The sequence below is a fragment of the Oryx dammah genome, unplaced genomic scaffold, assembly GCF_014754425.2.
Source record: "Oryx dammah isolate SB20612 unplaced genomic scaffold, SCBI_Odam_1.1 HiC_scaffold_24, whole genome shotgun sequence".
Taxonomy (NCBI): domain Eukaryota; kingdom Metazoa; phylum Chordata; class Mammalia; order Artiodactyla; family Bovidae; genus Oryx; species Oryx dammah.
In genome coordinates, this window is record NW_024070208.1 from 34,469,497 (window position 1) to 34,613,675 (window position 144,179).

At 44.1% G+C, this 144,179-nt stretch overlaps 2 protein-coding genes and 2 long non-coding RNA genes across 6 annotated transcripts; 2 read left to right on the forward strand and 2 right to left on the reverse strand.

Moving 5' to 3' along the window:
- Nucleotides 1-3,995: 3,995 nt before the first annotated feature.
- On the forward strand, nucleotides 3,996-21,164 carry LOC120882952. The gene is made up of 2 exons (XR_005725621.1): nucleotides 3,996-4,124; nucleotides 19,944-21,164. It is a non-coding gene; the product is annotated as an uncharacterized LOC120882952 (long non-coding RNA).
- LOC120882953 lies at nucleotides 18,981-43,477 on the reverse strand. The gene is made up of 3 exons (XR_005725622.1): nucleotides 42,894-43,477; nucleotides 35,133-35,284; nucleotides 18,981-20,079 (listed from the first exon to the last, which is right to left on the reverse strand). It is a non-coding gene; the product is annotated as an uncharacterized LOC120882953 (long non-coding RNA).
- A 499-nt stretch (nucleotides 43,478-43,976) lies between these two features.
- Nucleotides 43,977-85,254, forward strand: SACS (sacsin molecular chaperone). Of its 3 annotated transcripts, XM_040266786.1 has the most exons (9): nucleotides 43,977-44,148; nucleotides 51,725-51,812; nucleotides 53,978-54,063; nucleotides 54,732-54,843; nucleotides 57,494-57,640; nucleotides 59,583-61,077; nucleotides 61,782-61,873; nucleotides 68,304-68,330; nucleotides 72,372-85,254. In XM_040266786.1, exons 4-9 carry the CDS (start codon nucleotides 54,828-54,830, stop codon nucleotides 83,927-83,929), a joined length of 13,335 nt encoding a protein of 4,444 aa, XP_040122720.1. In that variant the 5' UTR covers nucleotides 43,977-44,148; nucleotides 51,725-51,812; nucleotides 53,978-54,063; nucleotides 54,732-54,827; the 3' UTR covers nucleotides 83,930-85,254. The 3 variants fall into 3 exon arrangements, with proteins under 3 accessions (XP_040122720.1, XP_040122721.1, XP_040122722.1); XM_040266787.1 differs by lacking the exon at nucleotides 68,304-68,330 and having other exon boundaries at nucleotides 72,372-83,929; XM_040266788.1 differs by lacking the exons at nucleotides 43,977-44,148; nucleotides 51,725-51,812; nucleotides 53,978-54,063; ... (1 more) ...; nucleotides 57,494-57,640; nucleotides 59,583-61,077 and having other exon boundaries at nucleotides 61,731-61,873.
- A 4,895-nt stretch (nucleotides 85,255-90,149) lies between these two features.
- On the reverse strand, nucleotides 90,150-119,707 carry SGCG (sarcoglycan gamma). Its single transcript, XM_040266789.1, has 8 exons — nucleotides 119,600-119,707; nucleotides 112,300-112,494; nucleotides 109,529-109,630; nucleotides 107,932-108,016; nucleotides 101,935-102,054; nucleotides 100,565-100,637; nucleotides 92,864-92,987; nucleotides 90,150-90,900 (listed from the first exon to the last, which is right to left on the reverse strand). Exons 2-8 carry the CDS (start codon nucleotides 112,492-112,494, stop codon nucleotides 90,727-90,729), a joined length of 873 nt encoding a protein of 290 aa, XP_040122723.1. The 5' UTR covers nucleotides 119,600-119,707; the 3' UTR covers nucleotides 90,150-90,726.
- Nucleotides 119,708-144,179: the final 24,472 nt, after the last annotated feature.

Consider the following 144,179-nt stretch of genomic DNA (forward strand, 5'->3'; position numbering starts at 1 on the left):
AGAGAACACTTTCGTATGCCGTTTCCAGGGGTCAGCTTGAGGTGAGGTGGAGATGTGTTGACCTCTGACCTGTGTGCACCAACAGTCAGTCATGGACCTGAATGCAGGAGATCCATGATCACTAACTATCTGGAAGCCTTCAATTCCTTAACATTTTTATGACACAGTCTAAACCCTCTGATAACAACATCCAAACATGATGAATGTACCAGGAATTTAACATTTTAACTGAATGCATAAAGTTTATAGCTGGTGCATCTGGACAGTGGGGTTGGAGGTCGTGCACTTGACCCACGTGGGTACAGGAACCTGTAGCATGGGCGTAAAACCACATGGAATCATCTGTAAATGTCATGACAGTGGAAGCTCATGGAGGTGTTGAAACTTCTTCAGGTGGATTCTGCATATCCAGGATTCCACTGGGCCCTTTTATGCAGTGTGAGCAGGTGGGGGAATGGTTTAACCTTTCTGAAAACTATGTATGGCAACCTGAAATCCAACAATAGGGAATCAACTGATTAAGTTATATTATCACTGTAAAAAGTGCTATGATGCAGGCATTACAAATATGTTCTCAAAGAATAAAAGAGGGAACTGTTAGCATAATTTAAGTGGGAAAACCAGATACAACATTTATATTGTGTGTATATATATATATGAAATATGGCTTCCCAGGTGACTCAGTGGTAAAGAATCTCCTGCCAAGGCAAAAGATGTAAGAGATGCGGGAGATGCGAGTTTGATCCCTGGGTCAGGGAGTTCCCTGGAGGAAGAAATGGCAACCCACTCCAGTATTCTTGCCTGGAGAAGTCCAAGGACAGAGGAACCTGGAGGGCTACAGTCCACGGGGTCACAAAGAGTTAGACATGATTTAGTGACTAAACAACAACATATATGAAATATATCAAATGATGAAGAACAGTTATGTTAGATGGTAGGATAATGGGTTATATTTGTCGTATTTTCTAAAATAAACCCACATTGCCTGGCTAATTAGCATAAGACAATAACTGTCATTTAAGAAAAAAAATCTAGGTGTTGTCATTTAATTGCAAAACTATCACTGGATGAGTGACGGCACAAAATCTGAGACTTGGTGTAACTGATCGCACTTGTGCAGACAAGATGGCAGGCAGAGCCCAGGACCCAGATTCCTGTCTACACCTGCTCTGAAGAGCCAGTTTTGATGAATAAAGAATCTATTTGAGAGACAGCAAAGAAATTGGACACAACTGAGTGATTAAACACACAGCACACACATGCACTCGCGCGCGCACACACACACACACACACACACAAAGAAACAGTTGGGACCTCTCTGGTGGCTTAGTCGGTAAAGAATCTGCCTACAATGTGGGAGGCCTGGGTTCAACCCCTGGATAGGGAAGATCCCCTGGAGGAGGAAATGGCAACCCACTCCAGTATTCTTGCCTGGAGAATCCCAGGGATGGCGGTGCCTGGTGGGCTGCCATCTATGGGGTAGCACAGAGTTGGACACGACTGAAGTGACTTAGCAGCAGCAGCAGCAGCAACTAAACCACCACCACCAGGCCCGGGGTGGAGAAAGCCTGTTCCTGGTGGTGGCCACACTGACACAGAAGGAGAAACAGAGGTCAGAGGGTAGGAGGGACTCGCTTAGGGGCAGGGGTCCCCGGGAGGAGGCCACAGCACAGGGCAGTCCTTGCCTGGGGGTCTCCAACACCTGGGGACAGACTCCACATCCCCTGCAGAAACATCTCTGACACCCCAGTGTCTTCTTGCTCCCAGCGCTGACTCAGTACTGTGGCAGATTCTGAGGGATCCCAAACCTGCTGCAGAGGGTAAGGAGAGATGGGACAGTCTCACCAAAGGTTTCCTCCTGCTTCAGGGAGGCAGGACGGACTGACGCTGCAGGAGCTGCACACAGCACAGCTTCCTGGAAATTCACTCTCTAAGTCTCTCCCCAAAGCCTCCATCCTCGTAGAAACACTCGGCTCCACTCTCTGTGCCTGGCCCCCTCCACCTCTCTCTTGGCTCCCCTCATCCACTCAGCTCTCCCTCTCCTTGGATCCTGGCTCCTGGGGACTTTCTAGCTAGGTCAGTACGACTCAGAGGGCTCACCTCTGAGCTTCTGCTACTTGGGTCCCCACCCTCCTACCTGAGGCAAAAGAAATCCATCTTCTTAGGGACCCCTTTTCCTTGGCAGGTAGGGGAGTGGGGAGTTACAAACACTTAGAGCTTATCTAACAGATCAAAGTTATGGGCAGATGATCACCCTAGGTGAACAAGCAATTGAAGATTTTCCCAGCACCTGCCTAAGGTCCATGTGGCTTCATTCATCTTGTGACCATGGAAACGATGCTGTTGGTACTGAGGGAACATTACTCAGCCAATAAAAGGAAGGCATTTGAGTCACTTCTAATGAGGTGAATGAACCTAGAGCCTGTTATACAGAGTGAATATCGTATATTAACACATGCATATGGAATCTAGAAAGATGGTACTGATGAACCCATTTGCAGGGCAGCAGTGGAGACGCAGACGTAGAGAACAGATGTGTGGACACAGTAGGGGAAGGAGACGGGGTGGCAAATGGAGAGAGTAGCACGGAAGCATGCACACTAAACATACTCACATGTACAAAATGAGAGCCTGTGGAAATTCGCTGTATAACCCGGGGAGCTCTGTGACAGCCTAGAGGGATGGAATATGGTGGGAGGTGGGAGGGACTTTTCAGAGGGAGGGGACATTTGTATGCCTAGGGCTGATTCATGTTGTTGTATGGCAGAAACCAACACAATGTTGTAAAGCAATTATCCTCCAATTAATAAAACAAAAAAAGACCTGGGGGGTCAGGCTTACCTCCAGAGGTGACTGGTGGCCCACATGGCACCACAGTGAGAATCAGGGGAAGAGGGCTCCCCAGACAAGTTTTCCCCCCGATAGGAGCCTGTCCTCTGTCCTTACCAGGTGATTATGCTAGGACGAAACACTCCCTACCAAGTCCTAGGACACTATGCACACATCCGACTCCGTGAGGCAAAGATTGCCAAGGACTTCCTGCGGGCAGTTTGGTGTCCTGAGGGCAGCTTGCACACGACTGCTTTGTAGAGAGGCAGGTGGCTTTGCTCTAGGCTGATTCTGGCACTGGGGGCCTGCTCGGTCTCTCCCAGGGAGAGTTCTAGACTTTGCTGAGCTGAGTTAGCAATTTTCCTTTGGGATAAAGCAGCCCGGAGCTTGGACGCTCCACCGCCCAGATAATCCTCCAATGCAGATCCCACTGGGGACGTGGGCTGGTCCACATGGAACCTGGATGAACCTGGAGGGAGGAGCATAGCGCACCCACCCAAGGCACGGAGGGGAGGGCTGCCTATAAACACAGACTTTCCTGGGATTTCACGTGCCCCTCTTGTAGGAAGAAAGGAGATAGATCCTATCTGATCTATTGTTACAGTATTTTTAATACTCAACTGACAGTAATAATGAAAACATAGCACCTCTGACAGCTGGAGAGCACTTCACAATTTACAAAGTATTATGAGTGAGTGCTTTTTTTTTTTTTTTTTTTAACCTTTGGGACCTCTTACTCAAATCCAAATAAAATACAGAAACCACTTTGTGAGCTAGAACCTGCAAGGCACACATGGTGTATTTATTGCGTTTCAGCAGCAAGTATGCAGCTGGTATTTTCTAGGTGATTCTAGTAAATTACAGGATTTCCAGACTGGACATGGACAGGGACTCTCCGTTTTCCGTGGGAATATGCCACCCACTAAAGACTTGTCTAAGGCAACCGCGGCCCTAGGTCTCCCTCGGTCCAGCGGAGATGACCTCCTGCAGTCGTGCCTCCCTCCGAATGAAGCTCTGCAGTCAGAAGAGAAGGGACAGCGGGCTCTCTGTGGTCTGTGTCACCAATCCAAGCCAGCAGGCCGCCTGGTGCAGCATTATCGACACCCGAGGTTGGGGATTGCTCTATCTCTTTAAAAAAAAAAAAAAAAAAAAGCATGCGTGCGGGAGGGGGGGGCGGGCTGCTGACTGCGGCACCGGCTCGGGGCCTGGACCAGCGCGGCTGCGGGGCCAGTCGCGCCGGACCCGCTGACGGGACACAAGGACAACAAAGGGCGGACGCGGCCCTGGCAGCCCCGGTGAGCGTGTGAGGCCCCGGCTGGGGGCCCGGAGGGGACCCCGGGAGTGCGGGCCCCGCGGGGCGGGGGGAGGCGCCCGGGCCCTGCGGCCGATGGGGGAGCCGCCTTTGGAGAGGACTGGGGCACTTCTTGAGCGCCCCTGGCCGCGGTGAGGAAGGGGCCCTTTCTCCACTCCCCCCAGTCTCGGCCGCGGCCTGCGGCGGTGGGCGAGGCGCCCCGCCCCCGCCGAGATGCTCAGACAGCCCGGCTTTGTCATTTTCATTTCCACCCCGGCTTGTGGGTCTGCTCACAATGGATCCTTTGCTGTAACGTGGAGTGTGGGCCCTGGGAGTGTCCTGTTGAATTGTAAAGCGGGATCCCCCAAGTGCCTTCCAGCCTGATGCAGAGCAATTGTCCTTTAAACTGCACGCCCTGAAATGAGTCCACACATATCACCCAGTTATCTTACATAGCAATATTGGAACAACCTGCTTTGAGTTTTTAAATTATATTTTAATCAGTGATCCTTAAATTCTTAGAAAGAGTATCCCAGTTTTAACAACAACGAAAGATCTCTCGCTCCTTTTCTGTTTCTTAAAACAAGGTTGATACCTCGGTGAAAAGAGCGGGGTTTGTTTCTGACGTGTCAATGTTTGGGCTTTAATTTTGTGTGACTTTGTCTTCCCTGTGCGAGGAGAGCCCGTTTGGATGAAAGGCGGAATGCAGGTCAACCCCATGTGCTCCCTGGAGTCATAACCCAGGGAGCTCTGACTTCTCCAGTGCGGATGGGAGTGCTAGATCCTCAACCTCATTTTATTTGTCACTTGGAAGGCAGATCTCGCGTGTTGTTTCTTAAAGCTGTATACATCGATAACCAGGCATGTACTAGGTTAGTGCTTGTGCATCACATCCCACTGGCTTTACTCAGGACTAACCGGCTGTCTTTCCCTAATCTTGCCGCAAAGTCTTCTTTCACATCACGGACAAATGACACCTGGTTCCTTGTCCTCCTTCCTCCTGCGACCATCCCTTCATCCTTTCTTTACCTTTCTGGCTTTTTGCCTGGCCAAACCGCTCCTTTTCTGTCGAGGTCAAGGCTCCTTCAGTTTCTCTTTCAAACCAACCATACTCTCATATCTTCCTGGCTCCTTGTTTGGTTTTTCAGATCTTTTTCATGATTAAAATGGTGTTTTCTGTTCTTCACATGATAGGAAGGGAAGCCTCATGACAGCCTTACTTTAAGACAAGGTTGGCTTACATCAGCACATCTCGTGTTGCTCTACACTGGGTTTGCTCTCAGAAGACTTGGGTTCAGATCTCAGCTCTGCAGACCCTGAAAACCCCCTCAGCTTCTGCGAGCCTCAGTTCCTTCCTATGCTAGAGATGATGGCAGTTGTTCACACAGCACCATCTGGCTCATCTTGAAGGCGCCCAGCACCATCCTTGGCACAAATGTAGCTACTCAGGGGATGTTTTGACATTTTCCCCTTCAATTTATCCAGCTACCTGTCCACCCATCCATGGGGAAGCAGGCTAAAGAGGGTTCTCTACCATGTCCCTGAAGGAATGGATTTTGAAATGATCGTTTGACCAAGTGCTTCTTAATCAGCTCTGAGTACATAAAACATACTCAGTACTTGATAAGGATCCCTTAGGGCTTCCCAGGTGGCTCAGTGGTAAAAGAATCCCCCCGCTAATGCAGGTAACATGGGTTTGACCCCTGGGTTGGGAAGATCCCCTGGAGGAGGGCATGGAAATCCATTCCAGTATTCGTGCCGGGAGAATCCCATGGGTAGAGGAGCCTGCCGGGCTACAGTCCATGGGGTTGTGGAGAGTTGGACATGACTGAGAGAGACAGAGGGAAGGATCTCTTGTAAAAGTGATGCAGACATTTCCATGTCGGCACAGGTGTGTTCTGCTGGAGGAGGAAGGGCTCGTCCCTTTCCCTAGGTCCTTTTAAGTCCTGAGTGACGGCAGAATTGAGGACTTGCCAGTCCTGCCGTGAGTCCAGCTGAGGGCCGCTAAGTGAATGATGTGAAGGGCGCCAAACTGGAAGTGGGAACAGCTCCTATGGTGGTTCTGATGGTGGACAACCAGGGTGGTAACCTGCTTTTCCTACTGCCAATGCTGGGACTCCTTTAGTTTCTATTTTATGCGCCTTTCTCCTTTGGCCTCAGCACCTTTGCCTTCCTGAAACTCCACACTGAGCGCCTTGTGTCGGACTGCAGTTAGGATGGGCCGTTGTGCCCGCGCCTCAGGAGACACGAGGAAGTGGGAAGGGCCACGGCCTGGGAACCAGGGGCGTGGCCCTGCCTCAGCCTTGGCTTCTCTCTGTGCTAATTGGAGGGTCATTTAACCTCAGCTCTGAGGTGAGGTGTATGGTGTAGACCGTCTTTACATTTCCTTCAAGGCCTGACATACTCAGTTTATAACAATTATTCCATCAAATTCCACGATTTCATGCTTGCTGCCTCTCTTCATTCTCACAGCAGCCTTATGAAGCAGGCAGCCCATTTTGCACATTATTAAATGTAAAATTAAGACAGAGTAGAGGCCCGACCATTCCTGATTTGTAGAAAGAGGGGTTGATGGGACGGACAGTCTCCAGTTTGGTTTTCTCACTGGACATCAGTGAACACTGAGATCAGCCCCCCTCCCCATCAGGGCACCCAGAGGTCATGGGCATGTGAAGCCCAGGATGCCACAGGGCTTCTCTGTCTTGTCGGGTACATTGGTGGTTCACTTACAGCAATGTTCCATCCAGACAAACGTCTGTTTTCAGTATTCTGCTCTGGCTGAGACCACCAGTCTGTCATCTAGTCCAGAAAATATGGGCTTTGCTGTTCACATGGCCTTTTCATGTGTTCTGAAATGACATTAAAAAAAAGGTCAAAGCTGCTTGAATATTTTTATGGGTGATCATTTAAACTTCATAGAACTTCTTATTTCAGTAAAGTACTAAGTCCTAGAGAGAAGTTTGGATTTTTGCTGCATCTGGAATTTGTGCACTGTTTTACCATATGAATAGAGGTTCAGTCTTTCTCCTTGTTTTTAATGCAATGATGCATTTAACCATTAAAAAAGTCCTAATAGGGTTACCAGATGAATTACAGAAACTATTGTATAAAATAAACATAATCTAAAAAAATTATTTGTTTGAAATTCAGATTTAACTAGGCATATTTTTGCTTGCTAAATCTGGCATCCTTATATAAGCAGCACCTTACTTGATAAATAATGGTTACTTCATTGGAGAAGGAAATGGTAACCCACTCCAGTATTCTTGCCTGGAGAATCTCACGGACACAGGAGCCTGGTGGGCTACAGTCCATGGGGTCGAAAAGAGTTGGACACAACTGAGTAACTAATATTTAATTTCATTTCATTGGGCATAAAGATACTAACTTGTTAGGTTTTTAAACTTACAATATAAATTACATCCAATCTTCGTCAGTTTTGTATAATATGCCAAGCATCTCCTGGGTTTATTGACTAAAGCTTTTGTCTATGAAATGTTTAAACCCCATGATTATCCTAAGAAGATTCTGATCCTGAAGAATGTGTCCCAGTCACTTCATGTTCCTCAGAGGCCCCGCTAATGACTGAAAAAAGTACCCAAGATTTTCAATATATTTTTTTTGGAGTCAGATAACATGGTTTAAAACTGCCTGCACGTGAGACTAGCTCTGATGCTTCATCTCGCAGAGGCTCAATTTCCTCCTCCTTAAATGGACTCAATTGCCATTCTCCTCCTTAAATGGACTCAATTTCCTCCTCCTTAAATGGACTCAATTACCATTCTCCTCCTTAAATGGACTCATTTTCCTCCTTAAATGGACTCAATTTCCTCCTCCTTAAATGCTCAATGGCCACGCCCCCCTTCCCCCATCCCACCCTGTCAGATGTCAGGTGGGCAAAGTCCCCTCCTCCAGGCTTCTAGAGAAACTTGGGTTTTCCAGAGAATGAGTGCATGTTACTTTTCCCTTCAAAAAGTCAGATAATAATATTAGATAATATCAAATGAGATCTATTTCAATCATATAGTCTATCTTTAATATGTGATTTTTTAAAAGCTTTACTGAGGGACTTCCCTAGTGGTCCAGTGGGTTAAGACTTCACCTTCCTGTGCAGGTGGCATGGGTTCCATCTCTGGCCTGGGAGCTAAGATCCTCGAGGCCGAAAAACTAAAGCATAAAACAGAAGCAATATTGTAATGAATTCAATAAAGACTTAAAACCGGTCCACCTTAAAAAAAAATCTAAAAAAAAAAAGTAAAAGTTTTATTGAGCTATCATTCACATACTAATACAATTCACCCATACGGCATATTAATTTTGTATAAACTTGGAAGATAATCGAGCTTTTAAAGGTCAGTCTGAGACTCCAGGGAGCTAATTTCAGTGGTAGCCCCTCCAAATCCTTGTCGCCAACAATTAGCTCCGCCCTTTGATGGACCAAATGCTGACACTAGATCCTCTGGATTCAAGACATGCTGTGAAAGTATAGATGTCTCTTGTTGCCTGGAAATGGCCAGAGTGATGAAATGATTCCTTCTCTATTGAATGCCTTCTGTATCCACGGCCTTGCATCTGACCAGGGGAGGCAAATGTGAACAAGACATTCTGGAGGACCTCCTTGCAAAGACGAGGAAGGTTTGTATAACACAGAAGAGAACGCTTGGGACACTTGAGGGGATAATTTATACATTTTTCTTATTAGATTTGATATACGATATTTTTTCTGCAGTACATTCTACTGGAAATCTTTAACTGCACACACATGCACATACACACATGAGGGCTTCCCAGGTGGTGCCAGTGGTAAGGCATCTACCTGCAGTGCAGCAGACTCAAGACACGGGTTCAATCCCTGGGTCGGGAAGATCCCATGGAGAAGGAAATGGCAACCCACTCCAGTACTCTTGCCTGGAGAATCCCCATGGACAGAGGAACCTGCAGTCCATGGGGTCACAAAGAGTCGGACGTGACCGAGCAGGCACACAGGACACTCCATCAAACACCCTCCATAATGAGTATCTGTTACCTTTAGCTCCTCTGGGCTCTGTAAAGCGTATTATGTCAATCTTTCATTTCAGGGATGTTTATCTGGGGTCATGTAACGGCTGTAGTGATCATGACCTTCTCTCCAGTAGACCATGCCCAGGCAGTTCTGTTGTTAAGAATGGCTGCAATTCTTCCTTTGTCTTACATTTTGGGCTCTTGACTTACAAGGTGAATTAATCTGACTTCTCTGTTTTGCAAAGATGCCTGTTTCAAGTCTGTGCTGACTCATGTCTTGCTCTGACAGCAAGGAGAGCAATACTGTTATTCCGAGGGTAATTCCAGTGATGGCTCCTGTGGGTCAGAAGTCTGTCTGCACTGGCTCCTTGTTTCTGTAGTGCTAGGGACTTTCAAGGGTGAATTTTTCAGCACATCACAGAGGATTTAGCTGTGTGTGAAAGTGTCTGATCGAGCATGATGAAAAGTAATGCTGGTTTTTAACTCCCATCTTTAGAGGAATATGTGTTCTATTCGCAAGAGGTTGCTGAAGTCTCTTCTGGCTTGAGTCTTTGCTATAAAAGGTTGAAAAGACTGTTTTTAGGGAGACTGGCATGGTTGAGACAGGTAGAGCTCAGGGTTGTTGAGAACAGTGAAGGGGGAGGGGTCCCCTCGAGTTCCCACTTTCTCAGACACAGCCCTCGGTCACGTGGTCATGATTTAAACCCTGGGTGTCCGACCTGTTTGTGTTTCAAGTAGAGCAACTCAAAGAAATGTTCGCCCCGGTAAGTGGAACTGGCATGTTTCTTTCCTGCTCCTTGAATGAGATCATATATGGTGCCAACCCCGCCTGCTATGGGAGAGCCTGGGCTGCCAAAGCAGGGCATTTTTGCTGGATGGACACACTGTGTTTGTATTAGCTACGGGCAGTGGCTTCGGATGACAAGGCCAAATGTGTGGAGTCCACAGCTGGCCAGGGCTGACCGCCAGGCCGATTCCTTAATTGCCACTCTAGGCCACCAACTGTTTGACCCCTGATGCGTGAGAGAAGGACAAGGGTCAGTGGGCAGAGACCATGAGCTTGTCATGTTCTTCGTGTGTTAGAGAATATTCCATGAGCAAAGACTGGCGTCTCGTTATATGCGGGACTGGCCTGCAGTTCATTAGGTACTTGTAGATGTCGTTCAGGCCAGTCTTTGCAATGACTCTGTGAGGATGGGGCAAGCTGTCCTGGGCCACGGTGAGGAAGGCGGGGCACAAGAGATTAGGTGATTCCCAGGCCGTGGCCTCCACCTTCAGTGATATGAGAGGGGCAGCTGGCTTCCCCTTTGGGGAAACGTATGGGCAGAGGACATAATAGTTCAGCGTCTATATTGTGTCAGGCAGTCAATAGCAGGACTAGGGTAAGAGATGGAGTAAAAGCCTTAGTTTAAGTCCTTGAGATGGTGCTTGACTTTCCTGGACACCAATTTCCTTAACTGTAAATGGAATTAGTAATTTGCTACCAAATCACTAGGCTCTTATGAGACTGAAACAAGACAGTATCTATAAAATCACTCTAACAAATTAAAGACACTGCACCTCTGCAAGGTAATCTTACCACACTACATTATAGTTTTACTATCAGTAACATTTCCACTGTATTCAAAATTTAGGATATTCTAATATTCTTGACCATGTTAATGAAATAAAGACAAAATTATCGTGAAAGCAGTAAAAAAAATGTAGATTTAACATATCATGATTAATTTGATTTTTCTTATTGAGGAACTGTCAAATTTATTAGTATGGATTGTTTGAATGTTTTTATTTCTTATGTTTAAATTTGCATTAGACTGCTGTTCAATCATATTAGATGCCATAAGAAAGGCTAGTAGCTTTTATCTTCCATGTATTGTCATTGTAAAGGATTTATAGAAGTAAACATGTGGTCTACTGAAGCACTCAAAAATGGATTCACTATCAGATGGAGATTTATATACAATAGAAACATTAGACTATAAAATCCTATATAGTGGTAGTCAGCAAGGAACAAAACATTTCTGTAGTTTAAAACAATAAGGATGAAATAGCAATAAATATACACTTAATTTGGAGAAGGGAATGGCAATCCACTCTAGTATTCTGGCCTGGAGAATCCCACGGACAGAGAAGCCTGGTGGGCTACAGTCCATGGGATCACAAAGAGTCAGACGTGACTGAATGGCTAACCACACACACACACACTTAATTATAGGGAGAGATGTGTTTATTTATCTGCATATATAGACTGTTTGGCCACTGCACACCAAGAAATGGATGTTTGTTGAACTGAATAAAGGTGTGAGTGTGTGTGTGAATCACATACTGAGAATTAAGACATTTTAATATTTGTTTTGTCTATATATTTTGATCTTGGATTAACACAAAGTAATCATGAGAATAAGTAAAATAATATGTAGCAAAGGCTTTGTAAATGTTGATGTGCTCTATGTTTTTCAGTGTTATTCTGTGAAAGTAGCCTGGTTTATTGTTGAAATCCCCTACGTGGGGCGGAGAGGTCTGCTGGGGCCGGGTCACTTCCTGGTGTCCCCAGATGCTCTTGGAGGTGTGACACGCTTGCTGTCTGGCACCCCACCTGCAGAACCAACGTCTCAGTAAACTGACGTTGACAGGTCCCGAGAACATCTGTCATACCACTGTCCCCTTCTCCTCACCCATAGGGTGTGGGCACAGCCTCTAACCTTTTTTAGCTTTGGTGCCTTAACCTGTAAAATGAGGAAACTATACGGAAGAAATTTTCATCTACCTTCTAAGTTCTGCTGCTTTGTCTGAGGATTAAGGTGAGAAAATCAAACAAAATTTTATTAAGGAGTCTGGCTCAGATGGTAAAGAATCTGCCTGCAATACAGGAGACTCAGGTTCAATTCCTGGGTTGGGAGAATCCCCTGAAGAATGAAATGGCAGCCCATTCCAGTAGTCTTGGCTAGAAAATCCCATGGACAGAGGAGCCTGGCAGGCTACAGTCCATGGGGTCGCAAAGAGTCAGACACGACTGAGTGACAAACACAGATACATAGAGAGACCCAGGGACTGAATGATTCACTGAGATGGCCAGAGCCCTCAATTTAAGTACCATCTTCAGCTAAAGACAGGGTAATGGCAGTAGGGTTTGGGACTTCAAAGGGGAGGAAGGCAACTGACCTGGAGATAGGAAAGCGAACGTTGGTAAATAGCTGTTTGCTGGACCAGGCCTCGACAATGGGACACAGGCGAACTGCAGCAGACAGACTCTGCAGGGTCCTCCCCATCCGTATGCCTAGTTCATACCACTGTTCTGTTTGGTGATGGTCCATCGTGGGATAGATGCTCTGTGTTCCTTTAGATAGTTAGTGAGAAGGTCAAAGCTTCTTCCTGAGTCTTTGGGGCCTTACAAAGCATCAGCCTAAATTTTCCAGTAGTCATGTATGGATGTGAGAGAAGGACCATAGAGAAAGCTGAGCACCAAAGAATTGATGCTTTTGAACCATGGTGTTGGAGAAGACTCTTGAGAGGCCCTTGGACCGCAAGGAGATCCAACTAGTCAATACTAAGGGAAATCAGTCCTTAGGTGATAAAGTAATTCAATTATATATGCATAAATATATATATATATTCTTTTTCATCTTCTTTTCCATTATGGTTTATCACAGGATATTGAAGATAGTTCCCTGTGCTGCACAGTAGGACCTTGTAGTTTATCCATCCTATATAAAATGGTTTGCATCTGTGGTGATTTAGTTGCGAAGTCGTGTCCAACAGTTGTGATCCCATGAATGCCTGCCATGCTCTTCTGTCCATGGGATTCTCCAGGTGAGAATACTGGAGTGGGTTGCCATTTCCTTCTCCAGAGGATCTTCCCGATCCAGAAATCAAACCCAGGTCTCCTGCATTGCAGACAGATTCTTTATCGACTGAGCTATGAAGGAAGTTCTAGTTTGCATCTACGAACCCCAAAACTCCCAGTCCATCCCTCCCTGACTGCCTTTCTGTTAACAATCACAGGTCTGTTCTCTACGTCTATCAGTCTGTTTTGTAAATAAGTTCCCTTGTTGTGACATTTTAGATTCCACATATAAGTGATGTCATATGGTATTTGTCTTTTCCTTTCTGACTTACTTCACTTAGTATGATAACCTCCAGGTCCATCTATGTGGCTTATCAGCCCAAATTCATTCTCATGCCAAAGAGATACAATTGCAGGTAGTAAATTTTTCTCCCCTATTTAATACTATTAAATAAATAGTATTATTTAAATACCATGTGCAGAATTTCATGTGAATGAAGAAGGATCTGTTGGTACTGAGGGGGTCTTGGGAACCCCGAGGAATACTTAGAATGCCTGGGGAGTAAGTTCTCAGGGCGGTTTCACAAGGCCCTGGGTGCATACCTTGATAAGAAGAGAGGGCATGAGTGGTGTTTAGGGAAGGAATAGATGCTCCTCACTGCTGCTGCTAAGTTACTTCAGTCGTGTCCGACTCGGTACGACCCCATAGATGGCAGCCCACCAGGCTCCCCCATCCCTGGGATCCTCCAGGCAAGAACACTGGAGTGGGTTGCCATTTCCTTCTCCAATGCATGAAAGTGAAAAGTGAAAGTGAGGTCACTCAGTCATGTCTGACTCTTAGCAACCCCATGGACTGCAGCCTACCAGGCTCCTCTGTCCATGGGATTTTCCAGGCAAGAGTACTGGAGTGGGGTACCATTGCCTTCTCCAGATGCTCCTCACAAAGGCAGCAAAAATGAGGTTGCAATGCAAGGGTGACCCTTTCTGCAAATCTCTTCTCTCCTTGCCTCCCCTCCCCCTTTTTCCTCTTCCTTCCTTCCTCTTTTTAAAAACCTTGTTATGTTAAGTCTGTTAGTCCATTTGGACCTCATTCTTAATGAACAGCTATTATGATAATAAATGAAAGATATTAAAGATACTACTTCAAACAAAGATGTGATTATATACTACTCTATCATGTTATAAATGTATTTTCAACATTATCCCATGCTGGAGACACAATATAGTAGACATTTAATTTTTACCATTATTAAATGGAAATACCATGCTTGCAAAAGTGTATGTATAAATTAGACTCTTTTGCCCACTTTCCTTTGAGGTAGTTTCTTTTTTATTTTCAAGAGTTCTCTGTTGATTATCTGTGCGGCAAGTATGTTCTCCTGATGTATGGAGCTTAAGATGTTCACCTTTTTAATGTGGTTTGAATGGAGTCATCTTTTTCTTCTGTGGCTCGTGCTTTCTATCTGCTGTTTAAAGAGTTCATTTCTACCCTGAGGTCATGAGGATATTGGGTTATATTTCTTTCTAGAAACTTTACGGTTTGATTGTCTCACTGATTCCCTTAATCACCTGAAATTGATACTTGTGTGCACTGTGAGGTTCAGATACATTTCTCTTTCCAGGTGAGTAAGCACTTGTCCCAGTAACATTTCTTGAATGGTCCAGCTTTCCCCACTGTACTCTACCAACACCTCTGTCACGTATCAAGTTTCCATTAATGCAAGGATCTGTTTCTGAGCTTTATACCCTTTGATTGTTTCTGTTGATGACAGTTTGCTATTTAGCAAAGCAAGTCTTTCCCCTCATACTTCTGAAAGACTGTCTTTACTCTTATCCCCTTGGTGTCCCATAGAACTTTTAGAATTTCAAATTTTATTTTGAAAGGTTGTTGGATTTTGATTGAAATGTCTTTGAATTAAAAGACCAATTGGAGGAGAGGGGGCATTTTAGTGATATTGAGCCTTCTTGCCCTGTATCATGTACATATCACCATTTTTAAAGGGTGTCTTTTGTTCAAGTTTGTAGATTTTCTACCTAAAATTTTTATACAAGTTTTTTGTTATAATTATTCCAAGGTAACTTTTTTTTTTCTTGATATTGTAAATGGTTGTCTCTAAAAATACCTTAAAAAAACTTTTGCTGGTATGTAGAAATACAGTTGAACTTCTATCAGTAATCTGGATCAACTCTATCATTAATTCTGTTGACTTGTCTGAAATGCCTTTTGAATGTCCCACCTGTGAAAGGTGATGATTCCCCCCCACCTCCTGTCCCTGTCCAGTGAAGTGTTTACTAGACATGGAGATAGCCCAGTGTGAGCTTTGCTCATTAAGAAGTTTCCATCTATTTCCTCTTTACTAAATGTTTTTTTGTTTTCTTTCCTATTTGACAGAAAGTCTTTAATGGGTATGGAATTTGATCCTCTGATAAGCCCAATCAATTAGTTCATAAACTATTATCTTATATTATTATACTATATATGCTGCATTCAGCTTGCTAATATGTATTTAGAATTTTTGCATCTGTGTTCATGAATGACATTGGCCAGTAATTTTCCTTTTCCATACTGTGCCAGTCTGGTTTAGATAACTGGATTTGGGAATATTATCAGACAGATGATATTATTTGGGCATATTGTCTGCTTTTATGTTTTCTGGTAGACTTTGTTGTTTTAGTGGAGAAGGCGATGGCACCCCACTCCAGTACTCTTGCCTGGAAAATCCCATGGACAGAGGAGCCTGGTAGGCTGCAGTCCATGGGGTTGCGAAGAGTCAGACATGACTGAGCGACTTCCCTTTCACTTTTCACTTTCATGCATTGGAGAAGGAAATGGCAACCCACTCCGGTGTTCTTGCCTGGAGAATCCCAGGGACGGTGGAGTCTGGTGGGCTGCTGTCTATGGGGTCACACAGAGTCAGACACAACTGAAGTGACTTAGCAGTAGCAGTAGCAGTTGTTGTTTTAGAGTTACCTTATTGAATATTTGGTACATCTTTCCAGTAAAACCATCTAGCCTAATGTTTACCCTTTGGAGAGATTTTAAATATCAGTGAATGAAACTATTTTGGATTGACTTGTTTCTTGAATTTGTCTGGTACTTTATATTTTTTCAATAATTTGTCTATTTTCAAAGTTTGAAAATTCATTACCTTAGAGTTATTTTTAGGGGATTCCCTGGTGGTCCAGTGGTTAGGAGTCTGCACTTTCACTGCCGAGGGTCTGAGTTCAATTCCTGGTGACATGCTAAGTCACTTCAGTTGTCTCCGACTCTTTGTGACCCCATGGACTGTCAGACCCCATGGACTGTAGCTGGACAGGCTCCTCTTGTCTCTGGGATTTTCCCATCAAGAATACTGGAGTGGGTTGCCATTTCCTGCTTCAGGGGATCTTCCGGACCCAGGGATCAAACCCATGTCTCTTATATCTCCTGTGTTGACAGGCAGATCTTTACCACTAGTGCCACCTGGGAAGCACAGAATGTAGCCAATTCCTGGTAGGAGATGTAAGATCTTGCAAGCCACATGCCATGACCAAAAATAAATAAATAAATGAAGTTTAAAAAATAATATTCTGTTATCTTTTAAATTCCTGATGCATCCCATTTTCATCCCTATATATATGCATATATTATGTATATCACTTCTTTTATCTTGATCAGTCTTGCTGCAAATTGGCCAATTTTATTAGACTTTTAAAATAACTCACTTTTCCATTGTATCTTTGTTTTCTATTTTGTTAATTCTACTCTTATCTATTCTCAGTCTTGTTTTCTTTGGATTTATCCCCATAATCTTTTTTCTAAGGTCTTGAAATGGATACTTAATTTTCAGTAATTCATTTTCCTGAATGAAATTATTGAAGGCATTAAATGTCCCATCAGTTCAGTTCAGTTCAATTCAGTCACTCAGTTGTGTCTGACTCTTTGCGACCCCATGAACCGCAGCACGCCAGGCCTCCCTGTCCCTCACCAACTCCTGGAGTTCACTCAAACTCATGTCCATCAAGTCGGTGATGCCATCCAGCCATCTCATCCTCTGTTATTCCCTTCTCCTCCTGCCCCCAATCCCTCCCAGCATCAGTCTTTTCCAATGAGTCAACTCTTCGCATGAGGTGGCCAAAGTACTGGAGTTTCAGCTTTAGCATCATTCCTTCCAAAGAACACCCAGGACTGAGCTCCTTTAGAGTAGACTGGTTGGATCTCCTTGCAGTCCAAGGGACTCTCAAGAGTCTTCTCCAACACCACAGTTCAAACGCATCAATTCTTCGGCACTCAGCCTTCTTCACGGTCCAACTCTCACATCCATACATGACTACTGGAAAAACCATAGCCTTGACTAGACGGACCTTTGTTGGCAAAGTAATGTCTCTGCTTTTGAATATGCTATCTGGGTTGGTCATAACTTTCCTTCCAAGGAAACGTCCCATAAATCTACAAAACACCCTCTATAATGAAGAAGGAGCAAGTCAAAGCCTCAGTGTTTTTCGTGGGCACTTTCTTTCAACCAGAATTTAATAAGATTCCTTTTGTTTATTTTTAGAGCTACCCTCTATTTGTGGAAAGTGGTACTGGGTTTCCATTTATATTGTGTGTGGAAAGTTTCCTTTTATAATATATTTATTTAAGTAGAGAGTTATTTTAAGAAAGAAAAACATTAAGTAAATAATCAGAGAGGTGATACATAGTAGGCCAAAGATCCTCAGAATGGTATACTGCATCTCAAATATGAGAAACATTATGAAATGACTATAATTTGTGACTATCATTTGGGACACTGGTGTCCCAGGCAGTTCACTGCCTCCTCTTACCCACTTGCATGGTCACTGGCAAGTATAGTTGCTCAGCCACAGCAGGTGAGTTTTGAATAATCAGGGAGTAAGACAGGTCCTGGGGACACTCACATGTACAAATGGTTAAGTGTCCAAAAAAGGAAAATAGTTTCTGGAATTCCAAATTGTGGGTCAGATGTTCATAACAGAAGTGATACTAAAACTGAAGATGGGATTGCTAGTGAGCAGTCATGAGTGGTTAGGATGTGGTGGTCCTTGGGTCCCAGTGTGGGTGCAGGGGGGCACATCTTCAGTGCATTTCTCCCTTTGGCAAAACCGTTCAGACAGCAGCTCAGTAGGGGTCAGGAGAAAGACGGTATCCTGACCACATAATAATATGCTGGGGAAAGTCGCTGTATCCTGCTAGAAATGATGGCAAAAAGACATGTGTGATGCACATTCATTACAGCTCAGAGTTATTTAGGAAAAACGACCCAAAGGTTTTTTTTTTTTTTTTTGTAATGATCCATTGTCCATCTGGAGGAAAGTTTGCCATGAGGCTCTTTGCTGTTTAGCAAGTTTATCAAACATGCCAGGTGATACAAGGTTAGTTAACATCCCAGATGACAGAAAATGAAAATGACAGTCTCTCAGCTGTGTCAGACTCTTTGCAACCCCATGGACTATACAGTCTATGGAATTCTCCAGGCCAGGATACTGGAGTGGGTAGCCTTTCCCTTGTCCAGGGGGTCTTACCAACCCAGTGATTGAACCCAGGTCTCCCGCATTGCAGGCAGATTCTTTACCAGCTGAGCCTCAAGGGAAGCCCATTTCATATACGATTTCATATAAAAGAGGAATAAGATTTTGGATGGGTTTGTTTCCATTAGTCTCACTCACTCATGGCACCTGGGATATTTTTATAATATCAAGTCACTAGGGAAGTGTTTGAGGAAGAATTTGCAGCAAGTCTTCAGTTTCTTCCCTGGGTTTTCATGAATCCAAGAATCTATAGTGATCTAAATATAGCTTAGATTATGATCTCTACATTACTTTTGCCTACAAGGCAACATTGTTGCTGCTGCTGCCAAGTCGCTTCAGTCATGTCCAACTCTGTGTGACCCCATAGATGGCAGCCCACCAGGCTCCCCCGGCCCTGGGATTCTCCAGGCAAGAATACTGGAGTGGGTTGCCATTTCCTTCTCCAATGTATGAAAGTGAAAAGTGAAAGTGAAGTCGCTCAGTCGTGTCCAACTCTTAGCGACCCCATGGACTGCAGCCTACCAGGCTCCTCCGTCCATGGGCTTTTCCAGGCAACAGTACTGGAGTGGGGTGCCAGTGCCTTCTCCACAAAGCAACATTGCTGGGTAGCAAAAACAGGATAAGTCAGCAGCTGGTTTTCTCATTTTCCGCCCCTCACTTCCTAGTCGAGCGTCTGAAACACTACAACTTAGCTTGGTGTTTCTAAGCTCCGTGGTTCTGAGCTCTAGGGACTTTCTAATTATAAACTGCTGGTTGCATCGGAGCCCTGCCTAGGAGTATGGTGCCTGGTATCCCCTCACCACCGGCAGAGTCGGTATTTCTTAGGTTAGTGTTTCACAGATGTGTGAAAGGTTCCTGCTTTCACACAGCTGTCTCCCCCAAAGAAATGCCATCATGTCTCAATACTTGTCATGCCGTGGACATTATAAAGGATTTGTAACCATGATACTTGCAGGAGCGTGTAGAAAATTCAGTCTCATGCATCCCTCTGGCTTAGCCTGATTGTCCAAGTTTGTCATTTTTTCCTTCTAGTTTATTTCTTAACATGTTAGACTGTTGCAGGCACCCATGGTTCTTAAGCATGTTGCTAGTAAGATACTCTTTTTTATTAAACATAGATGTTTCATTTTCAGATGTGAGTATAAAGTCACAGGCTTGGGTCTTGGGGTTCTGTTCCTGAGAAAAGGTACATTGTGTGAAGCACATATTCCACTTGGAAGAAGCCAGGGAACTGGAGGGATGAGGAGAAATGTGTAGGGAGTGAGAACATGGAACTAAGTTACGTGGACGTGTTTTTATTTATAGCAATGGCCGTGTATCTGCTGGTGGTGAGTGGAGACCAGGTGCCATGCTCCTAGGCAGGGCTCTGACACGAGCAGCAGCTTATAATTAGAAAGTCCCTGGAGCTCAGCAGTGTGGCTGTCAGCCACGAGGAGCTGCCTCATCTGTGCCTTTACTGGGAGGACTTTCCCCTACTCCTTTTTTACCCTTCCTTGGTTTTTCTTTCAGGATCCCAGAAGTGATGACAAGATGCAGGTGTCACCAGAGCAAGAAGAAGGGCACTCGCCAGGGAGTATCGTACGTCTGCTGAGATGAGGGCAAGGAGCACGGAGCCCAAGAACATCCACAACATCTTCCCCACCTCCTGCAGAAAGAAATAAGGAAAGTTCTCAGATGAAAATAGCTCCTCTTTGCTTTGGGGAAAAGCCAGAACCCATTAGCTGATCAGTTTTACCTGAAGAAGGCCCGTGGGCTGCTGATCAGCAGGCATAACCCAGGGAGACAACACTGAGACGGGACAGCCCTGCTGTAAGGACTGCAAACACCAAACACAGCGATGCTTTCCCACATCAGATGATGAATGGACGCTGAGGCGGAAACAGCCCTTCTGCTGGCCAGGCAAGCTGGACTGGAGTCCACGCTTATGGGAACGACTTGGAAGGAGTAAAAATATTTTCATGGTTTTCCCAGACATATATTTCAAGACAAGTGATGATGGAGACCCAGGATAATAGGTAAATGAGTGAATGTTTTAAATTATGGCACTTTGCACTGAGATTCAAAGCTTGCTGGGTTTTCACATAGGAAACATTTGTTGGCAAAAACAGAGGGAAGCTCTCTCAAGGTAAAAGTGAATCAACCCCAGACACGTTGGTTCTAATGGGGATTGTGCGGGTAGACACTTGCACCGCAGGTTGACGATCACTCCTTGCATTTCCCAGATGGTTCTGGGTTCTGTTTCCTGGTGTGGCTCTTACAGTGGACAGTTGACTCGATGTGTCCTATTTTCTCCCTCATAAAATGTATGTATTGGTGCCTTTCACTGGCCTGTGATTATTTGGAAAATATTAAATAACAGCTGTCAAGTACTTGGAATTGTATCAGATAAGCTGAGAGAAGACAGAGGACTCTCTGCTTTTCCTTTATAAACTAGGAAGATAAAAGATAACATTTGCTCCTTTTCACACATTTAGTTGCTGTTTTATAGGAACTTACTTTAAAAGCTTGAGGGTATATGCAAAAACATATAGTATCAGTGATATGTAGAATTACCCCTTAAATTTCTCTGTGTTCCTTTTTTCTTATAACAAAAGACTCTTTCATTGATTTTTGATGTCTGTATTCAAATAGTGTGTTCAATAATCGAAAAGTTAGGGCCATAGAGATCAGGTAAGTCCTCACATCTTGTAATCCAGTGACATCGATGAATAAAAGGTCTTTTTAAATTTGGCTTTCCAATTTGAAACATTGGGAAAACCCAATATTTGTTTTTTCTCATTTACCTTTTGAAAACCTTTATTCATTAGACAGAGGAAGTTCAAGAGTAACCTTTTCAATTGAACTTACTTCTTAACAAATCAAGATTAACTTGTGACTCATTGTTATTCAAATGTGAGAATAACATAGGTACAGAGACTACTTAATGGGTTTGAGTTTTGACAAACTGGAATTTTTGATTATTTCTAATATTATAAGAAGTCATCTGAGATGAATTTCCTTGCTATTTCTGACACTAAATTGTTTAAGCTTGATAGAGGAACCCTCATATAGCATCATACAAATGCTATCACAGTATTTTCTGCGGATTTTTTTCTTTCTTTTTTTTTTTTACCTTCTAAACTGCTTCCGTCGGAGAAGGCGATGGCACCCCACTCCAGTACTCTTGCCTGGAAAATCCCATGGATGGAGGAGCCTGGTAGGCTGCAGTCCATGGGGTCGCTAAGAGTTGGACACGACTGAGCGACTTCACTTTCACTTTTCACTTTCATGCGTTGGAGAAGGAAATGGCAACCCACTCCAGTGTTCTTGCCTGGAGAATCCCAGGGATGGGGGAGCCTGGTGGGCTGCCGTCTATGGGATCACACAGAGTCGGACACGACTGAAGTGACTTAGCAGCAGCAGTAGTAGCAAACTGCTTCCGTATAGTGCTTTCCTCTTGTTTTGAAAGTAGATTCTTTTTCCAATTAAATGTTAACTCATTTTCACTCAGCTTATCAGTTAGTAGATTTGTTAGAAATAATTTCATGTATAAATCTATTTTAAATAGCAGTGATGACACAGACACTTTGCTGATGACACTAAGCATATATTTTCAACAATTAAGATTGACTTGAAGCATCTAAGAGACAGTGAAAAAAAAACCCAACAGATTGGATCATCTTTGCAGTCACTAGGTGCTCAAGTCTATTTTTAGCGAGAACAAAGTATAAATTAACTTTGAGAATATCTTTGCAGAGATGTACATCCTGTAGGCTTTGGGCTCTTTAGAATTTCCTCAGAAGTTATAATTTCCTTAAAGCTAAAATGTCAGTGACTGCATACAGCAGCATTTATAAATATACAGAGTATATGTTCATTATCAAAGCATCTTAAGATTATTTTATAAACACTTTTTATTAAGATATTTAAAACTTGTATCATTAAGACCCTTACTGTGTAAAACTTGATTGCCTGGTCTTTTTGTTCAGGGGGCAAGATAATAATTTTTAAAGCTAAAAAGGATCTGGGGTGGGCTTGATCTAGGGCTGTAATTGAGTGCTCAGGGGGCGTGTATACCCACTGTGTTAACACACAGAGCCTTCCTAGCCCACTGGATTTATGTGAGTATTTAGGAAAAGAAGATTATCTATGTGATAAGCAGTTTAAAATGTTCTGCTAAGATAAAAGCAGGCATATTATTGACTATACCATCTGAATATTAACCTAAAAATTGAGTTGGTATCACTCTTTTTTTAAAAATTAATTTATTTAGCTGCAATGCATCTTAGTTGCAGCATGAGGGATCTTTAGTTGCAGCATGTGAACTCTGTAGTTAGGGCATGTGAACTCTTAGTTGCATGTGGGCTCTAGTTCCCTGACCAGGGATGGAACCTGGGTCCCCTGAGTGTGGAGTCTTAGCCACTGGACCATCAGGGAAGTCCCTGGTCTCCCTTGTTAAAGGGTGCTTTGGGACTGGTTCCCTTCCATTGTGTCCAGGGGACCTCTGGAGTGTCAGTGTGTTACTGTGCAAAGAGCAGATTCCAGGATATAGAGAAGTGGACCAGATTTGGGGAACCTGTCCCCTAGGGTGCTGAAGAAACAGTTCTAGGTACAGGGTGCTAAAGCGCTTGGTCCCTTTGGGGTTGATTCAGGCTGGTGACAATGTCTCAAAGATCCTATCGTAGTGGATTGATGAGATGAGATGAGAAAACTGAAGTTATGTGACTTGTTCAAACTCACAGGGTTTTAAAGAAAAAATTACCCTGACACTTATAAAATGGTAAGGAAGTCTTTCTTTATTTAAGACTTTGTACCTATTGCAATTGTGGAAGAGATCTGGCTTAACTCAGAATACAGCATAGAGAGCTGGGTATTTACAGCCAATGAGCAGAGAGAGGGGAGTCAGTGGATGGCACATTTATGAGACATTAAGGGCAGGGACCCCGGCTGAACAGACTTGCTGACAGCAGGCCAGGGTGCTCAGGTGTCAAGGGTGGGTGGGGAGGACTTTGGTCAGACGTGGAGGCTACTCAGACCTCAAGCGGGAGGAGGTGTCTCTACACTGACAGCGGGATTCTTGCTAAAACTGGGCCAGACTGTTCAAAGACAGAGCCCGAGGATGAGACTCGTTGAAAAGAGAGCTCAGAGGAGCTTCTGAACTTTGGTCAAGGAGAGAGAGAGAGCCCTGGTCAGGTACAAGCCAAGAATGGCTGGACTGGCCTCTCCTCCTCCAAGGTCCATCTGGTGTCCAGTGTCCACCTTCCCAGGGGGGACCACAGTGCAGCCTTTCAGTTAGAACCCTCCACACTGTTACTGAACCAAATGAATCCTCTCGCCCACACGCAGTAAAGCGAGTGTGCTGACCCTGGGATCAAGGTGAAGGAAAGGGCAGCGTTCACTGCACGTGAGGAGTCCAGGCAGCTGGTGCTTAAGTCTGAACTCCCTGAAAGCTTTCAGGGACAGGTTCATAAGGACAGGGTGAAGGAGGGAGACATGGGCTGAGTGGTGAGCTCATGGACCTTCTGATTTTGTTGATGGTAAGGTAATCAGGGTCAGCATATCAACCTGGTTTCACCTCATCTGGAGTCTATGTGCTTCTGGACAGCATGCAGTTAACTTCTCCCACCTGGTGGGGTTTCATTCAGCAGCTGCAAAACAGCTCAAAGAACGAGGCTCAGAATATTCTCTATAGCTCTTGAGGTGGAACTAAAGATCTTCAACTTTGTTCAGCGACTAAACTATTATTTTGTCTTGCTTGACTGTTTCCTTTCTTCCTGCATTTTCTCACTTCTTTGGTTAAATTTACTCTTTGGGACTCAGGGAAAACATGAGTCTAGAGTTTTTCGACAGACAAAGGCAGGTGGAGGACCTGCTGAGACAGCGAGGGAGGTCTGTTTTGCGAAGACCCTGTAGGGCCCTGCTCATCACAAAGTCATTCCTTTAGCTAATGTGTGTGGGGCATTTATTAGGCCAGGCTTTTAGAATATGTAAGAGAATGAAATGGATGTAGGTATTGACTCTGATGAATTTTCTACTCTTAACGGGGAAGACAGAAAGTACACAATAAACCTAATACATAATTAAATTACAGGGTATCTCATTTTTGTTGTTGTTTAGTCACTAAGTCATACCTCACATGATGGAACAAAAGACCGGTGAGCATGCAAAGGAGGTGGGAGTCTACGGGGTTTCATAGGAACGTGTGTCACTTACAGTTTTAAATAGGATAGTCAAGACGAACCTCTTGGTAGTGACATTTGAGCAGACACTTGAAGGAGGTGAGGGAATTAGTCATAAGCTCTTTCGGGGAAGAATGTTCCAGACTGTGTAGATCTTGTAGGTGGGTGCTGCCTGGAATGTTCCAAGAACAGGGAGGAGACTGGTGGGCTGGCGGGGAGGGACTTAGGGCAGGGAGGGACTTAGGGCAGGGAGCTGAAGTCACAGTTAAAGAGGAAGCGTGAAGGAGATGGGGACCCACTGCGGGGAGAGGCATGATCTGACTTCCTTTGTAAAAGGATCCCTCCAGCTGGTGTGTGGAGGACATGAGCAGAGGCAGGAAGGCCCACTACAGTTTGTGGTCACCACCCAGGTGAGCGACGAGGGTGGTTCTGCCAGGAGGGCTGCATGGGGGAGGCCCCCCACTGACCTCTCAGTTCTGCTCCTGGGTCAGTCTCTCCACTGAGGCTGGGAGAGTGTCCTGGCCACCTGGCAGTGTCAGAACGGCCAGGACATCTAAAATGAATGTCAACAACCCGATGAGGATAGGGGTTGAGTCATCTCTCCTACAACGATCGGTTCCTTAATTCTCCAGGACCTCCTGGGAGTTCAGCACGTTAAGTTGATTCTGACACTTAACTTCCCAGAGTTAGCACAGACCCCATGTCACAGTCCTGTGGGATTGCCTCCACTCCAGGTGCCCATGGGAATGGGATCCCTGGGACACCCCAACTACAAATCCAGGGGTTCCCAGAACCCCTTCCCTTGGGTTCAGTAACTCACTAGACTGACCCAGAACCCAGCACCCTCCATATGCACAGTTACAATTACTGTTTATTGTAACAGCTCATGGAAGAGATAAGAGCTCTTGTCAAGATCATGGGTCAAGATTTGGGGGCAGCGCACGTGTAGAGCTCCCAGGCCCTGTCCGGGGGCCCCCACACCCCAGCACCTCCATATGATCACCAGCCTGGAAGTTCCTGTAGCTTAGTGGTTGTTTCCGAGTTCCCAGCAAAGTGTCCGTATTGGCGTGACTGATTACATCATTGACTGATTGAACTCACTCTAGTCCTTCCCCCTCCATGGAGATTAGAAGGGTCAGAAAACTCCAACCCTCTAATCACAGGGTTGAGTCCTCCCTCCCCATCTAAAGCTATCTAGGGGCCCTGCCTTGAGCTACCTCATCAGCATACGAAAGACACTGTTTTCTCAGGGAATTCCGAGAGTTTTAGGAGTTTTGTGCCAAGACTCAGAGGCAAAGAGCAAATATTTATTTCCTATTATGCCATAATAGGAGGAGCAAAGATTCAGGTAAGAGAGCAGGGTCCAGAGAGCAGGAGAGGAGGCAGACTAGCTGAGTCCAAGTGTATGAAGACTAAGCCCAGTGGGGAAGAGCAGTAGTGGGCAGTAGAGGGCCAAGCAAACCAGCCAGCCCTGACTTCTGATGGAGCTGTGGACCTGATGGCAGTCAGCCAGGGATCGAGCTGGGAAGGTGGAGTCCAGAGAAAGAGCAAGTGCTTTAGCGATTATGCCGCCCCTCCTAGGTTTCACAAGTTCGTGAGTGTAAATAAGGTCAATTCATATTTACACCCACGTCTCCATGACTCCAGATCTTCACCTGTTGATAAGACCTTAACCCTGATGCTCTTCTTGTTGGCTTAACTTCTTCCCCGGCTATTTCTGGGTGTCCTTGGGGCGGTGACATCTCCTATGGTCTCGGGAATGAATTTGCTTATGTTCTTTCCACTTGAGCCTCTGGGTCAGGGGCACTTGTCATGACCTCTGTAGGTGGTGCCTCTGTAAGACTTTAACCCAACAGACCCCCTGGGACCAAAGTGACAGCCACCTGTGGACTGGAGGTCAGGAAGAGGGATGCCTTCTTCTAAAGCCCGTGCTGATTTTGTTTCCTGGGAGAGAGGCAGTGCTGCCTGGACTTATTCCCACCCAGGGTTTCATGGCACTGGTCCTTCACCCTCTATCCTCACAGGCTCCAAACTGGCCCCTCTCATGTGGCCAGAGAGGGGACGGTGGGTCCCATCCTGTCCCTTCTACATCTTTTCTCTTCCTTAGACACATACCTCTGCATCCAAACAAAACAAGACCAGCTCCACAAACACAGACACCCATTTGTTTTAAGAGAAAACAAATTGTGTAATGGAAAGAGTGTAGACTTTGGAGCCAGACATACTTGGTCTGAATCCCATTTTCTAGTCATGCAGCCTTAGGGAAAACAATGCCCATAAAAATGTTAGATGAGAGCCTGTGAATGTAAGACACTTATGTTATATCTGATGCGGCTCTCATCCTTCCATCCTCCAGAAGCCCGCACAAAGCCCCACCCACAACCTGAGCACCTGTCCTCAATGCAGTGCCCTGGGGGGTGCCACGATCACCGCCACTGCCGCCCCAGCCTACAGAGCAGCTGCAGACCGGTCTGTCTTGTTCCTCCTGTTGGTGGCGGGGTGTCCCTTCCCGTCACTGTCAGCCCCTCCGTTTCCACCTGCGCTGGGATCTCTTTGGGGAGGGGCTTATGGAGTGTCACCGGCCATCGGACAGGAAGTGCAAGAGGCAAAGAGAGGGCCCAGGGAGCATCCTGGAGACACCACTGATGGTCTACACAGGCTGGTCTGGGGCCCAGAGTGGGTGGAAAGTGGGCCCCCTGCAGGGTGCTGGTGCATATGGAGGGTGCTGGCTCTCATCCCCCTCCCCTGGAATTAGCAGAAATCCTCTGCTCAGCCTTGGTACCCCTATGCCTCGTGGTAAAAATTTTATCATGAGGAATTTCAGGTGTCCAGAGAAGCAGAGGAAACTATTTATTACAGTGAGCATCCTATACCCAGTGGGCAGATTTCAGCAGTTGTCATAATTCAGCCACAGTTATTCTTGTCTCTCTTTTTCTTTGCCTTTTCATGTTGAAGCAAACCCTAGATGTCCCATTTTCCCTGGTCCTCGCAGCAGAGCCCTGGGGGTACAGATGCGTGTGTATGGGAGCTTCGTAAACTGCAGGGCGGTCCCTAGGGAGCCCCGAGGGCTGTCCCACTCCAGGCAGGCTCCTGTTGGGGAAGGAGGACCCGTGTGCGGACCCAGGACAGGTTCGGTGCAGTCACAGAATCACCAATGGGAGACGAGGAACCGTCTCAGCTGTAGAAATACATGTGTTATTGAAAATTCACAGGGGTCGGAATCACTGCCCTTCAGACACTGCTCAGGAAGGTCCACTCCACTGAAAAATCAACTGATAGCTTTTCCTTGAGAATAATAATAATGTTAGTGTATTACCCAGCAAGAAACGCAGTTTTAAATTATCTCATTTACTGAATCTCCTGGGGGAGGGGTGGAGGGAGAGGGAATCTCATATAGAAATGGTAACTTAGTCCAGCTGACTCAAGATTATTTTTTTTAATTAAGCAGTAGGCAAAATGATTTGTTTATGATACTTTAATATAAATGGTTCTTATTTCTAGTTTGTTATGATTGCAAGCAATAGCTGCAAAAAAAAAAAAAAAAAACATAGAAACAAAATGCTAATTCTTTCCAGAGCCAAAGCCAAATGCAATCTGAAACCTGCAGCACCTCCTGCTGCTGCTAAGTCGCTTCACTCGTGTCCGACCCTGTGCGACCTCAAAGACGGCAGCCCACCAGGCTCCGCCATCCCTGGGATTCTCCAGGCAAGAACACTGGAGTGGGTTGCCATCCTAGACCAAGTTAAATAGCTGCTGTAGAAAAAGCCTTCAAAGACTGAATAGAAAAAACATCTCTTGAAGAATCATAGAAAATATTAAAAACAGAAAAATGTATAAAAGGGATTGCCTATGATTGTGACAACTGGCATCTGAAGGCACAGCCTAACAATCTGACATTTTGACATAAAATTAAATGGTCACCTGCTCCCTACTGCCCACAGAAAGAGAAATAAATAAATAAATAAACCTTTCTCATGTTGCAAGAAAGTGGTGGCTGAATGCAGAGTCCCAAAGGAAGATATTTCAGACATTATTTAATGTGTTCCTTTCACCTGCATGGAGAAGATGGAGGCAAATGTGATGGATCTGTGTAGGACTACAGACCCATCATACACTTATATTGTCCTTTTTTTTAAAACTAGGGAAGGCTTAGCTTAAAGCTTCAGTTGAGCCCCAGAAGAGGACAGAGGGCTGGCAAGCAGAACACGTGCCTTGCAGAGAACTGGAGGCTTCTCTGCCCACAGTCACTGAAAAAGGCAAACACTGGGAGGGTCAACTTTATGTCTGCATTTTAGTAGTTGTGTACCTTGCCATCATATTCTTTGCATTCTTAGGTCATGTTACAATAAGAGATGATTCGAAATCCTTGTTTCCTGTTCTGGAACAGAAAATTGTGCTAATGCATTTTTAGTATAAATACCGTGAATGTTACCCAGTTTACTTACAACTGTTTAGTGAGGGCTGCTCAAAGGGTTAGTTAGGTTTAGCCCATTCTTTAAATTCATAGAGTGGATTATCCATGGATTAAGTCCACTCAGTTGACTGGTTAAGTCATGTCTAGTTGTCAGTGATTTTTTTTTCCTCTTTAATGTCTTTAAAATAGAATGTCCAGAAAAATGTGCAAAAAAAGGTATAAGGATATAAGCATGGCTGCAGGGCTCTGGGAAGATGCCCAGGAAGGAGGGGTGGGGATGAGGTGGGAAAGGTGAGTCTATGAAGCCTTTGGACTTGAAGGACTGAGTGTTGTTATGCTGGGGCAAGGCTAAGTCATACTTCATAACAGATCAACTCAGTGGCAACAGGAATTAATTAACAGGATTAGTCAGAGGGGAAAGGATTCGGGGCAGTGTGAAAATATTTAGAAAACAAGAAAGTGACCAGAGTCTTAAAAGGCAAACACACATATAAACTGTAATTGCTAATAACATTAAGTATATGTTTTCTGAAGTACACTCAATTGCCCTTAATAGCTTTTTCATTGATGAGTTATTTTATTTTATTTTTTTAAAGTATTTATTCTTAATTGAAGGATAATTGCTTTATAGTATTGTGTTGGTTTCTATCAAACATCAACATGAATCAGGCAAAATTACTTAGCTGTTATATTTATAAAGATTATAGAAATAGTGAACAATCATAGGTTTTTTGGGGGGGATTTAGATTTGCGTGAATTCTGAAAAAAAAAGCACAGCTCTTCATATGACTATTATTCTATGCTTTCTCTGTTAAAAATTTTGTCTTTGGTTCTTCAGAAATATTCATTTTCAGAAGTGGTCAGTAAATAGATATCTTTTCCTTTTTATAACTATCTAATTTATCCAATAAAATCCTTATCATGAGAAAATTTGAAATGGTTTGGAAAATGAGCAAAATGTAGGATTTTAACAGAGGAAATGTCCATTCAGTTACAGTAATCATATAAAATTCAGTCATTTTTGTTTTTTATGGATTCATTCCCAATTTTCCTTAAAAAATTCTCTCTTGACCTATTTCTAACTAGCATTTCCTTTGTGTCCCCTCCAAGTGGTTGCCTGCCAACTACTATCATTGTCCGCCAAACAGCAAATGCATGAAGCTATTTGTAAACCTTCCATATGAGGAAGGCTGTAGCATGATCCCTTTTTATACAAAGCAAAGGAAAAACCCAGAAAGTTGTTTTTCACAAATTCACAGATCTATAATTTTGTGGGCACAGTTTCTGTAATTCATATTTTCAAGTTATTGTGGCACTGACTGCACAGACATAAAACACAATGCTTTTGAAGTGATCATTCATTGACATTATCACTCCAAGTCCAAACATTTGGAAATTAAATAAAATAAGAAATTAAAAAAAAAACTTTAATGAACATAAGCAAGAAATGTTGAAAATAAAATATGACAAAATAAAAAAGATTCCCATTTGTTTTTCATAAATAAACTCATTTCTCAAATCCTTCTGACCAGAGGATGTTTAATCAAATTATGGTCTAGGGATTCTGTTTGAGACACTTCTTCACAGCTAAATATGTTGTTGTTTAGTTCCTAAGTCATGTCCAACTCTTTATGACTCCATGGACTGCAGCAGGCCTATTCTTCAAGAACTCTCAGAGGTGCTCAGATATGTAGGGGAGTGTAGTTTTCAACAAGTAATTCAACTGGCTATAATGAATGAAACGGAAGTAGTGAAATGTACAGTGTCACCCTTTTGGCTGCATTGTCTGTGTCTCTGTTCTGTAGTGGATGCTCACATATTTATCATATTCATTTAAATGTGTTTCCCAGCATGTGCCTGAGGGCTCTTGTGCTGCCTACATCTGGCCAGACTGTAAAACTGCCACGTGCTTGAGAATACAAGATTGTGATTAGCTCTCAGGAGAGAATTTAGGGCACCTACCCCTAAGGCATGGGCTTCCCAGGTGGTGCTAGTGGTAAAGAACCCATGTGCCTAATGCAGGTGACATAAGAGACGTGGGTTTGATCCCTGGGCCGGGAAGATCCCCTGGAGGAGGGTATGGAAACCCACTCCAGTATTCTTGGCTGCAGAATCCCATGGACAGAGGAGCCTGGTGGGCTACAGTCCATGGGGTCACAAAGAGTCGGACACGACTGAAGCGACTTAGCTAGCAGTCAAGCACGCATGCACTCCCTAAGGTGTGCTAACTCTGCGAGATTTTTAGAATCTCAAAGCAAATGTTTCTCTTTTACTTCAATTCTGGGGTGCAGCACAGAATGAGAACATTGAATGGAGACCTGGGTTTGGTCTTGACACTTGGTGTTTGCAAGGAAACTTCAGACAAATTACTTGCCCTCTCTGGGTCTTGAGTCCTGATTTGTAATTGTGGATGATAATGTTAGATTCTTCTGGGAATTAAATATGACAGTGGATGTGAAAGAGTCAGCATGTGGTTGGCGATAAGTAAATACAAACAAGCACTGTTATTTTTCCTTATAGTGAATATAAGGGATATTTTTCCTTATAGTGAACCCCACATCTGTCTCTGGAGTCGCAGAAATTTTTGTACATGAAAATCTTTCTCCTATTTGAACAGTATAGCATGCACGCTGGAGTCACGTTTTCCCCAGGATAAACATCTCTGTTCGCACCAATAACAGCCCCACATGGAGATATGCACAGGGTATGGGTTTGCGGGACCTGCATGTGGTCTGGGGCAGTTAGAACTTTTCTGAATCTCCTTTTCATCTGTAAAATAGGAATAAACATGCCGCATAGGATTTTAGTGAAGATTAAATGACAAGCGTTTGGTGCCTAGGAAGTGTTTCATTAGCCACACGGATTATTATTATTGTGCATAATTTTCCATTTCTCACATCCCAATGACTGCTTTAAGTGAACAGCGGTCTTGGTGATAGGATTTCAGAGGCAGTAAGTGACGCACCTCCCCGCCCTCTGATCCCAGGGCCCACACTGTGGTAGAAATTAAAACAGACCCCCTTGAGAGCTAGGAAGTGTCTGCTGAGCCACTGGGGGAAGGAGCTGCGGGGGTCTGAGCGCAGTGCTTCGGGCTGGAGGGGGAGGGCTGGCTGGGAGCTCCCTGTGTGTGTGGTCTCCTCCAAAGAAGGTTAAAGAGATGGAAGGAAAAAGAAATGATATCTCTAAACACACAGGAACACAGGGGAATGCACCAGAATGGAGTCCCAGGGCCACTTTGGAGGGGGTCCTGGTACGCAGGAGGGGTGTGTCTGGCGGGGGTGTGAAGGATACAGCTGATGGGAGCTGAGCCTGGGTACGCTCAGGAGGAGAGACAACGAGGGAAGAGAAGACCAGACCTTGGTCCAGACAGAGGGTCACCCAGGAGAGCAGTCTCTTTCCTGACTGCGGTGCTTGTCCAGGAAAGCCTTTAATGGAAAGCCACGCTGTGGCACTCAGCAGCTTGCCTTTATTTCAGCATTGTCCCTTTTATGTTGAAATGATATTTCTGCCTCATTCTAGTCTTGGCTGCCCTTGAGGTTCAGTGGTAAAGAGTCTGAGTGCCAATGTAGTAGATGCAGGTTTGATCTCTGGGTCAGGAAAATTCCCTGGAGGAGGAAATGGCAACCTACTCCAGTATTCTTGCCGGGAAAATTCCATGGACAGAGGATCCTGGCGGGCTACAGTCCATGGGGTTGCAAAAGAGTTGGACAAGACTGAGTGACTGAGCACACAGGTCGTTGAGTTCCTAATGGGCAGTGGAGCTGTTATTAAGATCATTATCTGTCTGATTTCTGAGCCCCTGGCAGAGAGCCTGCACCTAGGAGCGGTAATGTTTACTGAGCTCAGCAGAGCTGGGGACGCAGTGGATACAAGCACAGAGTGTGTCAGGAGAGGAGGTGAAGTTCAGATCAAAGGTTGAAGGGGACCTGAGACACACTGGCCTGCGTCATGGTTTTTCCAGCACTGACCTCCAGAGCCAGAGAGGAGGGCATGGGGGAGGATAAAGGCGACAAGAAGGGTGTGAGGCCTCCTCCTTACGGTGCCTGCCTGATTGATGTTTCCTGTGAGCTGACTCACCCCCGGGCAGAGGGGGACATACCCCTCCGGGGACTGTGCCCCTTAATCAGAGTGCCAGTGCCTAGGGCATCCGGGTTGTCGTGCATTTTTATTGTATGAATACACGTGACCCTCCCAGGTCAGTGATAGCCTGTTTCACCTCCTCATAACCCCAAGGAAGGGTCCTACAGGTGAGGCGGTGAGCTTGGAGTGGTGACATCCCATGGAAAGGTGTGAGAGCCAAGAATCTGACTATGAATTCATCCGCACACAAAGGGGCAGAGGGCTTCCCTGACAGCTCAGTTGGTAAAGAATCCACCTGCAATGTGGGAGACCTGGGTTCGATCCCTGGGTTGGGAAGATTTCCTGGAGAAGGGAATGGCAACCCACTCCAGTATTCTTGCCTGGAGAATTCCATGGACTGTATAGTCCATGGGGTTGCAAAGAGTCTGACATGACTGAACGACTTTCACTTTCACTTTCAAGGGGGTAGAGGGTGGAGACAAGTAGAGAGTGAAGAAAAGCAACGTGTAAAATAAAGGGCAAAACAGAAGGGAAATTGTTAATTTCCTAAAAGAAAAGAAAAAATATAAATAGCCGGAAGACACAGAAAAAAGGAAGGAGCGTATTAGTGTATTATGGTATCGTTGCTCGTATCATTTCCTTTTTTATGTCCAGTGCTATCAATTTTTATGACGGAGCGTTTTATAGACTTAGCAGCAGTTATAGGTTTATGTCAAAAGTTTCCTTACTGTTGTGTCTAGGGCGAGACTCCATTCAGTTCAGTTCACTCTAATTATTAGCATGGGGTACATTCATTTTAATGTACCTACTGCCATAGTTAGCTCGCCCTGTCCCTGTATTTTCTATAAAATGTTCCAAGAGAGGATGTTTCTTCAAAGATTACATAAGTAGAAGAGGAATTCAGAGGCCCTGGGTGGTTTTATTATTCCTGAAATGGCTAAGACAGCTCAAAATGTGTCACCTTGACAAAATCTGAGGGCCTGAGTCACTTTTTCCCTTTCTAATGCGAAGTTCTTTCTGATTACCCCATTGCCGTTCAGAAGCACGACTACACTTAAGGCTCTTCCTGGGTAATGGGGCTTTGGCCCAGTTATATATGAACAATCTGGGATTTCTGGCAACTCAACAACTACCTCTCACATTAACAACAGATTGAAAAGCATGAGGTAAAGCGTGTACAGTCTCATGCTTTACCTGATGCTTTTATTCTAGGGGCTGCATAATGCCCTCTTTGGAAGGAGCAAAGGCAGGAACGTTAATTCAGAAACATGACATCATTTCTCAAAGCATGTTGAATGGAACTAAAAATAGAAGTCAAGCTACTGTGTCTACACTGGCACGAAGAGAAGGGAAGTTTTGTCATTTGTCTGGCTGATTGGTTATTGAACGTGGTTGCTGGATAAGCCATGCCTGGGACACCGGCCTCTCTGGATGAAAACCATGTCCTCTGTGTAAGGATCACTCTGTGTGAGGCCTCGATGGCGGAGCGTGGGGTCCACGAGCTTAGGGAGCAGACACACACACGACGTAAGTCAGCCGGCAGGTGGGCACGAGGCTCGCTCGCAGCTGTGGCCCCCTGTGAGGCATCAGGCTTCCCGAATCTGAAGGAGGAGTGGGCGTTGGAGGAGAAAGGACACAGGCAAAGGCCATGTGAGAGAGCAGGGGGGCTGATCTGATGGAGCTGGAGCAGAGCCCAGAAAGGGAGGTGGGAGGCGGGGAGAGCACATTGGTGAGGTAGGGGGGCGTGGATGAGTGTGCAAAGTAGAACTCGCATGTTCTCCTAAGGAGCCTGTATTTCATCTTGTTCACGTATGTGTTTGAGGGCAAAGATGTCAGTTCCGACCACTCTGGAAAAGGCCCAGAGCATCTTAAGAAGACGGTTAAATAGATAAACCACTGGACCCACCAGGAAAATCACGGGAGCCACATTCACGGGTGTTTGAGCCTAGAGGGGTTCTACACACAGTGTGCAGGGAAGGCTTTTGCTTCACATCAACTACAGTGTTGTTATTATGTTAGATGTAATTCACATATCATGAAACTCACCATTTTAAAGGGTTTTTAGGATGTTCACCAGCAGTGGAGGCTGCACAGGGCAGAGGGCAGGTGCTGGGCACCCTGGGAAAGCCTGGAGAGAAAGCCTGTGCCACCAGCAAACCTCACCCAAGACGGTGGACTCTCCCTCAAGGTCAGGCGATCTGATGGAAAGCAGAAATGGGAGAGCCTTATCAAATAGAGATGCTCAGGAATAGGGGGTTAAGAAGAGAGAGGGTGAACTCACTCCCCTGCCAGAGCCATGGGGCTCAGGACCACCCAGTCAAGGAGGAACAGCCCACCCTCTTCTTCTCTTGCCTCAGGGCTTTGGCCTATATGGGGTCAATCACAGCTGACTATTTGGGGGACAGGGAGAGAGCAGAGCCCCACCTGCTCCCCTCAAAGGCTGGCAGCCTTTGACCACCTGCCCTAGTGCGGGGTGCTGATGGCTTCAGCGAGGAGAGAGCTGACCTTTGCATGAGGATTGAAGGTTGAAATTTTATATAATGGTTTTGGCTGGATTTGTTCCAATTATAGAAATGAAATCATGTTGTATAACTTAAAGAGACCTCAGAACTGTGGTTATGTTAGAGTGAGCAGAAAAACCATAGAATCTGCTCCGATTCCCATCTCAAGGCAGAGAAAGCTGATGGGCACAAAACGTTACCCCTAATCCTTCAGAAAATGTGCCTTGATGTGTTAGTACTCAGGCTTTTACAATCTTACCAGTTATGCTGTTTTCTAACACTGCTAAAGTATGTGTTAGTCTGACTATTTGCGATCCCATACCCTGTAGCCCACCAGGCTCCTCTGTTCATGGAATTCTCCAGGCAAGAATACTGGTATGGGTTGCATGCCATTCTCCAGGGGATCTTCCCAACCGAGGGATAGGACCTGGGTCTCCCACACTGTGGGCTGATTCTTTACCATCTGAGCCATGAGGGAAGTCCCTAATACTTCTACAGATAATTCAAACATAACTTTGCTGTGTAGATTAGAGCAAAGCTGTAGGCTGAACCAACAGTCACTCATAAATTTCATCTTTCTTGCTGGAACCTGCCACAGAGGTTTGGAAGGATAGATAAACCCATGGACCCTCCGTATTCACAGGTTCTACATCTGAGGGTTCAGCCAACTGTAGGTTGAAAATACTAGAAAAAAATTTCAGAAAGTTCCAAAAAGCAAAATTTAAATTTTCCATGGGCTGGCAATTTACATTACATTTACATTGTAGTAGGTATTATACATAACCTATATAGAATTTATGAGTGATTGTTGGTTCAGCTTAAAGTATTAGGGACTTTCCTCGTGGCTCAGATGGTAAACCTATAGATGATTTAAAGTACACAGAAGATGTGTGTAGGTTATGTGTAGATATTATGTCCTTTTATACAAGGAACTTGAGCATCCAAGGATTTTGGAAACCAGGGGGGTCCTGGAACCAATCCACCTCCATCCTGCCCCCCATACCCAGGGACAACAGTGTTCACTTTTCTTGCGGCTTCCTCACAGCTACAAGGTGTCCATGTGATAAGAATTTTGGCCAATGAGAGAGAAACAGAAGTGTGCTCGGGAAATTCTACTTTTCTCATAAAACAGAGAGGGTGGGAGTCTTCCCTTTTCCCTTCTTCCTTCATCAAATGTGGAAATGTTGAGCTGTATTAGCCATTTTATGGGAAGGAGTAGGGGGGTCTCCACGTCACTGGGGTGCTGATCTTTTTTTTTTTCTTTTTTTTTTTGTTTTTTGGGGTGCTGATCTTGCAGAAGAGCAGCCTTCCTCTGTGCTATGAGAAAAACAAACCCTTACCGGTTTAGCTACTGCTAGTCAGGTAATCAGTTATTTGCAACCAAAAGCATCTTGGACAAAACAAAAACCCAAAATAAAACCTTGCTGACTGATGTTAGGGGTAGAGTGACTATCCATTTATATGCAGCCATTCATTTAACTCTAAATATCTGAGTAACATTTATTAATTCTAGGCCCTTAAGGTACAAAGAGACATGCACTTCAATGAATAGAAATGAAATATGATTAACAGAAATGTGATTGGCACTAAAGTACCAATGTGAATGTACAACATACAGGTTATACAGGATGAATCAGACTGAAGAGTGCAGGAAAGGTTCAGGAAGTAGTGATTCTAGGACTACAACTTAGGGATTATCAGAAAGAGAGGGTTAACTGGAGGATGCAGGCAGGTGGGACAATGCAGGTGGAGCCCATGGGGAAGGTCAGGCAGTGTGAAGTGACCACATTTTGTAAACACTAGGTTAACAGAGAGACTTGGACTATATAGAAAGCTGAGCACCAAAGAATTGATGCTTTTGAACTGTGGTGTTGGAGAAGACTCTTGAGAGTCCCTTGAACTACAAAGAAATCCAACCAGTCAGTCCTAAAGGAAATCAGTCCTGAATGTTCATTGGAAGGACTGATGCTGAAGCTGAAGCTCCAATACTTTGGCCACCTGATGTGAAGAGGTGACTCGTTGGGAAAAAACTCTGACGTTGGGAAAGATTGAAGGCGGGAGGAAATGGGGATGACAGAGGATGGGATGGCTGGATGCCATCACTGATTCAATGGACATGAGTTTGAGCAAGCTCTGGGAGTTGGTGATGGACAGGGAGGCCTGGTGTGCTGCAGTCCATGGGGTCACAAAGAGTCGGACATGACTGAGTGACTGAACTGACTGACTAGGTTAACACTGAACAGTGCTGGGGCTTTGCAGCTGCATTTCCTGTGTTCAAAATCAGGCTCTTCCGTTCATAGCTGAAAGATGTTTACTTTCATTTTCCTAACCTGAAATTGAGGTCTTCATGTGCTTCACAGGGTGGCTGGGAAGACTGAATGAGCTGAATCACAGAAGGTTTTTAGTTGGTGCGTGGCATGTAGTGAGTATTCCATGAATGCTGATATTAAGTATCAGCTGATCTTGGACACAGACTGTATCAGGGTTGGCAGGGTGGCCACAGAAGAATTTGAGAAGATTGATGGGGGCTAAACTGTGATGGGAGAAGGCAATGGCACCCCACTCCAGTACTCTTGCCTGGAAAATCCCACGGATGGAGAAGCCTGGTAGGCTGCGGTCCATGGGGTCGCTAAGAGTCGGACACGACTGAGCGACTTCACTTTTCACTTTCATGCATTGGAGAAGGAAATGGCAACCCACTCCAGTGTTCTTGCCTGGAGAATCCCAGGGATGGGGGAGCCTGGTGGGCTGCGGTCTGTGGGGTCACACAGCGTCGAACACGACTGAAGCGACTTAGCAGCAGCAGCAGCAGCAAACTGTGATGAGCCTTATATGCCACACTGGATAGTCTGACCGTTGATCCTACAGATCCCTGTAGGTTTTGGAGCAAAGAACTAAGTCAAGAGTGGCTTCCTTGTTGTCAAGTGGAGGTACTTCAGCAACTTGGCACTCTTGATTCCCTTCTTGAAGCATTTTACTGAATCTCACAGAGACCAGTTTTTCTTGGTTTTGTTCTTGTCTTGTCTTCTTCAGTCATCCTAACCTCTGGTGCCTGAGGAGTCTTTGTAGAATGTAGCTATGATCACCTAACTTGATTAAAGCCTAAAGGGTACTCCCTATGTCCTTCTGGTCACTCCATATGTTCATGGTGTAGAGGCTTCATGACCACATGGTTCTATTTTTTTTATGCTCTGCGTGACTTTTACCCTCTGACCCTTTCAAAGGCAACTGTAGAAGCTCCTCAGCTTTATTGCTATTTTTATTCCATGATTTGTAGTCCTGTTTCCTCTCCCTTAGACACCGTCTTCCTTTCTCTGCTTGGCTTATGGTTTTACTCATCCTTTAGGACTTCACTGAACTGTGTGCCCACAATATCGTCATCTTTCTGTTTCCAAGTTAAATAGTCTTGTGCTGACTCATGAAACAAGGGAATAATGATTTGTTACACTTTTGTCTTTTTATAACTGGCCAACATTCTGCAGAAGGAACCGATTAATTGTTTCCCTTGACTCAAAGACGGCGCAATCGGGAACATTCCACTTCGTAAAATCATGAAGCAATTGTTTCAGGGGAAGTTAACCTCAGCCTGGAGCTATGCTTCCAAACTGCAGTGTGAGGCTGAGAATGGACCACAATAAAAATTTAGGAATTTTTACACTGGATTGGACTGGTGTTTCGTGTGTGTGTGTGTGTGTGTGTGTGTGTGTATTTATGGGCTTTCCTAGTAGCTCATTGGTAAAGAATCTGCCAGTGTAGGAGATGCAGATTTGATCACTGGGTTGGGAGGATCCCCTGGAGAAGGAAATGCCAACCCACTCCAGTATTTTTGCCAGGAGAACCCCAAAGACAGAGGAGCCTGGCGGGCTACAGTCTATGGGGTTATAAAGAGTAGGACACGACTCAGTGGCTAAACAACAAAAATGGCTGCACTCTTCCTTGCTTGCAGTGAGCAGGGAGCTGGTCTTCGTTGCTGTGTGAGGGCTTCTCATCGTGGTAGCTTCTGTTGTTGCAGAACACAGGCTCTTGGCATGCAGGCTTCAGTATTTGTAGCACTTGGGCTCAATAGCTGTGGCTCGCACGCTCAGTAGTTGTGGTGCACGGCTTAGCTGCTCCGCAGCATGTGGGATCTTCCTGGACCAGGGATCAAGCCCAGATCCCCTACATTGGCAGGTGGATTTTTGATCACTGAGCCACCAGGGAAGCCCTGGACTGGTGTTTTTTGATGATGACCCTGGGAAGGATTTTTAGTTACTGAAATGAATCGTTTGGCAGGGACTTGGAGATTGTCATCACCTAAGAGTGATGGGGAAGCTGGGGCCCGTGTTGTGCCAGGCGCATCATCCAGGGAAAGAGAAAGGAAGCACCAGGGCAAGTTAAAACAGGTGTCATGAGAAGGAATCTTGTTTTCTGTGTCCTGAAGAGTCCAGCACATGTGATCAAACAGCTTTATCTGCCTATCTCCACGACTGAAACAGGCTCAGAGGGTGGTCCCATGATCCCCCTTCCTTACTGACTTGGACGTACCCTGAAAGGAGGGACTGAAAGCTCTGGTTTCTTGTTGTTCTGCATTTGATAAAAGCATTAAGGCTCAGCTTAACATTTCCTAAGTCTTCTCTGGTGTCTCAGCTGGTAAAGAATCCGCCCCATAATGTGGGAGACCCCAGTACGATTCCTGGGTCCAGAAGATGCCCTGGAGAAGGGAAAGGCTACCCACTCCAGTATTCTGGCCTGGAGAATTCCATGGACTGTACAGTCTATGGGGTCACAAAGAGTTGGACATGACTGAGCGAACTTCACCCTTCTCTAACATTTCCTAGAATATATTTTCCAAATTTCCTTCTTATCATACATAATGGTGATGTTTCATGAACAGATATTCATTGAAGTTTGTACACTTTTGAAAAATTAAAATACCCATGTAAGTATTCATTGGGTTAAGTACCCTAAGATAGTTCTTTGCAATGGAAAGTCAGGAAATTATTAGAGATGAGGTTTACACCATGATAAGAGTACTGAAAAATACTATTTGTCCATGGTGTAATTACTATCATATTAAAAAACCTTACATTTATGGCAGTGTATAAAATCATTAGCATTTGGGTGGGCATTCGAATCATGAATAATGTTTGAGTTTCCACTTCTTTGTATGTTCCAGATATTTACTCATTCCTTCTCTTCTCCCTCCCTCGGTCCTTCTTTCTCTGTATTTACTGAGCACTTATTGGGTGTGACGACCTCTTCCAGGCCCCGTGAAGCCATCAGTAAAAGGACACAGTAATTCCAAACCTGTGTTTGTGTTGGGTGGGACATGGATCAGAGAGAGAACTGGGGGAGGGAAAAGAATTAGACTACACTGAATGCAGGTGAGAGGGGAGGGAGTGCGAGCTGCCCCAGTTCTCTGTCCCCTTTGGAGGTTCTTTCTGCATAAGGTCATCTCCCTGTGCTTTACCCAGGCATCTGCTTACTGGGCCTTCTTAGGCAGGAGATCTCCAACCACCCTAGTGCCTCTCCTGTCCTGTCCTGCCCCGATGCCCTCCCCTCACTTTAAAAGAACAGGCTGACCTCGTGATGTGAATTTATATCATTTGTACACTTGTTTATTGTTGTTTTCCTTCCTCAAAACATCGGCATGAGATAGGGACTCTGTTTCGTGCATTGCTGTATTCCTGCCATTTAGAAATGTCTGTTTCTAAATAGACACCTGGGCTTCCCAGGTGGCCCTAGTGGTAAAGAACCCTCCTGCCAGTGCAGGAGAAGCAAGAGATATGGGTTTGATCCCTGGGTGAGGAAAATGGCCTGGAGTAGGAAATGGCAACCCATTCCAGTATTCTTGCCTGGTGAATCCCATGGACAGAGGAGCCTGGAGGGCTACAGTCCAGGGGGTCGCAAAGAGTCGGACATGACTGAGTGACTAACACTTTGATCTAGTACACAGGAGAGGTTGAATAAATACTCACTGATTCAATGAATGATTCCCTACTCTATATCCTTAGCTTTGGCACCTTGCTGAGTTCCAGATGTGCATTCCGCATGCTGACTAATCCTTTAACGTGTATTTCAAGCATACTATGAACCCCAGATATTCAGAGCTTTTGTGATCAGCGTCCTTCCCCAGCCAAATCTGCTTTGATTGTTATGAAACCCTCTCCCTTCAGGTCATTTCTCTGTCTCTCAAGTCTTCACTGTGCATCTATATTCTTCTGTCACCACATCCCATTTGCCTGGCTCCTTAGGAGACGCTTAAGAAAATCAGGGACCATGGGGTTATCAAAGGATTGAGGTGTGAAGGATTTGTCCTGGGGTCGTGCATGCTGTGACACTTTAGCAGAGGAGTGAGAGCTCACATTCTACTTGTTGATACTCTTTTAAAGAAATTTATTTTATTTTATATTGCAGTATTCCCTGGTAGCTCAGCTGGTAAAGAATCTGCCTGCAATGCAGGAGACCCCAGTTTGATTCCTGGGTTGGGAAGATGCCTTGGAGAAGGAAATGGCAACCCACTCCAGTATTCTTGCCTGGAAAATCCCATGGACAGAGGAGCCTGGTGGGGTACAGTCCATGGGGTTGCAAAGAGTTGGACACGACTCAGCAACTAAGCACAAATAGTCTATTAACAATGTTGGGTTAGGTTCAGGTGTACAGAAAAGTGAATCAGTTATATATATATGTATCTATTCTTTAAAAAATTCTCATTTAGATTATTGCAGAGTATTGCACAGAGTTCCCCATGCTATACAGTAGGTCCTTTTTGGTTATCTATTTTAAATATAGCAGTGTGTACATATCCACCCCAAACTCCAGTCTATCCTTCCCCTTTACCATTCTCCTCTGGTAATCATAAGTTACTTCTCTAAGACCTATTTCTGTTTTGTAAATAAGTTCATTTGTATCAGGATTCTGCATATAAGCTATAGCATATAATACTAGTCTCACTCTGTCTGATACACTTGCTTGTATCATCTTGTCTGATTGAAGAAGTGAATATTTGTCCGTTAGAGTTTTCTGACCTGATCTTTATATTGCATTAGCCTGTCTCCCTCTGATTGATTGAACAAACTTACTTTCCAAGCAGAGAAAGACCTGAATGATTTACAGGAACTTCACTTTTAAAAATGATTGGAAGGAAGGGATGGAACAGCTGTAGGGGTGTTTTGTATCTTTATTACTGATAATGAGTTCTGAATAATATTTCTTGTGTGTGTGTGTGAGAAGTATAATTGAAAACCAGTAATTAATGCCATCTTTGGGGTCAACACAAAAATTTAATTCTACCAAGGGTATTTAAACAAGAAGCACACAAGTTTACCTGTTCACGACAGAGTCTTTGAGCTGCCTTAGTAGATGTTGCCTTTTTTTTTTTTGCAACGTGTCTCATCCACACCTAGGAGAAGTTAGCTCGAAGAAAGGACATGTTCTGAAGGGTCATCAAGCCACATACACTTCCAAATGGCAAGACCACGTTGGTCACTCTGGGGCGAGTCCATCGACTCTGAGAGTGTGCTTCTGATTTCAAGGAGCTTGCAGGTGCGATGGGTAACAGGCCACAACAACAGAAGACAATACTGCCGAGTTAAGTCCGCGTGCCTTCTCATCTATCGCTTTCTGGCTGGCAGTCCAGCAGGAAACTGAATCGATAGATCGTCCTTTTGTGCCTTAAAAGCAAACAGGAAACGAAAGCGCGGAGGCACGGTTCTGAGGCCGCCTCTTTCCCCGGTGGTGCCCGAGAGGCCCCCGCAGATCTCATCCGGAGATGCCTCCAGACACTCACAAGTTCCTAGGGTTGAAGGAGACGGAGGCCCTGGAAAGGGCAAGTTCTGCACGCACCGGCTCTTTGGAACTCGGTCACGGAAAACACAAGTCTTCCCTAATCCGTGTGGGGGTTGTCCGCGCGTGAGACGCGGGGAGGGCGGGGCGGGGGCGGGGCATCGGGGCGGGGCTTGGGGAGGGCGGGGCCAGCAGCAACTCACCTACAAATCCGGGAGGGGAGGGGCCAGCGGCGGGGTGAGTCCTGACGGGCGGGTGAGGCCTGGAGGGCCCAGGGGTTTCCCAAGAAAAGGTGAGGAAGGGGCGGGACCTGGAGGGCCAGGCGGGGCTTGGGGAGGGGAGGGGCGGGGTGGGACCAGCCCTCCGAGTCCTGACGTGCAGGCCGGGCGTCTCCTCAGCTAACGGTCCTGGCGGGCGCGTACCCGCGGGCGGCGCCTTCGGGGCCCCTCCCCGGCCGCGGCTTCCTCCCGCGGCTCCGGTCGGCGGGCAGGGCCCGGCCGGGCGGCGCGGGCGGCGCGGGCGGCAGGGAGCATGGCAGGGGCGCGGTGGCCACGGCCGTGAGGACGCGCCATGGGCGACAGGTGAGCGCGCGTCGGCGGGGGCCGCGGCCCCTCGTGGCTCCCGCTGAGGCCTTTCCTTCGCGCAGGTGGCTCCGGGTGACCGTGCTGCCCGGCTGCGCGGGCTGCAGGACCGTAGCGGTGCCCGCGTCCTGGACGGTGCGCGACGTGAAGCGGCGCCTCGCGGCCGAGACCGGCTTCCCCGCGTCGGAGCAGAGGCTGTGGCTCGGCGGCCGGCAGGTAGGGCGGGGACGGGCCCTGGGGTGGGGCCGGGGACCGGACAGGGGCCTTGGGGACGGGGGTCGGAGATGGGGGGCAACAGGGGATGAGGGGGCCTGGGATGGGGGAGCCAGGGATGGGGTGCCTGGGAACGAGGATCGGGGATGGGTGGGGGGCCGGGACGGGGCCCTGGGACGACGGAGCTTGGGGGCGGGAATCAGGGGCGGAGGTGGAGGACTGGAGAACCGGGGTCTGGGGACGAGAAGCCGGGGACAGGGGCCCCAGGCTCCTGCCCTCCTGGAAGTCATCCTTCTCTGAGAATAAGGATCAGATGAGGTGGCTGTGTGCGCCTGTCACTGCTCAGATTTCTGTCGATTTGCCTTTTCAGCACTATATCCCCTTCTCCCTTTTTGTCTGAATCTTCACTTCCTGAAATTAAGATACTTTTCTGATGTGCGGTATAGCAAGAGGGTTTTGTTTTTTTTTTTTTTTAGTTTGCTTATTCGGAGCCATCACCACTGAAGTGACTTCATCATTACTCATATTTTTCTGATTTTGTTATGCATTTGACTGGAATCTTGGTCAGTACCTTAGCTTTTTATGTTTTAGAAGTTCCCCCCATTTTTGAAGCACAGAAATTTAGGGCTGAGAAGGTCTTCAGGCATACTCTAACATGTAAGCCATTATTTTGAGGAGTAAATTTATATGAAAACTTGTAAGATGCAAATGAATGACTTAATCAGAACTCTGGAAAACAGGAGTATTTCATGTTATATATAACCTTTAAGACTGGTGGAAATACTGCAGTTTTCTTAAAGGAGGTGTTAAATGGAGACATTTTACTAAAAATTAACTTGTTATTTTATTCTCGTAAACATCTTCACTTTTTAAGAGTTGAACCAGATACACAGGACTGCTTGAGTACCCAGGATGGCATTTCAAGTACTGGATTTCTTTACTGTTAATACCAGTACAGATATCGGTGACATGCTTGGTGCCTGTGATTTTTAATCTCGCAGCGTAGTTCTGGCCTTCAGGGTGCCTGGTGCACCCTCCCGTCTCTTGCCTGCTTAAACAGGTTTCAGGTTAGCCTGTTCTTATGTTCCTCCAGGGATCAGTCCTCCTACTGCTTGGTCCCCAGGGTTTTTGGTGGTGGTCAGTGACTGGATCAGGGCTCTGGACAGGACAGAGGAGAAAAGCTCCTCGGCCTTACCTCTCTCTCTGCGTCTGCCTCCATCTCTTGACCTTCCTGCACATCCTCTCCTGGTCCTATACCTACCTCTTTGGTTGCTCCTCTGGATTTGCTTTGTCATTTGATCCCCTAGGTATAGTCATACCCAAAGAGTCAGTTGTGGCTCAGTCTTGCCATTGGTAGGGTTTCTGGATGCATCTCTGCAGAGCCACCCATGTGGGGTGGTGGGCGTGGGTGTGGTCTGCAGAGCAATTGGATTGAGTGGGTGGGTGTGGAGAGTCTAGGTAGGAACCTTGTGCTCGTGTAAGTGGTAAGCTTCCAGACCTGTGCTGTAGAGTTGAAACCCAAAGGAAAGGATACATGGGGGGCTTTGTGAAAGACAGGGTTGTGTGGTACCAAATGGCCGTGTGTATTTGTGCAAACAGTGGGAGAAGTGGTGGGTGAGTGTTGGATGTAGAATAAAGGGGAGGGCCTTGCCAAGGATGTTCACAAGCCTTGAACAGGATGGGAGGATAATGCTCAGGTGGCAGAGATGAGCAGGTCAGGGGTGAGGGTGACCCGGGTTTTATGTGTGTTTGAGCTTGTGCAGGACTTAAGCAGTTAGGACAGAACATGGAAAGAGGGGTGACCTAGATCCTGTTTTGTATTACCAGTGGATAACAGGGGCCAAATTAAGTAACACGGTAGACTCTGTTTTCTTATTCTGGTAGCAGTGGAATAAAATGAATTCTAACCAGTTGTACTGTTCATGGGGTTCTCAAGGCAAGAATACTGAAGTGATTTGCCATTCCCTTCTCCACTGGACCATGTTTTGTTGGAACTCTCTGCCATGACCCATCTGTCTTAGGTGGCCCTACACAGCATGGCTCATAGTTTCATTGAGTTAGATAAGGCTGTGGCCCATGTGATCATATTGGTTAGTTTCCTGTGATTGTGGTTTTCAGTCTGCCCTCTGATGGTGAAGGTTAAGAGGCTTATGGAAGCTTCCTGATAGGAGAGACTGACTGAGGGGGATACTGGGGTCTTGTTCTGATGGGCGGGGCCATGCTCAGTCAATCTTTCATCCAATTTTCTGTTGATGGGCAGGGCTGTGTTCCATCCCTGTTGTTTGACCTGAGGTCAGACTATGGTGCAAGTAATGAAGGATAATGGGTGATATGGTGAAGTCACTCAGTTGTGTCCAACTCTTTGCGACCCCATGGACTGTAGCCTACCAGGCTCCTCTGTCCATGGGGTTTTCCAGGCAATAGTACTGGAGTGGATTGCCATTTCCTTCTCCAGGGGATCTTCCCAACCCAGGGATCGAACCTAGGTCTCCCACATTGTAGACAGACACTTTACCGTCTAAGCCACCAGGGAAGTCCGAAGGATAATAGTGATCTCCTTCAAAAGGTCCCTGCATGCACTGCTCTACTCAGTGGCCCCAGCCCTGTAGCAGGCCATCGCCAACCCACGCCTCCACCAGAGACTCCTGGACACTCATGGGCAAGTCTGGGTCAGTCTCTTGTGGGGTCACTGCTCCTTTCTCCTGGGTCCTGGTATACATAAGGTTCTGTTTGTGCCCACCAAGAGTTTGTTTCCCAGTCCTGTATACGTTCTGATAGCTCTATGGTGGGGTTAATGGAGACCTCCTCCAAGAGGGCTCATGCCATACCCAGGTCTGCTGCACCTAGAGCCCTTGTCCCTGTGGCAGTCCACTGCTGACCTGTACCTCCACTACTGTTGCTGCTAAGTTGCTTCAGTTGTGTCTGACTCTGTGTGACCCCATAGATGGTAGCCCACTAGGCTCTGCTTTCCCTGGGATTCTCCAGGCAAGAACACTGCAGTGGGTTGCCATTTCCTTCTCCAATACATGAAAGTGAAAAGTGAAAGTGAAGTCTCTCAGTCATGTCTGACTCTTAGAGACCCCATGGACTGCAGCCTACCAGGCTCCTCCATCCATGGGATTTTCCAGGCAAGAGCACTGGAGTGAGGTGTCATTGCCTTTTCCGCCATACCTCCACAGGAGATGCTCAAACACAGTTCTGTCTCAGTCTCTGTGGGTCTCCGAGTCCTGGTGTGCACAAGGTTTGTTTGAGCCCTCTGAGCATCTCTGGCAGGTATAGGGTTTGATTCTAAACGCGATTTCTCCTCTTCTACCACTTTGCTGGGGCTTCTCCTTTGTTCTTGGACGTAGGGTATCTCCTCACAGTTGCTCGAGTGCTGCGCAGCCGTCGCTCCAGCGCCTACCATCTTGCTGGGGCTTCTCTGCCCTTCAGAAGCAGAAGATATTAAGAAGAGGTGGCAAGAATACATAGAAGAACTATACAGAAAAGATATTCACGACCCAGATAATCATGATGGTATAATCACTAACCTAGAGCCAGACATCCTGGAACGTGAAGCCAAGTGGGCCTTAGGAAGCATCACTATGAACAAAGCTAGTGGAGGTGATAGAATTCCGGTTGAGCTGTTTCAAATCCTAAAAGAATGATGCTGTGAATGTGCTGCACTCAATATGCCAGCAAATTTGGAAAACTCAGCAGTGACCATAGAACTGGAAAAAGTTAGTTTTCATTCCTGTCCCAAAGAAAGGCAATGTGAAAAAATGCTCAAACTACCGCACAATTGCACTCATCTCACATGCTAGCAAAGTAATGCTCAAAATCCTCCAAACAAGGCTTCATCAGTACATGAACTGTGAACTTCCAGATGTTCAAACTGGATTTAGAAAAGGCAGAGGAACCAGAGATCAAATTGCCAACATCTGTTGGATCATCGAAAAACCAAGAGAGTTCCAGAAAAACATCTACTTCTGCTTTATTGACTATGCCAAAGCCTTTGACTGTGTGGACCACAACAAACTCTGGAAAATTCTTAAAGAAGTGGGAATATCAGACCATCTGACCTGCCTCCTGAGAAAGCTGTATGCAGGTCAACAGTTAGAACTGGACATGGAGCAACAGATTGGTTCCAAATAGGGAAAGGTGTACGTCAAGGCAGTATATTGTTACCCTGCTTATTTAACTTATATACAGAGCACATCATGAGAAATGCTGAGCTGGAAGAAGCACAGGCTGGAATCAAGATTGCCGGGAGAAATATCAATAACCTCAGATATGCAGATGACACCACCCTTATGGCAGAAAGTGAAGAAGAACTAAAGAGCCTCTTGATGAAAGTGAAAGAGGAGAGTGAAAAAGTTGGCTTAAAACAACATTCAGAAAACTAAGATCATGGCATCTGGTCCTATCACTTCATGGCAAATAGATGAAGAAACAGTGGGAACAGTGACAGACTTTATCTTGGGGGCTCCAAAATCACTGCAGATGGTGACTGCAACCATGAAATTAAAAGATGCTTGCTCCTTGGAAGAAAAGTTATGACTAACCTAGACTGCATATTAAAAAGCAGAGACATTACTTTGCCAACAAAGGTCTGTCTAGTCAAGGCTACGGTTTTTTCAGTAGTCATGTATGGATGTGAGATTTGGACTATAAAGAAAGCTGAGTGCCAAAGAATTGATGCTTTTGAACTGTGGTGTTGGAGAAGACTCTTGAGAGCCCCTTGGACTGCAAGGAGATCCAACCAGTCCATCCTAAAGAAGATCAGTCCTGAATATTCATTGGAAGGACTGATGCTGAAGCTGAAACTCCAATACTTTGGCCACCTGATGTGAAGAACTGACTCATTGGGAAAGACCCTGATACTGGGTAAGATTGAAGGCAGGAGGAAAAGAGGACGACAGAGGAGGAGGTGGTTGGATGACATCACCAACTCAATGGACGTGAGCTTGAGTGAACTCTGGGAGTTGGTGATGGGCAGGGAGGCCTGGCATGCTGCAGTCCATGAGGTCACAAAGAGTTGGACATGACTGAATGACTGAACTGAACTGAACTGAACCAGTTCTAAGGTCTCTGCTGTGTTAACGGTCTAGGGCCTGGTGGTCCACAGATAGCTGTGAATCTGGTCCCGAAGCTCAAGGGCTAGAGGTCAGGGCTGGGGCCATGAGTTTGGGAACCGCTTGATCAGGGCCTCTCTCCTTTTGCATCTTGGTAAGCTCACTGGGGACATGATTAATGTTTGCTGGGCAGTCGACTGTGTTCCACACACTGTTCTGCTGGTGACTTTGCCCATGTCATCTCGTTTACTACGCAGGACAGCCAGCCTCATGAGAGAGTTGTGACTGGTCCATCCTGCAGAAGAGTAAAACTAAGATTCAGAGAGATGAAGGATCCAATCAGGATTCATACCCATGTGTATCTGATTCCAAAGTCCACACTAGAAAGAACCGGTCAGGCTTTCAATTGGGAATAAATGAAAGTTAAATGTAAAGTTCTTTAAAACAAAGAGGAACTTAAACTAGTAAAGGTGATCTTTGAACTCAAGTTTAGAGCTCTCCCAGAAAACAATCAGAGGGTGTAATCCTCTCCTGATGCAGCAGATGGGCTGTGACTTCTACTGAACTGGTGACCTTAGTGATGCCAACATGTGCCATCAAGAAGGGTGTCTCTTACATAAGCGAACCTTTCATAGAGGTGGATTTCTTTTCCTCTTTATCCAGTGCTTCTCAGAACTTTTTAGATTTGAATTATTGGTGAGAATTCTAAATATTTCATGGTGTGCAAGAAACTGGTTTTGGTAGGTTATAGACTTAGGAGTGGGGACTTATAGTACTTGGTCCTCAGTCTTTCCAGGTCCCCTGCCATCCTCCTCCTCCTTGTCTCTCTTGCTTCTCCTGGTCTGGAAGAGGGGTCTGTGTGTTGTTGTTCCCTCCACCTCCTGTCCCGTGAAGAGAGGGAAACTGCTCACTAGAGCTGTGTGTCTTCCTGACTCTTTCTCCTCCAGCCAAATCTGCTTGAACCTCAAACTGGGATGTGGGAAGTATTGTTACCTTTCATTTAGCTCATCAGAAATGTGCCTATCAACCCTTGAATCTTGAGAGACTCCTTGTGCTTTTGACAACTGAACAAAGGGAAAAGTATTGGGAGATCTAGATGCAGTTAATATTATAGTATTTGCTTCACAATTACTGTTTCATGGAAAATGAGAATGAGTATTGCTGAGGTTTTTAAAGAAGACTAGGGCTGACCTGATGGAGAAGGCAATGGCACCCCACTCCAGTACTCTTGCCTGGAAAATCCCAGGCTCCCAGGAGGAGCCTGGTAGGACACGAGGAGGAAGAGTTGGACACGACTGAGCGACTTCACTTTCACTTTTCACTTTCATACATTGGAGAAGGAAATGGCAACCCACTCCAGTGTTCTTGCCTGGAGAATCCCAGGTATGGGGGAGCCTGGTGGGCTGCCATCTATGGGGTCACACAGAGTTGGACACGACTGAATTGACTTAGCAGCAGCAGCAGCAGGGCTGACCTGAACAGAGACCCAAATGTTCAAGTTATTTTGTAATCATTCTGTTCTAAAAACAAAATACAAAGACTGAAATTGGCAACTTTTAAGGTTTCATTGCCTCTGGAGATGGATATGACCAGCTTTGCTTGGTTGACTGACTTAAGGTCTCAAGGGAGAGGCCCAAGCAGAACCCCCAGATCTTGGCAGGCTCAGGAGGGAACACAGGTACACTGCTGGGTTCTCTCTGCTGCCTGACTTCTCTTTGGGAGAATCACTGCCTGAGATAGGCCACTGATTACAATTTGCCAGAAGCATCCAGTGTCAGAGTCACACAGCCAAGTCACGTCTGTTGTCACTAACAGGGTTCTACAGTTTGTGTTCTCCCTTTCAAGTCCTCCTTCAAACCTGGAGACATGGTCCTATGTTACAGACTTCTGCTTCCCTTCCTGCCATTCTTCTTTAAATGTACCTTAGCTAACTGAGTTGGACTACTAATCCTTGGCTTGTGCATAGCTCTCTTTTAGTCATCAATTAATTATTAATAGAATGAACAGCCATGAACCCATCATCCAACTGAAGCACTGGAACAGTGTTAACAGTCTCTCTTGGCCTTGGTGCTTTTCTTCCATGGCTTGTGTCCCTGTCTCTTTATTTGTAATCATTTAAGGAAAAATCAGGTGGCTCTGTGGTAATGAACCCACCTGCTAATGCAGGAGATGCTGGTTCAATCCCTGGGTGGGGAAGATCCCCTGGAGGAGGAAATGGCAAGCCACTCCAGTATTCTTGCCTAGAGAATCCCATGGACAGAGAAACCCATGGCCACAATCCACAGAGTCACAAAGAGTCGGACATGATTGAGCAACTGATGCATGCACACAAGGAAGAGCCATTTAAATTTTTAAAGAAAATTTTTGACTAAATTTTGTTCTCTGAAATATTCATTTCTCCAGAGCAACTTAATTCCTGATTAGAACACTTAACAAACATTATTTAAGTGAAACAGAATGAGGTAAAGTTTTGAATTTATAGAAGTAGGAACTATATTGCTTTTCATACATTTTCTTTTTTTCAGTTATCTGACTGGATCAAGATTGGAGATCTGACCTCCCAGAACTGTCATCTTTTTGTAAACCTTCAATCAAAAGGCTTAAAAGGAGGAGGTATATCATTGACTTTACTAGGAGTCAATTCCATTTTTAATTGCATAAAGATAATGTTTTTAAAATGAAATGAAAGTACATACCACTGGGATGCGATGAGGGCATGTCAGGGTCAGAGAAGAACACATGGGTGGAGTGAGCCTCCCCTGGGGTGAGCAGTCTGCGGGTTGGGTCCTGTGGGGCTTGGTGGGGGTGGGTCGTTGTACCAGAAAGATGCAGATTAATTAAGACAGGTTTTGTCTTCAGCACAGATTTCGTTTTTGCTTATAAACATGTATTTTTTTCTCTGCATCTAGGAGATTACTTTCCCTCCCCCATTCTCCCTACACTTTGCTGTCCCCTGTCTGAAGGTGACCTGGATGGCCTGTCCTGAAAGTCTCCAGTTTAGGAGAGACGGAGGGTATGGGAACCAGGCAGCCATTGGGATGCTGCCTGTGCCACATTTCAGAACAGTGAGAACAGTGGTTGATTTGAGAATATTAAGGCTGGCATGACAGGCACTTCCATCTCTGGCTTCTTTCTTAGCTGCAAAGACTTCTCTGGTGGTTTAGCAGTAAAGAATCTGCCTGCAATTCAGGAGACACAGGTTCAGTCCCTGGGTTGGGAAGATCCCCTGGAGAAGGAAATGGCAACCCACTCCAGTATTCTTGCCTGGAGAATCCCATGGACAGAGGAGCCTAGCGGGCTGCAGTCAGTAGGGTTACAAAGAGTCAGACACAACTTAGTGACAAAAACCACCTCCAAAGCACCCATAAAATAGCGCCATTTATTTCATTTGCTTTGGAAAATAGCAGCACCCCATGCTCTTTATTTTTGAGTTAATAATCTTATGTGACATTTAGGATATTTTTTTAAAACCCAAATTTGTAATTTAATTAAGAAGCTCGAGATTTGATAAAATTGAGTCTACTCGACTTTGTACTGAAGCTGTGTAGTCAGGTAGGTTTTCATACCAGAGGGCTGCAGTGATGTGTATGAAGTCAGAATTGCACAGCTTTACTGTCTCTGACTGTGTAGATCACAATAAACTGTGGAAAATTCTGAGAGAGATCGGAATACCAGACCACCTGACCTGCCTCTTGAGAAACCTATATGCTGGTCAGGAAGCAACAGTTAGAACTGGACATGGAACAACAGACTGGTTCCAAATAGGAAAAGGAGTATGTCAAGGCTGTATATTGTCACCCTGCTTATTTAACTTCTATCCAGAGTACATCATGAGAAACGCTGAGCTGGAAGAAGCACAAGCTGGAATCAAGATTGCTGGGAGAAATATCAATAACCTCAGATATGCAGATGACACCACCCTTATGGCAGAAAGTGAAGAGGAGCTAAAAAGCCTCTTGATGAAAGTGAAAGTGGAGAGTGAAAAAGTTGGCTTAAAGCTCAACATTCAGAAAACGAAGATCATGGCATCTGGTCCCATCACTTCATGAGAAATAGATGGGGAAACAGTGGAAACAGTGTCAGACTTTATTTTTGGGGGCTCCAAAATCACTGCAGATGGTGACTGAAGCCATGAAATTAAAAGACGCTTACTCCTTGGAAGAAAAGTGATGACCAACCTAGATAGTATATTCAAGAGCAGAGACATTACTTTTTCAACAAAGGTCTGTCTAGTCAAGGCTATGGCTTTTTCTGTGGTCATGTATGGATGTGAGAGTTGGACTGTGAAGAAAGCTGAGCGCCAAAGAATTGATGCTTTTGAACTGTGGTGTTGGAGAAGACTCTTGAGAGTCCCTTGGACTGCAAGGAGAGCCAACCAGTCCATTCTGAAAGAGATCAGCCCTGGGATTTCTTTGGAGGGAATGATGCTAAAGCTGAAACTCCAGTACTTTGGCCACCTCATGTGAAGAGCTGACTCATTGGAAAATATTCTGATGCTGGGAGGGATTGGGGGCAGGAGGAGAAGGGGACGACAGAGGATGAGATGGCTGGATGGCATCACTGACTAGATGGACGTGAGTCTGAGTGAACTCTGGGAGTTGGTGATGGACAGGGAGGCCTGGCATGCTGCGATTCATGGGGTCGCAAAGAGTCAGACACGACTGAGTGACTGAACTGACTGACTGACTGACTGTCTCTAAGAACCAAATGGTATTCATCATTTGTAAAGGCTATTAATGATTTAATAACAATCATGTTGAATGTGTTCTCTCTTTTAGGTCGATTTGGTCAAACGACGCCACCACTTGTGGACTTCCTCAAGGACATCTTGAGACGGTACCCAGAAGGAGGGCAGATTCTAAAGGTAGGGCAGGGTTGCATGCATGTGCACCTCCATGCTGGTAACCATGAGATGAGAGAGATTACCAGGAAGTCCTGTTCATGTTTTCATTTTAAAGCTTTGTCTAGATTTGAATGGCTGTATCTGTTTACCTCTGCACCTGCCGTGCATATGCTGAACAGGACGGCTTGAGATGCAGTTGGCATGAATGTGTGAGGATTCAGAGGCAAAGGGGCCCCTGTGTGCTGGAGTCAAGCAGTGTTGCTCTACAAATGCTTTTTTGGGGCCATTTTTATATAATTACATATTGTAATTTTGTGAATTTGTTTAAAACATTGTGCAGGAGCATTGCAAACCAACCAGCTGACCAAATTAAATAATACTAAACCCACATTCAGGGGCCATGAACCCATGCCTGCTTGACTCCTGGATTTAGAAGTTTGCTTTTTGGGTGAGTGTATTTAAAAGGATAATTGTTTTAGTTCAGTATTTGTATTTAAGATATATCCTTTTAGTTTGAATACACTCATTAAACAAACAAACTAAACAAGAAACCTACAAAGACCTGCTCGTGATCCAGATAGTGGGTTTCCTTTACTTATGTGTAAATGCTTTTTGCATATTCGAGGTGAATACAGGTGGGCAGTAGATTACTGTTTTATTAAATATTACTTTTTCTGGTGTATTTCTAGGAATTAATTCAGAATGCAGAAGATGCTGGGGCCACAGAAGTTAAGTTCTTGTACGATGAGACTCAGTATGGAACAGAGACTCTTTGGTCGAAAGACATGGCACAATATCAGGGTAAGGGTCAGTCGTTAGTCAGGGGCACGTTTTATTCTGTGTACTAACACGTGACTTTTCGTGGTTTACAGTACAGCGTTCAGTGCATGGTCGTGTTACCACCTCTCCTTCACTTCTCTGCATATTTAACTCCACTTCTTCAGAGGTTTTCTCTGCTTTTCATGGGCAAGTGTCTCTGCTAGTTGTTATTTTTACAGAACAGAAAAGAATAAAAATCTTAAAACTCAGAGGAACAAACAATGTAAATACGTAAACCTCTTATTCTATTCAGTAAACTTGTGAGCCTTTTATATCATTAGCAAGACAGAATGGCACCCTTTCTAAAGAGAACACTCCTCTGCATTTGGAAAGAAGTTAGAGGCTGTGGTTTTGTATCTTACTTTCTGCTGTGAGAGGTGCCCTTGGAGTATTTTGAAGGGAGGTGGGAAGAAAGACTAAAGGAAAGGATAGAGTAAGGAGAATGAAAGGAAAGACAGTAGGAACCATAACTAACACAAGGACTCCTGAAGCCCTGCGCTGTGAAGTGCTGTGTTGAAAAGGGTATTCATCACTTGCAGAGCAGCTTTAAAGTCTACAGAATGATTGTGAACAACTGTGGTGGAAAGTCATTGAGAAAAGGGAAACTCAAGTCAGACTTTCCTAGACATACTTTTTTACAGAGGTGTAAATCATATATTCTGTAAAAGATGTTTTATGATTTAGGAGGATAATCAACATTATCGTTAAGTATTTAAATACTAAATATTTAGCATTTATGATAGCTCATATGTTTATTCTTGTGATATGGAAGTTGCATTTTTTTTTTAATTCCATAAGGAGATGAGATGTAACATGTCAAGAGGTTTTCACTCTAGTCCTGACTCCTGCCACCTTCGCTGATCTTGGGCAAGCTCAGTTTTACAGTGAGAGGATGAAACCAGTAGGTTTCCTGGCCCTGAGAGTCTGTGGTATAAGCATTGTTTAAAGACACTCAGTGTAGATGTGACAGACTTCTGTCTAAGTCCTGATCCTGCTTGGGGCTGCCCGTGCTCCACGTCCATGGGCGCTGGTACCCAGTGTCAGCTCTGCCCCTCGAGTTCCTCCCTGGGCCTGAGTGGAGCTTGAGCCCTGCAGCATGTCAGCCTGCTTGTCCATGGACTGGCGAGGACACGGCTGCCTCCAGTTACTCTGAGGGTCCCAAGAGCTCGCGTGTGTCGCCATGCTCTCTGTCTGGCATCATTCTGCTGGTTGGAGTGTCCTGTAGAGCTGTAAATGGGAAGAGATCCTGGAGGTGTTTTGCTTCTCAGCTCTCTCATGTCTAGTTTTTGCTTCCAGCCCTGACTTCACTTCATTTTTAAAAAAATATGTGAAATGGTTATTTAGCTGTGTGAGTGATGTCACATTAGACAGATTTTTAAAACTTGGACGTCCAGAAGGAGCTGGACATGATTTTGATCTCTTTGAAAGTAAAAGTTGCTCAGTCGTGTCTGAGTCTTTGTGACCCCATGGACTATAGTGTTAGTCACTCAGTTCATGTCTGACTCTTTTTGACCCCATGGATTGTAGCCTACCAGGCTCCTTGGTCCATGGGATTTTCCAGGCAAGCGTACTGGAGTGGGTTGCCATTTCCTTCTCCAGGGGATCTTCCTGACCCAGGGATCGAACCCGGGTCTCTCACACTGTGGGCAGATGCTTTACCATCTGAGCCCCCGGGGAGGCGATCTCTTTAACTCACATCTGTTGTGCTCATGCTGTGTGAGGGGCTTTCCTCACATTCAGACAAGAGTGTTGTCTTGGCTGGTGTCATCTTCTTGGGTTACAGTTTTTTCCCCTTTACGGACGCTTAGTGTTGTAGATGAGAACTCTTGAGTTCAACTTGTTTTTGTTTCTTTTATGTAATGAGAAGACAGAAGACTCAGAATGTGTCCAATGAGAGAGATCCAGTGCAGAAAAATAAGAGATTTCCTCAGTTTCTCACTTTACTAAGGACTTCAAGGGTGTAGTTAATTAGGAGCTACGAGTGAAGGAAGGGCTGGGGCTCCCAGAAGCTGGGGGCTCCCAGAGCCCACCCACGCCCTTCCTGTTGTGTGGGACACACCATGATCTCCACATGGTCAACCTTCCTGTAGTAACCTCTTAGGCTTGACTTTTTCATGTCTCTACTTTGACTATTTTACAGATATTTTATAGTCATGCCATTTTTGTAACATAGATTATGACCAGCATCCCCATATCTGTGCTTGAATTCATAGGCGCATGAAAAGCATTATTTTAACATGGTTCCTTTAGTCTTCTCAGTACATTTATAGGTAATTCCATTTACAAAAATATATAAGTAAATATGTTACTTAGGGTCAAGTTTTACAAAGTAGTACATGGTGATTAATTTTCTTGTTTGTGCTGTGTTTTGAGTATCTAAGCACTATAATTTTTCCTTTTTGGATTTTGGGTCAACAATACTATATTTCTTGTGCTGGTCATTTTTACCATTAATTTGTAATTTCTGTTTTTATTGTGAGAGCAACCAAACGGTGATACTGGATCAATCACTGTTTTCAGTTCTGTCTTTTCATCAAATAAGCATTATTACATAGAGGAAGTTTGTGTATGAGAAGTGAGTGTCCAGGCTCCCTTCTTTCTCAGCCCCTTGCCTGTGCATCTTGACCCCCAGGGCCTGCGCTCTATGTGTACAACAACGCGGTGTTCACCCCGGAGGACTGGCACGGCATTCAGGAAATAGCACGGAGCAGGAAGAAGGACGACCCTTTGAAGGTTGGAAGATTTGGAATTGGCTTCAATTCTGTCTATCATATCACAGGTGTGGTATTTGGCTTTTCAGTCTTGAGATTCAGTTATTTTAGCCTCTGCTTTGGATATTATTGGGTAAACTTCAGAGACAATATTGAATGCCGATGAAATTTCAGTGTGTCTTGTGTTTTCTCTAGTTATCTTGGTAACCGTATCAAATCTTCATCGTGTGATGCAAAAGTTAATGTCATCATTTCCAGTGGAATCAATGTAGTATAGTCAGTCATTTTATGTGAAGTTTGAGACTTTACGTCAGCAATTGAAAGCCTACACAAAATTGTTACTCTAAAAACTTTTGTACTGCACATTTTTGAGTCAGGCAAACTGGTTTTCACAGATTTTCTTGTACATATTTTTAAATTAACAGGAAGAAGGAAATATAATATCCAATGGTACGTAACTGACACAGAGAACTTTAAAATGATCTTGGTTTCTCACTTTCCCTATAGAAATTTTGCTCTTTTTAAACTTGAGTATTTTGATGATTACTTTAAAGTCATGTTTGGAATCTAGAAAGAAAATGAGGTTTCTGATTCAGTTACACTAGGAAATACTTGTAACTTTTAGGGCTGTTCTTCTGGAACCAGAGTTCTTAGTATTTACTGTGGTTTTGTGATAAAGCTTTTTAATGAAATCAGCACCAGTTATGGCTTAATTTGGAACTGTTTTTGCATTTTGAACTTGCAGGAGAAGAAGGGGCTGCGCTGGCAGAGTTCTAGCTGTTGCTAGAGTAACATGTAATTGATCGCCCAAACTGGGGTAGTCCTGAGGGTTAAGAAGTGATATTATTCTTGGCCACTGGCCCGAATTAGGACTGCCCTGAGCAAGTGGGACGCAGAAGCATCCTCACCATGGCCCATTTTTAGCAAACCTATTTTTAAAATTGCATTTACAGTGTTATAATGTATAGTATTGTTAAGTAATATTATGTATTACATAATAAAACTGATGAAGTCATTATGTTATGTAACAATTATGTGAATATTAACAGTCATGTGTTCAACTATTTGTGAGTTACTCCTCACATCTGTGACATGCAGTAGTTTTTAAATTTTATGGGGACACACTTGTACGTTGCATAAGCATGGAGCCTGTTGTCACGGGTGTATTGTCCAGAGAGTCCCCTGGCGGCCGGTATCTGCTCTCACTGTGGGTTTGTTCCCTGTTTGAGAACCAGCACACTTACGTGGGATGGGTTCCCTGAGTGCTGGCCTCTAATCCAAGGACTTGCCAAGGCCATGCGTTCTGCTCTCCAGCCACCAGGCTTCCTCCTGACACAGTTTCAGTAATGGGAATGCAGATGGGACTGTGGACAATGGGGGCTGGGGACCAGCCTTCTTGACTGGGCGCGGGGGTGGGCTGGTGGACACAACATTTCCTACTGAAAATACCCCAGAGCTCAGGATTTGGTGCTTGTGGTACCTAAGCCTGTAGTCGGTGACCCCGCGTGTCACAGGTGGACCCCATAGAGGTCTTGTGTGAAGGTTATGTCCTCAAGTCACTGTCCATTTCAGACTCACTCCAGGACGCCTGCTTGAGATCACCTGTTCTTTCTCATTCTCTCAGAGAATCTGTGGTTGAAATTTTGTTTTGCACACAGGCTGCAACTCTGTTCTGTTTAGTTGGGTTCACAAGCCTGTAGGGAGAGTGTAAATATCGAAATATTCCTTATGTATTTTAATTAATTTAGTAAATGCTTGAAGATACATCTTAGGTTTTCACAATAATCACTTAAAGCCTCTCAATGCCTGGTGCTTTTTGAATCTAAAGAGAAATCATTTTTTGCATTCAAAGAATTATGTTTCCAAAGCAAGACTTAGTTCATTTTAAGATAACTCTGTTCAGAATCCTTCTGTGGCTCATGCTTCTCCATGTATAACTGTGCAGTGTAATTGTGATTATCAGTGTCAGTATAGTTCAGAGTTGATGGTGACTTGAATTTTCCTTTGCAGATGTTCCTTGCATCTTTAGTGGTGACCAGATTGGCATGTTAGATCCTCATCAGACACTGTTCGGTCCGCACGAATCAGGCCAGTGTTGGAATCTCAGAGATGACAGCAAAGAAATTAGTGAGCTTTCAGACCAGTTTGCGCCGTTTATTGGCCTTTTTGGAAGCACCAAGGAGACGTTTGTGAAGGGCAGCTTCCCAGGGACGTTCTTCCGTTTCCCGCTTCGGCGGCAGCCCTCCCAGCTCAGCGGGACCCTCTACAACAAGCAGAAGGTACTGGAGCTGTTTGAGTCCTTCCAGGCGGACGCGGACACGGTGCTGCTCTTCCTGAAGAGTGTGCAGGGCGTGTCCCTGCACGTCCGCGAGGCCGACGGCTCCGAGAAGCTGGTCTTCAGAGTGACGGCCCACGAGCCGGCAGCGCCGGCGCCAGAGCGGCCAGGGGCGGTGGAGGCGCTGGGGGCCGCCCTCAGTGACTACTGTGAGCGGGTGCCCAGCGGCGGCGTCACGTGCGTCACGTACCCCGTGAGCATCGTCCTGGAGGACGGGGGCGCCCAGGGCGCCCGGGAAACGTCTTGGCTGGTGTGCAACAGCGTGGGCGGCCGAGGTCTGAGCGCGCAGCTGGACGCGCTGGCCGACGAGCTGCGCTTCGTCCCAGTCATCGGCATCGCCACGCCCCTGCCGGGCCCAGCCGAGGAGCACGGGGCCGGAGGCGCGGCGGCTGGGTTCTCAGGGAAAGCCTTCTGCTTCCTCCCCTTACCGCCGGGCGAGGAGAGCCGGACTGGACTCCCGGTCCACGTCAGCGGCTTCTTCGGGCTGACGGACAACCGCAGGAGCATCAAGTGGCGGGAGCTGGACCAGTGGAGGGACCCGGCCGCCGTGTGGAACGAGCTGCTCGTGCTGAGCGTGGTGCCCAGGGCCTACGCCGCCCTCATCCTCGACGCCATTGCCCGCCTGCGGGCCGGCTGCAGCCCCAGGCTGCCGCTCTCGGAGGCTGGGGTCTACGGGCTGTGGCCGGACGCTGCGCAGGTCAAGCTGCCCTGGCGGCCGGCGCTGGAGCCACTGTTCCAGGAGCTCTTCCAGCACGAGGTGCTGCCCTCCCTGGGCGGCCACTGGGTCCCCCTGGAGCAGGCATGCTTCTCGGATCTGGACGAGGGCCTGGACTACGCCCCGGCCGTGCTCCGCTTCCTGCAGCACTCGGGGAAGGAGGTGGTCCGGGCCCCAGCCCACCTGGCTGCCGCCGCGCAGCTCATGGCCTCCAGCGCCGGGCCGCTGACGCAGGTGACGCCTGCGTGGACCCGGCAGGTGCTGCGGAAGGCGGGCCTGGGCGGCGCGGGTACGCCCGAGAGGCTGCATTTGCTGGAGTTCGTGCTCTCCGACCAGGCCTACGGCGAGCTGCTGGGGCTGGAGCTGCTGCCGCTGCAGAGCGGGGCCTTCGTCCCCTTCTCCTCGTCTGCCTGCGACCAGGACGTGATCTACATTGCCTCAGAGGAGCACCCCAGGTAGGCGGGGCACACGTCAGTGTGCGTGCGGCCTTAGGGGGCTCTGCAGAGCTGCTCCGTTAGAAAGAACACACCGTTACGTTCTAAGGTGGAAGGGCCTCCAGATGTTTATCCGTTAAAAAGCGGTCCAAGCCGTTGTTCCTGGAAATTCTAATAGAACGTAGAAAAGAATGGCTACAAAGAGCTAGTAATAACTAAAGTTAGTCAAAAGGAAATTATTTTGATGAAATTAAATTCACGGAAATACTCGAGAAAGTGAAGTCACTCAGTCGTGTCCGACTCTTTGCGACCCTGTGGACTGTAGTCCACCAGGCTCCTCCGTCCATGGGATTCTCCAGGCAAGAATACTGGAGTGGGTTGCCATTTCCTTCTCCAGGGGCTCTTCCCAACCCAGGGATCGAGCCCGGGTCTCCAGCATTGCAGGCAGACGCTTTAACTTCTGAACTACCAGGGAAGCCCCAGGATGCCTATTGACATTTCAGGGAATACAGTACATGTTTCTCTAAGGTGTTCTAGGCCGTCCTTGGGTTTGCATGCTGCCTCAGGGTTTAAAGCCACACCTGGATAGTACTGGATTACAAGGATTGCGTGTGATTTGAGGTGTGCCTTATAACTTAGGTAAAATAGTGAGCACATATAACTGGCTTGAAATTATATCGTTGGACTTATCTACTTAAAATTGCTGCATTTCTGTCACTTTTAAGGTCCCTTTTCCCAGGTCTTGAAGGAAGATTTCTTTTGGATAACTTGAAGCCTCACCTTCTAGCTGCTTTAAAGGAAGCTGCCCAAACCCGAGGTATTATAGCTATTTTAGCTTTTTTAAAATAAGCGTAATTATAAAAATGTGAACAATTTATGTGTTTCCTGTTAAGTTGAATGAATATGGAATTGCCTATTGGTCAGCAGCTCCATACGGTTCAACCTCATGAACTTGTGGTCTGAGATGTATCAGTCGTGGATGCTGACTTCTGTCCGAATGTGAAGGTGGTCCTGTATTTAGAAACCTGTGTTTAGGGTTAGGGTGTGGCGGTGGTCCTAACCCCTGCACAGTGCCTCATGGGCCTGCAGTACTTCCCCATTTCTTTCCCCATTTTTGCCCCCGGTCTCCTCCCTGGTGGCCCACGTGGCAGTGAGAGCACTGCTGTGGCTTAGGTGGACACACGAGGGGAGACGGGGTCCGCCTGCTCTGCCCCCACACCACCTGCCTCCAGGGTTCCACGTGGTTGTGTTGGGGTGGCTTTGGGGACCTGCACGTTGAAAAGAGACCTGTGCATCAGGGTCGGGAGGACTCCTGGGGCCGAGGCAGGAAAGGGTGTCCTCTATCAGGAGTCCTTTTTAGGAAAAGACAGAATAATTGAGGGGGAAATCACCATGGTTCTGTTTAACCTTATCTTTCAACTTTTGTGAACACCTTTGTAAGACTGTTGCCTGAACTTTTTTTGTTTGTTTGTTTATATTCTTTCAGCCACTCTTTTTTTTTTTTTTTTAAATTGAAGGATATTGAACTTTTTTAAAAGTTAGATATTGGCCTGAAAAATTCTGGGTTTGTTCTACTAGGTAAGGTTGTAAAGCGTGCTCTTTGTGATGTGTCTTTTGTACTGTGTGCTGGTTTGTTTTCAAAGGTAACGGCTAAAGGAAAGCTTTGCTAATGGTTATGCACCTTCATTCCTGTAAATGGAAGCAAAAGGAGTTGGGGCTTGGGGTGTTGATTCAGGATGGAGTGCAGGGAGGCTGTGGGCAATGCGGTGTGAGCCGGAGGGGGTCCGGACGCTGCTGTTCCCTGTGTCAGGAGCTTTAGAAGAGCCTTGTGGGGAGTCTTAATGTGGATTCTTTCCTATGACTCTGCCATTCTCTGCTCCAAAGTTTTACAAGTTCTTACTTCCCAAGTTCCTATTATTTTCTTATGTAAAATATTACATTGCAATACAGTGTACACACAGAAAAGTGTACTTATCTTAAACATAGGTCTAGTGGAATTTTATAAGCTGAACACGCCCAGATCAGAACCAGAAGACTGGCTGCCTCTCCGAGATAGTCCCGACCAACCAAGGGCAACTGTGACCCTGACTCTCGACAGCACAGATGGACTCAGGGCTTCCGGTGAGGGGATCCATGTGCACACAGTCTGTTGTGGTCACTTGCCCTGAATTTGGGATCATCTAGTTTGGTGTCCGCAGTTGCAGACCATTCTTTCTCACAGCTGTGCTGTTTCATTGTGTGGTTTCACTTTGTTTTGAAGGGACAATTTTTGTTCATGTGCGTTAGTTTCTGAGGTAGGTAGGGAGTTGGAAATCAGTTGAAGATTATTCAGAATCAAATCAGGTTCAAAGGGTAGAAGACCAGCAGGATAATGTTGGTCTTACTTAGAATTTTCAAGTACTTTGTGGCACAGGGCATGGCCACAACCTCTTCTCTAGCCTCGCATGAGTGGGGACCTATCGTAATATTTTTGGGATGAGTTACATTTATCTATTGTTAACTCAGTAATTTGACGTCTTTGTAAAGCTGAGTCTTCCCACTCTGTGTGTATTCTCATTTTCTCATCTACTATGAGTTCTGATTTGTTATTTTGGAATCATCTGTAAACTCTGGGTTTTATCTCTGGTTCCCGGTTTTACACTAGAAGGGATGTCTTTGCTGTTATTGTCACCTGTGATGTGCAGCTAGTTATCCCAGGAGTTGTCTTCCCTGTCACTTATCTGGATTTAAGTATTAATATTAGCCTGCCACCCTTGTGATTATTTAATCATCCTGGTCTCTAGCCTTTCTGGTGTCTTTATCTGACCATGTGGTGAAGGGACTGCCTCCTGGGCATCCTTCCTATTGTTTTGTACCATTAGTTCCAGACATAAATGTATTTTTGATGTCACTTTATCCCCATGAACAGATTTACTGCTTGGAGAGCATTATGGCGTAGGGCCAGTGGGGACTCAGTAATGACCCCCTTGCTTTCCTTTCCTGGGACTCCAGTTGGTGAAGGAAGATGCAGAGAGGAACCAGTGGGCAGACCTTACTGGTCAGCCCTGCATCACTGCAGTAACCCTGGTCTTGGGGGCGTGGCTTAGGGCACACTGTGGGCCTGTACTGTGACCTCTGGGGTGAGATGGATGAGCTCACCAGGCTGGTCACAGGCAGCGCTGGGGACCTCAACTTCCCGGCACGCCCTGCACTGTGGAGCTGTGGTAGCTACCCCGGGCGTCCCCCTGGGCAGGGGCAGGCATTTCTTCTTACACTGAGCAGTCGATGAGCCAGTCATCTTGCTGGTGTGTGGGGCAGGAGTATGAGAAGAGAAGCCGAGAGGGCTGCATCTGTGGGGCTCGCTTCCTACGGTGGGAACGTCACAGATGTGAAACATCAGTGAATCTTTTTGGCTGCAAAAACAGATTATGTTGATCCTTTTGCTGACACAAAGCACTGTGGGCTTTTCTTTCCTGATTATAAGTAAAATCTGATTGGCCACATTTGGAAGTACAGCTGCATGGGAAGTGTTTTCTTTGGCAATGGGTGTAGCCCCAACAAAATACCTCATCATGTGATAGTTTTATCTTCCACTTGTTTCACATGTAAAATCCTCAGCTAAGTACTATGGTACTGATTGTACTGTCACTATTTAACTCTGTCGCCTCTCATTTGCAGTTGCACGCTTCAGTTCAGTCAGTCAGTTAAGTAGCTCAGTCGTGCCTGATTCTTTGCGACCTCATGGACTGTTGCACGCCAGGCTTCCCGGTCCACCACCAACTCCCAGAGCCTAACTCATGTCCATTGAGTCGGTGATGCCATCCAATCATCTCATCCTCTGTTGTCCCCTTCTCCTGCCTTCAATCTTTCCCAGCATCAGGGTCTTCTCAAATGAGTCAGTTCTTCACATCAGGTCACTAAAGTATTGGAGTTGCAGCTTCAGCATCAGTCCTTCCAATGAATATTCAGGACTGATCTTCTTTAGTATGGACTGGTTGGATCTTGCTGTCCAAGGGACTCTCAAGAGTCTTCTCCAACACCACAGTTCAAAAGTATCAGTTCTTTGGTGCTCAGCTATCTTTATAGTCCAACATCTATACATAACTACTGGAAAAACCATAGCTTTGACTAGACAGACCTTTGTTGGCAAGGTAATGTCTCTGCTTTTTAATATGCTGTCTACATTGGTCATAACTTTTCCTTAAAGGAGTAAGCATCTTTTAATTTCATGGCTGCAGTCACCATCTGCAGTAATTTTGGAACCCAAAAAATAAAGTCTCTCACTGTTTCCATTGTTTCCCCATCTATTTGCCATGAAGTGATGGGACCAGATACCATGATCTTAGTTTTCTGAATATTGTTTTAAGCCAGCTTTTTCACTCTCCTCTTTCACTTTCATCAAGAGGCTCTTGAGTTCTTCATTTTCTGCCATAAGGGTGATGTCATTTGTATATCTGAGGTTATTGATGTTCATCCCAGCAATCTTGATTCCAGCTTGTGCTTCATCCAGCCTGGCATTTCTCATGATGTACTTTTCAAATAAGTTAAATAAGCAGGGTGACAATATACAGTCTTGACGTACTCCTTTCCCTATTTGGAACCAGTCTGTTGTTCCATGTCCAGTTCTAACTGTTGCTTCCTGACCTGCATACAGATTTCTCAAGAGGCAGGTCAGGTGGTCTGGTATTCCCATCTCTTTAAGAGTTTTCCTCAGTTTGTTGTGATCCACAGAGTCTTCTCCATTTGGGGGAAACAAAGCCAACCTTGACTTTAGTTTGCTTTCTGTGTAGTCCAGCATCCGGGGGAGTGGTACGTGCTTGTCGTCTGCACTTGCTCACCATCTGTTGTCTCTGCAGACGCACTTTTCATTCAGTGCAATAAAATTGCCTGACTGAGATCACCAGTTATGACTTTTTAAAATTTATTAAATCTAGTGAAATTGTTTTGTTCTTCTTGCCTGGTCCCCCTGAGGCTTTGCTCCTACTGGTCACTCATCTTTGAATCCCCGGCTCTCTCATTGTCCTGATACTTCTTTGCCTGCTTTCAAGAATTATTTGTGAATTCCTGTTCCTTAGTTGACGCCTTAATGAGGGTCAGTTCAGGAGCTCCTTATGGTCTTTGGGCCTCCTTGTTCACCCAGGTCCCTTGATCACACACGTGTAGTGGTCTGTACATCTTCTGTTGGTGCCCAGTTTCAGGACTCACAGTGCAGTGCAGGGTAGGGGGTATGGGCCCAGGCTGTGTCAGTGCACAAATCTGGGCTCAGACTTGATTCCTCCATTGTGTGAGCTTCAACAGATTACCTGATGTCTGTGAACCTCTTTCCCCATCAGTGACATCCTTCCAGAAAAGTGTATCTAGGGCACTTGAGATTCAACTACATGAAAGATTGCTTTCTTTCTTACAAGTGTAATGAAATGAGAATAAGGATTGAGTGGAGGATGGCAGGCAGTGCCAGCCTACCAGCTGAATTTTATCCAGTTTGCATGATGGCCATCAGGCAGGCTATTGACAGCCTCTCCAGTGATATTTTAGTTTGGCAGGCTTTCTCAGAAGATAAGCTGGTGTGCATGGAGTGTGTAGTTTAACATGAAACCTGGCTCATGAGAAACACTGTTGTCATTCTGTCCGTGGAGCTCCTCAGGGAGCTCAAAGTCCATGCCTTCCCCACTCGAGTCCTCATCTTGTGTCCATATCTGTCTCGCCTCTTGTGTGATCTTTCCTTGTGAGCACGGCACCATTACCACCCTTGTTCTCATGTCTCTGGGCTCTGGGGATGGAATTTCTGCGTTGCCCTTCTCCGGCTGTGCTGTGAGCCCCCAGGGCCTCCTCCTTGCCGTGCTTATCTCATCACTGTCCGCTGATGGGTTCCAGTGTGTGTCCTGGCTCCAGACAGGTCCGGTCTTGTTTGTGTGGCCTGTGGGGCTCCTGTGACTGGCCTCCAGAGACCAGAGTTCCCTTCATCCAAGAGAGCAGAGCCCTATGAGGTTTGTCACCCCGACGCGGCACAGTGCCCACTTTAAGGTGGACGCTTGGTAAAGTTTTCTTTTACACAAATTCAGGTTTTCGCGTATCTGTGTTTCTGCACACAGCATCCCCTTTGCTTAAAATACTCTCTTTCCTGCACCCTGCCTGCGGGCTTCTGTTCATCTCTTTGCGTTCAACCCACAAGTCTCCTCCACAGAGAGGCTCTCTGTGCCACCCACTGCCACCCCCCCTCCCCCGCCCCGCCATGCCCCTGCCCCTGTAGGCCACGCAGACCTGTGTCACTCGAGCCTGTCGCCGCCCTTTTAATCCTCTCTGCCTGATCACAGCCCCGGTTTCCTGGGCCAGACAGACTAGGAAGCCACCCACTAGTCTCTTTCATGTTCCCAGTGCCAGGTTGATAGGCTGATGCTGAGCTTCCGTTGCTGGGCTAGGTGGGATGAAGCTGCGGGGACAGGGATACAGGCAGGCAGATGCTTGTAGTGTGGCCATGAGTCAGAATTTCTTTTCAAATGCATATCTTCTGTGTCTTATTTGTTTTCCACCTTCATCCTCCTCTGAGGGATAGAGACACTGAGGCTGAAAGAGCTTGAAGGACTTAGGACTCTCTGGAGCTTCAGAGTTGGGGTGAAGATTCTGTTGTTTTGTCTTTTCTATTATAGGTTATTTCTGTATTAAGTTACTTGAGTAAATGGGTGACTCTTGGAAATTAGAAGAGCAGGTAAATGGGTTTTGGAGGAAGTAGAAGAAAAGCAGTTGAATCAGACATATGGTAGGAATGCTTCGTAATTTGGATTTAGTTTGTATTGAAAGTGAAAGTTTATATTGAAAGTGCTCAGCCATGTCCAACTCTTTGCAACCCCATGGACTATACAATCCATGGAATTCTCCAGGCCAGAATACTGGAGTGGGTAGCCTTTCCCTTCTCCAGGAGATCTTCCCAACCCAGGGATTTAACCCAGGTCTCCCGCATTGCAGGTGGATTCTTTACTAGCTGAGCCATAAGGGAAGCCCAAGAAAACTGGAGTGGGTAGCCTATCCTTCTCCAGCAGATCTTCCTGACCCAGGAATTGAACCTAGGTCAATTATATTGAAGTATATCCTTAAATCTTAAATATATTTTCTGCTATGTTTGGAGTTTGTTTATGGCTTTTCTTTTACATAATGATGTGTAAGATTCTGAAAACAGTGCTATCTTAAGATTCAGAATAATTGTTGTAGCCATTATGTGAAAACTGTGACAATTCCGGCTTTTTCTAAGAATGGATTTAATTATATTCTAGCACAACAACTTCTCTGGGGATACTCAGGTATGATGACTGACTAAATGTTGTATTCATTTGCAGCCTGATGTTTTTGTTTATTTGATTCTTTGAATCCAGTTTTTTCATTTACCCCAGTAGCTAGAAGTTGTATCAGTATTATTTTCTGGTGCTAACAATTAAAGGAGAGAGGAAACTATACTAGTAGAGTACATAGGTGGTTGTTACACATACCACAATCAGGCCATGTTTCAGTTCATAGAACATTTAGTCTCAAATGAAACAATTATGCTGAGATTGGTATTTAAGCTGTGGGATTTAATGGAAGGGTGAGAGTGCCCACACTTGTTACATGATGAGATTGAAATGGACAGAGGGACATCCATTCTAGGATCTCTGTCAGTGAAGTGTCAGTTATTGACTATCTTTTTATAAAAAGTTTTGATAGACTTGTATTATTTTCCTCCAGTTCGTGTTTCCCTTGGAAAATCAGGATATGAGATTAGCTTTATAGAAACTGTTTTTATAGTAAACATTATTTTTGGAGTCAGTCTATTCCTTGAAGCTAAAATTAATTTAGAAGCTAAGTCACTGTTATAGTGATAATTCATGTAAGTATTAACCTTGTTTTCTAGCTTGTAAGAAAAGTGGCTGATCCCTCACAGCTACCGTGACTGCATTCCTACATCTTTAAGGAGTGATCACAGCGGAAGGCAGAGTCTTGTTGTCAACAGGCTGCATGGTTAGCCACCTGCCCAGGGCGGGGGGTGCTGTGGGTGGTGTCGGCCACCCCCTGACTTGTTGTCTGTCTCCTGTTCAGGATGGAAGCGAGGGCGGCGCTGCAGTGCCACTGCTGACTTCTACTCGCAGTGCTGTTCTGAGCCAGCCTGGTGCCCTGTGGAGTAGAGGGAGGCTTCCCTGGGCCCTTGCAGAGCGCCGGGAGCACCGGGCTGGCCACCAAGCTGCCCTCTCCATCCCTGTGTGCTGCTTTTCTGTCCTTTGTTTCCTTTTTCTTCCTTTGAAGATTTGACTGACAGATGGCCTACAGTTTAACTGGCACCTCATCTTATTTTCAAGTGGACTGTAGCATCCTGTCTCCATCCACGTGGAAAATCTTCCTCAAAGTGAGGGCTGAACCATAGATTTAGCATGCTGATGGTTTTACCTTGAGCTGACCCACAGTAAAGCACAAACCAGTCTGAGCAGAGTTGTTCCTAAATAGTTACCACTGATAAACACTCTCTGTCTCTAGAAACATGCCTGGCATGAAATACTTAACCTCTTTTGACAGTGCTGATAATTCTAAAGGCAGGGCCACAGAAGCACAAGTCATTTAATAAACGCTGTTGAATTATTTTATGAATATTGGTTGAGGTGCTTCACAATTTCAAGGGTGCCCCAATCCAGGGCATGGAGACATTTTTCTGTGTTAACATTTATACTTTAGGGTAAAAGCTGAAAGCTTAACTACAAAATAAACAGAAATCAGAACTCCAGGTTTAATTGACTTCTGTGCTTAGAACTGTCTCTTACTACATTTTCTCTCTCCTTTATTTTCCATGATTTGTTTCATCAGAGCATGACTGGCTAATCGCATGTTACATGTGGTGTGTGCGTCAATCGCATGTTACATGTGGTGTGTGCAATCACATGTTACATGTGGTGTATGCGTGAATCACATGTTACATGTGGCGCACACAATCGCATGTTTCATGTGGTGTGCACAGATCGTTGACATTTTATTTGCACATCGATACTAGACAGCTGTCCTGAAGGTAGGTATGTGGCTTATAGGCTGCTAAATTCCATGCAAGGTTATTGGAAAGGATTATCGGCAGAGTGCATGTTGGGTGGCAGTTATTAACATGGAACACAGTGTGCTGCACATTTGGTTTTTCTGTTTTTTGAGTGTTCTGAATTTTAATTTCTAACTCTTTTTTTGTATCTTTGGTATTATATCCTTGCCTTGTGATTTGGATATTTTATTATAGTTAATTCAGTAAGCATTTTTCAGAACATTAAAAATGAATTAAAAAATAATATTTTAATGGGACTCACAGACCAAGGAGGCTGTGCTAGTTAGACTATAGACAAGATTTTGTGACTTCTTAAACACTACTGCCTGACTCACCCTAAGTGACATAGTGTCAGTTCAGTTCAGTTCAGTCACTCAGTCGTGTCCGACTCTTTGCGACCCCATGAATCGCAGCACGCCAGGCCTCCCTGTCCACCACCAACTCCCGGAGTTCACCCAGACTCACGTCCATAGGGTCAGTGATGCCATCCAGCCATCTCATCCTCTGTCATCCCCTTCTCCTCCTGCCCCCAAACCCTCCCAGCATCAGTCTTTTCCAATGAGTCAACTCTTCACATGAAGTGGCCAAAGTACTGGAGTTTCAGCTTTAGCATCATTCCTTCCAAAGAAATCTCAGGGCTGATCTCCTTCAGAATGGACTGGTTGGATCTCCTCGCAGTCCAAGGGACTCTCAAGAGTCTTCTCCAACACCACATAGTGTAGAAACTGACAATAATCAGGACTTGGGTACTGGTGTCTTCAGTAGCTGCAGAAGTGTGTCCTTGCTTAAACTTCTGTGGCAGTAATTTTAAAAGTCTTATTGTAACATGAGAGAGAATCTTCTTGATAGAAGTTAAGGCCATCTCCCTGGTGTGTGAGTCTGTGAAATAAGAGTGTCGTTCCCTGGTTAACAGATAATGATGGATAAAATTTCAAGGGGCTTGAGGTGTTCCCCTTTTTATTTTTTTCCAAAATTAGTCTTTCCAGAGTCTAGATATTATATGTATGCTAGGGAAAAAATGGAATGTTAGTTTGCATAATATTGAATTTTCGATGCTTTTTATTTCCCTGTATAGGCAAATACATACCCACAGGTATATTATGTTATTTTAAAATTTTATTATTCCTGGTATTGTAGACAAATGCACGGAAACACAAAATGTGCTTAGAAATAAAATGTTATTTTCTAGACCAGTGGCTGAAAATCAGCAAACATGTTTTTTCCCCAGAGAAAACCTTACCAGCCTCCTGGTTTATCATCAGTCCCAGAGTGCTGCTACCTGGTGGGGAAAGCATGCCATCACAGCTGGCTCCAGTGTCCCTTGCTTATCCCTGAAGCGCTGCTCCCAAGGCCAGAGTCCAGAAGAGTGCCCTTTCCTGGGTGATAAGCACAAGTGAACTCTGCCTTGGAGGGTCGTGGCCGTGCTCCCTGCCTGGACACGCACAGAGCATCTCAGAGCTGTAACCTCGGCCCCTTCCTCTCTCCAGGGAGCCCTCAAGTTCCAGAGAGGCCGTGCTAGCCCCCTCTCCTCAAACGTCCAGTCGTGGTGGACAGGAAGCTCCAGGCTCCTGGCTGCCTCAGCTCCTGCAGCCTGGGTCAGCTAGGACAGGGACATCAGTCCCCATACCCTCACCTGGAGCCTCACTTTATCCTTTCAGCTGCTCTGCTCCTGGGAGCACCACAAAGAAAAATTCTTACAGGGCCTGCTTATAAATTATCCTTATTAAAATGATGCTTCTTTAAGCTTTATTCACATTTTCTTTGATGCTCTTATTTGTGGTCAAATCACCACTAAAAATTATTTTCCATGTTGATTCCATTTGTATGATACTATAGGGTAATTTTTTAAATGCATGTAAATGCATTCTATATATTTATTTAAAATAAGCACTTCCGGGGCTTCCCTGGTGGTCCAGGGGCTGAGACTCTGTGCTCCTGATGCAGGAGGCCTGGCTCAATCTCTGGCCAGGGAACTAGATCACACTTGCTACAACTAAAGGTCCCACATGCTTCAATGAAGACTGAAGATCTTGCGTGTCACAGCCAACACCTGATGTAGCCAAATAAAATAAATAAATAACATTTATAAAAAAATAAAGCAAGCACTTTCCAGAGAAAAATATTACTTCTCTAGGCTCTGTCAGCACAATTATGCCAAATTGTTGCATTTTTACAGTGTGCTTAAAACTCTCAAAGTGACTTTCTAGGCCTATCTAATATGCAAGAATATGCAAGTTAAATAAGTGACAGTAGACTTGTATGTACTCATAGCATCTCTTTATGTGACTTGCAGGAAGACCCTGCACTCAGCTTCAGCTCCTGAATCCAGAACGCTTTGCACGTCTTATCAAAGAAGTAATGAACACATTCTGGCCTGGCAGAGAGTTGATTGTCCAGTGGTACCCATGCGATGAAGATAGAAAGCACCCATCTGTGTCATGGCTTAGGATGGTGTGGAAGCATCTCTATGTACATTTTTCAGAGGATCTGACTTTATTTGATGAGATGCCGCTCATCCCCAGGACCCCACTAGAAGAAGGGCAGACGTGTGTGGAGCTCATCAGACTCAGGGCTCCTTCATTAGTCATTTTAGATGATGAGTCTGAAGCACAGCTTCCAGAATTTTTAGCAGACGTGGTACAGAAGCTTGGAGGGATTGTTCTTAAAAAGTTAGATGCCTGCATACAGCACCCACTTATTAAAAAATATATCCACCTGCCCTCGCCAAGTGCTGTGCTGCACATCATGGAGAAGATGCCTCTGCAGAAGCTGTGTAACCAGGTTGCATCGCTGCTTCCAACGCACAAAGATGCCCTGCGTAAGTTCTTGGCCAACTTGACTGAGAGCAGTGAGAAGGAGAAGAGAATAATTCAGGAGCTGACAATATTCAAGCGCATCAACCATTCATCCAGCCAGGGGCTGTCCTCCTACACCAAGCTGAAGGGCTGCAGGGTCCTGCACCCCACGGCCACACTCCCAGCCGGCCTGCGGCTCTCCATCTCGGTGGTCGACAGCAGCGACGAGGCCACCATCCGCCTGGCGAACCTGCTGAAGGTGGAGAAGGTCAGGACTACCAGCTGCTTGAAGCTCATCTTAAAAGACATAGAAAGTACATTTTACTCTGAAGAAGAGGTGACACACCTTGTGCTATGGGTCCTTGAGAACCTGTCCTCTCTCAAAAGTGAGAACCCAAATGTGCTTGATTGGTTAACGCCACTAAAGTTTATTCAGCTCCCACCAGGGCGGCTGGTCATGGCCAGCGAACTCTTTGACCCTGACGTAGAGGTGTTGAGGGACCTCTTCTATGACGAAGAGGAAGCTTGTTTCCCACCCTCGGCCTTTACCTCCCCAGACATTCTTCACTCTTTAAGACAGATTGGCCTGAAAAATGAAGCCAGTCTCAAAGAGAAAGATGTTGTGCAAGTGGCTAGAAAAATCGAAGCCTTACAGGCCAGTTCTTGTCCAAATCAGGACACTCTCCTGAAGAAAGCCAGGACACTCTTACTGGTTTTAAATAAGAACCCTGCCCTGCTGCACTCGTGTGAAGGGAAGGCGACCCTAAAGAAGATAAAATGGGTTCCAGCTTGCAAGGAAAGGCCCCCAAACTACCCAGGCTCCTTAGTCTGGAAGGGCGACCTCTGTGAGCTCTGTGCACCCCCTGACATGTGCGATGCAGCCCATGCCATCCTGGTTGGCTCTTCACTTCCCCTCGTGGAAAGCGTCCATGTAAACTTGGAGAAAGCTTTAGGCATCCTCACAAAACCTGGTATCAATGCTGTCTTAAAGCACTTTAAGATCGTTGTGGATTGGTATACATCAAAGACCTTTAGCGATGAAGACTACTACCAATTCCAACATATTTTGCTTGAAATTTATGGATTCATGCATGATCATTTAAATGAAGGGAAAGATGCTTTCAGAGCCTTAAAATTTCCATGGGTTTGGACTGGCAAAAAGTTCTGTCCTCTCACCCAAGCTGTGATAAAACCATTCCATGATCTTGACCTTCAGCCTTATTTGCATAGTGTGCCTAAAACCATGGCAAAGTTCCACCAGCTGTTTAAGGCCTGTGGCTCAATAGAGGAGTTGACAGCAGATCATATTTCCATGGTCATTCAGAAGGTGTATCTCAAAAGTGACCAAGACCTCAGTGATCAGGAAAGCAAACAGAATCTTCATCTTATGTTGAACATTATCAGGTGGCTTTACAGCAATCAGATTCCAGCAAGCCCCAACACACCAGTTCCTATACATCATAGCAAGAACCCTTCCAAGCTCATCATGAAGCCAATTCATGAATGTTGCTACTGTGACATCAAAGTTGATGACCTGAATGACTTACTGGAAGATTCTGTGGAGCCGATCATTTTGGTGCATGAGGACATACCCATGAAAACTGCCGAGTGGCTGAAAGTCCCATGCCTCAGTACAAGACTAATCAACCCTGAGAACATGGGCTTTGAGCAGTCAGGACAACGAGAACCGCTGACAGTAAGGATCAAAAACATTCTGGAAGAGTACCCTTCAGTGTCAGATATCTTTAAAGAGCTTCTTCAAAATGCTGATGATGCAAATGCAACAGAATGCAGCTTCATGATTGACATGAGAAGAAACATGGACATCCGAGAGAATCTCCTGGACCCGGGGATGGCGGCGTGCCACGGGCCGGCTCTGTGGTCGTTCAACAACTCCCAGTTCTCAGATTCAGACTTCGTGAACATAACCAGGCTTGGGGAATCTCTGAAGAGGGCCGAAGTTGACAAGGTTGGGAAATTTGGTCTTGGGTTCAACTCTGTATACCACATCACTGACATCCCTGTCATTATGAGCCGAGAGTTCATGATAATGTTTGACCCGAACATCAACCACATTAGCAAGCACATTAAGGACAGGTCTAACCCTGGGATCAAAATTAACTGGAGCAAACAGCAGAAGAGACTCAGGAAGTTTCCTAATCAGTTCAAGCCATTCATGAATGTGTTTGACTGTCAGTTGCCCCTGACGGTGGAGGCACCCTACAGTTATAGTGGGACTCTGTTCCGACTGTCCTTCAGAACCCAGCAGGAAGCCAAAGTGAGCGAGGTCAGCAGCACCTGCTACAACACAGCTGACATCTACTCTCTGGTGGATGAGTTTAGTCTCTGTGGACACAGGCTCATCATTTTCACTCAGAATGTAACCTCCATGTACTTGAAGTACCTGAAGATTGAGGAAACCAATCCCAGCTTAGCACAGGACACAATAATCATTAAAAAAAAACCATGCTCCTCCAAAGCGCTGACCACACCTGTCATCAGTGTTCTAAAAGAAGCCGCTAAGCTCATGAAAACTTGTGGCACCAGTAACAGAAAGCTCCCCGCTGAGGCCCCCAAGTCATCTTGCATCCTGCAGATCACAGTGGAGGAATTTCACCACGTGTTCCGAAGGATTGCAGACTTACAGTCACCACTTTTCAGAGGTCCAGAAGACGACCCGGCTGCTCTCTTTGAAATGGCGAAGGCGGGCCAATCCAAAAAGCCGTCGGATGAGTTGCCCCAGAAAACCGTGGATTGTACCACGTGGCTGATCTGTACCTGCATGGACACGGGGGAGGCACTCAAGTTCTCCCTGAGTGAGAGCGGGAGAAGGTTGGGCCTGGTCCCATGTGGAGCTGTGGCGGTTCTCCTTGCTGAAGTCCAGGACCAGAAGTGGGCTGTGCGGCCACAGGCTGGAGAAGTGTTCTGCTATTTACCCCTGCGGATAAAGACGGGATTGCCAGTTCACATTAACGGGTGCTTCGCTGTTACTTCAAACAGGAAAGAGATCTGGAAGACAGACACGAAGGGGCGCTGGAACACCACCTTCATGAGGCACGTGGTCGTGAAAGCGTACTTGGAGGCTCTCAGTGTGCTGCGTGAGCTAGCTGCCAGCGGAGAGCTGATGGACTACACTTACCACACTGTGTGGCCTGACCCTGACCTAGTGCACGACGACTTTTCTGTCATCTGCCAAGGGTTTTATGAAGACATCGCCCATGGGAAAGGGAAGGACTTGACGAGGGTCTTCTCTGACGGGTCCACGTGGGTCTCCATGAAGAACGTGAGATTTCTGGATGACTCCATACTTAAAAGAAGAGATGTTGGTCCAGCCGCCTTCAAGATATTTTTGAAATACCTCAAGAAGACAGGGTCGAAAAACCTTTGTGCTGTTGAACTTCCTTCTTCGGTAAAGCTAGGATTTGAAGAAGCTGGCTGCAAACAGATACTGCTGGAAAATACGTTTTCAGAGAGACAGTTTTTTTCAGAAGTGTTTTTCCCAAATATTCAGGAAATTGAAGCAGAGCTCAGAGATCCTTTAATGAATTTTGTCCTAAATGAGAAAGTTGATGAGTTCTCAGGGATCCTCCGTGTTACCCCATGTATCCCCTGCTCTCTGGAGGGGCATCCTCTGGTTTTACCGTCAAGATTAATCCACCCTGAAGGACGCGTCGCTAAGTTATTTGATACTAAAGATGGACGATTTCCTTACGGTTCCACTCAGGACTATCTAAACCCTATTATTCTGATCAAACTAGTCCAGCTAGGTATGGCGAAGGATGACATTTTGTGGGACGACATGCTGGAGCGTGCAGAGTCAGTAGCTGAAATTAATAAAAGTGATCATGGCGCTGCTTGTCTACGAAGTAGCATCCTGTTAAGTCTTATTGATGAAAAACTGAAAATAAGGGATCCAAGAGCAAAGGATTTTGCTGCAACGTATCAAACAATCCCCTTCCTCCCATTTCTGACAAAGCCGGCAGGTTTCTCTTTGGATTGGAAAGGCAACAGCTTTAAGCCTGAAACCATGTTTGCGGCAACTGACCTCTATATAGCTGAGCACCAGGATATAGTCTGTCTTTTGCAACCAATTCTAAATGAAAATTCTCATTCCTTCAGAGGCTGTGGGTCTGTGCCCTTGGCAGTGAAGGAGTTTCTGGGTTTGCTCCGGAAGCCCACAGTTGAGCTGGTTGTAAACCAGCTGAGAGAAGTTGCAAAGTCAGTTGATGATGGGATCACGTTATACCAGGAGAACATCACCAATGCTTGCTACAAATACCTCCACGAGGCGATGATGCAGAGTGACAGCACCAAGACGGCAGTCACTGAAAAGCTGAAAACCTTTAGCTTCATTCTCGTTGAAAATGCGTATGTCAACTCAGAAAAGGTGGCTTTTCATTTAAATTTTGAAGCAGCCCCATACCTTTATCAATTGCCTAATAAATATAAAAATAATTTCCGTGAACTTTTTGAAAGTGTGGGTGTGAGGCAGTCTTTCACTGTGGAAGATTTTGCCCTCGTTTTGGAATCCATAGCTCAAGAAAAAGAAACCAAACAAGTAACAGAAGAGAATTTTCAGCTCTGCCGGCGAATAATCAGTGAGGGGATATGGAGTCTCATTAGAGAAAAGAAACAAGAATTTTGTGAGAAAAATTATGGCCACATATTATTGCCGGATACTAACCTTAAGCTTCTCCCTGCAAAGTCTCTGTGCTATAATGACTGTCCCTGGATAAAAGTGAAGGATAGCACTGTCAAGTACTGTCATGCAGACATACCCAGGGAAGTAGCTGTGAAACTGGGTGCAGTACCAAAGCGGCACAAAGCCCTGGAACGGTATGCATCCAACGTGTGCTTCACGACACTGGGCTCGGAGTTTGGGCAGAAAGAAAAACTGACCAGCAGAATTAAGAGCATCCTCAATGCCTATCCTTCAGAAAAGGAGATGCTGAAAGAGCTGCTTCAGAATGCTGATGACGCAAAGGCCACGGAGATCTGCTTCGTGTTTGACCCCAGGCAGCACCCAGTGGACAGGATATTTGATGATAAGTGGGCGCCCTTGCAGGGGCCAGCGCTGTGTGTGTACAACAACCAGCCTTTCACGGAGGATGACGTCAGAGGGATCCAGAACCTGGGCAGAGGCACCAAGGAAGGGAACCCTTGTAAGACCGGGCAGTACGGGGTGGGGTTCAACTCCGTGTATCACATCACAGACTGCCCCTCCTTCATCTCCGGCAACGACATCCTTTGCATTTTTGACCCTCACGCCAGGTATGCACCAGGGGCCACATCCGTCAGTCCTGGACGCATGTTCAGAGACCTGGATGCGGATTTCAGAACTCAGTTCTCGGACGTTCTGGATCTTTACCTGGGAACCCACTTCAAGCTGGACAACTGCACGATGTTCCGGTTCCCTCTCCGTAACGCAGAGATGGCAAAGGTTTCGGAGATCTCATCAGTTCCATCATCGGACAGGATGGTCCAGAACCTCCTGGACAAGCTGCGGTCAGATGGGGCAGAGCTGTTAATGTTTCTTAACCACATGGAAAAAATCTCTATTTGTGAAATAGACAAAGCCACGGGTGCCCTGAACGTGCTGTATTCCGTGAAGGGCAATATCACTGATGGGGACCGGCTGAAGAGGAAGCAGTTTCACGCGTCTGTCATCGACAGCGTCACAAAGAAGAGGCAGCTCCCAGACATCCCAGTGCAGCAGGTCACCTACACCATGGACACTGAGGACTCTGAGGGGAGCCTCACCACATGGCTCATCTGTAACAGGTCTGGCTTCTCCAGCATGGACAAGGTGTCCAAGAGTGTTGTGTCAGCGCACAAGAACCAGGACATCACGCTCTTCCCTCGAGGGGGTGTGGCCGCCTGTATCACCCACAACTACAAGAAGCCCCACAGGGTCTTCTGCTTTCTGCCGCTCTCTTTAGAGACGGGGCTCCCATTCCACGTGAACGGCCACTTTGCACTGGACTCGGCCCGCAGGAACCTGTGGCGAGACGACAACGGGGTCGGCGTGCGCAGTGACTGGAACAGCAGCCTGATGACGGCGCTCATCGCACCCGCGTATGTGGAGCTGCTGGCCCAGCTGAAGAAGCGCTACTTCCCCGGCTCTGACCCAACTCTGTCGGTCCTGCAGAGCACGCCCATACATGTTGTCAAGGACACGCTGAAGAAGTTCCTGTCGTTCTTCCCCGTCAACAGGCTGGACCTCCAGCCAGACCTGTACTGTCTGGTGAAGGCACTGTACAGCTGCATCCACGATGACATGAAGCGCCTCCTTCCAGTGGTGCGTGCTCCCAGCATCGATGGCTCCGACCTGCACTCCGCCGTTATCATCACCTGGGTCAACATGTCCACCTCAAATAAAACCAGGCCATTCTTTGACAATCTACTGCAGGATGAGCTACAGCACCTTAAAAACGCAGATTATAACATCACCACACGCAAAACGGTCGCAGAGAATGTCTACAGGCTGAAGCACCTGCTCCTGGAGATTGGCTTCAACCTGGTTTATAACTGTGACGAGACTGCTAACCTGTACCACTGCCTTGTAGATGCCAACATCCCCGTGAGCTATGTCACCCCTGCCGATGTCCGGGCTTTCTTAATGACCTTTTCCTCCCCCGACACCAACTGCCATATTGGGAAGCTGCCCTGTCGTCTCCAGCAGACCAACCTGAAGCTTTTCCACAGTTTAAAACTTTTAGTCGATTATTGTTTTAAGGACTCAGAAGAAAGTGAGTTTGAAGTGGAGGGCCTGCCCCTTCTTATTACCCTGGACAGTGTTTTGCAAACTTTTGATGCAAAACGTCCCAAGTTTCTAACAACATACCATGAATTGATCCCATCCCGCAAAGACCTGTTCATGAACACGCTGTACTTGAAGTACAGCAATATTTTACTGAACTGCAAAGTTGCGAAAGTGTTTGACATTTCCAGCTTTGCCGACCTGCTGCCCTCTGTGCTGCCCCGTGAGTACAAGACCAAGAGCTGCACCAAGTGGAAAGATAGCTTTGCCAGTGAGTCTTGGCTGAAGAATGCCTGGCATTTCATCAGCGAGTCCATGAACGTGAAGGAGGACCAAGAGGAGACAAAGCCAGCCTTCGACGCTGTCGTGGACACCCTGAGAGACTGGGCCCTGCTCCCAGGAACAAAATTCACTGTGTCGGCCAACCAGCTTGTGGTCCCTGAGGGGGATGTCCTGCTCCCGCTGAGCCTCATGCACATCGCTGTCTTCCCAAACGCCCAGACTGATAAGGTTTTTCATGCCCTCATGAAAGCTGGCTGCATTCAGCTGGCTTTGAACAAAATCTGCTCCAAAGACAGTGCATTTGTCCCTCTGTTGTCCTCTCACACGGCCAACATAGAGAGCCCCACAAGCATTTTGAAGGCTGTGCATTACATGGTCCAAACCTCAACGTTTAGAACTGAAAAATTAGTGGAAAATGACTTTGAAGCACTTTTGATGTATTTCAACTGCAATTTGAATCACTTGATGTCCCAAGATGACATAAAAATTTTAAAGTCACTTCCATGCTACAAATCCATCAGTGGTCGCTACATGAGCATTGTGAAGTTTGGAACATGCTACGTGCTTACAAAAAGTATTCCCTCTGCCGAAGTGGAAAAATGGACGCAATCATCATCCTCTGCATTTCTTGAAGAAAAAATACACTTGAAAGAACTGTATGAGCTGCTGGGTTGTGTACCCGTGGATGATCTTGAGGTATATTTGAAACACCTCTTACCAAAAATTGAAAATCTCTCTTACGATGCAAAACTAGAGCATTTAATTTATCTCAAGAATAGACTGTCGAATGTTGAGGAGCTGTCTGAGATTAAGGAACAACTTTTTGAAAAGCTGGAAGGTTTATTGATAATCCACGATGCTAACAACCGACTAAAGCAAGCAAAGCATTTCTATGACAGAACTGTAAGAGTTTTTGAAGTTATGCTTCCTGAAAAATTGTTCATCCCAAAAGACTTCTTTAAAAAACTGGAGCAACTTATAAAACCCAAAAATCAAGTTGCATTTATGACCTCTTGGGTAGAATTCTTAAGAAACATTGGACTGAAACACATCCTCTCTCAGCAGCAGTTGTTGCAGTTTGCTAAGGAGATCAGTGTGCGAGCTAATACGGAAAACTGGTCTAAGGAAACGCTGCAGAACACGGTCGACATCCTTCTCCATCACATATTCCAGGAACGAATGGATCTGTTCATGGGGGACTTCCTGAAAGAACTGTCTCTGATCCCCTTCTTGTGTCCAGAGCGGGCCCCTGCAGAGTTCATCCGATTTCACCCTCAATATCAGGAGGTGAATGGAACGCTCCCCCTCATCAGGTTCAGTGGCGCCCAGGTGAACCCAAAGTTCAAGCAGTGTGATGTGCTGCAGCTGCTGTGGACATCCTGCCCCATCCTCCCAGAGAAGGCCACGCCCCTAAGCATCAGGGAGCAAGCAGGGAGTGACCTCGGCCCCCAGGAGCAGCTGGAGCAGGTTCTGAGCCTGCTGAATGTGAACCTCGACCCCCCCGTGGACAAGGTCATCAACAACTGCAGGAACGTGTGCAACATCACGACGCTGGACGAGGATATGGTCAGGACTAGAGCCAAGGTCCTGAGGAGCATATACGAGTTCCTCAGTGCCGAGAAGAGGGAGTTCCGTTTCCAGCTGCGGGGTGTTGCTTTTGTGATGGTGGAAGATGGCTGGAAGCTCCTGAAGCCGGAGGAGGTGGTGATCAACTTGGAGTACGAGTCCGATTTCAAGCCGTATCTGTACAAGCTGCCCTTAGAGCTGGGCACCTTCCACCAGCTGTTCAAACATTTGGGTACTGAGGACGTCATCTCCACCAAGCAGTATGTGGAGGTGCTGAGCCGCATCTTCAAGAACTCCGAAGGGAAGCAGCTGGACCCGAATGAGATGCGCACTGTCAAGAGGGTTGTTTCTGGCCTGTTCAGGAGTCTGCAGAACGACTCTGTCAAGGTGCGGGGTGACCTGGAGAACATCCGGGACCTCGCACTCTACCTGCCAAGTCAGGACGGCCGACTGGTCAGGTCGAGCATCCTGGTGTTCGACGACGCTCCGCACTACAAGAGCCGGATCCAGGGCAGCATCGGGGTGCAGATGCTGGTGGACCTCAGCCAGTGTTACTTGGGGAAGGACCACGGCTTCCACACCAAGCTCATCATGCTTTTCCCCCAGAAGCTGCGGCCACGCCTGCTGAGCAGCATCCTGGAGGAGCAGCTGGATGAGGAGACCCCCAGGGTATGCCAGTTCGGAGCGCTGTGCTCACTCCAAGGCCGGCTGCAGCTCCTGCTGTCCTCTGAGCAGTTCATCGCGGGCCTCGTCAGGATCATGAAGCACGAGAATGACAATGCCTTCCTGGCCAACGAGGAGAAGGCCATCCGCCTCTGCAAGGCCCTCCGTGAAGGGCTGAAGGTGTCCTGCTTTGAGAAGCTTCAGACCACACTACGGGTGAAGGGCTTCAACCCCATCCCCCAGAGCAGGAGCGAGACCTTCGCTTTCCTGAAGCGGTTTGGGAATGCCGTCATCCTGCTATACATACAGCACTCAGACAGTAAGGACATCAACTTCCTGCTGGCCTTGGCCATGACGCTGAAGTCGGCGACTGACAACCTGATCTCTGACACATCCTACCTAATTGCTATGCTGGGGTGCAACGATATTTACAGGATCAGCGAGAAGCTTGACAGCCTAGGCGTGAAGTACGACTCTTCAGAACCATCGAAACTTGAACTACCAATGCCTGGCACACCAATACCTGCTGAGATTCATTACACCCTGCTCATGGACCCCATGAATGTCTTTTACCCGGGAGAGTACGTCGGGTACCTTGTCGATGCTGAAGGTGGGGACATCTATGGGTCGTACCAGCCAACGTACACGTATGCCATCATCGTACAAGAGGTCGAAAGAGAAGACGCCGATAACTCAAGCTTCCTAGGAAAGATTTATCAGATTGACATTGGCTACAGTGAATACAAAATCGTTAGCTCTCTGGATCTGTACAAGTTCTCACGGCCAGAGGAGAGCTCCCAGAGCAGAGACAGCACCCCCTCCACCCCTACCAGCCCCACGGAGTTCCTGGCCCCCGGTCTTCGAAGCGTTCCACCCCTCTTCCCTGGGAGAGAGAGCCTCAAGACCCCGTCTTCCAAGCATCATTCCCCCCAAAAGCTCAAGGCTACTTCTCTCCCAGAAATTCTAAAGGAGGTGACGTCTGTGGTGGAGCAAGCCTGGAAGCTTCCTGAGTTGGAGAGGAAGAAGATTATCAGGCGGTTGTACCTGAAATGGCACCCTGACAAAAACCCAGAGGACCACGACATGGCTAATGAGGTTTTCAAGCATCTGCAGAATGAGATTAACAGGTTAGAGAAACAGGCTTTTCTCGATCAAAATGCAGACAGAGCCTCGAGGCGGACTTTTCCCACCTCAGCTACCCGGTTCCAGTCGGAGAAGTTCTCCTTCCAGAGATTTTACACGTCGTGGAACCAGGAGGCCACGAGCCACAAATCCGAGCGGCAGCAGCAAAATAAAGAGAAAGGCCCACCGCCAGCTGGGCAGACGTACTCCCAGAGGTTCTTTGTCCCCCCTACTTTTAAGACGGTCGGCAACCCAGTGGAGGCGCGCAGGTGGCTGCGCCAGGCCAGGGCCAACTTCTCGGCTGCCAGGAACGACCTACACAAGAACGCCAACGAGTGGGTGTGCTTCAAATGCTTCCTGTCTGCCAAGCTGGCTCTCATCGCGGCCGACTACGCTATGCGGGGCAAGTCCGATAAGGACGTGAAGCCAACGGCCCTGGCACAGAAGATTGAGGAGTACAGTCAGCAGCTGGAGGGCCTGACCAACGATGTCCACACCCTGGAGGCCTACGGTGTGGACAGCTTGAAGACCAGGTACCCTGACCTGCTGCCCTTCCCGCAAATCCCCAATGACAGGTTCACGTCCGAGGTCGCCATGAGGGTGATGGAATGTACTGCCTGTATCATCATAAAACTTGAAAACTTCATACAACAGAAAGTGTGAGGCAACACCGGGGGAGAAGTGGGGAGCTAGGTCCTGGACATGCCGTAGCACAAATATGACTCACTGTCCTTCCTTAAGCCTCGTCGCCAGCATTCAGGGATGGTGAAGCACATGGGGGTTGATCAGGTAGAATCTCGGCCTTCTTACTAGCGTGGATGTCCACAGGGGACCTTGACCTGAGAGAGTAGTGTTTCGAGGCTGGTGGTGAACTTGAAATTGCTGGATGCGGCTGGCTGGCTGGCCAGCACCTCTGTGAACTGCACTTTACACACCAAAGCTCAGCGGTCTGTTAGAGTCTCTGGATCTCTGGTTGGTGGTGGGGGGTGGGAGGAGTTAGTTTTATGTTTTTGATGTATGCAGTATTTTTGAAGGAGCTAATGAAACACTGGACATATCAATGGTTGAAACAAATTAAGGATATTAGGTCTGTGGAGCTTTATCGTTTCTTTAAGCAGATCCTCTTGGGTGCATTATCAGCTGGATCTGATTATGAGCCTGTTGCAGTTTTACATACTAGATACTCAGCACATGTGTAACATGGTACAGTATTTTATCCTGAATACTACTTGATTGAGACTCTGCAGACAGCCTCCACTGGGGTTCCTTGAGTGCCCTTCACATCCTCTTCCTGGAGGTCCCCCTCCCTGGGCCTGCAGGCATCCCAGATCATGAAGGTGGCATTACGGGAGACCCGGTGGTGGCCCCTGTTCTCACTGGATGTGAATATTGCTTTTGAGAACCGCTTGCCAAAGCCACGCCCGTCACCTGTGAGGGCATTTGCTTGATGTTTGTTTGTATGTGTTTCCCACAAACGCCCTAATTTATATGGTGTGGTTGGACAGGATGTGATCTTTCATTGTCTAAAGGTGCTGCACTCAACATTTTTTGTCCTTCAACATGGCACTTAGTGGAGTTTTTTTTTCTTTGGATTTCACTCTGAAGACATTAAAAAATTGTAAAATCATGTGACAATATCCAGTAGGTTATAAAAGAGGAATTATCAGCTTGTGTCTTCCCCATGAATAATTCAGAACTGATGTTTAATTTTTATCATGTTTGAATGTCCTATGAACGTTATATCCCTTGCAGAATATAAAAGATAATTAGTTTATTTAAGTGTGCTGGCTGTAAATGATGTGCAGTATAATATTTTATGCAATTAAGGGCTTATGGGACATATTACCACTTTTTTTACTTATACTGGTAATAAGGAATGTTTGTGCCTCCACTATTGTATTGCTTCTGGATGTGAGCCATGTGATGATTTCTGCTATTATAAGTGCCACAATTTTAATAAAGCAAATGTACATATGAAGTCATTATAACTGGTATTTCTTGAGAAATAGTTCCTTGAAAATCAAACTTAGTATCTTCCTGTATTAAGATTTGACATGCTGTGTATATGTATGTTTATTGGAAATGCTAGGATAGAACTTTCCTATATATTTTATACTGGAATTTTAAGAGGTTTCTTTTTATGATTGAGTATAAAGTACTTGGTATATACTCAGTTTATTAGGTGCTCATTGATTTTGTTAAGAGTTGATTTTATTTCACCTTTTTAGGGAATGTGATTAGTTGACATTTATGATTTTTGTTGTTGTTCACTTGCTAAATTGTATCTGACTCCTTGCAACCCCCCTCCCATGGACTGCAGCATGCCAGGCTTTCCTGGCCTCCCCTATCTCCTGGAATTGGCTCAAATTCATGTCCACTGAGTCATGATGCTGTCCAACCATTTCATCTTCTGTCTCCCCCTTCTCCTTTTGCCTTCAATATTTTCCAGCATTAGAGTCTTTTCCAATGAGTTGACTCTTTGCATCAGGTGGCCAAAGTATTGTAACTTCAACATATGTGATACACATACGTATTTGGAAATATATGAAATAGAATTATTCTGTAGTAGAGGCTCGATGGATGCCGACCTTGCTTCAGGGAAGGGCTGTGTGCTGGGGCTAGTTCACACCTGAGCCCTAACAGGTGGGCGATGTTCCTCTTATACCTGAGGCACAAGTTTTCAAACCCTACACACCAAACTTGGGGTTCTGTGTCCCGGGGCCCCCCAGTTCTGGGTCTCCAGCTATCTGGGACTTTTAAGTTCTTGCTACTTTAAAACTCAGATTCAACACTTGGAATGTATTTTATTGCTTTTGGATATTAAAATGTACACAGAAAATTTTGGCCTTTATGATAGTTGATGTAGTTGGTATTTTGTGTTTTTTTCTAGACTTCCTTTAACAGAAAAATTATAGGTCTGCAGTCCTTTACATGAAGCCCTTGCATACAAATGTATTTCAGAATTTGGATTTTAGAAAGTTAATACTACTGTGTATAAACTGGGTTTAATGAGGCTTTTCCATTGGAGATCTGGAGAAGGAAATTCAACCCACTCCAGTACTCTTGCTTGGAGAATCCCATGGAGGGAGGAGCCTGGCAGGCTACAGTCTATGGGGTCTCTAAGAGTTGGACACAACTGAGCAACTTCACTTTCACTTTTCCATTGGGGGTGGGGGTTGGGCTACTCCCCTTTAATCAAACACAGTGAAACCATGAACACCCACCCACCCTAAACTACACAGACCTGAGAAACAGCCTCATCTAAACTTAGATCCGGTTTTGCTGCCCAGAGTTTACAGCAGATGGATTTGGGAAGTTTTCATTATTTGAAACTTTTAGATTTTGAAGTTCAGGGTAAGGAATTTTGGACCCAAACTATTTTTTAAATTATTATTATTTTATGCCTTTTACCCTATTTTGCTTTTCTTATTGAAAGGAAACTGGAGACTGCCAACCAGTGTGTGAGCAGCTGCTCCTGGGGAGGGGGTTGGAACAGGCCTTCTGCCCATGGAGGCGGGCTCTGTGCTGCCCTGTGGGCAGGAGGCCTGAGTGGTCCGCAGCCACTGGCGGGGGAACAGGTGAAGGCCCAAGAATGATGCTGGGAAGATGTTTGCATAGCGTTTAGTCAAATAAAGAGAAGTAGTTGACAGGTTAACTTTGGGGACCAGTGGGTGTTCTTCCATCAGTGCGGACCAGTGGGTGTCCTTCCATCAGTGCCAGTTGACATCCTGTGTCCTTCAGTGTTTTGTCGACCTCAAGGATAAGAGAGTAGAGAATGGCAAGTAGATGAGACTTAGCTAGTCATGTATTGCTCAGGGTTCCACCAGAGCCTGGAGCCAGTGGGAGACATGTGGACACCACGTGGGAAGAGGTCTCCTTCCAGGAGTTGACCAGCCATCAGGGCCAGAGTCTGTGCCCGCAGGATGCCTGCCCATGGGCAGGAGCTGGAGCTTCCTAACTGCGGGTGGAGTTTCCTAAACCCCTGACTTCTAGAGCTTCCCCACTGATGTTGTTTTGCCACATTTGGTCTAAAGTGTCATCAGTCCTCCATTGGTGAGAAAGCTAGTCCCAGGCCCGTGCTGTCAAGGCATGGGAGAGCCTGGGGGGACATGGATACCAGAGCCAACGTGAGTTACATTTTATTTAAAAAGAAGAACCACATGCTTAAAATCTCTGCTTCTTTCTCTTGTGTTTGTTAAGGCCCTGGATACAAAGACCAGGACAAAAACCGAAACTGCACTGACTATTCAGGTCAAAATTCACTTTCTACTCCATGCCCTTCTTACCCTCTTGTTCCACCTGCTTGTTTATGCCCGACCCAAAGTTCACTTGGTTTTCAAACCACAGCCAGTGTGTAGTGGCAGTTACAGAGAAGACTGAAGCCCAGTGAGCTGTGATGTGTTAGATCGGGGAATGGCGGGGACAAACAGTACAAGCAACCCAGCCTCGCTAGCTTCATGCTGGGGATGGCTCTGCTCTTCAGAAGAGCTTCCACCCTGCTCCCCTGTCCCTCATGAGCAGAGACTGACCTGGGGGGCGCCAAGGGGGGAACCTGAGCCCTGTAGGAGCTGCGGAGCCTGTGAAGGGTTGAGAGGTTCACGTTTGCTCCACTGAAAGGTCTTAGAAAATCTAGTTTGCTGCAAATCTAACTTTATTATTAAAGCTGACATTTTGATCTTCATTTTTTGACTTGTGTCTGCTTCTCAGTTGGTTCGGAAATTGGAAAAGAAATAAAGACTGTTTTTCAAGGTCCCTAAAGTATCAACCACTACTCAGTGGTCGTAACCACTTGGTGCGTAGTCCGTGTATGTGCCTTGTTGCGGGTGCTCCTAGCATGGCCTTGCCCCTTCAGGGGAGATTTAAACTACACTGTATAATGTACTTAAGAAGATAGGTTTATGCAATACATTCTAGAATACAGCCCATCTGAAAGTCTGGCTTGAAACCAAAGAGAAGTTCCTCGTCACTCTGGAGAATGCAGATAGTAACAAAGCAATCCCACTGCTGGGCATACACACTGAGGAAACCAGAATTGAAAGAGACACATGTACCCCAATGTTCATCACAGCACTGTTTATAATAGCCAGGACATGGAAACAACCTAGATGTCCATCAGCAGATGAATGGATAAGAAAGCTGTGGTACATATACACAATGGAGTATTACTCAGCCGTTAAAAAGAATACATTTGAATCTGTTCTGATGAGATGGATGAAACTGGAGCCGATTATACAGAGTGAAGTAAGCCAGAAGGAAAAACACCAATACAGTATACTAACACATATATATGGAATTTAGAAAGATGGCAGTGATGACCCTGTGGAGGGAGAGGGAAAGGGTGAGATGATTTGGGAGAATGGCATTGAAACATGTACAATATCATGTAAGAATCGAATCGCCAGTCTATGTCCGATGCAGGATACGGCATGCTTGGGGCTGGTACACGGGGATGAACCAGAGAGATGTTGTGGGGAGGGGGGTGGGAGGGGGGTTCATGTTTGGGAACGCATGTACACCCATGGTGGATTCATGTCAATGTATGGCAAAACCAATACAGAATTGTAAAGTAAAAAATAAATTAATTTAAAAAAAAAGAATATCAGACAATAAAGTATAAGGATTAGGCACCACAAAAAAAAAAAAAAGAAACAAAAGTTTGGATTTACACCTTTTATTTAAAATGTTTATTCCCCGTCCTTTGAGTCTTTTTTTTTTTTTTTTTGACTCTGCTTTATCATCGACATTTTTTTGGACATGTACACACATTCTGTAAGAACCCATCTATAGCAACTGGGTTGGAAGACTTTTTTTTCTGCACAAACATGGTATAAGAGAGTAAATATGACACAAAAATGACAACACTACTATGACAACAGGAGTGTCACAGCAAGAAAGCAGACATTGATTCTAAAAATCAGGACTTAACTAAATGGAAAAAGGAAATACTCATTTAAATAATCTAAGTCCCCACCCTCCCAATCCCCTGAAACTAGGAGTGTTATATTCAGAGTTGAGTTTGCTCTTAACTGATTAGGACACACTGTATTTTTAAAATTTTAATTTTAATTTTATTTTGTATTAATAATTTCAAATGTTTATAATACCAGTAATTTAAATATTAAGAAACTGTTAGGAGTGGGTTGCATTGTTAATACCTTGTTAAGACAGCATTAGAAATAAAGACCACTTTTCTTCAGTTCTGAGACTGTGGAAAATGAAACCGATGTTGTATTTCTAGTCATAAATCCTTTAATGGGAAAGTTGCAATGCTGTTGGTCTCACCACGTCTTGTGCTGTGTGGGGATTCTAATGGGAATGATCAGTAAAACACATCAAAACCAATACCTGGCGTTCGGTGTGATGAAGGCATTCTACCGTGAAGTAAAACCACAAAACCAAAGCATTCATGGGTTAGTGTGTGTGTCCACCATATTCATATACAGATCACACAGCCGAGGATGGCAACTGTGAGCAGGGACTCAGTGAAGCTCCGCTCCACCCCTGGTCCCTCACCTCTCCTGTGAGGTGAGCATGTGGGCTGGGCAGCGGCAAACCCCCACCAGCTCATGGGGCCATCTTGGTGGATGACAAAACTCCCCTTGACTTTAGTTTCTCCACCTTTCACGTAGGCATCAGCCCGTCTGTGCAGGTATCAGGTAAATAGGTGATGCAGGTGCAATGAGACACAGATCAAAGTTTTCCAAAGTGAAAACTGACGTTGAAATGTTAGGGTCCAGTTGAGTTTAATTTTAGTAGATACTGGGTGACCTGTGACTTGACTCATCTGAACCTTTTTTTTTTTTTTTTTATCACCAGCAACTGGGGGAAAAACAGTACTGAACTCAAAAAGAGTTGTGAGGATTAAAGAAAGCAACACACACTGTGAAGTCTATGAAAAATGTAGGTTGATTTTTATTGCTTATGGACTATATAAAGAAACATGATCAGTTGTGTACAATTTATTCCTCTGACCACATTCTGAAAGTCAGATCAATCTCAACATCCTTTTAAAACTTGAAGATTTTCTTCTGAAACCAGACACACTTTGCGTTGAAATGAATACAGCTCCTGCAGGATTGATTGACACAGTGGAAAAGCTCAGAGAACTCTGAGGCACCTGGGCAGGACTCAGACTACTCTCACGGGAGGTCAGAGGTCGCCAGCTGAGCATCACACATCCATGCATCCATTCCACACAGCAGCCCAACATCCCATCACAGACCAACACGCACAGGACAGGGAAAGTCACAATGGTTCTGATCCTTGGACTTTTGTGTCTAAGGTCCACTCTGAGATCACAGTTTCACGGGACCATTTTCAGTGGTACGTTTGAGCTCCTTTCAAACTCCCACACGCAAACTCAGCTCACCGTTGTCGAGTGGCTCCAGCTGGGAAGGCTGAGGTCTGCACTGCTGAGCGCACCGAGACACAGCAGATGCTCCCTGGGCGGTGCTGATGGTTTAGAGGCAGAGATGACTGTGCTCGTGGCACGTGGTACCCACGCCGGCCACAGACAGGTAGAGCTTCCCATCTGGACACGCACAGACTTCGTAGAGCCCCTGGGAGCTGCCCGCGGGCCCCTGGCTCCCCAGAGCCAGCTCGGGCAAAAACACAGTTTCTGCGTCGAGCACAAGCTGCTTGGGAGAGAGTGAGACAAGACATGGTCAAGGGGAGGGAACATGACAAACACAAAACTCAAATGCTCCAAATGTTCCAAGTTCTTTCTCTGCATAGAAAATGAAGTAGGCACCTGCCTTGGCTGAAGTCACATTATAATGACCTGATTCTTTCAAAGCCTATTTCTCATTTCCACCTGGGCAGGGGGGATAAATATTCCTTAGGAACTGGAGGGAAGTCTTTTTTTTTTTTCCTTTTATTCATTGCACTAGGCCAGCTAGGAAAGTGTATGATGTGACACTCCTTGAAGACCTTTCAGAGTTATCTGGCCAAAATAATACCATTTTTTGATTCACATCGACCTTGTGTTCCACTTTGACCTTCAGCTTCTCCTCCTATTAGGATAAAGTACAAGCCGCAGAAGTTGACTCATCTTATTCATTTTACCTTGTGAATGCTGGAATTGCTCATGATATTATTTTCCTAGGAGAGGCAATTAAATTCATCGTAATGGCTAGCAACCATTTCTCCAGCTTTTAAAATTTTATTTGCAACTCTGTTGCCTTCTATTAGGTACAGGAAGCAAGTGACACACAGACAACTAAAATAAGAGGGAAGCCACTGGACTTTTTGTTCCTGGAGAGGTTTAGTTGAACCAAGATGCACACAAATGGCTGTTGATTGAGTTTTGGAAATCTCTGACAGCTAAAAGAAATCAGAGTCATAGCACAGAGCAACCAGGCCTGAGCCCCAGCAGGGTGCTCACTTATCAGGACGAGCTGAACTATGTTTGGGAAGCTCCCACGTTCTTCCTAACCAACAAGGTGGAATCCTACCTTTGTTTTATGCGGCTCTGGTCCCGTCAGGCCAGGCTCTGAATACACTGGCATCCCAGGATGCTGACGTCTCTGCAGGCAGTGCAGGGTGACAGTACAAGTGCATGGCAGGCAGGCTTTGCCTTGGGGTCTGGGCCACCATCAGAGCAGGGAGTCAAATGGGTCTTATGTTTTTTGGAGCAGAACCTATATCGGTTATTGTCTAATGCTTTGCTACTGCTGCTGTTAGTTACTAAGTTGTGTCCGACTCTTTGTGTCCCATGGGCTATAGCCGGCCCAGGCTCCTCTGTCCATGGGATTTCTCAGGCAAGAATACTTGGGTTGACATTCCCTTCTCCAGGGGATCTTGCCAAGCCAGGACTGAACCTACCTCCTGTGGTCTACCTCTGCAGTCTCAACCACACCCCCTCTTAATATTAAATTAATATCAGTTCAAAATGATCTTACTGCATTGATGTCTCTTAGCCCTGTGACATAGTGAAGTAAATACTATTTCCTGTACTTGACAAATGAGGAGAGAAGCCCAGAGAGGCCTGTTAATGTCCCTGATTCAAACAGGTAATTGGCGAATTGATCTCACACTAGAAGGATCAATAAATAGTAGGGAGCCTGTGCCTTGCTGCCCATTCTCAGAGGGGCTCTTATCAGGGATGTTTTATTTCTGGACTGGAGGTTCCAGAGTTTTCTTTATTACAACTCTTATTTTTCATATTTGACTTTCACTGAACCAGGACTTGATGTGAGCAAGCACCCTGGGTGGTAAAAAATAAAAAAAGAGTTATCCCTTACAGGTGACCCCCAGTGATGGTTCTACTGAGAGGGTCGCTAGGAAGTGGCAGAATGGACATTCTTTGCGAGCTCTGAATGTCCAGGACTTTTTCAAAGCTGAAAACAATAAGAGACTTGATAGTACAAATGCCAAAGAAAGCAGTCTGGATCAAAAGAGACTACTTTTAACCTTTCTTGGCTTTTCTTTCAGTGTTAAATTTTTTCCTTCTTTCACATATTCTGTGATGCCTTTCATGATATCTCTTTACAAACTGTAATTTGCTGATGCCTTATTGGACGTGAATGTCATCATTACATGGTGGACGTGAGGCTTGTATAATGGGAGCACCCACCACCCACCGTCCGCTGGACTCACCATCCCATCACTGCTCTGAAGAACGATGTCCATCTGGGTAAGGGCCTCGATCTTCCCTGCAGGGGCTTGAATGTGAACGCCTTTGGGGGCGTCCATGCTGAGACTCCGTGTCGGGGATTCTAGTCTGAAATGAGGGAAGGAAACCAAGAAAAAATGGCATAAAAAACAGCCACCCCAGGAATCCCCCAACCAATGGATAATATACTATATATTTTACTGATTATATTCTTAGAGAACATAAATCTTAGAGAATATAATCAGTAAGATCATAGAGAATATAATCAGTAAGACACAGTATCTTCCAATAGAGATAGAGACATATAGAGAATATATATCAGTAAGATACATAGTATATTCATTCTTTTTAAAAAAATTTAAATTAATTAATTTATTTTAATTGGATGCTAATTCCTTTACAATATTGTGGGTTTTGCCATACATTGGGAGCCTGGCATGCTGCAGTCCATGAGGTTGGACTGAACAGCTGCTGTTCAGTCACTAAGTCATGTCCAACTCTTTGCAACCCCATGGACTGTAGCATGCCAGGCTCCTCTATCTTTCACTATCTCCCAGGGTTTGCTCTAACTCATGTCCATTGAGTCAGTGATACCATCCAACCATCTCATCCTCCGTCATCCCCTTCTCCTGCCTTCAATCTTTCCCAGCATCAGGGTCTTTTCCAGTGAGTCAGCTCTTCCCATCAGGTGGCCAAAGTATTGGAGCTTCAGCTCCGGCATCAGTCCTTCCAATGAATATTCAGCGTTGATTTTCATGGATAAATCCAGAAATAAAGGGCAGTAAAGAAATTAACTTCCCATCAATGAGAATCTATGAAATTAATATCCTCTGAAAACTGATGCAAACATTGACCATCCCAGCCCTGTGCGGCAGCTCCAGACAACGTGGTCAGTGGGCTGGCATGCCACACCAAAAGAAAGTGCTACTGGTGAATATCTCTGGAAAACTTTTTTTTTTTTAGCCCAAACCCAGACTTCTTTGGGAAAAAGAGAAATTTAAGGGAAACACATTCATTTGCTACATGTTCACAAAAGTTTGGAGTTCGTTGTTTGCTTTTTTTTCTCATTTAGGAAGATTACAGGGCACATGCAGCAATTTCTCCTGGAAAAATGACTAAGTAATGGAGTTTACAGACAAGGGGGAGACTGGCCTCAGCAGGCCTTGTTTCTGTAAGATTCAGCAGCATCTCCTTGTGATTTAGTCAAACACAAATTCAGAACCAGGAACACGGAAGCAGGGATCTTCTCTTGCTTCTGCTTGGAAATGACTGATGGCATTTCCACCAAATGGCCCAGCAGGATCACTGGACAGGCTTTTCATCTGCTTCAACCCGACTCAACCAAAAGGGAAAAGGCTGACTTGCTTGGAATGTTTAAAGATCCATGAGAAGGAGAAAGGGACCCATCGCACTGCAGGGTCAGAGTAGGGTTCAGGTGGCAGGAGAAAGAAAGGGTAGCATTTAAGAGGCGAGAAGTGCCTGGTAATGAATTTGCGTCTGAAGTGACTGATCGACTTTTAAAATAATTTCTTAATTGAAGTATAGTTGATTTACAATGTGTGTTAATTTTGGCTGCATAGAAAAGTGACTTGGTTATACATATATATATATATAATCTTTTATATTCTGTTCCATTATAGTTTATCATAGAATATTGAGTACAGTTCCCTATGCTACACAGTAGGACGTTGTTGCTTATCCATCCTATATATAATAATCTGCATCCCAAATTCCCAATCCTTCCCTCCCCCAACCCGCTTGGCACCCACCAGTCTATTCTTTATGTCCTGGAGTCTGTTTCACAGACAGTTTCATTTGTGTCATACTTTAGCTTCCACATATAAGTGATATCCTATATTATTTGTCTTTCTCTGTTTGGCTTACTTGACTTAGTATGATAATCTCTAGTTGTATCCATGTTGCTGCAAATGACATTATTTCATTCTTTTTTATGACTGAGTGGTACCAATCAACCTTTAAATCAGGTGGATTACTGCCTTTAATTGGCAAGTTTTCTCATCTACCACTATTTGTTATGGAAAATAAAGCTCCTTTTTCTTATGTCCCTTTCAATATGTAAGATCTGACCTGTTATACATGTTAAAATATGACTTTGAGCAGAGATATTCCTGGAATGTATTGGTCAAGTTCTGTTGGGTTTAGGTGTTTGGGGAAACATGCTGGTACCTACATGAGCCTGGTCTGCTGATGGAGGCACCTTCTGGCCACTGCTAACTGCCCGCGTCTTTCCTGCCTGGACTGATGGAAGACAGCGGAGGGGAAGGAGGAGGGTGTGAGCACCCTGCACCGCTGGGCCCATTTCAGGTACCCTGGCGAAGGTGAGTCCATTTCCAGGGTCATTCTCAAACCACAAGTGACCTCAACAGGACCAATGACTAGTTGTTAATGTTCTCACAACGCAATGCTCCCAGAAGCAGACTTCGTCCCCTCTGCATTATTTCTATCCTTGAAGACGAAACATTTCAATTCAGTACAGGTTTAGACCCATATTACCAAAAAGGCTGAGATGAGAATGCTCTGAAGTACACATTTCCGTGAATGCGTTCAACATGGTCAGATATCAAAGACCTAATGTTCACATGGAAAAATAAGCAAGAACAGACAGAGAAATGGTGAAAGAGAAAAACTCTGAGAGGGTGTGTGTGTGTACGTATGTGTGTATGCATATGTGTGTGTGTGTGCTTAGTCCTACCAGATGCTGAAATATCTTCTCAAGATCTATGAGATATCTCTGGGCATTTCATACACACTAGGTTGTAGCTTGGAATCAGTCTCCATAAAATATTCAAGTTCCAGCCCCTAGTCTCTGTGGAATCCTGATTTCTCCTTGAGTACCCCTGACTTAGCTTCCACTCCACCATGGGCTTCCCAGGTAGTGCCAGTGGTGAAGAACCCACCTGCAGCACAGGAGATGCATGAGACCTGGGTTCGATCCCTGGACTGGGAGGATCCCTGGACTGGGAGGATCCCCGGAGGAGAGCATGGCAGCCCACTCCAGTATTCTTGTCTGGAGAATCCCATGGACAGAGGAGCCGGGTGGGCTACAGGCCACAGGTTTGCAGAGAGTCAGACATGACTGAGCAACACATGCACTGACTGTGAATTTTCTACTTGGTTACTGGGACCTGGGAGTGAATGGGCTTCCTTGGTTTCTACTTAGGTGATATTTATAAACTGTATTAAGGAAATCAATATTTACAAGTGTTTGAAATGGGAACAAATACTTCCACGTCTGTTCATTTTACTCATCTAATGAAGAAACATATGTGTTACTATGTCCTAGGCATGGTTTCCGCCATCACATCCCTACTGGGCTGTAGGGGCTTTGCAGTTTGCCCCACTGCGTCCACATCTACTGATTCTTTAAGTTTCCGTTCAAGAGCTTTCTTATCTGTGACTTCATCTCAGATCACCGTAGGAAGAGTTACACTCTTTCTCCTATGCCCTCACTATCATTTTGCACCTTCATCATGGCAATGAATGATGTCATTGTAGCTTGTTTGCACGTTTCTTTCTCCCAACAGACTTTAAACTCACTAAGGTCAGGGACCATGCCTTTTATCACTGTGGAACCAGCATCTATATAGACTCTGGCACGTAAACACACTTTATACGTTTTTGCTGAATTTTTTTTAAAAAGATTGAATTATATCATGCATAAATGAGAATTAGGTTTAAAATGGTATGTTACAGTTCATACTTCTCTTGAGGATGACCTTGCCCTAAGAAATGTAAATCTAGCTTAAATACAAGTCAATTATATATTTTTCTTAAAGAAAATAACTGTTACCCTTTCATAACTACCATTTGAGCAAATACCAAAATTTAAATTGTGATATTTAAACATGTATATTTCAGAGGTCTTTTTATAAATGATCTTCATGATCTTAACCCAACAATATCCACAAAGTTTTCATAGGTCAGTTAACATATTCCAGAATCGATCTCATTTTACTCAGGCCAGGAATAGTAATGCTACTGGACATAGACATAAAAAGTGAAAGACAAGTGATAGCATGAACTCACAGAAGACAATACAACTCTGACGCACTCGGTCAGCAGAGTCTGGTGGTAAATCAGGGAGTAAATCACTAAAGGGTTCCCCTGGGTGGTGGAAGGTGGGAACAGAGCGTACACTGGCTTTGGAGCCAGAGCTAAGTTGAGTCATGAGTTGGCTGCCTTTTTTCCTTTGTGTCTTAGAATGTGCTCCTACCTTGAGCTCAGTGTTCTCTTTTGTAAAATGGGGATTGAGTTGATGCTTTTCAGGTCGAGCTGACGAGGAAACGAGATAAATTATGTGACAGTACAGACACATTTCCTGGCAGTGGCAGGCATTCGAAACCTGTTAGTTCATGTCTTCCATCCAAACCCCATTCCTCAAGCAATTCCTTATAATTTCATTATGTTCTCAATCACTCTGGTTGTAACACTTGGGTTATGGAATATTCCCTTAGTGTCATGTTTTAGAAAGCCAGAGAATATTCTTCTGCCATTTCTTTTTCAGGAAAGGCCTGTGTAGAAGCAAGAAAATTTATTTCCTAATGGGAAAAATGTAAGACGAATTGTTTAATTATGAGGCCTATACTTTTAAAACAGTGACGTTCATTGCAAAGAGTGGTTTGGCAGCTCTACAATTTATATTATTTTTAATAACAAAATTTTTCTCATGGCATTATTTTTTAAAGATATTGAATCATGTTTCTTTTCTACAAAAATAAAATGTTCTTCTTCCCTAACTATAATAATTCTATAATATTGATCTCATGGTCCTTTATCAAAATCAATGAAACTTACAATTTAATTATAGTCACAATCTAATTTTATGCTGCAAATGTTCTCTAAGTGGGTAAGATGAATTGAGCTCTCATTTGCTTTAGATTAATGTTTAATTCGGAGAAGGCAATGGCACCCCACTCCAGTACTCTTGCCTGGAAAATCCCATGGACGGAGGAGCCTGGTGGGCTGCAGTCCAGGGGTTGCTAAGAGTGACTTCACTTTCACTTTTCACTGTCATGCATTGGAGAAGGAAATGGCAACCCACTCCAGTGTTCTTGCCTGGAGAATCCCAGGGACGGGGGAGCCTGGTGGGCTGCCGTCTATGGGGTCACACAGAGTCAGACATGACTGAAGCAACTTAGCAGTAGCAGCAGCAGCAATGTTTAATTAGACATTAACATTAAGAGAAATGCCAAATTTCCTAACTCCAATTCCATTTGGTATGAATATCCAGTTGGTATAATAATGATAATAAAAATGATTAATTTGTATTCCATTTTCAGTTTACAAAACATTTTTAACTTCATAGCTTATTAAATCTTCCCCAGAATACTCTGAGATGTATAATACTACCAATGTTTTATGAGAAAATATAGCCTGAAAGGGTTAGTTTGGCCAAGGTCACCAGGCTTGTTTGTAAAGCTGGAGTTCCTACTGTACATTATTCCCCTATTTATACATAATATATTAGAATATGCTAGTTGACCTGAATATTTTTTCAAGTTCAAATTCTAAATGTGACTTTAAGTGACACTGTAGACTTGTAGACACTTGTTTTTAAAACTATTGTTTGTTTTTGTTATAAAGTACAAACACACTATTAGAATAAACAGTTACAGCAGTAAAGGACATTCAGTAGCCAGTGAAATACACACAGGCACACAGAGACTCTGTATAAAGAAAAAACACACATAGAACGAGGTGATTTTATATATTTTGATATTACATAGAGATATACCAAAGGTTGAGGATATTATGCCAGTCGCAAAAGGACATATACTGTATGATTCCACTTAAACAGGGTGCCGAGAGTCCTCAGATTCATAGACACAGAGGGCAGGGTGGTGGCATTCAGGGTCTGGGGAAGGGGACAGGAGTTAGTGTTTAAGGGGTGTGGAGTTTCAGTTTTCCAAGATGTAAAGAATTCTGGTGACTGGAGGTAGGGATGGTTGACAACAATAAGCCTACTATAGGCTTTTGAACTGTACGTTTAAAAGTGGTTAAGAAGGTAAAATTTATGTGTATTTTGCCACAGTTGAAAAAAAAGATATATCAACGGTTTACAATTTCTTTGCATATATGGATTCATCACGTTCTCAGTTTTGTAATGCTCTTGTCTCTACTCACAGTGCACATATTTAAAAAATGTAATGTAAACTGAAATTTCTGAGAATGCCTTTTGGACATTTTAAGCCCATATAGGGCACAATTCTCTTTCACTAAAAGGTACAATTGTTTTACCTCAGCTGATGATTTTCAGGGAAGAATGATGGGTTGGTGAGCTGAAGCATGAGGACAAGGAGACGTCCATGGGTGTCCAAGGTAAGGAGGGGCACCCCAGTCAGGTGGGACAAGGTGTGTGGGAGTGTGGAGCTTGGGGCTGGCAGCTGCTCACTTTCAGGATGAGTGAGGAGGGAGGTGCCCAGGGTGCCAGTCTAGGGAGCCCCACGGAGACTAGGTCACAGGCCAAGTGCCCTGGGAGCATTCTGAACTTTCCTATGGCTGACATGGAGTCAATGAAGCATTTTTAAATAGCTGCATTTACACCCTTACTTTAATAGCAACGCTATTCACAGTAACCAGAAACTGTGGAAACCACGTCAATGTCCATCGACAGGTGAATGGATAAAGATGCTGTGGTATATTTACACACACACACAGAATGGAATATTATTCAGTTACACAAAAGACTGAAATAATGTTGTATGCAGCTATATGGATGGACCTAGAGATTATCCTACTCTCTAGTACGTATTCTAGTCAGACAAAGACAAATGCCATCGGATATCACGTCTGTGTGCTGTGGGCTGTCACCTCCGAGTCATTGCAGCCCTTTGGACTGTAGACTGCCAGGCTCCTCTGTCCATGGGATTTTTCAGTCAATAGTCTAGAATATTGGTGTGGGTTGCCATGTCATCCTCCAAGGGATCTTCCCCACCCAGGGATCAAACCCGCATCTCCCGTGTCTCCTGCATTTCAAGCAGATTCTTGGCCTGCTGAGCCATCGATGGTGCCACTTGTATGTGGAATCTAAAATATGACACAATGAACTCATCTACAAAACAGAAACAGACCCACAAACATAGGGAACAGACCTGTGGTTGTCAAGGGGGAGAGTGGCGATGGAGGGAGAGGAGGATTGGGAGTTTGGGGTTAATGGATGCAAACTGCTATATACAGGATGGGTAAACAATAAGGTCTTACTGTAGAGCACAGGGAGCTATGTTCAATATCCCATGGTAAACCATAATAGAAAATAAAATACAAAACTTTTAAGTATGTAAAGTATAAATATGTTCTGAACTATACATTTAAAAATGGTTACAATGATACATTTTATATGTGTATTTTTACCACAATAAAGAAAAAAGCTAGGAAAAAATAAAGAAAATAGTGGCATTTAGCCAAGTCCCTGAGGTTTCCTGGAGGAGGAACTAGTCTACTAGAACAGTGCAGGCGGCCCTGGGGCAGGGGCAGGGCTGGTCACCAGGCCTGCATCTCAGAGACGGGAGGACGGGATGCGCACAAGGACGTTCACCTTAAGGATTCTGTCAGAAATGACCTGTCATGGGTGGAAGGTCATCAGAATAAGGAACCACCTGGTAGCATCTGCTGAAGCATTACTCCAGCACATAACCAGTTTGTTTACATCTGAACAAAACTCTTACCTGAGGTCCTGGAGTGGGTCGGGTCTTACGAGGGGCGTCTCCACCGAATGTTCAAAAAGAGCCCCTTCAGGTCCTAAACACAAACCAAAGGTGCAGCATTCTTACAAAAGTAAACAATGGCCAACAAATCAAGCCTTTATACTGCATATTACAGGACATGTAGGTTCTGACTGTTGACTTTGTATAGACATTTGAGTTGTGGGATAAAACAGGCATAACTGCTTTCCTAGTTTTCCAAGAACACCACGATTTCACTAGGTTCCTATAAACAAAATATGATTTTTAAAGCAGTTGCAAATACCCAGGTTTGTTTTAGCTTTTTATTTTGTATTGGGTATAGCCGATGAACACTACTGTGGTAGTTTCATGTGGACAGAAAAGGGACTCAGCCTTACATATACACGTATCCATTCTCCCCCAGACTCCCCTCCCATCCACATAACATTGAACAGAGTTCCCTGGGCTATACAGTAGGTCCTTGTTGGTTATCCATTTTAAATATAGCAGTGTGTACATGTTCATCTCAAACTCCCTAACTATCCTTTTCCTCCATCCTTCTCCTCCCCCCGGCAACCATAAACTCATTCTCTAAGTCTGTGAGTCTCTTTCTGTTTTGTAAGTAAGTTCATTTGTATCATTTCTGTTTAGATTACACATATAAGGGATGTCATATGATATTTCTTCGTCTCTGTCTGACTTACATTATTCAATATAATACTCGTTAGGTCTATCATGTTGCTGCAAATGGCATTATTTCATTCTTTTTAATGGCTGAGTTATATTCCATTGTATATACAACTCGTCTTTATCCATTGCTCTGTTGATGGACACTTAGGTTGCTTCCATATCATGGCTATTATAAACAGTGCTGCAGTGAACACTGGGGTGTACATATCTTTCCTACTCAGGCTTATTTTAAAACCAGATAGCAACTGTTGTTTAGTCGCTAAGTCCTATCCGATTCTTTTGCGACACCATGGACTATAGTCAGCCAGGCTCCTCTGTCCATGGGATTTCCCAGGCAAGAATACTAGAGCGGGTTGCCATTTCCTTCTCCAGGGGATTTTCCTGACTCAGGGATCGAACCCAAGTCTCCTGCATTGGCAGGCTTGTTCTTTACCACTGAGCCACCTGGGAAGCCCCCTAGTTAATAATACTGTATCGTATATTTGAAAGTTGCTAAGAGAGTGCATCTTAAAAGTTCTCATAACAAGAAAATAAATTTGTAAGCATGTGTGGTGATGGACATTAACTAGGCTTAGTGTGGATCATTTCACAATATATATGAATATTGAATCACCATATTGTATACCTGAAACTAATGTTGTTTGTCAATTATTCCTTAATCAAAATTAAAGAGCTATACCTACCAGTTACTCGAAGTTTATCTGTACCAACCATGACTTTCTCTTCATCCACAGTGAACAGTGGCTTGCCATCCTTGGAGTGGATCTGAAACTGCTGACTCTGGACCTCTACCATTTGGGGACCTAAAGAATTAATTAAAACAGCTTATTATAAAGTGTTTACTCTGTGCAGTGTTACAAACTCTACTTTTACATGTGTTGTCACCCAGTAGTACCAAATCACTAAACATTTAGGATTTGTCACCAATAGTTTTTTTTTTTTTTGAATTCTATGAGTAAATTTTAAGTCCTAACCCTAAATCTTATTAAAATTAATTTAGGTCACATGTGTGTTGCTGCTGCTGCTGCTGCTAAGTCGCTTCAGTCGTGTCTGACTCTGTGCGACCCCATAGACGGCAGCCCATCAGGCTCCCCCGTCCCTGGGATTCTCCAGGCAAGAACACTGGAGTGGGTTGCCATTTCCTTCTCCAATGCATGAAAGTGAAAAGTGAAAGTGAAGTTGCTCAGTCGTGTCCGACTCTTAGCGACCCCATGGACTGCAGCCTACCAGGCTTCTCCGTCCATGGGATTTTCCAGGCAAGAGTACTGGAGTGGGGTGCCATTGTGTGTTAGTATATATCAAATATATGTATGAATGAATTATTTAAAAATTAATTTTCTCCAGCTTTTAAAACTTGCCAAAAATAATATAATTCTTTTATGAAGATTACTTAAATTGCTATTCTTTTGCATATCAACAACTGAGGATTTTGTTTTCTGAAATGTGAGATCTGTGAAAGACCATCTCAGTGACCAAAGTTAACCCAGGCAATGAGTCACTCGGATTCTCTCCTCTGCCCTACCCCTCACCTCCTACTCCTTGGAGGAAACAGACATCACCATGGAAATACACCCTCCAACTTCTGCCCTTCCCCTTCATCCCAGACATTTCTGTCTCCTCCACATCTTCTATTTTAGGGACAGGGCATCACTTTATCCCCCAAGCTGACTCCTTTCTCATGAACTTTAGACCCACTGTGAGCAACCCATGGCTGACTCAGCAAATGTTTGTTTCATGGGTGCTTCTAGTGCCAGCCATTGGTGATGCTGTACCTTTGGTGGGTGAGATCTTGTTCAGTCTCCCTCATTGGTGCACTTGGGTATCCAGCATTTTATGTCTCCTAACTTCTCTGTGCTTCTTGTTCTTCCAACCCTGCACCTTAACCCAGCATGAAGGATTAATGCTGGATTAATCTCTCTAGAACACAGCATTCAGCATTTGTTCAAGTGTTCCTGAATTCTTTTGTTGACTCTATAGTCTTATCTAGAAAAGTAAGTTTATTGTCAAATGGATACTTAAAGCTTCTGTGTATGTGTCCCTGTGTGCCTCACAGCATTCATTCAAGCTGAGAGGGACCTGCTAGAAATTAAATAGAAGTTTCACATTAACCAGTTTTGGATATTGTCACAATACATGTTCTGATTTGTACCTCAAAACCCTCCACACACATGCTTCAGTTAAATATGTGTATGTGTGTGTGTGCGTATGTTATAAAGTGGAAGTCATTTTTTCCCCCCATGTTTTATCTCTGTTCTCTTTAGGAAGGCTTGCTTTATTTTTTGTTAGTTGCCTATATTTTTGCTCTTCTTAGCTTTCCCCCAAACTCAGATACCCTGCAATTCAGTGTCACTATTTATCTCTTCTGGGTCACTGATATATCTGATGTATTTATCATATAAACATTGATCTGCATTAAGTGATGAATTTGAAGTTATTTGAGCTTAAAATCAAGATGAAAAAACCGGAGTTATTTATCCAGTAAGTTCACTGTTTAGCTCCCTGGAGGTTCATATAACAATTTGAGGGAAATTTATTAAGTAAAAGGGCTCAACTAAATGACATATTTTTTTCTGTAACCATTACTTCATATATATTGTTGAAATATTCAACAAAAAAATTTAGCTGCATGGTTTTCACGAGTAACAGAGCCAAGTAAACCCTCAAATCAAAGAAAATGCAGGAGAGTGAGTCTCTTCCATTCAATACAAATTTCTTGTATGTTTTTTTATGTTCAAAGTTCTGTGCTAAGAATTGAATATATATGAATGGGTGAGATGCAGATGGAATTCACAGCCCACTGAGGACAACAGAATGGTAAGCCCAGGGCAATGTGATAAGTGCCATGAGACGAACATGGACAGTGTCCAGCAAGGAATTCCTGACACCCAGTGGGGAGAATGTCTGGGCTGACCTGGAAGCATCAGTGTTTCCCTGATTGGGGATAAAGAGACCTTCCAGGTAGAGGGGCTGCCCCAGCAAAGGCACAGAGATGAATAAAATTCCATCTTCATTAAATAAAAAATATAGACACTGAAACATGTTTAGTGTTTAAACATGTTTAAATGTTTTCCACCTCAAAAGAAACTGTTCTCCATGTGACAACAAGCCTGCCATAGGAATAAATCACCTCTTAAAATAACTGAGTTTATAACTAAATCTTCTTTTATTAATAGTCTACTAGATTTTATAACCTTGCTGGGTGTGCATTAGAGATGAACACGTCACCCTCATTTGCAGCCACATCCTTTAAGAAACAAAACTCAAATACTTTCTTCATGATAAAGAGAGAGCTATTTGGTAAAATAAAATTTCTAATGAAAGGCTTTGGTTCAAACAAAGAGGGAAATAAATAAAAGATAAAGGAAGTAAATAAAGGCAGGTTTTATGGTCTGATGAATTCAGTTTGTGAAACTGGCCCAAGGGTTTTTCTTGCAAAAACACAATCAGATTCTTCCTAACTCACAATATACCCCATTAACACTGCCCCTCCCCACTATGCTAGCTTTAACTTAAGAGAGCATCATTTAAAAACAAACAGCACAAAGTCCTTTAGGAAGGTTTTATTCTACCACTGCAAATATGATATCGGACAGATACTGGACTAGAAGTCGAAAACTGCAGTTAAGTTCACTCTACTATTTTTTTTAGAGTAATCTTGCATTATTTAGTTCAGCTTTATAAGCCTGGAATCAATGACCCTTATCTGTGTAGCTTGACTCTAATCTTTAGGCTAGTCTTTTACATCTACACGCATGAGTTCACGGACTAAAATAGCAAGGAAAGGGCTCCAGTCCTGTTTATGGCAGCACTGTGGATGAACCTCTTGTTTTTAAAAATTTATTTTATTGAAATAGAGTTGATTTATGATATTGTAACTTCTGCTGTAAAGTGATTCAGTTATATATATATATATATTTATTTATTTATACATTTTCATATTCTTTTCCATTACAGTTTATTGTTGTTTTTGTTGTTTAGTTGCTAAGTCATTGTCCAACTTCATGTTGCGACCCCATGGACTGTAGCCTGCCAAGCTCCCCGTCCATGGGATTCTCCAGGCAAGAATACTGGAGTGGGTTGCCATTTCCTTCTCCAGGGGATCTTCCCGACCCAGGGATCAAACCCACATCTCTTACATTGGCAGGTGGATTCTATACCACTGAGCCACCAGGGAAGCCCTACGGTTTATTACAAGATATTGAATACAGTTCCCTGTGCTGTACAGTACAACCTTGCTGCTCATGCCTTCTCTAGGTAATAGCTTGCATCTGCTAACCCCAACCGCCCAGTCCATCCCTCTTCCCAGGCCCCTCCCGATGGCAGCCACAATCTGCTCTCTATGTCTGTGAGCCTGTTTTTGTTTCGTAGATAGGTTCACTTGTGTCATATTTTATTATTATTTTTTAGATTCCAAATGTAAGTGATATCATATGGTATTTGCCTTCCTCTTTGGGACTTACTTCACTTTAGTATGACCACCTCTAGGTTCATTCATGTTGCTGCAGATGGCATTATTTTGTTCTTTTCTGTGGCTGAATAAATAGTATTCCATTGTGCATATATGCCACATCTTCTTTATCCATTCATCCATTGATGGACACTTACGTTGTTTCCATGTTTTGACTGTAGTGAATAATGCTGCTAACCCCTTGATTTTTATTCCTGACTTTCTTTGTTGAAGTTCTCTCCTCTGTTTTGGCTGCTACATTTTGAATCTGTTTCCCACCCATGATCCTCTTCATGACCCCAAATCCCTCATGGTGTAGCTCAGACCTATACCTGAACCCCTGTGCACTTTGGAGCACCCTAGACAGGCCATCTTACCCCATACCATCTCCTAGAACTCTCTCCCAGCTGGTTTTTTAGCCCATCCCATACTACACAATCTTTCATTCACTCCTCTATTCATTCATTCAATAAGAATTTATTGAAAACACCTACTAAGTATATGAGTGGCCTGAATTAAGAACTGTGATAATGACTGAATAGAGTAACCTAACTACAATATTTGAGTATTACATAATAAAGTTATTATATATGTACATTCTTTGGAATACTATGTAGCCATTAAAATAATGCCATTGAAATAGCATATTCAAAAGCAGACACAATACTTTGCCAACCAAGGTCCATCTAGTCAAAGCTATGATTTTTCCAGTAATCATGTATGGATGTGAGAGTTGGACTATAAAGAAAGCTGAGTGCCAAAGAACTGATGCTTTTGAACTGTGGTGTTGGAGAAGACTCTTGAGAGTCCCTTGGACTTCAAGGAGATCCAACCAGTCCATCCTAAAGGAAATCAACCCTGAATATTCATTGGAAGGACTGATGCTGAAGCTGAAGCTCCAATACTTTGGCCACCTGATGTGAAGAACTGACTCATTTGAAAAGACCCTGATGCTGGGAGAGATTGAGGGCAGGAGGAGAAGGCAATGACAGAGGATGAGATGGTTGGATGGCATCAACAACTCAATGGACATGAGTTTGAGTAAACTCTGGGAGTTGGTGATGGACAGGCCTGGCATGCTGCAGTCCATGGGGTCACAAAGAGTCAGACATGACTGAACAACTGAACTGAACTGATACATGTATATGTATAACTGAGTCATATATATATATGCTGCTAAGTTGCTTCAGTTGTGTCCGACTCTGTGCGACCCCATAGACGGCAGCCTACCAGGCTCCGCCGTCCCTGGGATTCTCCAGGCAAGAACACTGGAGTGGGTTGCCATTTCCTTCTCCAATGCATAAAAGTGAAAAGTGAAAGTGAAGTTGCTCAGTTGTTTCCCACTCTTAGCGACCCCATGGACTGCAGCCTACCAGGGTCCTCCATCCATGGGATTTTCCAGGCAAGAGTACTGGAGTGGGGTGCCATTGCCTTCTCTATACATGTATACATGTATACATATGTAGTACAAATATATATTCCTTTCACCATCTGTTTGCTCTTTGGTCATTTCTTCCGATACTTATTCTTTCTAATCCTTTTGCTCTCTGTGCAAGATTCCATGGGACCTTGCTTCCATGTGACCATATTCTCTGATCTTATTTGTTGATCAGATGGGTGTACATGGCTCATCCAAGGGCAGCTGGTTGGACAGAGTGATTGGGCCAATTAGAGTGCTTTGTTGTGAGTTCAGAATTGAAGACACTGAAGACTAAGTTGGCTGGTGTTGAGAACTACAGTCAACCAGAGGAAGGACCAGAGAGTCCTGTAGAGTTAGGACTGATGTAATCACCACACCCAAGTGAAAATCATGGGCAAACACACACGGAAATGAAGGAAACACAGTGGAGAGAAGGATGGGGAGAGAAAGAGAGAGGAGGAATACTTTGACTCAGCCCCGGGTCTTTTTTGAGTGCAACTACCTTGTTTTCTTTTCTCTGCCTCTGCAAGATGATTTTGTATCCTGCAATAATCACTGTGCTTCTTGTACTACCTTAAATGGTCCTCTATTTCTTGGAATCAAAATAACTTCTATTAAAATACTTCAGACTGTCCTCCCACCAGGTGAATGACTCTCTATGGTCCACACAAGCATGATATTTAGAAAACTCACACTCTGATTGCTCATAAATAACTCTGAACACTTGAGAAGAAAAAACCAAATATATCCATTTGGCACAACTGTTCATGGACCACACACACACTCAAAGCACTCTGATGAAGCTGAACTTACCCACTTTTAACCTGCCTGTGACTTCTTCCGCGTTGCGTGCATTCATGGTGACATTCTGTGTAGACTGCAGAAGCAGAGATGAGTCCTAAAAATGGATTCACACAGTGAGCCAGATGTATACTATCTAAAGTGACTATACCTTTACATGTGTATATGAATTGAGGATTTATAGAAAATAATTTTTCCGATATCACAGATCCTGTGAGCCTATAAACTGTGGCTACATTTTTTAAAACTTGGATTATATTATGTGAATGGGGTAAATGCATTAAATTATTTCCCCACAAAATATAATAACCTCGTGGGTTTACAGAGTCCATGTACATTTTATAATACACCAGGTCCATTCTCAATGTGAAGATCTGAAACAATCAAATTTTAATCAGTGTTTGGTCTTTTCAAAAAAATTAAAATTTCATTTCTCACAATTTATGTCCAGGATATGATATATTTTTAAAGACAAATCAGAGAATGTTTAGCTCTTCTATAATAAAGACCGTATTACTTATTTTCAAAACACAAAAGTCTTCTCACAATTTCAAGAGCTTTTAAAATCTGTTGTATGCCTACGCTTTTAGAGCTCTTTGTTGGAAGATAAAGTGGCTTTATGAGCACGTAAGTGGGGTCATAGTCTGAATGGGGGCTTTGTTTCACAGAAGATTGCTGGCTCTTATATAAACAGTTTTCTTCAAAAGGAATGCAGTAATTTGGCTGTTGGATTCAGGTGGGTTTATGTCACTCAGAGGGAACCAAATATCTTCCAAATTGTGGGGGAATGATGTGTTTTTCTTTTTTCCAGAAGGAAAGAAGTTTTAGGAGCACTTTGGACATCTGGCTGGTTAGAAATTCTCCAACTTGCTTTGTGGAAGCACATGGGTTTACCAGCATCTCACCTCTTATCCAATGGTGTGAGCTTACTACTTGGTTTTGCTTTGTTATGAAATAACTAGCATGATAATAAAAGCTAACAATTCACTGAAGATTTTGACCATGCATCCTCTCGTTTACCTCCACACTTTGGAGGAGGTAGCTTTATTCCTCATCTACAGATGAGGACATTGAGTTCAAAGAGATTAAATGATAGTTCTCCCAAAGTCACAGCCAGCAAGTGACAGTTCTACGATGGAGCCCAGTTTTCAGGCGCCAACGTCCAGGCTCTCGTTCTTTTTTCTTTTTATCATTCTCCCTGTGGGCTGCGAGGCCCACCTCCGGGCGTGGACAAAGCCAGCTGTCCGGGGAACCACTCTGCCTGTCTCACGGATACTTCCCAACTCCCCTCTGCCCACTTTTTTTTCTGGCTTCCTCCTCAGGGGCTGGAAATGCTAATTGCTTTCTCAGCCTGTCTTCTGGGGAGGGAGACCCAAGTGACACAACTCTGGTCAATGAGATGTAAAAAATCTGCTGGGGGTGGGGCTGGGGTTTCTGGGCAAGGTTTTGGATGTGACCCTGGTGGTCACAAACGGTGTGCCAGGGCACACACAGGGCACGTGGCCAGGGAGCCATGCAATGTCAGTGCAGGCATCCTTGTCATTAGAAAAGCAAGCCATTGTTTATTTTTCATAAAACAAATTATTTAAACGTGTCCTCATTTTCTTACCGCTCTGGAACGTATTTCTTTGACATACAATGGGAATAAAAACTCAGATTCCCCCTCCAGGCGAAGTCCATCTGCCATAACATGCAGGTGACCCATGCCTACCTGTTAACAAGAGCAGAGATTCTGTTATTGCTTTCTTTTTCACCTCTTTTATTATCAACTTAAATTATGTATACCTTTTCATAGATTTCCTATCGGCCTTTTTCTGCATTTCTCTTAAGCACTTTATTTATAACTTTAGTTGCTTTTATTCAGTATTCAGTGTTATATTAAATCTTGTGTAAATATAAAGGACTGTTTAGGAAATGCATGTAAGATTTAAATAATCACTTTATGATAAACAGCCAAGAGCACCAGGTGGGCTCACAGTATAACAATGTTCACGCAAAGTCTGTGGGATTAATTGACACGTATTTCTAAGAAAATGCACATCATTATTCTTTCAGGACACACTGGCTGAGTGCCAACCACGCTGTGGGATCACACAGTGGCTGGGAGAACGCATGGCCCCTGGTGCCCAGGGGCGTTACAGTCTTCCGTCTCCAGCAGTTGTGGGGCTGGAGGTGGGGGGCGGGTGGGTGCGTCTCCCCTCCAGGCCTTTCCAGCGTCTTCCTGCTCATCCCTCAGCCTTCCACACAGCAAGGGTCTTTCTGAGGCCAGACAGGACCCTATAGTCAGGAGGTGCCCCTGACAGATCCTGGGGTGTAAACCTGAGGAGTTCAACCTTCATTCAGTCTCCAAAAAATGTTCATTGCTGCATCTTTTCTCACTATGACTATCTTGTAAAGTAAAAACATTCTGCATTAAATGAATTTTTTCCAAAAAGGACACAAAATATTATTAAAGCATATAAAATTACCCAGCTATCTTGAGAACATGAGGGTGCCTAAAACAGACTCCAAATTCCTTATAATGACTGATTTTTAGGTTACTAAATTATTCATTCTAATCCCAAAGAAAGGTGATACCAAAGAATGCTCAAACTACCGCACAATTGCACTCATCTCACATGCTAGCAAATTAATGCTCAAAATCCTCCAAGCCAGGCTTCAACAGTATATTAACCATGAATTTTCAGATGTTCAAGCTAAATTTAGAAAAGGTACAGGAACCAGAGATCAAATTGCCAACATCTGCTGGATCATGGAAAAAGCAAGAGAGTTCCAGAAAAACATCTACTTCTGCTTATTGACTATGCCACAGCCTTTGACTGTGTGGATCACAACAAACTGTGGAAAATTCTGAAAGAGATGGGAATACCAGACCACCTGACCTGCCTCTTGAGAAACCTATATCCAGGTCAGGAAGTAACAGCTAGAATTGGACATGGAACAACAGATTGGTTGCAAACTGGGAAAGGAGTATGTCAAGGCTGTATATTGTCACCTTGCTTATTTAACTTATATGCAGAGCACATCATGTGAAATGCTGGGCTAGATGAGGCACAAGCTGGAATCAAGATTGCTGGGAGAAGTATCAATAGCCTCAGATACACAGATGACACCACCCTTATGGCAGAAAATGAAGAACTAAAGAGCCTCTTGATGAAAGTGAAAGAGGAGAGTGAAAAACTTGGCTTCAAACTCAATATTCAGACAACTAAGATCAAGGCATCTGGTTCCATCACTTCATGGCAAATAGATGGGGAAACAGTGGCTGACTTTATTTTTCTGGGCTCCAAAATCACTGCAAATGGTGACTGCAGCCATGAAATTAAAAGATGCTTGCTCCTTGGAAGAAAAGTTATGACCAACGTAGACAGCATATTAAAAAGCAGAGACATTACTTTGCCAACAAAGGTCTGTCTAGTCAAAGCTATAGTTTTTCCAGTAGTCATGTATGGATGTGAGAGTTGAACTGTGAAGAAAGCTGAGTGCTGAAGAATTGATGCTTTTGAACTATGGTGTTGGAGAAGACTCTTGAGAGTCCCTTGGACTGTAAGAAGATCCAACCAGTCCATTCTAAAGGAAATCAGTCCTGAATATTCATTGGAAGGACTGATGCTGAAGCTGAAGCTCCAATACTTTGGCCACCTGATGAGAAGAAGAACTGACTCATTTGAAAAGACCCTGATGCTGGGAAAGATTGAAGGCAGGAGGAGAAGGGGATGACAGAGGATGAGATGGTTGGATGGCATCACTGACTCAATGGACATGAGTTTGAGTAAGCTCTGGGAGTTGGTGATAGACCGGGAGGCCTGACGTGCTATAGTCTATGGGGTCACAAACAGTCGGAAATGACTGAGTGACTGAACTGAACTGAATTCACTGGTTACTAAGTTTGCTGTTAAATACCGAAGTGTGTACTAGAATTTATTGGATATCAGAATGAGACTTTTAAAAAATCAAATAAGTTGCATCTGAATGGTAAATATTTATAAATTAGTGAAATTAGAAAAATACAATTTGCAAAATTTTGTCAGTTAATGAATTAAATAATCTTTAAGCAATCATGACACACAGTCAACCCCAAACTCAAGATGGCTCCAATTTTCCCACCATGAAAAGATAATGATGAGTGGAAAAACTGCAATGAAAACTCACTGTAAAATCAACACAGTATAATATGCAGTGAAACTATTAAAAAAGGTTAAGAAAAGGTAAATGCTATATTATTTTAAATGTTATATGTATTTTTTTTGCTACTGAGCATTCTATGTAGACAGGAGACAAACACTAACTGCATGACAGAGAGCTTCTGTTGATGCAGTGGGGATGGACTGACAGCACAAACAAAGCGAGAACATGATTATCAGGAAAAGTAACACTTACTGGGGAAAACCACATGACTCTAAGAATCCAAATGGTAAGAGCAAAATTCACAAGGAGGATGACGAGCAAAAGAAGGACGAACAAATACAGGCCACGCTTTCTCCAGCCATAAATGCCGATTTTGTAGATAGCCTGGTTCTCTGGCCGCTCTATGTGGGTGCCCTCTGTGATCGTGGTGTATTGTTCACGCACCATCTGCCACAGGTAGGGGGTGAAGAGAGGGAGAGGGAAAAAGGGAGAGGAGGTGGGAAGTGGAGTGGGGAGAGGGACAAAGGGACAGACAGACGGACAGAGAGAGAATTTGTCAATATTGACTGACCATTAGTCCAACAAAACATTTTTTTACCCCAATAACAAATCTCCAAAATTAAGTGATTTTTGAAAAGAGCATTAAAGAATACTTTGAAACATGTCATTGTATTTCAGCCACAGTGATAATCTGTCATTCACCATATTAGATATAACAAATTCATTTGAAATCCAGTGATCATATTTCCAGGGCTTCCAAGGTGGCTCAGTGGTAAAGAACCCACCAGCCAATGCAGGAGATGAGAGTTCAATCCCTGGCTTGGGAAGATCCCCTGGAGAAGTAAATGGAAACTCACTCCAGTATTCTTGCCTGGGAAATCCCATGGACAGAGGAGCCTGGCGGGCTATGGAGTCCATGGGGGTCACAAAAGAGTTGGAAACAACTTAGCGACTACAACAATAACAGTCACATTTTCAGGTCTTAATCAATAAACTTGATACATATACAGCTTTCAGAATTCTGCAGGATTAACTTTGAAATTGAAGCATCAACCTACAACAGTCAAGTGATCAAGTTCTTAAAAGATTCAGTGGAAGGAAAATCAAGCTGGTACCTATAAGTCTTGTGAAAAAAATTCCAGTTCCTCAGTTTTATGCCAACCAATTAGGTTACATCTTCCTTCAGCTACTACATATTACTCAGAATTAAAAATTAGAATAATCTTTACAAGATATCAATCACACCAACATTTGCCTATAATAAAGGTCCCAAGTACTGACCTACTTTAAGAAAGATCAAAACGTGGATGTGTACAAATGTTTACAAACATCCATCATTTTATGTAAATCAAGGTAAGAGTTTCAGTAACAATTTCCACTTTAGGAAGAGATTTTAAAAAGTTGCTCATTCTCTTCTTTACACGCACACACAAAAAGAGCATAGTTTTGTTTAAATTAAAATTAGAAATTATGATGACTTTTCTGATTGTAAAGGTAGCAAAATGATGAATCAGAACATAAAGTAATCTCTTCTGAGATTTTTTTTTATGCATTTACTTTTAGGAATGATTTAAAGATGTCCTTATTTAAAATGTCATGGTCTAAAATAATTCTTTAAATCTCTTTCCAACTGGACGGGCATTTCCCCCATGTTCAAACTGATTGTATAATATGGTGCTGTTCATCATTTTCCAACACTGAGGACTGACAATCTGCATTATTCAAAACCCAAATGGTTATTAACAGTTTCATGAGGGCATTCTTCACTTACTCATCTTTGAGCCCTCCAGTTTTTTTTATATGAGAAAGTCCATCACCACCCACCCAGGTCTTCAAAGTCTCTGAAGTCATTCTTGCTCCCTGCTTTCCCCTTCAAGCCCCACATCAGCCCCATACCAACTCCACCTTCAGCCTAGATCCTCGGTCTGCCTACTTCCCACCATTTCCATGGCAACCACTCTGGTGCCAGCCCCTCGAACTCCCTCATCTTCACCACTGCAAACCTGTCTCCCTTCCTCCCGCTCTGGAAGCCTCTCTCTATCCAGGGGCAGGCACATGAAATAAAATTCAGTGCCTGTCACTCTATAATGTCAAATCTTCCCATGGCTTTCCCCCACTGAGAACATCCAGGCCCCTCCATCGCCCACACCCTCAATCCTGCATAAGAGCCTTCGCTCACCTCTTCATCTGCTACCATGGTGCCCCACCTACTCGCAAACAGCCCAGGTGAACCCTCAGGTCAGGACTCACTATTGGGCATCCTCCCCACCTGACACCCTCTGCTGGCCCCCTCCTCACCTTCAGCACCAGTTCACATGTCATCTCCTCCAAGAAGTCTTCCCTGGACACCCTCAATCCCATCATATCACATCATTCTGTTATATTAATTTCAAAGCACATGTCATCTAAATAATGGTGGCAAATTCAGACAGTCCATAGAAGATAAGCTCAGAGTCTGAGACTGGATTGGAGGGATATGGCCAGAGACTCAGAATTCAAAACTATCACATATTTTTTTACAATATTGCCAGAGATCAATAAAAACTGCTGAGTGTATATACATATTCTCGTGCACACACACACATGTATGTCTTCCAATTGTTACATATTTTTATTCTTATATAGAGCTTACTATTGCTGGTGTAAACCTATCACAAACCTAGCTTCATCCAACATAATCTTATTATCTTTTAGTTTTGGAGGTCACTGTTTGCATCCTACATGGTGCCAACGTTTAGGAAAACGAAGAGATTGCCTTGGTAGATGTGACAAAAAGTATATCAATAAGGAAAATTCAACAGTAGATAACTAATGGAGGAAATATTTGCCTTAAAGATAAGACAAGATTAATACCCTTAGAAAGATAAATAAATCAATACAACTTGAGCAAAACCATGCACACACATTAAAGAAACACAAATGGTTAATACAGAGTAAAAGATTCTACTTCACCAGGAAGCACAAACACAACTTCCACAGTCAGTTTTCAAACAGTAAGGGAAATTTAAAAACCGGTTCTAGCCAACATTGGCACGCATAAGTGATATCATATGGATATGTTTGAAAAATGGGCATGAAATTCCTCTCCTGTTGGAAGTGAAAATTAACACCATTTCTCTAGAAGGATATTTGGCACTATGTACTGAGAATCTCAAACAGACAGTAATTTCAATTCTAGAAACTTATTCCAAAGAAACAATCAGGAATGAAAATGAAGATTGATGTTTAAAGGTATTTGTTTTACTTTATCTGTAATGGTGAATGACTGGAATATAAAGGCTTTCTTAGTGGCTTAGTGGTAAAGAATCTGCCTGCCAATCCAGGTGACACAGGAGACCTGGGTTCGATGATCCCCTGCAAGAGGAAATGGCAACCCACTCCAGTATTCTTGCCTGGAGGATCCCAATGACAGAGAAGCCTGGTGGGCTGTACAGTCTGTGGGGTCACAAAAGAGTCAAGACACGACTAAGCAACAACAACAAATAATGATAAGGTTTAAACATCAGAGTAACTAGTTATTGGATTATTATAATATTACAGAATTAACTGCTTGAAAGCATATATCTTGAATATCCTAGAGAAATGCTAATGGTAGAGTGTTGAATGAAAAACAGAACAGTGAAATACATATTAAAATATACACCCAGAGAAACAGACTATAAACAAATTTTAAAATTGTTAACAATAATTTCCCTCTATATTCTACCTTTTTCACTTAAAACTGCATTTCCCAAATGTCTTTCTGTATTTTTTCATATTAAAAAATTTGTATATATCTACCTTTGGATATATTATTTCTCTGATAATAGAAAAGCTAACAGAAAATTCACTATACTTGTCCCAGCTTCATGACTACATTTAGGATGACCAAATAATTTAAAAAATAGTTCTGCTTCATTTTTGGTCAAATTGCTTAGCACGACTATAAAATGAAGCAAAACACACAAACTGTAATTATCAATTTCATCCAAAGTCACAATCAATACAATTCTCACCATCACAAAGGCCCCTGCTATAAAACACACACACGCACAGAGAGAGTCACAGGTTACAAGGTCATCAAACTGTTCTCTCTTCTCTACAACAGAACTGACTTTTAAAATAAAATGGCAAGCTGCCATTTTAAAAAGTTCCTTACAGAATACACCAAACCAACAGAATAAATGCCCTTTAACTAGCTAACATTCCTGATCAGGGAAGAAATCTTTATTTAAATGAAAAAGTAACAAGAGGGAAAAAAAAAAAAAACACTTTTGGCCACTGTCATACAAATGTTAGGTCATAAAACTGTGGTTTTAAAATGCATATTTGTTTCTTAGTTCAGTTAGAGACTATTTTAAAGCAGGGCTATGATTATGAAGATGAGCAATTCAAACATGTTTTCTTAGTGTTTTACTCTTGTTTTTATTAAATAAACTCAGAAATCTGAAGCTTTTACCACGTCTTTATGTCATGTTTGACTAAGGAGTAATATCAATGTCCAAAAGCTGAAGTTAGCAGAAATAAGGCCAAAATAAGGATGCTTTGTTCTCCATTTTGTTCAGCAGTATATAACCAGCATCTACAGGTTTATAGGCTGGACCTTTCCGGCATTTCACAGCCTAGTGACCTCATGCTACTTCATTTTCTACCAGGAATGTCTATCCATAAGTACTCTGTATTTCAACAGTGTATTTCAAGATCATGCGAAGTTCTACCTTGATAAATGAGTTGAATTTCGGCAGACGATTAGCATCAGAGAAGGGCTGTTTCTACCCTCACTTTTCAACCATATTATCTTAGGTATTTCCCTTTCACTATCATATAACACAGACTGAAATCTAAAGTCACACCTTCTTAGTTCTGTGACGTGATGATCAGTTCTGTCCACTGAGGAACAAACAGTTGGTCAACTGATCAGCTCAAGTGACCTACCAGGCTTTTTGAGAGTGTGTTTCTTCAAAGATGCTGCACTCGCAAAACTTGCTGAAAAACGTTTCAAGTAAGAGTTAAAACAGTCACAAAGGTGAGGATGGGTTTTAGGTACCATCTCCATCAATGACTTCTTCCTGCTGGTTCTCCCCTGGGGTCTGATTTCCAGACCTCAGCTGAGGCCATCTTTTGACGTTTTACAGCTCCTCTCTCCCGCTCCATGCCCCTTATCCAGTCTCCATGGCAACCAAAGTGACCTCCCCCAAGACTAATTCTATCCCAGTGGCATCAGGATGAAGCACACATGCCTTGGGCACACACAACCCGTGGGAATGCCAGCTCCTTCAGCAGCATGCACAGCACACCAGCTGGACCAAAGTCAAGTGGACTCGGACACTGTGAAGGACTCTGGGAGAAGTCTCAGTCTCCTGCAAGCCCGCAGATCACCAAACACTCCTGCCTCTATTTCCCAGGAAAGTCCCTAAGGCACAGTAAGATGTGAAACAGAAGTGAGCATGGAGTCTGGAACAGCAAAGACAGTGGGTAAGGAATTCTACAAAGCTCACGCGAACACCAGAGGACGATCTGGTCCTGCAGTAGGTCCAGAGAAGAATAAGGCTAGGTGCTCTTGAGGCTGAGAAAGGAGGCAGGAAGGAAAGAAGGAAGCAGAGGTGGGTTCTGAAGTTTCCTGACTAGGAAACCAAAGCCACGGGGGCGAGCAGTGCTGGGCTCACTTGAGAAGCAGCCATGTAGAAGAGGGAGCTGGGGGAACCTTTCCCAGGTCCCACAAAATGTGCAAAATTAAACAAAATGGGCACCCATTCATAATTTATCATTGTTATTTGATTTTCACCTTCAATACAGTAGCGTTGGACCACAAAGAAGGCTGAGTGCCAAAGAATTGATGCTTTCAAACTGGTGCTGGAGAAGACTCTTGAGAGTCCCTTGGACTGCAAGGAGATCAAACCAGTCAATCCTAAAGTAAATCAGTCCTGAATATTAACTGGAAGGACTGATGCAGAAGCTGAAGCTCTAATCCTTTGGCCACCTGATGCAAAGAGCTGACTCACTGCAAAAGACCCTGATGCTGGGAAAGACTGAAGGCAGAAGGAAAAGGGGATGACAGAGGATGAGATGGTTGGATGGCGTCACCGACTCGATGGACATGAGTTTGAGCACTCTGGGAGATAGTGAAGGACAGAGAAGCCTGGTGTGCTGCAGTCCATGGGGTCACAGAGTCAGACACGACTTAAGCAACTGAACAACAACAGTAAGAATTTAGTGTAATGACTACAGTGTTGATTTTTTAAAGGACAGCACAGAACAGCTTTATTTGCAGCATTTTAGCTGCAAGCTTAGCCAACATATTTGGGAAACTTGGATGTGTTAGTCTTTGGAATTTGATATTTAAATATAGTGAAACACTGCTTTTCATTTGGCTTTGAAAGAAACCTCAGATAAATTCTAGAACCTCTAAGACTAACAACAACTTGAACCACAAGGTGGTAAGTACTCCTCTCTGTATCCATCTCTACAAAATGTTTCCAAGAAAACAAGCAAAACATAAACACAGGGAGTTTTGTAGTTAATTTTGCACTAGTGAGTTACTCCATTCTGCTGGCAAATTTTCCAGCCAGCCAAGCTATTTTTTCCCTATTATCTTTCTTGATGACTTTCTTTAGAAACTCATCCTCCAAAGGCCCTATGTTACTTAGGATCCAACAGAAGGAATAGACATTTAACAGGTCAAAGCACAGCACACGTTTACCTCATATTCTACTTACTATACTTGCTGATACATATTTTGAGCAATAGACTATTTTCCCCAGATTTGGGAAGAGAGACATTTTTCCCTTTTTCATCCAAGAAGAGTTGGGCAGTTGAAGCTGGCATTTTGCTTCTGTTTTGCTTATTCAATGTATCAAACCACCTGGACTTTGGTTCTCATGAATTTTACTCTGTGTTTAAACGTCTTTGACAAAACTATGACAAAATGTAAAGCAAATGTACTTCTATCACAAAAGTTTAAGAGTAGAATTAGAAGTGAAAAGTGAGTGAAAGTGAAAGTGTTAGTCGCTCAGTCGTGTCTGACTCTTTCTGATCCCATGGACTGTAGCTCGCCAGGCTCCTCTGTCCATGGAATTCTCCTGGCAAGAACTCTGGAGAGGGTTGCCATTCCCTTCTCCAGTATATCTTCCCATCCAGGGATCAAACCCAGGTCTCCTTCATTGCAGGCAGATTCTTTACTGTCTGAGCCACCAGGGTAGCCCAGAATTTGAAGTAGGTGATCTGAAAGATTACTCTTTATCTAAATTAGCTACAGTATAACAACTGAATGCCTGATAATACAAAAATACTGTCATGGTATCCTAAAATTAAAACTATTAAAAGGACATAATCATGCTAGAATAACATGTAGCATTTTAGTAGTTGGAAAAACTTGAAAGTTGAAATGAAGCATTCATTCCATTTTGTTGATATTTAATATATAATCATTTTGAGCTAAATTTATTTAACATTTTAAATTTATTTTCCGTTGTGTCATCTATGAAGGAAAAATAATCAAGAAGCCTTATACATATTTGGTCTTTAAGTTGAACATTCTAATTCTGTAAGATCCAAGGTAAAGCCGATTACTTACCTTAGATGTTGTCAAAAAGCACAAAGTGAATTAACTGCACTCCTTCAGAGCTTCTGAGACAGGATTTGAGGCTGTCCTAGGAATCGCCCAGTGAGAGGGGAGGGGTCAAGTTCGCCAGGCAGCCGGAGGAAGGCTCCCATTTTGGGTCTGTCTCATGTTTCATTCCCTCTTATTAGCAACAGGCGCATCTAATTTTATTCCCGTGACACAAACAGCTCATACCACACCGTCTGGGCACCAATTCCAGGACACAGCACTAAGTGTGCCAAGGAGAAAATCTTCCTACAAAACCAACAGTTAAACCCTGAATCATGACCTTAGTATGTGATTTTAACTTTCTACAGTGAACTTGACCTTAAATGAGCAGGAAAAGCCTGTGGGACGCATTTCCAGTGGAATCCAATGTCAACAAAAGTCTTATAAAAATAAAATTCACTTGTGACTTTGCTAGTATTAAATGTATACTGTTCTCTTTCAAGTAAACTGCAAAGTCTTATGTAACAGTCTTTAAAAATCACTTTCTTTAGACCTTTTTTGGGGGGGCTTCCCTTGTGGCTCAGCTGGTAAAGAATCTGCCTGCAATGCAGGAGACCTGGGTTTGATCCCTGCATTGGGAAGATCCCCTGGAGGAGGGAAAGGCTACCCACTCCAGTATTCTGGCCTGGAGAATTCCATGGACTGTATAGTCCCTGGGATCGCAAAGAGCTGGACACGACTGAGTGACTTTCACTTTTTTTAGACCTTTTTAAGTGAAAAAACTTTAACATTTGAGAAAACCTTAAATAATGATCATTACAATAAAGAGAAGTTAGACTCGACATGTTAAAATTATGACAGTTATTTTCTCAGTAAACTAAAATTATATCTTGTTTAACAAATTACATGAAAGTAACAAGGTGGAGAAGGCAATGGCACCTCACTCCAGTACTCTTGCTTGGAAAATCCCATGGTCCATGCGGTGGCAAAGAGTTGGACACGACTGAGCGACTTCACTTTCACTTTTCACTTTCATGCATTGGAGAAGGGAATGGCAACCCATTCCAGCGTTCTTGCCTGGAGAATCCCAGGGACAGGGGAGCCTGGTGGGCTGCCGTCTATGGGGTTGCACAGAGTCGGACATGACTGAAGTGATTTAGCAGCAGCAGCAGCAAAGTGACCCTATGTAGTCTTATCTTTCAATTAGATCATTCATCTTTTATAAGGTGTAAAGAAAATCTACTGAACTTTTGAATAATCTTAATCTTTTATTCTGCATTATTTTTACAGAGCCTGGTTTCCAGCATGAATTGAAACTGACTAAATTATGTACTTGAAATTGATATTTTGGCACCAAACTTTGACTGTGAGAAGCAATGTGAATGATAATCCAGATGCTTAATTTTTATTTTATTTTCTTCTCAGGAGACTTTTTCTCATGCTATTTATTTATGCTCTAACTTCTTTTGAAATTTGATGCTTCTTACACCAACAGCTGCAGGCCTTAAATGAAAAGCTGATACAGCTTCAACTAATCGTACATTTATTCATAAGACACTGAAAAATCTTACATGAATTCTTTGTGTATTACTATTTTTTCTCTCGTGGCAATTCAGCTGGACAAAATACTATGGCAGAGCTGCCAATTCTCAACCAAAATACCTACTATATTTAACAGTGATGATATGAGATATATTTTAATATCACCGGGTGCCTGAATAGTCAAAATATGAAACCCCTAATTTAATATTCTGGTTGAAATGTCACACTTAAAAGTTCCTTACAAAGGGCCCTTTCGTCAGTCGATGCACTGATTTACAGCGATGAATTTTCAACTTGGGGGCTGTCTTGTAAGCACGTTAGTCAAGTTGTGTATCTGTTCTCCATTCACATTCACAGATATATTTAACACTATCAACTAAACTTTTAATCCTGCTGGAAGGATGGTTTTGAAAACAAAATCTTTTGATTTTATACCGCAATTGATACTATTGAAAAAAGATTCTCAAAGCATCCACTGTAGGTCTAGTTCAGGTTTGCAACTCACATACACACATCACATTTGTTTTCAACAGAATGATAACATTATAAAGCTGTAAGAAGCCTTAAAGAAAAGTAGTCTCCCCCTCCACTAGATGTAAAACACTTTGTGCAAGGTCAGAGCTGCTAAGGGCATGGAGGAAGCAACTTTCAGATGAGATAATTCAAGTTTTGGAAAGAACAGAGAAGTGAGGAGTAGCTGCTTTGAAGAGGTAGGGAGTAAAGTTATCAGTGGACTGTATGAGTCTGCATTCAGGGTCTAGCTGAAGTGGATGAATAGACAATGGTCCCATCCTGAACGGTCCCTGAGACTTTATACTCTCCCTGCAGCTGATATCATCGACAGCAAAGCCTCCCTGACCCTGCCTACACTTTCCTCACTTCCCCAAACGTGCCCCTTCGCCCATCCTTCCTTTCCTGGCTTACGACTCCATCCTCCACACAGTCCGAGGAGACACGTGGAGGAAGCCTCCTCGCTAACCCGCTTGCCAGTCACCAATCAACATCGCCCCTCCTGCTCTGCCCCCCTCTCTGCCCTGGGTCCCCTTCTGACTGGAGAACCCCCCTTCAGGTCTGCCTGGTGTGTAGCTGGTACCTGCTTCCCTGTGTGCAGGAACACTGTGTTGTGTCTTACTCTCCCTGATGCCACATTAACACCGAGAACAGGAAATTCTGTCCTCATCACTCCCCTGCTTCAGCAAGTCGGAATAGGGCACCAGGTCCAGACAGGCACACGCTCCTTTATAGTCAGGCCCTGCCCATCTCACCTGTCCTCTCCCTGCGGGTTCTGTAAGGAACCACAGGAGTCACCGCGCAGTCAGGTGCCCACTGGACCTTGGACTAGAGTTCTCGCTCATTTTTTTCTGCCTTTTCTTCTATATGCACTTAAAAATTTATTATAACTGCTTGTATGTACCCTGCCATCATTGGTTTGTAAACCTGTTCTCTCTACTGGACCATGAACTACCTGCTTAGCACTTGCATATAGTAAACCCTCAATTAGTTGAACTCTGCAGTTACACCAAACTCTGCTTTTTATGACAGCAATTCCATAGTGTACAGTAACACACACACACACACAGAGCTAACATATATGATCAGAATGACATTACAAGAATTATCCAGAAGAGGTCAGTATAACAGCAGTAAGAGGATGGCTTTCAGAGTAAATGAAATGTGAAATAAAGTTAAATTCTTTTGTAAGTGATCAACTTTAAACCTTTAAAAAAAAATACCATGTAAATCATTTGCTCCTTCAATTGAAGCTGTAGTTCTTCAAAACAGATGGCCACAGACTTTTTTTTTTAATTTAAATTTATTTATTTTAATTGGAGGCTAATTACTTTACAATATTGTATTGGTTTTGCCATACATCAACATGAATCCGCCATGGGTGTATACGTGTTCCCCATCCTGAACCCCCCTCCCACCTCCCTCCCCGTACCATCCCTCTGGTTCATTCCCGCCCCCCTCCCCCCAAAGCGTCCTGTATCCTGTATCGAACCTGGACTGGTGATTCGTTTCTTATAAGTAAGTAAAATGATGTGATCAAATGATTCTATACACAACTGAAAACTCAAGTTTTTCATCTGAAATGTTATTAATATACTTACCTGGAGGCCTCTCACCCGCCTCTCTGATGACTTTTTAAATAGGAGTGATCCAAGTGTATGCATTTTATTTTTATTTATCTGATTTTTTGGCTGCACTGGGTCTTCATTGCTATGCGGGCTTTCTTTAGTTGCTGCGGGTGGGGACTACTCTCTAGAGCGGTGCACAGGCTCCTCACTGCAGTGGCTTCTTTTCTTGTGGAGCACGGCCTTCAGAGTGAGGGCTCAGTATTGCAGCACACGGGCTTCACTGCCCCTTGGCATGTGGAATCTTCCTGGACCAGGGACTGAACCCATGTCCCCTGCATCTGGCAGGCAGATACTTTACCATTAAACCACCAGAGAAGTCTTCAGGTGTATGCATTTTAACAAAAACAATTCATAGTCCCTTCAGAGTTTCCAAATCAATAAAAATGAAACTACTGGACTACTGATGTGGGTACCTTATGCTTTTCATGGTACTTTTGGGGAATTTAGGAGTCAGTATTCAGTATCAAGGGCTAATTGAGTGTTTTCAGGGAAGACAGAGAGGATAAAGCATTGGAATGCTGGAAAAATAAGAGGTAGGAAAAGGAAAGACTAAAAGGAATAGAAAACTTTAAGATTTCAGAAGAGAAAGTGGAGCATGACCTGAAATTTCAAAGGTTATCCACTGGTAATGCCTGAATTGCATCACAATAATTAAAAAGCATTATTCTATGAACATATAACTTTGCTAATTCACAGAAAACGGATACTGCAGCCTCAATAAGTATGGACTTTGGGGCAGAGAATGGAAACGCTGTGTGTACCCATCAGAATGACAGGAAACACTTGGCAATTAGCAAAGCAGAACCCACACATGCTGGAAAGGAAAACCATCAGAAGGGCTTGTGATAGGGAATTCCCTGGTGGTCTGGTGGTTGGGACTTTCTGCTTTCACTGACAAGGGTCTGCATTCAATCCTTGGTCAGGGAACTAAGATCCCACAAGTCTCACAGCAAAAAAAAAGGGGGGGTGCTTATGAGAAACCTGAAGTCTCCCGCGTTTCCCTACCAATCTCCATGTCCACTGGTCCGAGTCACTACTTACATCTTCTTCCCCATACTCACCTCTGACCTTTAAACAAACTTAAATGGCTGTAGCTCCATTTATTAACTCTGGACTCATGCTGTTGGCTGAGTTCATGCACATTATCACCCAGTGACCTTCTTCTCCTTTTCCCTATGTTGTTTTATCTGCAGTCGCCTCTGAAATTCCAAACAGTCTATGTCAGCATTTGCTTCCTGGCCCCTGATGACAGAGCATCTCTTCATCTGTCTGCTCTCTAGTTGAGGATGTTAGCATTTCCCCCTACCTAGACACATGCCCCTTCTTCTTCAGCCCTCCATCACGTCTCCTTTATTTTCAAATGATCAAACTGGTCACATGTTCCATTTTGAAATGATCGTCTCCTGTATCTCCTATGATTTGAACAAGTTGATTTAAAAAGTAAAAATTCAAAAGGCAACGTTCACATTTTCACTCTTCTGGAAGAGTTTGAAAAGAAACTGTATTAATTTTTAAAATGTAGGTAGAATTTTCCTGGTCTCTAGCTTTTCTTTGTTGGGAGAATTTTGATTCTGATTCAATCTCCCTAGTTGCTACTGAGCAATTTAGATATCCTATTTCTTCCTGATTTAGGAAAAAGTCAGTTTCCATTCCAATCCCTAAGAAAGGCAATGCCAAAGAATGCTCAAACTAGCACACAATTGCACTCATCTCACACGCTAGTAAAGCAATGCTCAAAATTCTCAAAGCCAGGCTTCAGCAATACATGAACCGTGAACTTCCAGATGTTCAAGCTGGTTTTAGAAAAGGCAGAGGAACCAGAGATCAAATTGCCAACATCCACTGGATCATCGAAAAAAGCAAGAGAGTTCCAGAAAAACATCTATTTCTGCTTTATTGTCTATGCCAAAGCCTTTGATTGTGTGGATCACAATAAACTGTGGAAAATTCTGAAAGAGATGCGAATACCAGACCACCTGACCTGCCTCTTGAGAAACCTATATGCAGGTCAGGAAGCAACAGTTAGAACTGGACATGGAACAACAGACTGGTTCCAAATAGGAAAAGGAGTACGTCAAGGCTGTATATTGTCACCCTGCTTATTTAACTTCTATCCAGAGTACATCATGAGAAATGCTGGGCTGGAAGAAGTACAAGCTGGAATCAAGATTGCTGGGAGAAATATCAATAGCCTCAGATATGCAGATGACACCACCCTTATGGCAGAAAGTGAAGAGGAACTAAAAATCCTCTTGATGAAAGTGGAAGAGGAGAATGAAAAAGTTGGCTTAAAGCTCAACATTCAGAAAATGAAGATCATGGCATCTGGTCCCATCACTTCATGGGAAATAGATGGGGAAACAGTGGAAACAGTGTCAGACTTTATTTTGGGGGGCTCCAAAATCACTGCAGATGGTGACTGCAGCGAAGAAATTAAAAGATGCTTGTTACTTTGATGAAAAGCTATGACCAACATAGACAGAGTATTAAAAAGCAGAGACATTACTTTGCCAACAAAGGTCCATCTTGTCAAAGCTATGGTTTTTCCTGTGGTCATGTATGGATGTGAGAGTTGGACCATAAATAAAGCTGAGTGCTGAAGAATTGATGCTTTTGAACTGTGGTGTTGGAGAAGACTCTTGAGAGTCCCTTGGACTGCAAGGAGATCCAACCAGTCCATTCTAAAAGAGATCAGTCCTGGGTGTTCTTTGGAAGGACTGATGCTAAAGCTGAAACTCCAGTACTTTGGCCACCTCATGCGAAGAGTTGACTCATTGGAAAAGACTCTGATGCTGGGAGGGATTGGGGGCAGGAGGAGAAGGGGACGACAGAGGATGAGATGGCTGGATGGCATCACCGACTCGATGGACATGAGTTTAAGTGAACTCCGGGAGTTGGTGATGGACAGGGAGGCCTGGCGTGCTGTAATTCATGGGGGTCGCAAAGAGTCGGACACGACTGAGTGACTGAACTGAACTGAGTCTTAGTATGTTGCATTTTTCTAGGATATATCCACTTCTTCTAGGTTACCCAATTTGTTGGCATACAATTGTTCATAGTAGTCCCTTATGATCCTTTGTATTTCTGCACTATCATTTGTAATGACTCTTTTAACTTCTGATTTTATGAGTCCTCTCTTTTTAGTGTAACTAAAGATTTATAAATTTTAATTATTTTTAAAATGCCAGCTCCTAGTTTCATCGATCTTTTCTGTTGTCTTTTTAGTCTCTATTTCATTTATTTCTCCTCTGATATTTGTAATTTCCTTCCTTCTGCTAGGTTTGATCTACTTTTCTAGTTCCTTGAGATGTAAAATGAAACTGTTTATTTGAGATCTTTATTTTTTCTGAATGTAAGTACTTTGCCTTCAACTCTCCTCTTAAAACTGCTTTTGCAGCACCCCAAAGATTTTATATTGTTTTGTCATTTCATTTGCATCAAGGTATTTTTTCACTTCCCCTTTGATTTCTTCTTTGACCCACTGGTTGTTCAGGAGCATGTTGTTTAACTTCTACATATTTGTGAATTTTCCAGTTTTCCTCCTGTACTGATTCATAGAGAGTATTTTCACTGCCCTAAAAACCCTCTGTGCTCTGTCTGTGGTGGGAGGCACAGATTTGGGGTCAGGTCTGTGTTATTACTCAGTTTTGCCCAACAGCCATCTGGGCCAATAAAAACAGCCTCTCTGGGCCCAGGTTCCTTCTGTATTATCGGTGGCCCTAATCACGGGGTGATGTTGAAGACAGAATGAAGTAGAACTCCTCAAGTGCCTGGTTTAAGCAGGAACTCAATCAATGCAACAAACCAGCACTTTTCTTTTGAGGGCAAACACCAGAAGACCTTGGAAGAAAAGTTATGACCAACCTAGATAGCATATTCAAAAGCAGAGACATTACTTTGCCAACTAAGGTCCGTCTGGTCAAGGCTATGGTTTTTCCTGTGGTCATATATGGATGTGAGAGTTGGACTGTGAAGAAGGCTGAGCGCCGAAGAATTGATGCTTTTGAACTGTGGTGTTGGAGAAGACTCTTGAGAGTCCCTTGGACTGCAAGAAGATCCAACCAGTCCATTTGAAAGGAGATCAACCCTGGGATTTCTTCGGAAGGAATGATGCTAAAGCTGAAGCTCCAGTACTTTGGCCACCTCATGCGAAGAGTTGACTCGTTGGAAAAGACCCTGATGCTGGGAGGGATTGGGGGCAGGAGGAGAAGGGGACGACTGAGGATGAGATGGCTGGATGGCATCACCGACTCGATGGACGTGAGTCTGAGTGAACTCCGGGAGATGGTGATGAACAGGGAGGCCTGGCGTGCTGCGATTCATGGGGTTGCAAAGAGTCGGACACGACTGAGCGACTGAACTGAACTGAACTGAAGGGTACATCTGAGAAGGAGATTCTGAACAGCAATTTATTGGGTATTTCCCTCAAGGCATTTTGAACTAAGGAATTATAAACAAACAGACTGAGTCAGGAATCTTAAAGGAGAAGGATACGGAGGATGAAATCACAGCTACCAGGAGGGGTCATTGGTCAGAACCTCAGTTGTAACACAGCCCACAGAATTTCACCTAAATAATTCAATGATTCATACAGACATTCTTTGTAAGAACACAGCTTGTGTCCAGTCCTAGCTTTTTCATATCTGTTTGCTCCTTAGGTCTCTGTCATAAGTGTAATATGATTTTAGTTAAAAATTTCATATTAGTATTCTTCCTTTTCTCATTCAGAGACCTTAGTTTTGAAGAAAGAGTTTAGCAACAAACAGACAAAAAGAATAAGCACATTTTAATAAATTTATACCTAATTCATGTTTCTTTTCCAATTCATTTTTCATTGTTTTATTATGAAGGTAATTATTAGTGCAGCTGTGTTTTGCTATAATGGAATGATTTAGGGTTTTGTATGTGCAGCAACCAAGCCCACTGACATGCTAAAAATCTAACTTAAGTGATCTTGGTTGGGGTCCAAGACTGAGCTTAGAGGGTTGTTAACCTCTTGAAACTAAGTCCAAAGTAGGTACACCTCTCTGGGCATTTTTCTGGATAGCACACCTGTAACTCTCACCAGACCTTCAAAGGGGTCCATGACCTTGAGGAAGCATCTCTTTTCTGTCTCCTTCCTCTTCCCAGGGCCTCCTATTCCACAACAAACATCTCCCTCACATATAGCAAAATGACATGCTAAAAAGACAAGTTGTTATACACAGTTATTTTGTTTCCTAATTTAGATGGTGCTACACTCAGAAATTTATATGCAAATATACTTCAAATGAGGTTGTCTATACAGAGAACACTGCATTTGCAGAACTGACAGCACATAGCCTGTTGTGTTTACTTCATATAAATTTAACTAAGAAGACAATAAAATGGGTATTTTTTTTAAAATCACAAATCACCATCTCCTATGTCTAGAAAATTAAATGTTTGTCAAATTAAATGTTTAATTATTACACTACAATGATAATTCCCATATAAGTCACTTTTTAACTATACAATTCTAGAGAAAGAAAAAAATTACCTTTTTTTTGCTTAACTGTAACTATGTCTGTGGACACTTGTATATATTACCCACAGTAAGACAGGAGTTCTTGTAGGGCACAGTCTTAAGTACTAACCACTAAATGAGGGTCTGATAAATTAAAAGAAAAATCAGAACTAAGATAATGAAATGATGCTGATTAAAATGTAATAGTACATATATACATTTAATCTGATATATTTTAAATATGATCTAGCCAGAGGAATAAAACCCATTTTAAAAATTGAAATGAGTCTCATTATCTCTGAAAAAGGTGCTTTTATAGTTTAAAAAAAGCAAACAAATTATTGGCTAAATGTGAAGCTCTGCTTATTTCTTTCTTAGTCTGCTCTGTAGCTCTAATGAATTTAATTTGTTAAAACTCATCACTACATTTTTTCTGAGATTAAAAACCATTATCTCATAGATGATAACTATTATGTAGGACACTTTATGCTTCTAAGCCTGTAAGTGCAAGTGTATTATCTGTGTTAATGATTTATGTGAAATATCTACTAAATATTGTGCTTAATGTTGAGTCAGCACTAACGAGCACTGAAAATGGAAAGAACACAGGATTCACAGAAAGTAAAATACTTGAAAACATGACTGTTCTACAATTTGAAAAGTTCCCTGGAGGACATTTTGCATACATGGACAGGTTGTCACTTGACGGCACTCTGTTGAAGGCTCGGTTTTCTGGGAGGAAGTTTTAACACCAGGCACATCGAACCTTCCAGCAAAGTAGTCTACCACCAAGAGCCAAGAGATCAACTTAAGTAAATATTTGAATAATATTGTAAAATCTACTTTTCATAGTTTTAAAATAACCTGCTCATATGAAAGGAAGAAGAGCACGAAAAGAGCCATATAAAAAAGCTAACATAAAAAAATACAACTCCACTGCTTCACATGGATTTACCGGCTTTAAGGAAGACCCAGCAGCACTGCACCAAGGTACCGCGCATCTATTCGCAGCGCCAGCCCTGCATCACCTGCTCCGAGGCAGCGGGTAACTCTTGAAGATCAGCGGCTTCCCAGAAATACTGAACGCTACTGTCCCGAAATTTATGAACAGCAACTACGCTGGCTGGCTGTTACTGACTTCCTATTAATAATTAATCCCAACGTAACCAAGTGATAACATGCAAACATACACCTAAGGGTGCTTTGAGGGTAGAGGATGAGGATGGAGGGACCACCCCAGTGAAGAGGGGGTGAGAGGGCGCGCTTCAGGGCTTTCTGTCCCCCTCCCGTCCCCCGAAGCCCACGTTAGCTCCCAAGGGCGCTCCCACCCACCCGCCGCCGAGGGATGCGCAAGGCCGGGTCGCGGACCACCGTTCCCGCTCCGAAGTTAAGTCCCGTCTGAGCACGGCTCAGCCTTTAGTCTTTGGGGTAAAGACTGGAGAAGGGTCCCAACTGCAACGCAGGGCTCCCCCTCCCCGACTCCGCGGAGCGCGGCGGCGAAGGGGCAGGTGCGGGCCAGCCAGGGTCCCGGCAGGAGGCGGCGGGGGTTCGTGGGGCAGGGCTAGGCGGGGGAGCGGGCAGGTTCAGGGGTGGACACTGGGCCACGGGCGAGGCGGTGGCGCGCGGCCGCGCTCCTTACCTGAGCCGCTTCCCCGGGTCTGGGGGCGCGGGCCGGCCCCGCCGGGTCCTCCATCCCGGGCGGAAGGGGACCACCGGCCTCTTCCCGGGCAGAGCGGGCGGCGCCTTCGTCCTCCTCCCTCGGCGACCGCCGCGGCGGCTCAGCTCCCAGGCTGGGGGGGCGTTCCCCCAGCCGCGGGAGCCCATATCCCAGCGCGGGCTCTGGGCGCCCTGGCCCCGGAGCCCCGGGGAGGCGGGATCGCCGGTGGTCCGGACGCGCACCGGCCCCGCGCTCACGTCCACGGGCGCGCCCTCCGCTGCCCCCTCCCCGAGTCCCGGCCCCGCGGCCTCAGGGCACCCCGCGGCCTCAGGGCACCCCGCTCTCCGGGCCCCGCCTTCCAGACTCTCCCACCCCGGGTCCGGCGCCGTGGCCTCGCGCATCCGCTCTCCGAGTTCCGCGAGCGCCGGCCGGTCCCCCGCCGAGGCCCTCGTCCTCCGAGGTACCCCAGCCAGCGCCGCCCTTCCCGCGCGCGTCCGGGCGTCGATGCGGGGGGCCCGGCCCTTCGCGGGCTTCAGAGGGACCCCGGCCGGCCCCCCGAGAACCTCCCTGGCTCCGGACACAGCGCAGGGCCGGGGACTGGCCGCTGGGGGTGCCCCGCGGGGTTTGCGCTTTGGAATAGCGCCCATCCTCTACTTCCTAAAGGAGAAGAAGCAGTACCACAATTTTTTTTCTCTTTTCTTTCTTAAAGCCTGGAGAGGTTCACTGAAATGATTTTAAGGCGCACGGTTCTCCTATTAGTGGTTCTGTGTCTATCAGTATTTACTCACTGACCCCTTCGTCCACATGGGAGAGCGACTTGGCTCCACAGTTTCTTCCTGGGGAAGGTGACGGCCCAGGCGACCCAGAGCGCTGGCCATGATTTCCCTGATGGAAAAGCTACATGTATCCGAAGAGAAATATGGGGGGAAAGCCAGGAGTGTGGAAAGGTCTGAACGCTCCATACAGTTTTTTTTTTTTTTAAAAAAACTAATTTATTTATTTTAATTAGAGGCTAATTATAATATTCTAGTGGTTTTTGCCATACATTGACATGAATCAGCCATGAGAGTACATGTGTCCCCCATCCTAAACCCCCTTCCCACTTCACTCCCCATCCCATCCTTCAGGGTTGTCCCAGTACACCAGCTTTGAGTGCCCCGTTTCATGCATCGACCTTGGACTGCTGATCGATTTCATGTATGGTAATATACATGTTTCAATGTCATTTTATCAAATCAAAAACCTTGCCTTTTCCCACAGAGTCCCAATTCTGTTCTTTATATCTGTGTCTCTTTTGCTGTCTTGCATATAGGGTCATGGTTACCATCTTTCAAAGTCCATATATATGCGTTAATATACTATATTGTGTTTTTCTTTCTGACTTACTTCATTCTGTATAATAGGCTCCAGTTTCATCCACCTCATTAGAACTGATTCAAATGCATTCTTTTTAATAGCAGAGTAATATTCCATTGTGTATATGTACCACAGCTTTCTTATCCATTCGTCTGCCAGTGGACATCTAGATTGCTTCCATGTCCTGGCTATTGTAAACAGTGCTGAGATTAACATTGGGGTGCACATGTCTCTTTCAATTCTGGTTTCCTCAGTGTGTGTGCCAAGCAGTGGCATTGCTGGGTTCTATTTCCAATTTTTTAAGGAATCTCCACACTGTTTTCCATAGTGGCTGTACTAGTTTGCATTGCCACCAACAGTGTAAGAGGGTTCCCTTTTCTCTGCACCCTCTTCAGCATTTATTGTTTGTAGAAGTTTTGATAGCAGCCATTCTGACCACTGTGAGATGGTACTTCATTGTGGTTTTGATTTGCAGTTCTCTGATAATGAGTGATGTTAAGCATCTTTTCATGTGTTTGTTAGCCATCTGTATGTCTTCTTTGGAGAAATGTCTGTTTAGTTCTTTGGCTCATTTTTTGATTGGGTCATTTTTCTGGTATTGAGCTGCATGAGCTACTTGTATATTTTTGAGATTAATTCTTTGTCAGTTGCTTCACTTGCTATTATTTTTTTCCCATTCTGAAGGCTGTCTTTTTACCTTGCTTATAGTTTCTTTCATTTTGCAAAAGCTTTTAAGTTTAGTTAGGTCCCATTTGTTGATTTTGCTTTTATTTCCATTACCCCAGGAGGTGGGTCATACAGGATCCTGCTGTGATTTATGTCAGAGAATGTTTTTCCTATGTTTTCCTCTGGGAGTTTTATAGTTTCTGGTCTTACATTTAGATCTTTAATCCATTTTGAGTTTATTTTTGTGTATGGTGTTAGAAAGTGTTCTAGTTTCATTCTTTCACAGATGGTTGACCAGTTTTCCCAGCACCACTTGTTAAATAGATTGTCTTTTCTCCATTGTATATTCTTGCCTACTTTGTCAAAGATAAGGTGTCCAAAAATCTTCCAACAAACAAAAGCCCAGGACCAGATGGCTTCACAGCTGAATTCTACCAAAAAGTTAGAGAACAGCTAACACCTATCCTACTCAAACTCTTCTAGAAAATTGCAGAGGAAGGTAAGCTACCAAACTCATTCTATGAGGCCACCATCACCCTAATACCAAAACCAGACAAAGATGCCACAAAAAAAGAAAACTACAGGCCAATATCACTGATGAATGTAGATGCAAAAATCCTCAACAAAATTCTAGCAAACAGAATCCAACAACATTTTAAAAAGATCATACATCATGACCAAGTGGGCTTTATCCCAGGGATGCAAGGATTCTTCAATATTTGCAAATCAATCAATGTGATACACCACATTAACAAATTGAAAGATAAAAACCATTTGGTTATCTCAATAGGTGTAGAGAAAGCCTTTGACAAAATTCAACATCCATTTATTGTAAAAACCCTCCAGAAAGCAGACATGGAACATACATCAACATAATAAAAGCCATATATGATAAACCCACAGCAAACATTATCAATGGTGAAAAATTGAAAGCATTTCCCCTAAAGTCAGGAACAAGACAAGGGTGCCCACTCTCACCACTACTATTCAATGTAGTTTTGGAAGTTTTAGCCACAGCAATCAGAGGACAAAAAGAAATAAAAGGAATCCAGATTGGAAAAGAAGTAAAATTCTCACTGTTTGCAGATGACATGATCCTCTGCATAGAAAACCCTAAAGTCACCACCAGAAAATTGCTAGAGCTAATCAAGGAATATAGTAAAGTTGCAGGATATAAAATTAATACACAGAAATCCCTTTCATTCCAATATGCTAACAATGATAAAACAGAAAGAGAAATTAAGGAAACAATTCCATTCACCATTGCGACAAAAAGAATAAAATACTTAGGAATGCTGCTGCTGCTGCTGCTGCTGCTAAGTTGCTTCAGTCATGTCTGACCTAAAGAAACAAAGGACCTATATATAGAAAACTATAAAACTCTGTGAAAGAAATAAAAGATGACACAAATAGATGGAGAAACATACCATGTTCATGGACTAGAAGAATCAATATCATGAAAATGAATATACTACCCAAAGCAATCTATAGATTCAATGCAATCCCTATCAAGCTACCAACAGTATTTTTCACAGAACTAGAACAAATAATTTCACAATTTGTATGGAAATACAAAAAACCTCGAATAGCCAAAGCAATTCTGAGAAAGAAGAATGGAACTGGGGGAATCAACCTGCCTGACTTCAGACTATACTACAAAGCTACAGTCATCCAGACAGTATGGTACTGGCATAAAGACAGAAATATAGATCAATGGAACAAAATAGAAAGCCCATAGATAAATCCATCAATACAGTTTTGATTGAGCACCTTCTCAGATATATTTTGAGCAACCCAGGTAGGATTATTTGCAACTTACATATACATGTATGACTATATTATATGCAGTAAATTAATGTATTACTTACACTGTAAAACACAAATAGAAAATTTAATTGAATGGTAAAAACATACATAAATGGAAAACATATTGGTATGGTGATGTGGGGCTCTCTGAAGACCCTCTCCAATGAAACAAAAGTGGTGAAAATATTTTAAAAGCAGTTATTTAAAGTCCTTGGGCTTCCCAGGTGGTGCTAGAGGTAAAGAACCCACCTGTCAATGAAGGAGAAGTGAGAGACTTGGTTCAATCCCTGAGTTGGGAAGATCCCCTGGAAAAGGGCATGGCAACCCACTCCATTATTCTTGCCTGGAGAAACCCATGGACAGTGGAGCCTGGTGGCTACAGTCCATGGGGTCACAAAGAGTCAGACACTACTGAGTGACTAAAGCACATGTCCTGCCTAGCTCTGGAGCAGTGGGCCAGGTTCTTCCAGGGAAGAAGTAGGGGGTTCCCTGTCCTCCCTAAGGAGACAATTTTTCTGGACGAGAGCTTGGGGAAGCTCCCAGTTAAGGACACTCTCAGAAATGATGGAGAGCTTGGTAATACACAGTTGAGAGGAGGCTGGTGACTCCATGATAGTTGAGAGCTCAATGGAAGGCTAACTAGAAGTTTACAGAGAAAGTCAAGCTAAAGAGAGACAAGTGGGAAAGGGAGACTCCATGCTTGCCAAGCTCACACAGAACCCAGGACCCATGGCAGAGGCGGTTGTTTGCAAGGAGTCTGGGTCAAACCTACTTGCTGATGCTGAAGGGCCTTGCAGAGAGACTGAAGGTAATGGGAGCTCACTCTGGGGATGCAGATGCTACAGCAGCCATTGTGTGGAGCTCATCCACCACAAGAATACTGATGCTGAGTGCTATTTTGAAATCCTCCCTCTAGTTCCAGAACCCAGCCCTACCTACCAGCCAGTCAGCACCAGCCCTGGGACACCCCGAGCCAAGAAGCTAGGTGGGTGGGGACCCCAGCTGCCCTGGGACTGGCCCTGGCCACCAGAAGGCCCAGAACCCAACCCTACACACCAAGGGGACAGCACCATCTCTGGAATCCCTTGGGCCCTTGTCCCATCACCTGTGAGCTAACACTGACTCCAGGACCCCCGGGGCTAGAGACACCAGGGCCATGGCCCCACCTCCAGCTCCAGGACACCATGGACTCCACAGTCAGCCATGACAAAACTGACCCTGCCTACCAGAAGTCCACCCCCCATCATGACCCAGTGCCTCCCACCAATAAGGTGGTACAGACCAAGATTCCCTGGCCCTATATCCAGCCATGCCAATACTTGGCCCCACCAACCACAGCAGGCAGCCTCCACACAAGATAGGGCCTGGCAACCAACTGAAACAAGAGGCAGACAAGCATACTAGCCCACAGTATTCAGCTCACAACAGCAGAAGGGCCCATGCAGACCACATAAGAGGAACCCCTACAGCATATAGCTCTGGTGAGCATTAATGAAATTAAATCAGTAATTAAAAAAATCTCAACAAACAGAAGTCCAAGATCAGATAACTTCACAGGTGATTTTTACCAAACATTTAGAGAAGAGTTAAGATCCATCCTTCTCAAATTATTCCAAAAAAAAATGCAGAGGACAGAACATTTCTGAACACATTCTACAAGTCTAGGGTCACCTCGATAGCAGACAAGGACATCATAAAAAGAGACCATTACTGGCCATTATCACTAATGAACATAGATGCAAAAATCCTCAACATAATATTAGCAGATCAAATTCAGTAATACTTTAAAAGGATCATACACCATGATTGGGATTTATCCCAGGGATGCAAGGATGGTTTGGTATCCACACATAAATCAGTGCAATACATCTCATTAACAGATTGATCATCTCAGCAGATGCAGAAAAAGCTTTAGACAAAATTCAATGTCTACTTATGATAAAAACTCTCAACAAGGTGGCTGCAGAAACAACATCCCTCAACACAATAAAGGAATGTTGCTGTTATTGTTTATTTGCTACATCGTGTCTGACTGTTTTGTGATTCCATGGATTGTAGCCCACCAGGGTCCTTTGTCCATGGAGATTTCTCAGGCAAGAATACTGGAATAGGTTGCCATTTCCTTCTTCAAATAAAGTCATATATAATAAGCCCAAAGCCAATAGTTGCATTTCTATACACTAACAGGGAACTACCAGAAAGAAAAATTAAGAGAACAGTTCCATTTACAATCATATAAAAAATAATGAAATAATAAGGAATAAATCTGGGTAAGGAGGTCAAAGACTTATACTCAGAAAACTCTGAGACGCTGATGAAAGACACTGAAGGTGACATGAAGAGATGAAAGGTATACTGTGCCCGTAGACTGGAAGAATTAACGCTGTTGAAATGACCATACTACCCCAGACAGTCTACAGATTCAATGCAATACCTACCATGTGTGGTGGGTTATGATCTGAGACTAGCTTTTAAGTGAAGCCTGGAGATACATCTGTCCTAACTATTGTTGGCTACCGGTATTTACCAAAAAGAATCTTGATGCTACCACTGCCAAAAATGTCTCTTACTAGTGTTTTGACTTGGAGCTTGTTTTTGTTTTAGTATTGTTATCCTTACTTATAAGTGTTAGAACCAATCATTTACTTCTAATCTATAAATTTTGTTCAGGTTTTGAATTAAATTGAATTCTCATTGCAATTCCCACCTTAGTCTTTCATGGTTTAATTAACTAAGCAGATTTAATGTATTTTAGTCCATAATTTCTAAAAATTACCTTCCATGATGTGTTGAGTTAAATAATTACTGTCAAGTTGCTGCAAAATTAATTGTTACCACTTTAATGTAGCCACACAAAACAGGGAAAAGTTACTCAGTCTTAAAGTGCTTCTTAAAATTTTAGTTATGAGATTCATCAATGCTGACATCTTAATTTTGTTCTACTCTCAACTGATACACTTATTTTTATGTAATTATGAGCTGTCAAAGGTCCTCTTCATAACAACAGATTTATTTGCTTCACCGACTTAATGAAATCCATGTGCATGAGTGAATTTCACAGATATATTTAAATTCAGTACCTGAAATTCTTGTTTCTAATGGTGTCTAATATTTTAAAACATGTGGACTATTGAAGAAAGCAAATCATAGAAACATAAAAATTGAGTTAAAAGATACTAAAGAAGATATTTAGCAGACTTTGGTAACTTCGATTAGTTGGTTGAACTTCAGTTCAGTTGGTTTTGTACCTACATCATTTCAATCTCTTGGATAACTAATTCAGCCTTAACATTTCCAGAGAAGAGTCTATAATATTCTTTGGACATATATTCTATTGTCAGAAAGAGTTTTCTTAGAGTTAGCAGCTTTGTTTTGGCCCCTACATCACCCTAAAGAAAGCGTTTAGGTCATTCAGTGTCTTCCATAAATTGACCACTAGTATTAAACATTCTTTGAGTTTTAGACCAATCTCAAGATCTGGGGGTTCTGAGCAAGAGATACTGTTAACTAAGTTCATATTCTCAACAGCATGTTCATGTGCCCGATGCACTGTGAGGTCAAACAAATCAAAACATCAGAGTCTGGAGCAGAGAAAGATTCATTGCAGGGCCATGAAAGGAGATGGGTGGCTTGTGCTCCCCAAACTTCAAACTCTCTGAAGGGTTTCAGCAAAGCATTTTTAAAGGGCAAGGTGAGGAAGGGGGATAGTTTTCTGTTGCAGATGTTTTGGTGTAGGAATCCTTTGTTCTTGCAGCTGTGCAGTTAGGTCAAGTCATGATGTTTCTATAAACATCCAATAAACAAGGGCTCTTGTCTGTTCTGCAACTTTTTATCTCTGTGTGGATGGACCCTTAAAGGTCAGAGCCCTGCGAATAGACTCCCCTGTGTATTTCAGGCTCTGGGCAGCATTCTTTTACAAAAGGTTCAGAGTCATTGTGACTCTCAGCACAGGCAACCAAGCACAGTGTTAAAGCAAAGGAAATAGGTGAGATGTGGAGTCAGATTAGTCTTTCCCTCTTCCAGTACATTCCCAGAGTGGAGCCCTCCTGCTACCTGCCCGCTCTGCACCCTGTCCTCTTTCCTATCTCTGTCCTTCCTTCTATGTGGGGTTCCAAACACATCTTCCTCTTTGTTCAGAGTGGCTTCTGCTTTCTTCTGAAATCTTAGCTCCCGCCAGCTCCCAGGCTCTTCCACCCAACCTGCTCCTTCTCTGAACAAAGCACCATCTTAGCAGGATCCATCTTACTCCAAGGTTAAAAAAACTTTCGATAATGTTTGTTCCTTTGATAACTACTTAATAGCAGACTTTCATATTGTCACATGGTGTGCATGCTTAGTTGCTCAGTCATGTCCAACTCTTTGCCACCCCATGGACTGTAGCCCACCAGGCTCCTCTGTCCATGGGATTTTCCAGGCAAGAATACTGGAGTGGGTTGCCATTTCCTCCTCCAGGGGATCTTTCTGACCCAAGGATCAAATCTGTGTGTCTCCTGCATTGTCAGCGGATTCTTTAACTGTTGAGCCATCAGGGAAGCGCCATATCATGGTCACATTTTCACTTAACTGGACAGATAAGACAGTGTAAACCTCAGCAGAAGCACGACATTTTAGATGAATGTTTATTTCCATGGTGCTGGTAAACACATTTCTCTCCCCTCCCCTCCTTGATTTCCCACCTTGTCTCTGACCTTCTCCTTCCTTCCTTCCAGCAATCACTTTATATTGGTTATCTGTGCTCACTGTGTGGGATGTACTTTGACCACTCATGCCTAGGCTGTCACTTTTATTTATTTAGTCTATTTGGCTGGTTGGGTCTTAGCTGCAGCGCATCTCTCGTTGCGGCGTGCAAGCTTCTCTCTCGTTGTGGCACATGGGCTTAGTTGCCTCATGGCATGTGGGATCTTCCTGCACCAAGGACTGAACCCTTGTCCCCTGCATTGGTAAGTGGAATCTTGACCACTGGGCCACCAGGCAAGTCCCTAAGATGTCATTTTTGATGGCTTGGTATGATTATTTTCTACCACTAAATATATCATACTAGAGTTACTGCACCTACTTGTCTGTCTTGTTGAGACTTTATTCCATATCTAATAAGAAATTTGAATTGTTATCCTGTGTTTTGTTCCTAGTCACCTCTTTTGAATTTGAGTACTGTGCAGAAAAATAGTAATGAACTCAGACAGCAAAAGCTTGAGTTTTAGTCTGGCTGGGCCACTGAAGTGCTGAGTCCTGGCCCACAGTGCTGGGCTTTGGCTCCCAGTATAGGTTGGGAAGGGGCTTCCCTGGTGGTTCAGATGGTAAAGAATCCATGCAATGCAGGAGACCTGGATTCTATCCCTGACGGGAAAATCGCCTGGGGAAGGGCATAGTAAACCACTCCAGTATTCTTGCCTGGAGAATCTTCAAGGACAGAGGAGGCTGGCGGGCTACAATCCATAGGGTCACAAAGAGTCAGACATGACTGAGTGACTAAGCACAGCACAGCACATGGGGTTGGGAAGATCCTCTGAAGAAGAGAATGGCAATCCACTCCAGTATTCTTTCCTGGAAAATCCCATGAACAGCCTGGCAGGCTACAGTCCATGGGGTTGCAAGGAGTTGGACATGACTGAGCACACACTACTCACTTACTCAAGGGGACTAAACTAGGTGAAGATTCTTAATTTGGGATCCAAGAATCAGACTTCAGTATTCTTTGAAATTCCTAAAGTTGTAAGCAAAATTTTGTGAAAGTGTGCATTTGTTCTGACAGTGTCTGTAATCTTTATAAGATTTTCAAAAAGTCCCGTGAATAAAATAGTTCCACAGTTGCTGTGTCAGATTCTCCTTCAGACACCTTTGTGTTCTAATAATTGATTTCAAAAATATATTAAAGTTTTGCAGCCTCTGGACAGTGCTAGAAATTTAGAGAATTGCATGGCTTAGCATACTGGAACAAACATGAAAGGTCCTAAAATATTTAAGGAATAGATAACAACATGATTGGATGTGCTCATTCAGAAACTGGTGCGAAACATGGCAGAAATGAAATAGTTATCATGCTTCTTACTGCAACTGCAATCTTTGTAGATGAAAATATCTATTACAGGTTTGCATATCTATAAATTTATAGCATAACAATGAATTGGAAGTCACAAGTTTCTTGCCTATGGAGTTTCAAAGCTGTCATCCTCTGTAATATGCTGCATGTAAATTCAGTGAGCCTAAAACTGCTTCACCATGAATAGTTATGAACACATTTGAAGAAGAATCCTGCTGCTAAGTCGCTTCAGTCGTGTCCGACTCTGTGCGATCCCATAGATGGCAGCCCACCAGGCTCCCTGAGATTCTCCAGACAAGAACACTGGAGTGGGTTGCCATTTCCTTCTCCAATGCATGAAAGTGAAAAGTGAAAGTGAAGTCACTCAGTTGTGTCCAACTCTTCACGACCCCATGGACTGCAGCCTACAAGGCTCCTCCACCCATGGGATTTTCCAGGCAAGAATACTGGAGTGGGTTGCCATTGTCTTCTCCGAATATTAAAGCTATAGTGTCAAAGGTTCATTACCTTTAATGACGAGAAAACTCTGAATCTGCTCAAACTCCTGAATTGTGTTTTAAAATTGTACCCTTTTGTTCTTTGTTGGTTTTGAAAGAAATGTTTTAAATTCTTTGAGCTAATCTGCAATAGAAGAGTAGGGAGTTTTTGGATGAAAGAAAATAGGTGTTTTAGAGTTTTACTGTCATTTCCATTGGCTTCAGCTTTAGTAATTTAAAGAAATGTTTCCTTCATAAATTTTCATGAACATTTAAACCTTGATTTTATATCTTCAATTAAATGAAACTAAACAAAGTAGTGCCTACTACATATCAAAAATTGTGCCAGCCAGGAGAGGGGAAACAAAGAGAAAGACGTGGGAAATTTCTGAACACTGAGTTAAACAGCTCACTTTGGAGCATCAGGAAATGAAGTGGTGATAGATTTCCCATAAGGAGTTTTTAAAACAATCTTGTTAGGATTTTATGCACTGATACAAAGTAAGAAGCATATTGAGTATGATTAGATTTAGCTGTTGAATATGTTAGTTTGGGAGTGTGTAGTGTTTTAGAGAAAGTTTTGTGCTGTTCGTGGGAACAGGGCTATGAAACAATTTGCTATTGCTCGACTCTTTCTTGTTAAATTAGTTAAGGACTGGTACAGATATTCTGAGACCTAATTTGGACCATGTAACTTCTAGAAGCTTTATAGTTCTGGCATTTAAATGTAGGTCTGTAATCCATGCTGAGTTATGTTTGTGTTTGGTTTCAGGAGAGTGTTATGGTTTGTTTTCCTAGATGGATGTCCAACTGTTCCCACAATTCCTTTTGAAAAGGTTCCCCTCTCAGTTGTTGCTTTGCTGACTTTCCTGGTAATGAAACATCAGTACATATGTGAGTTTATTTCCAGGATTTTTTTCTGCTCCACTGATGTATGTGTCAGTCTTCATGCCAGTATCACTAATCCTGATTACTATGGCTTTATAATAAGTCTTGAAATCAAGTAGTATAAGTCCTTCGACTCTTTTCAAAGACTGCTTTGGATATACAGGATTCCTATACACTGATGGTTTCATATTAATTTTAGAATCATCTTTTCAGTCTCTAAGAAAAAAATGAAAAATGCTTGATGAGATTTTTACATTGCTTACAATGTAATTAAATTTTAAAATTTTGATATAATAACATTCAAGAGAGTTTTTATCATAAATGGATGTTGAATTTTGTCAAAGGCCTTCTGTGCATCTATTGAGATAATCATATGGTTTTTATTTTTCAATTTGTTAATGTGGTGAATTACATTGATTAATTTGCGGATATTGAAGAATCCTTGCATCCCTGGGATAAAGCCCACTTGGTCATGGTGTATGATCTTTTTAATGTGTTGTTGGATTCTGATTGCTAGAATTTTGTTGAGGATTTTTGCATCTACATTCATCAGTGATATTGGCCTGTAGTTTTCTTTTTTTGTGGCATCTTTGTCAGGTTTTGGTATTAGGGTGATGGTGGCCTCATAGAATGAGTTTGGTAGTTTATCTTCCTCTGTAATTTTCTAGAAGAGTTTGAGTAGGATAGGTGTTAGCTGTTCTCTAACTTTTTGGTAGAATTCAGCTGTGTAGCCATCTGGACCTGGGCTTTTGTTTGCTGGAAGATTTCTGATTACAGTTTCGGTTTCCATGCTTGTTATGGGTCTGTTAAGATTTTCTATTTCTTCCTGGTTCAGTTTTGGAAAGTTGTACTTTTCTAAAAATTTGTCCATTTCTTCCACATTGTCCATTTTATTGGCATATAATTGCTGATAGTAGTCCCTTATGGTCCTTTGTATTTCTGTGTTGTCTGTTGTGATCTCTACATTTTCATTTCTAATTTTATTGATTTGATTTTTCTCTCTTTGTTTCTTGATGAGTCTGGCTAATGGTTTGTCAATTTTATTTATCCTTTCAAAGAACCAGCTTTTGGCTTTGTTGATTTTTGCTATGGTCTCTTTTGTTTCTTTTGCATTTATTTCTGCCTTAATTTTTAAGATTTCTTTCCTTCTACTGCAATCCCTATCAAGCTACCAGGGGTATTTTTCACAGAACTAGAACAAATAATTTCAAGATTTGTATGGAAATACAAAAAAAACCTCGAAAGCTAAAGCAATCTTGAGAAAGAAGAATGGAACTGGAGGAATCAACTTGCCTGACTTCAGGCTCTACTACAAAGCCACAGTCATCAAGACAGTATGGTACTGGCACAAAGACAGAAATATAGACCAATGGAACAAAATAGAAAGCCCAGAGATAAATCCACACTCATATGGACACCTTATCTTTGACAAAGGAGGCAAGAATATACAATGGAGTAAAGACAATCTCTTTAACAAGTGATGCTGGGAAAACTGGTCAACCACTTGTAAAAGAATGAAACTAGATCACTTTCTAACACCACACACAAAAATAAACTCAAAATGGATTAAAGATCTAAACGTAAGACCAGAAACTATAAAACTCTTAGAGGAGAACATAGGCAAAACACTCTCCGACATAAATCACAGCAGGATCCTCTATGACCCACCTCCCAGAATACTGGAAATAAAAGCAAAAATAAACAAATGGGATCTAATTACACTTAAAAGCTTCTGCACAACAAAGGAAACTATAAGCAAGGTGAAAAGACAGCCTTCTGAATGGGAGCAAATAATAGCAAATGAAGCAACTGACAAACAACTAATCTCAAAAATATACAAGCAACTTATGCAGCTCAATTCCAGAAAAATAAATGACCCAATCAAAAAATGGGCCAAAGAACTAAATAGACATTTCTCCAAAGAAGACATACAGATGGCTAACAAACACATGAAAAGATGCTCAACATCATTCATTATCAGAGAAATGCAAATCAAGACCACAATGAGGTACCACTTCACACCAGTCAGAATGGCTGCGATCCAAAAGTCTGTAAGCAATAAATGCTGGAGAGGGTGTGGAGAAAAGGGAATCCTCTTACACTGCTGGTGGGAATGCAAACTAGTACAGCCACTATGGAAAACAGTATGGAGATTCCTTAAAAAATTGCAAATAGAACTGCCTTATGACCCAGCAATCCTACTGCTGGGCATACACACCGAGGAAACCAGAATTGAAAGAGACATGTGTACCCCAATGTTCATCACAGCACTGTTTATAATCGCCAGGACATGGAAACAACCTAGATGTCCATCAGCAGATGAATGGATAAGAAAGCTGTGGTACATATACACAATGGAGTATTACTCAGCCATTAAAAAGAATACATTTGAATCAGTTCTAATGAGATGGATGAAACTGGAGCCGATTATACAGAGTGAAGTAAGCCAGAAAGAAAAACACCAATACAGTATACTAACACATATATATGGAATTTAGAAAGATGGTAATGATGACCCTCTATGCGAGACAGCAAAAGAGACACAGATGT

Bases quoted from the DNA above. Each gene is read 5' to 3' on its own strand.
- SACS (XM_040266786.1), top strand. The intron at 61,078-61,781 runs GTAGGCGGGGCA...GTCACTTTTAAG, and splicing joins GCCTCAGAGGAGCACCCCAG to GTCCCTTTTCCCAGGTCTTG. The intron at 61,874-68,303 runs GTATTATAGCTA...ATTATATTCTAG, and splicing joins GGAAGCTGCCCAAACCCGAG to CACAACAACTTCTCTGGGGA.
- SGCG (XM_040266789.1), bottom strand. From the start codon at position 112,494: ATGGTGCGTGAACAATACACCACGATCACAGAGGGCACCCACATAGAG. The intron at 109,631-112,299 runs GTAAGTGTTACT...TCTTGTTAACAG, and splicing joins GAGTCATGTGGTTTTCCCCA to GTAGGCATGGGTCACCTGCA. The intron at 108,017-109,528 runs GTAAGAAAATGA...ATCCATTTTTAG, and splicing joins AAGAAATACGTTCCAGAGCG to GACTCATCTCTGCTTCTGCA.